This window comes from Tachyglossus aculeatus, chromosome 4, assembly GCF_015852505.1.
Source record: "Tachyglossus aculeatus isolate mTacAcu1 chromosome 4, mTacAcu1.pri, whole genome shotgun sequence".
NCBI classification, from domain to species: domain Eukaryota; kingdom Metazoa; phylum Chordata; class Mammalia; order Monotremata; family Tachyglossidae; genus Tachyglossus; species Tachyglossus aculeatus.
Genome location: NC_052069.1, coordinates 79,158,615 through 79,301,129, shown reverse-complemented (window position 1 = coordinate 79,301,129; position 142,515 = coordinate 79,158,615). Strand labels below are relative to the sequence as shown.

At 43.4% G+C, this 142,515-nt stretch overlaps 1 protein-coding gene and 3 non-coding genes across 7 annotated transcripts; 3 read left to right on the top strand and 1 right to left on the bottom strand.

Moving 5' to 3' along the window:
- Window positions 1-20,685: 20,685 nt before the first annotated feature.
- On the top strand, window positions 20,686-20,823 carry LOC119927646. Its single transcript, XR_005450629.1, has one exon. It is a non-coding gene; the product is annotated as a small nucleolar RNA SNORA7 (small nucleolar RNA).
- Window positions 20,824-27,939: 7,116 nt separating this feature from the next.
- Window positions 27,940-141,474, bottom strand: LRP12 (LDL receptor related protein 12). Of its 4 annotated transcripts, XM_038744965.1 has the most exons (8): window positions 141,378-141,401; window positions 73,012-73,068; window positions 55,130-55,239; window positions 50,575-50,710; window positions 45,180-45,382; window positions 38,424-39,528; window positions 35,815-35,947; window positions 27,940-29,806 (listed from the first exon to the last, which is right to left on the bottom strand). In XM_038744965.1, the coding sequence occupies exons 3-8, from the start codon at window positions 55,143-55,145 to the stop codon at window positions 28,937-28,939; spliced, it is 2,463 nt and encodes an 820-aa protein (XP_038600893.1). In that variant the 5' UTR covers window positions 55,146-55,239; window positions 73,012-73,068; window positions 141,378-141,401; the 3' UTR covers window positions 27,940-28,936. The 4 variants fall into 4 exon arrangements, with proteins under 4 accessions (XP_038600893.1, XP_038600891.1, XP_038600894.1 ...); XM_038744963.1 differs by lacking the exon at window positions 55,130-55,239 and having other exon boundaries at window positions 141,378-141,474; XM_038744966.1 differs by lacking the exons at window positions 73,012-73,068; window positions 141,378-141,401 and adding an exon at window positions 60,222-60,255.
- Window positions 60,073-60,211, top strand: LOC119927516. Its single transcript, XR_005450512.1, has one exon. It is a non-coding gene; the product is annotated as a small nucleolar RNA SNORA7 (small nucleolar RNA).
- LOC119927867 lies at window positions 80,619-80,756 on the top strand. The gene has a single exon (XR_005450833.1). It is a non-coding gene; the product is annotated as a small nucleolar RNA SNORA7 (small nucleolar RNA).
- Window positions 141,475-142,515: the final 1,041 nt, after the last annotated feature.

Sequence of the window (142,515 nt, the reverse complement as noted above, 5' to 3'; positions counted from 1 at the left end):
CAGTTTTGAGGATAATCTACCCATGGAAAAACACGTTCTGGCAGCAAAGACTTTTAATCAATCAGTAGCATTTCAGGAACTGCCCTGAGCAGACAAACTTGCTTTTGTAGCCACAGACCACTAATTCCACCAATGATGCCAGCAATTCTTTCTGTTCACAGACTGTGCTTTGGATTTTCCTCTCCCGGTCCCAGTCCTCTCCTCTCCTAATTCCCCTGTTGCCCCAGGAAAGTCTTGGAAAGCTTAGATTTAAAATAATATCCAAAATAAGGGAAAAGCCCCATTTTAAAGGGAAAGCTTTCAGCTTTCTTGATTAGCTTGTCCCAAGGGGAGCTCACTGTTTACAAGGAAAGGACAACAGGCATTTATCCTATTTTTGCAAACAGTAGTACCTATTGAATGCTTATGGTGTGCTGAGCATTGTACTAAGTGCTGGAGAGAGTACACCTTAATAGAGTTGGTACACACTTTTCCTGCCCACAAGGAGTTTACACTCTAGCAGGGGAGACAGACATTGATATGAATAAAGAAATTACACATATGTACACAAGTGTTGTGGGTTTGAGGGTGGGGTGAATAAAGGGTGCAAAATCCAGTGTCAGGGCAACACAGAAGGGAGTGGGAGAAGCGGAAATGTGGGCTTAGTCAGGGAAGGCTTTTAATAAAGCTTTGAAGGTGGGGAGAGGGATTGTCTGTTGGATATGAAGGGGGAGGGAGGTCCAGGTCAGAGGAAAGACAAGAGGTCTCTCTTGTGGGCAAGAGGTCAGTGGCGAGTTACATGAGATTGAGGGACAGTGAGTAGGTTGGCTTTAGAGGAGCAAAATGAGCGGGCTGGGTTGCAGTAGGAAATCAGAGATAGGTAGAAGGAGACAAACTGAGTGCTTTAAAGCCGATGGTATGAAGTTTCTGTTTGATGTGGGGATGGATGGGCAATGACTGGAGGTTCTTGAACAGTGGAGAAACATGGACTGAAAGTTTTAGTGGAATAATGATCTGGGCAGCCAAGTGCAGTATGGACTGGAGTGGGGAGAGACAGGAGGCAGTAAGTAAGGTCAGCAAGGAGGCTAATGCACCAATCAAAGCAGCACAGGATAAGTACTTGCACTGAGAAGCAGCATGGCTCAGTGGAAAGAGCACAGGCCTGGGAGTCAGAGGATGTCGGTTCTAATCCCAGCTCCACCACTTGTCTGCTGTGTGACCTTGGGCAAGTCATTTAACTTCTCTGTGCCTCGGTTACCTCATCTGTAAAATGGGGATTAAGACTGTGAGCCCTACATGGGACAATCTGATTACTTGTATCTACCCTAGTGCTTAAACTGTGTTTGGCACATAGTAAGTGCTTAACAAATACCATTATTATTATTAATACATTATTAATTGATAATAATTGATAATAAAGTTATTTGTTAAGTGATAACTATGCGCCAGTCACTGTACTAAGCGCTGGGGTGGGTACAAGCATATTGGGTTGGACACAGTCCCTGTCCCACATGGGGCTCACAGTCTCATTCCCCATTTTACAGATGAGGAACTGAGGCACAGAGAAGTTGAGACTTGCCTAAGGTCACATAGCAGACAAGTGGCAGAGCTGGGATTAGAACTCAACACCTTCTGACTCCCAGGCCGTGCTCTGTCCACTACGCCATGCTGCTTCTGTACTACGATTAACATGATAGCAGCATTAACATGATAGCAGACTGGACAGAGAGAAAAAGGTGGATTTTAACAATGTTGTTAAAGTTGAAGTAAAAGATTTTGATGAGAGATTGAACATGTGAGTTGAATGAGAGAGATGAGTCAAGGATAATGCCAAGGTTACAGGCTTATGAGTCAGGGAAGGGCAAGTCAGATAGTGCCAGGCAATGTGTCTACCAACTCTGTTATATTGTACTTTCCCAAGTAAGTAGCACATAGTAAGTGCTGAATAAGTATGTTTGATTGTTTGAGGACAGGGTTTGGGTAGAAACATATCTGTTTTGTGTGTGTTAAGTTTGAGGTGTTGGTAGGACATCCAAGTAAAGATGGCCCGAAGGCAGGAGGAAATATGAGATTGTGGATAAGGAGAAAGGTCCAAGCTGGAAATGTAGATTTGGGAATGATTTGCAAAGAAATGGTAGTTGAAGCCATGGGAGTGAATTCCTTCTCCAAGGGAATGGGTATAGATATAGAATAGAGGAGGACCCAGAACTGGGGGTGGGGTGAATATCAAATGTTCAAAGGTCACAGATCTAAATGTATAGGCAACACAGAAGGGAGAGCAGGCTGGGGAAAAGAGGGCTTACCCGGGGAAGGTGTCTTGGAGGAGATGTGATTTCAATAGTACTTTGAAGGTGTAGAGAATGGTGGTCTGGCATATATGGAGGAGGAAGTGAGGTTCAGGCTAGGGGGAGGACATGGGAAAAGGGTCGTCAGTGAGACAGACAGGTGACATTAGGGCATGGTGAGTAAACTGGTGCTAGAGGAGCATAGAGTGCCGGCTGGGCTGTTGTAGGAGACAGTGCCATGAGGTAGGATGGGGTGAGCTGATTGAGTGCTTTAATGCTGATAGTAAGGAGTTTCTCTGTGATGCTGAAGTGGATGGGCAGCCACTGGAGGATCCTGAGGAGTGGGAAGACATGAACTGAACGTTTCTGTTGATAAATGACCCACCTGCTTCAGGAGGCCTTCTCAGACTGAGCCTCCCCTTTCCTCTACTCCTTCTCCCCTCCCCATTGCCCCTACTCCCTCCCTCTGCACTACCCTCTCCCCACCCCACAGCAAATGTGTACATTTGTACATATTTGTTATTCTATTTATTTTATTAATGATGTGTATATATGTATAATTCTATTTATTTTGATGCTATCGATGCCCGTCTACTTGTTTTGTTTCGTTGTCTGTCTCCTCCTTCTAGACTGTGAGCCCGTTGTTGGGTAGGGATTGTCTCTATCTGTTGCCAAATTGTACTTTCCAAGCGCTTAGTACAGTGCTCTGCACACTGTAAGCACTCAATAAATACAATTGAATGAATGAATGAAATTACCCATGTAGCAGAGCAAAGTATGGACTGGAGAGGGAAGAGGGGCTGGGAGGGTCAATGAGAAGGCAGATGCAGTAGTCAAGTCACTTAACTATGTTATTATTAATAATGTCTGACCTGATTACTTTGTATCTACCCCTGAGCTTAGAACAGTGTTTGACACATAGTAAGCATTTAACTGCAATAATAATAATAATAATAATAATAATAATAATAATAATAATAATAATAATAATAATAATAATAATAACAATATCTGATTTTTAAGATTGGTGGTGGGTTGCCCACTTTTATGGAGCTGTTGTGGCTGTTGCTGGGTCAATGTAATAAAAATAATCAAATATTTTGGGCTATGGTTTCAAATATCTGAATAACTTGCTCTCATAGACATGCTCTGTTGTCAAGATGAGTCTTGGGATACTCTAAAACAGGGAGAAAGTTTTAAAATGGACATGAATGGCAGTAGAGGAAAAAGAAACAAATGGGAGAAGAATGCTCAGAGGAGAAAGTGTAGAACAGATCCCAAATGCAGTCACAGAGGACTATGAAGAACAGAAGCACTTAGTACAGTGCTTGGCACAGTTAAGTGCTGAATAAATGCTATTGATATGCAAATGGAGTATAACACCATAAACTTATGAATGTGAGTATTCATTCATTCATTCAATCAAATCTATTGAGCACTTACTGTGTGCAGAGCACTGTACTAAGCGCTTGGGAAGTACAAATCGTCAACATATAGAGACAGTCCCTACCCAACAACGGGCTCACAGTCTGGGTAATGGCTTTAAACACGGTTTTCTGGATTGCCTGAAGGAGACCCAATGGGGAATTGCAGCAGTAGCAAATGGATAATCAGGTGATAAGTGCAAATATATTTCAAATAAATATTTAGAAGTCCAAAGGGCTTGACACAATGAAATAGAGAAATGGCTAGGAAAGTGAAGCAGTGTGGTCTAGTGGAAAGAACAAGGGTCTGGAAGTCAGAGGACCTGGGTTCTAGTCCTACTCTCCCTCTTGTCTGTCCTGTGACCTTGGGACAAGTCTCTTCACTTCTCTGTGCCTCAGTAACCTCATATTTAAAATAGGGATTGAGACTGTGAGCCCAACGTGGGGCAGCGACCGTGTCCAACATGATTAGCTTGCATCTACCCCAGCACTTAGCACAGTGCCTGGCACATAACAAGGGCTTAACAAATAGCATTAAGAGAGAGAGGGGGAGTGGGAGCAGAGGAAAAGTAGAGGGAGGGTGGATGCATGCTTCACTCAGTCTACTTCCCTGAGGGGAAGCAGCAGGAACCTCATCAGCCCAGCCATTGGGGCCAGTTGAGCAAGGGCACTACCATGTCTGGCCATTTTAAGTTGTGTGGCCTGCCCTCAGCTGAACTGGCCTTTGCTGGGCCACACAACTTAGAAAAAATGACCATAATAATAATAATGATGGCATTTGTTAAGCACTTACTATGTGTTATGCACTGCTCTAAGTGCTGGGGTAGATATAAGGTAATCAAGTTGGACACAGTCCCTGTCCCACATGGGGCTCACAGTCTTAATCCCTATTTTACAGATGAGGTAATTGAGGCCCAGAGAAGTAAAGTAAGTTCACACAGCAGACATGTGGTGGAGCTGGGATTAGAACCAGGTCCTTCTGACACACAGGCCCATGTTGCTTCTTTCCGTACACAGTCAAGGGTTCAGAGGTTGGAGATAGTGCTGACAAGGAGAATAAAGTAGGGAGAAGGAAATGAGTATCCGAGGCAACGGGATGCCTCCAGTTTCATTCACCTATAAAATCTGTCCTTCCTCCAGTCAATCAATCTGTGGTACTGAATGCTTACTGCACACAGAACACTGTACTAAGCACTTGGGAGAATTAACAGACAGACATTTAATATTTCTATGGGCTCAGTTTCTCATTTCCACAGTTTTATCCACTGATAAAGTCAATGCTTCCTCCACCTCACAACTTAGACTAACATTTCATATGTTTACTGCTTCAGTTTCTCCTTTCTACATCTCCTCCACCCTTAGTGCTTCATCTTCCCCACAAATTAAGAGATTGATATTTAATATTTCTACTTCTTCAGCTTCCACTTACAGTTTTATTTACTCATAAAGTCAATGCTTCCTCTACCTCACAGCTTAACAGATCAAGGGTATTTACTGAATGTATACCATATGAACTGCACTGTGCTAAGTGCTGGGGAACAATAGAACAGAGCTGGTAGACCTGTTTCCTGCCCACAAGAATCTTACAATCTAGAGGGGGGAAAGAAACATTAAAATAAACTACAGATATGTACATAAGTGCTGTGGGGCTGAGGGTGGGGTCAATATCAAGTGCATAAAGGTTATATGGAAGGGACAGGAAATAGGGGAAATAAAGGTTTAATCCAGAAAGGCCTCCTGGTTTTGAAGGTGGGGAGAGTAGTGATTTGTTATATACCAAGGTGGAGGGAGTTGCAGGACAGAGAGAGGATGTGAGCAAAGGGCCTTTGGTAATATAGGAATGATCGAGGTACATTGAGTAGGTTGGTGTTAGAGAAGTGAAGCGGGTGGGATTGGGATTATCTTAATCCTCCTCGAGCTCTCAGATGCCTTCGACACTGTGGACCACCCCCTTCTCCTCAACATACTATCCAACCTTGGTTTAACAGACTCTGTCCTCTCCTAGTTCTCCTCTTATCTCTCCAGCCATTCATTCTCAGTCTCCTTTGCAGGCTCCTCCTCCCCCTCCCATCCCCTTACTGTAGGGGTTCCTCAAGGGTCAGTTCTTGGTCCCCTTCTGTTCTCTATCTACACTCACTCCCTTGGTGAACTCATTTGCTCCCACGGCTTCAACTATTATCTTTACACTGATGAAAGCCAAATCTACATCTCTGCCCCTGCCCTCTCTTCCTCCCTTCAGGCTTGGGTCTCCTCCTGCCTTCAGGACATCTCCATCTGGATGTCTTCCAGACATCTGAAACTCAATATGTCCAAGACTGAACTCCTTATCTTCCCTCCCAAACCCTGCCCTCTCCCTGACTTTCCCATCACTCTCAACGGCACTACCATCCTTCCTGTCTCACAAGCTCGCAACCTTGGTGTCATCCTCGACTCCCTCCGCTCTCTCGTTCACCCCTCACATCGAATCCATCACCAAAAGCTGCCGGTCTCACGTCTGCAACATCGCCAAGATCCGCCCTTTCCTCTCCATTCAAACCGACACCTTGCTGGTTCAGTCTCTCATCCTATCCCAACTGGATTACTGCATTAGCCTACTCTCTGATCTCCCATCCTCCTGTCTCTCCCCACTTCAGTCTATACTTCACATTTCTGCCCGGATCATCTTCGTGCAGAAACGCTCTGGGCATGTTACTCCCATCCTCAAAAATCTCCAGTGGCTGCCAGTCAACCTATGCATCAAACAAAAATTCCTCACTCTCGGCTTCAAAGCTCTCCATCACCTTGCCCCCTCCTACCTCACCTCCCTTTTCTCCATCTACATCCCAGCCCACACCCTCTCCTCCTCTGCCACTAACCTCCTCACGGTACCTCATTCTCGCCTGTCCCACTGTCGACCTCTGGCCCACATCCTCCCCCTGGCCTGGAATGCCTTCCCTCTGCATATCCGCCAAGCTAGCTCTCTTCCTCCCTTCAAAGCCCTACTGAGAGCTCACCTCCTCCAGGAGGCCTTTCCAGACTGAGCCCCCTTTTTCCTCTCCTCCTCCCCATCCCCCCTGCCCTACCTCCTTCCCCTCCCCACAACACCTGTGTATATGTTTGTACAGATTTATTACTCTATTTATTTTACTTGTACATATTTACTATTCTATTTATTTTGTTAATGATGTGTATCTACCTTTATTTTTAATTATTCTGGTGACTTGACACCTGCCCACGTTTTGTTTTGTTTTCTGTCTCCCCCTTCTAGACTGAGCCCATTGTTGAGTAGGGACCGTCTCTATATGTTGCCAACTTGTACTTCCCAAGTGTGCTCTGCACACAGTAAGCGCTCAATAAATATGAATGAATGAATGAATGAGGGAATGAAACCAACAAAGTCAGATAGGAAGGGGCGAGCTGACTGAGTTATTTGAAGTCAATGGGAATAAGTTTCTGTTTGATGAGGAGGTTCTTGAGGCATGGGGAAACATAGACTGATCGGTTTTGCAAAAAATGATCTGAAAAACAGAGTAAAGTACAGACTGAAGTGGGAAGAGACAGGAGGCAGAAAAGTCAGTGAGGAGGCTAATGCAGTAGTCTAGGTTGGTTATAAGTACTTGAATCTGTGTATTAGCAGTTTGGATGGAGAGGAAAGGGGAGATTCTAGAGATGCCGTGAAGGCAGAACTGACAATATTTGGTTACTGATTGAATGTGTGGGTTGAATGAGAGAGTTAATGTCAAGGTTACAGGTTTGTGAGATGGGAGTTGGTGGAATTGTCTACAGTGATGGGAAAGATGGGGAGGACATGATTTGTGTAGGAAGATGAGAAGATCGTTTTGGACATGCTAGGTTTGAGGTGTCAGTGGGGCATCCAAGTACAGATGTCCTGAAGAAATGAGAGTGGCCAGTCAGTGAATGCTATTTATTGAGTGCTTACTATGTGCAGTGCACTGTACTAAGTTCTTGGGAGAGTACAAAATAACAGAGTTGGCAGACACATTCCGTTTCCACAAAACAAAACAAAACAAAACAAAACAAGTATTGGTCTAGAGGGAGAAGAAAGGGCTGGAGAGTTAGATTTGGGAATCATTCATATAAGGATGGTAGTTGAAGTCATGAGAGCAAATATGTTCTCAAAAGAAGTGAGTGTTGATAGAGAATAGAAGGGGACCCAGAACTGAACTTTAAAGGACTCTCTCTCAGAGGGCAGAAGGCAGAGGAGAAGTCTGTGAAAGAGACGGAGAAGGAGCAGCTAGAGAGATAGGAAGAGAACCAGCAGAGGACAGTGTCAGTGAAGCCAAGAATAGATAATATTTCAAAGAGAAGGGGGTGGTCCATAGTGTTGAAGGGGCAGCTGAGAAGTAGAGGAGGATTAGGATGAAGTAGAGGCAGTCATTGGCAAGAAGGAGGTCATTGGTAACCTTAGAGAGGGTACTTACCGTGAAGGGTTTTGCGGGTGTGGTGGGTAGTTTTGAGGGGATCAAGGAGGGAATTGGAGGAGAGGAAATGGAGGCAGTGCATGTAGACAACCTGCTGGAGGATTCTGGAGAGGAATGGTAGGAGGGAAATGGGGCATTAACTGGAAGGGGCCATGGAGTCAAGGGAGGGGGTTTTTAGGACAGGGACTACATGAACATGTTTGAAGGTAGTGGGGAAGAAACCATTGGAAAGTGAATGGTTGAAGATGGTGGTGTGGCGGTGGAGAAGGAAAGCACAAGTGTTTTGATAAGATGCAAAGGAATGGGGTCAGAAGCACAGGCGGTGGGGGCAGATTTTGAGAGGAGGTCGACAACTGTCCTTGAGATAATTCCAAGAATTATGGGAGAATCAAAGAAGGTGCAGGAGGAGGGAGGGATTGTAGAGGAGCAGGGGACATTTTTAGGGAGATTACACCTGGACAGTTTCAATTTTATCAATAAAGTAGGTGGCCAGGTGATGATGATGATCGTATTTGTTAAGCGCTTACTATGTGTGAAGCACTGTTCTAAGCGCTGGGGAGGATACAAGGTGATCAGGTTGTCCCACATGAGGCTCATGGTCTTAATCCCCATTTTACAGATGAGGTAACGGAGGCACAGAGAAGTTGACTTGCCCACGGTCACACAACTGACAAGGGGTGGAGCCGGGATTCAAACCCAGGTCATTATGGGCAAGAGATAGATGGGTCGGGGAGGCAGATGGGCAAAGGGTTTGGAGAGGGAGGTAAATGTCTGAAACAGCTGGTGAGGGCAATGGACATGGGAGTCAATAAAGATGGAGAAATAATGTTGCCAGGCCTTAGTTTCTCCTTTTTATATTTTCTCCACCCATAGTCCATGCTTCATCTACCTCACAACTTAACAGGCTGACATTTAAGATTTCTGCTGCTACAGTTTTTCCTTTATACAGCTTCATCCCCCCCATACAGTAAGTGCTTCCTCCACCTCACAAGTTAACAGTTAACATTTCTCCTGCCTCGACAGATCAAGCAATCATATTTATTGAGGACACTGTACTAAGCACGTGGGAGAGTACAAACAACAATATAACAGACACATTCCCTGTCCACAACAAGCTTACAGTCTAGAAGGGGAGACAGACATTAATATAAATAAATGAATTATGGATATGTGCATACGTGTCATGGGACTGGGGACAGGGGTAGTAAATATAAAGGAAGCAAGTCAGGGCACTGCAGAAGGGAGTGGGAAAAGATTAAATGAAGCCTCAGTCAGGGAAGGCCTCTAGAAGGAGATGTGTCTTCAATAAAGCTTTGAAGCAGGGGGAGAGTACCTGTCTGTCGGATATGAAAGGGGAGGGCATTCCAGGTCAGAGGCAGGATGTGGCAAGAGTTTGGCAGCGAGACAGACGAGATCAAAGTACAGTGAGTAGGTTGGCATTAGAGGAGCAAAGTGTGCAGGCTTTGTAGTAGGAGAGTGGAAGGTGAGGTAGGAGAGGTCAAGGTGATTGAGTGCTTTAAAGCCGATGATAAAGAATTTTTGCTTGATAAGGAGGTGGATGGGCAACCACTGGAGGTTCCTGAAGAGTGGGGAAATGTCTCGTTTCTATAGTTTCATCCATCAATTGGATTTATTGAGAGCTTACTGTGTGCAGAACATTGTATTAAGTGCTTGGGAGAACATGATGGCTTCAAGGCTGTCCATCTCCTCGCCCCCTCCTGCCTCACCTCCCTTCTCTTCTACAGCCCAGCCCGCACCCTCCGCTCCTCTGCCGCTAATCTCCTCACCGTACCTCATTCTCCCCTGTCCCGCCATCGACCCCCGGCCCACGTCATCCCCCGGGCCTGGAATGCCCTCCCTCTGCCCATCCACCAAGCTAGCTCTCTTCCTCCCTTCAAGGCCCTACAGAGAGCTCACCTCCTCCAGGAGGCCTTCCCAGACTAAGCCCCTTCCTTCCTCTCCCCCTCGTCCCTCTCTCCATCCCCCCATCTTACCTCCTTCCCTTCCCCACAGCACCTGTATATATGTATATATGTTGGCACATATTTATTACTCTATTTATTTATTTATTTTACTTGTACATATCTATTCTATTTATTTTATTTTGTTAGTATGTTTGGTTTTGTTCTCTGTCTCCCCCTTTTAGACTGTGAGCCCACTGTTGGGTAGGAACTGTCTCTATATGTTGCCAATTCATATTTCCCAAGCGCTTAGTACAGTGCTCTGCACACAGTAAGCGCTCAATAAATACGATTGATGATGATGATGATGATGATGATGATATAACAGATTTGGTAGGCATGCTTCATCCTGCCTCAGTTTCTCCTTTCTACAGGTTTTTCAGCTGGCAGTATTTAAATGTATTCTACAGGATCGCTTTTAAAATGAAGCAACTGTGGAAAGATACATCATGTTGAACTAGGTTGATGTTGTTTATTTTAATTGCAGTTGATGTGTAACTATGAACTGATGAAACATTAAAATGAAGCAACTGTGGAAAGATCCATCATGTTGAAATAGGTTGATGTTTATTTTAATTGCAGTTGAAGTGTAACTATGAACTGATGAAACATTACAAGGTTTCCTAAAAGGCATTTTCTTGTTCAAATAAAATGAATAAATTTGCTGTTTGTTAGGCATTAGTACTAATGATAACACTTCAACTTTTGAGTCTGCTAATTTTTTTAAACCAATAACATAACAAAGAAGTAATACATTAGTTGATAGCCCAGATAATCAAAATTGAGTATCACTCATCAATTTCAGGTTCAGCCTTCAGTTTAGAAAGCAGTGGGGCTATTAATGATTTTGTGCTTGTGAATTCCCTGTAATACTAAAATTAATCTACTAGATTGAATACTTCCACAGGACAGGGATCATGCCTACCAACCCTATTGCACTCTCTCAAGCACTTGTTGTTTGTGGTATTTGTTAAGCACTTATTGTGTGTCAGGTACTGTACTAAGCACTGGGGTAGATACAAGTTGATTAGGTTGGTAGGTTGTGTCCCTGGGCCACATGGGGCTCACAGTCTTAATCCCCGTTTTACAGATTCATTCATTCAATTGTATTTATTGAGCGCTTACTGTGTGCAGAGCACTGTACTAAGCGCTTGGAAAGTACAAGTTGGCAACATATAGAGACGGTCCCTACCCAACAACGGGCTCACAGTCTGGAAGGGGGAGACAGACAACAAAACTTTATAGATGAGGTAACTGAGGCCCTGAGAAGTGAAGTGACTTGCCCAAAGTCTCACAGAAGAGAAGTGGCAGAGCTGGGATTAGAACCCAGTTCCTTCTGACTCTCAGGCCCGTGCTTTATCCATGAGGCCATGCCGATTCTCCTGGCACTTCGTATAGTGCTATGTACAGAGTAAAATCACTCAATAAGTACCATTGATTGAATGAAGTTTAGATTTGCATTTACAGTGGATACATTTCATCTTAAATTCAAAATAATCCATTATTAACTAGGCCACATAACCCTCAACCTCAAACATATTGAAAGAAAAAGTTTATGGATTTGACAAAAGTTTTACCAGCTCATATCAATTCTCCACATTGTTTATAAGGTTGGACAGTGATTGTTTACATACGTATACCCAATTGAACATTCAATACTATTTATTCTGATTTCACATCTGGTAAATATTTCTACCTGCCTTTATGGCTAAAGTGTAAGTTCCTAGTGGGCAGGGAACACACCTTTTTTTTTCAGTTATACTACTTTCATGTTTAGAATACTGCATTGACCTCAACAGATCCTTAGTAAATACACTATTCCAGGGAAGAGGATGGAAAGTCAAATTGGTTGTGAAAATAGCCTAGATTGTCCATATAAAAATTCCAGGTTAGTTAGTCCTCCACTAGTGACTTAAACAAAATTAGCATTCCCTCTCTGCTAATTATCCATGGCTCCCACTTTTCCCAACCATTCTTATCTCTTCATACTGCCTCTAATCGTCCTTGGTTGAGAGAAAGGGATAGAGCTGGAGCGAACTGCTTCCAGAATTCCAAGAAAATCAGGTAAAAGGGAAATAGAAAAGGGAGGTGGATTGTGATGAATTTATTTTAGGTGCACTGACTGATTTATATTATATTCTCCAGTTAATTTCCCTTAGGATCATCCTGGTTTTCTTGGGCCACTACAGAAGGAGGGAATTTCAATATGAAGTTCCTGGAATTCAAATCCAGAGATAATAAATATTGGTTACGCTATAAAATTGAGGCTGGTAACAGTTTGAAAGAAGGCAAAAATGGAGGAAGGGAGGAAAGGAGGAAGAAAGAAAAAGAGACAGGGAGAAAGAGAAAGGGAAGGAAGGGACAGAGAGCAGAAAATGTGTAAGAGGTAAGGATCATCAACATTTTCAGGATGAATTCCAGATAACATGAACTCTGGCCTCTGTTGCGCTATTGCCATCCCTGTGACCCTGTCACAAGGTCACTTTTCTGCCCGGGACTGTTTGTTACTATCTCTCTGCGACCTTGCTTCCAGCTGGTTAACAGGGGCAGGGTCTGCTATCCAACTACTACTAATAATAATAATAATAATAATAATTATTATTATTATTATGGTATTTGTTAATAAAAATAATAATGATGGCATTTGTTATGCGCTTAGTATGTGCAAAGCACTGTTCCAAGCGCTGGATACACACTTACTATATGCCAGGCACTGTTCTAAGCTCTGGACACAGGCAAATTGGGTTGGACAGTCCCTGACCCATATAGGACTCACAAGTCTTTATCCCCATTTTACAGATGAGGTAACTGGGGCACAGAGAAGTGAAGTGACTTGCTCAAGGTCACAAAGCAGACAGGTGGTGGGGTCAGGATTAGAACCCGGTTCCTTCTGACTCCCAGGCCCATGCTCTACCCATTAGGCTACACTACCACCACCGCCGTTGATTCAGCATGCACATGTCCAATGATCTTCCCCCAACTCCTTTAAATGTAGAGGAACTTGCTGATATCTAGTTCTGATTATAGTTCATATGGTACTGTACATATGATACATTTATATTTAACACTCTACTGGATGCTTACTGTGTGCAGAACACTGTGTTAGGAGCATGTTAGATACAGAGCACTGGGCTGGGCAGCAGCTGTGTACAAAGCATTATGATGGGAACCTACAGTGTGCACAGAGCTGTGTTTAGTACTGGGGAGAGTACAACAGTGGGAAAAGCCCTCTCCCCTACCCTCAAGGAGCTTACTATCACACTCAACAGGCTGCTCCAGGAGCCTAGTCATTGCCTGTGCACAAAAATGCTCTTGGAAGCAGCCAGTTGCTCATGTGTAGACCCAAGCAGTGCATTGGTCACTGGAGATTTTTGAGGAGGGGAGTAACATGCCCAGAGCATTTCTGGGCAAAGACAATCCAGGCAGCAGCATGAAGTATGGATTGAAGTGGGGAGAGACACGAGGATGGGAGATCAGAGAGATCAGAGAGAAGGCTGATGCAGTAAACTTAACTTCTCTGTACCTCAGTTACCTCCTCTGTCAAATGGGGATTAAAGTGTGAGCCCCACATGGGACAACCTGATTACCCTGTATCTATCCCAGCGCTTACAGCAGTGCTTGGCATACAGTAAGCGCTTGACAAAATACCATAATTATTAATCAAGTGTCCCGGGAGGAAGCCCCAGCCACATCACCGGAGGAGGGGATGGCTGTAGGAAAGATAGGGTAGGATAAGAGATAGTAGGGAAGCAGCATGGCTTAGTGGAAAGATCACTGGCTTGGAAATCAGAGAACGCAAGTTCCAATCCCTTTTCCGCCACTTTTCTGCTGTGTGACCTTGGGCAAGTCACTTAACTTCTCTGTGCCTCAGTTACCTCATCAGGAAATGGGGATTAAGACTGTGAGCCCCATGTGGGATAAACTGATGACTTTGTATCTACCTCAGCGCCGAGAGGCCCGCCAGCCCGCCATCACACCGCGTGGCCCCCGCTGCTTCCGGAAGGATCTTCTCCTCAGAGTGCTCCCATAGACGCCCGGGACTCCGTTCCCGAGAGGCCCGCCCATCACACCGCGTGGCCCCAGCTGCTCCCGGAAGGATCCTCTCCTCAGAGCGCCACCACAGACGCCCGGGACTCCGTTCCGGAGAGGCCCGCCCGCCATGACACCGTGCGGCCTTGCTGCTCCTGGAAGGCTCCTCTCCTCAGAGCGCCGCCATAGACGCCCCCTGCTTCCACCCCCACCCACTTAAGCGACCTTCCTTCTAGTGCCCCCCAACCCCCCTTCCCGGTCCGGTCCTGACTGACTCCCCGCCCCCACCCCGGGAAAAAGGCCCTTGTTATCAGCAAGTTACATTAACGACAACCTCATTCGCACCTACTCAGCCTTCCTGTCCCGCCATCGACCCCCGATCCACGTGCTCCCCCGGGCCTGGAATGCCCTCCCTCTGCCCATCCTCCAAGCTAGCTCTCTTCCTCCCTTCAAGGCCCTACTGAGAGCTCATCTCCTCCAGGAGGCCTTCCCAGACTGAGCCCCTTCCTTCCTCTCCCCCTCGTCCCTCTCTCCATCCCCCGCATCTTACCTCCTTCCCTTCCCCACAGGACCTATATATATGTATATATGTTTGTACATATTTATTACTCTATTTATTTATTTTACTTGTACCTATCTATTCTATTTATTTTATTTTGTTAGTATGTTTGGTTTTGTTCTCTGTCTCCCCCTTCTAGACTGTGAGCCCACTGTCTCTATATGTACTTCCCAAGCGCTTAGTACAGTGCTCTGCACACAGTAAATGCTCAATAAATACGATTGATTGATTGATTGATTGGTCACGTGTGGCCTTGGGCAGTGTGTGGACACATAGTCTGTTAGGAAGAAAGTTTGCTTTATGGTACTCGTTAAGTGCTTACTATGGGTCAAACACTGTCGTAAGCACTGGGTTAGATACAAGTCATTTAGGTTGTACACAGTCCCTTTCCCACATGGGGCTCACAGTCTATAGTAGGAGGGAGAACAGGTATTGAGTCCTCATTTTGCAGTTGAGGAAACTGAGGTACAGAGAAGCTAAGTTACTTGCCCAAGTTAAGTTACTTAAAGCAAAACTAGGTTTCATTTTTATCCATCAGGGGACAAAGCAAAACCTGGGACCAGATGGCCATTGCGTTTTAAGAGAAAATGTGTTTTTATTCTTAAGCGTCTCAAAGAAGAAGCATCTTCACACAAATTGTGAGAAAGATCCACCTGGAAGAGGCTCTTTCACATGAAATGTGACTCTGGCTGATAACTGAATTGAAAGTATCTTTGTGATTTCAGGCAGCCCTGGCCGGAGGCACCACCATGATCATTGATTTTGCCATACCTCGGAAAGGCTGCTCCCTTATAGAGGCATTTGACACATGGAGAAGCTGGGCCGACCCCAAGGTCTGCTGTGACTACTCCCTGCATGTTGCGGTTATGTGGTGGAGCGACCAGGTGAACTCACTCAAGGGCAAGGGTATTGGCATCTTCCAGGACCTAGTTCAATGAAGTGGGTGCTCAATAATTAATAGGAGATAATAATAATAATAAAATAATAATGATAACGATAATAAACAATACAAGAAGCAGCACTGTCCAGTGGATAGAGCACAGGCCTCACATCCAAGCCGTCACCGTCACCAAAACCTGTCGGTCTCAGCTCCGCAACATTGCCAAGATCCGCCCTTTCCTCTCCATCCATACCACTACCCTGCTCGTTCAGGCTCTCATCCTATCCCGTCTGGACTACTGCATCAGCCTTCTCTCTGATCTCCCATCCTCATGTCTCTCCCCACTTCAATCCATACTTCATGCTGCTGCCCGGATTGTCTTTGTACAGAAACGCTCTGGGCATGTTACTCCCCTCTTCAAAAATCTCCAGTGGCTACCAATCAATCTGCGCATCAGGCAGAAACTCCTCACCCTGGGCTTCAAGGCTCTCCATCACCTTGCCCCCTCCTACTTCACCTCCCTTCTCTCCTTCTACAGCCCACCCCGCACCCTCCACTCCACTAATCTCCTCACCGTGCCTCGTTCTCGCCTGTCCCGCCATCAACCCCCGGCCCACGTCATCCCCCGGGCCTGGAATGCTCTCCCTCTGCCCATGCTCCAAGCTAGCTCTCTTCCTCCCTTCAAGGCCCTACTGAGAGCTCACCTCCTCCAGGAGGCCTTCCCAAACTGAGCCCCTTCCTTCCTCTCCCCCTCGCCCCCCTCTCCATCCCCCCATCTTATCTCCTTCCCTTCCCCACAGCACCTGTATATATGTATATATGTTTGTACATATTTATTACTCTATTTATTTATTTTACTTGTACATATCTATTCTATTTAGTTTATTTTGTTAGTATGTTTGGTTTTGTTCTCTGTCTCCCCCTTTTAGACTGTGAGCCCACTGTTGGGTAGGGACTGTCTCTATATGTTGCCAACTTGTACTTCCCAAGTGCTTAGTACAGTGCTCTGCACACAGTAAGCGCTCAATAAATACGATTGATGAATAAGGTTTGGAAGGACAGGGAGAGTAATTGTCTGTCTGATTTGAGGAGGGAGGGTGTTCCAGCCCAGAGACAGGATGTGGGCTAGGAGTTGGTTGTGAGATAGGTGAGATCAAGGCACAGTGAGAAGGTTAGCACCAGATGAGCAAACGATACAGGCTGGGTTGTAGAAGGACAGAAGCCAAGTGAGGTAGGAGGGGGCAAGGTGATGGAGTGCTTTAAAGCCAATGGTGAGGGGTTTTTGTTTGATGTGGAGGTGTATGAGCAATCACTGGAGTACTCTGAGGAGTGGGGTGAAATGTCCTGAACGTTTTTTTTAGAAAAATGATCCAGATAGCAGAGTGAAGTATGGACAGGTATGGGGAGAAACAGGAGGCTGTGAGGTCAGCAAGGGGGCTGATGCAGTAATCCAGACAAGATAGAATGAGTGATTGTATTAAAGTGGTAGCAGTTTGGATGGTGAGGAAAGGGCATATTTTAGTGATGTTGGGAAGGTGGGGCCAACAGGATTTAGTGATGGATTGAATATGGGGGTTGAATAAAACAGAGGAGTCAGGGATACCACCAAGATTATGGGCTTGTGAGACAGGAAAGATGGTAGTGCCGTCTACAGTGATGGGAAAGTCAGGAAAAACTGTGAAAAGTGTTGAAAGGGTAAGGCTTTTCCACAGCAGAAGCTTCCTCTATCTCTAGCCCTGATGATCCAAACACACACTTATTACACCCCACTTTGACTATTGCATCAGCCTCCTTGCTGACCCCCCCTACCTCCTGTCTCTCTCCCTACTCCAGTCTGTTTGTCACACTGCCACCTGGAACATTTTTCTGAAAAAACGTTCAGTCCATTTATCTCCCCTTTTCTTAAAAACTTCCAGTGGTTGCCCATCCAACTCCATATCAAACTCAGCATTGGCTTTAAAGCATCAAATCAGCTCTCACTCTCGCCTTGCCTCACTGATCTCCTACTATAATCCATCCAATTAATCCACTGCTCCTCTATTGTCAACTGACTCTCTATACTTTAATCTTGTCTATCCCATCATTGACCCCTTGCCCATGTCCTCCCTCCGACCTAGAACTCCTTCCCCCTTTATATGATAATAATAATTATGGTACTTGTTAAGCACTTATTATGTGCCAGGCACTGTACTAAGAACTGGGGTGGATACAAGCAAACTGAGTTTGACAGAGTCCTTGTCCAACTTGGGGCTCACAGTCTTACTCCGTTTTACAGATGAAGCAACAGAGGCATAGAAAAGTGAAGTGACTTGCCCAACATCACACAGCAGACAAGTGGAGGAGATAGCATTAGAGTAATAATAATGGTATTTGTTAAGTGCTTACTATGTGCCAAGCACTGTTCTAAGCACTGGGGTAGATACAAGGTAATCAGGTTGTCCACGTGGGGCTCACAGACTTAATCCCCATTTGACAGATGAGGTAACTGAGGCACAGAGAAGTTAAGTGACTTGCCCAAAGTCACACAGCTGATGTGGCGGAGCTGGAATTAGAACCCATGACCTCTGACTCCCAATCCCATGTTTTTCCACTAAGCCACGCTGATTCTCCATGACCTGACTCCCAGGCCCATGCTCTATCGACTACACATCTGACAATCTACCATTCTGCCACCCTTCAAAACCCTCCTAAATTCATATCTCCTCTGGAAAGGCTTTCCCTGACCATGTTATCATTTCCCCTTCTGCCCTTCTCTCTGAATGATTAAGATTAATTAATATAAGCCAAGCCCAAAGGAAGATACAAGACAATAAGATCGGACAAAGTCCCTGTCTGGAGAGCAGGCATCTTGTCCCCATTTTGCAGATAAGGAAGTTGAGGCCCAGTGAAGTTAAAGGACTTGAGCGAGATTCTAGAGCGGGATCTTGGTTTCCAATTTCCCACTATGTAAGACAACTGCAGTGGGATGTTATTAAACTGCTAATACATATAAGTAATCAATCAATCAATCAATCAATCAATCAATCGTATTTATTGAGCGCTTACTATGTGCAGAGCACTGTACTAAGCGCTTGGGAAGTACAAATTGGCAGGGAAGCAGCATGGAAAGAGCATGGGCCTGGGAGCCAGAGGACCTGGGTTCTAATCCCAGATTTTCCAGTTGCCTGCTGTGTGTTTTTGGGCAAGTCACTTCATTTCTCAGTGCTCAGCTGTCGTATCTCTAAAATGGGGATTAAGGCTGTGAGCCCTATGTGGGACATGAGCTGTGTCCAATTTGATTGGCTTGTATCTATCCCAAAGCTTAGGAGAGTTCCTGGAACATAGTAAGTGCATGGATATAATTTAAAACAAACTAAAACTTAGTCTAAATCCCCACATGGAACATAAATGGGTCTGAATGACAATGAGGCCCTATCTTCCAGCCCCGGAATTTCCCCTTTGATTGTAAGCTCCTTGTGTGCAGGGATCACACACTGCACACAGTGAGCACTCAATCGGTCAATGGAAGGTATTTACTGAGTGCTTACTATGTGGCATACACTGTACTATGCAATTGGAAGAGCACAATAAAACAGAGTTGGCGGACCCAAGAAGCAGCATGGCCTAGTGGATAGAGCACAGGCCTGGGAGTCAGAAGGGCCGGGGTTCTAATCGTGGCTCCATCACTTGTCTGCTCTGTGACCTTGGGCAAGTCACTATGCTTCTCTGTGCATCAGCTATCTCATCTGTAAAATGGAGATGAAGGTTGTAAGCCCAACATGGGACAGAGACTGTGTTCAACCTGTATCTAACCCATTGCTTATAACAGTGCCTGGTATATAGTAAGCGCTTAACACCATTGATGATGATGATGGCACTTATTAAGCGCTTACTTTGTGCAAAGCACTGTTCTAAGCTCTGGGGAGGTTACAAGCTGATCAGGTTGTACCACGGGGGGCTCACAGTCTTAATCCCCATTTTACAGATGAGGTAATTGAGGCACAGAGAAGTTAAGTGACTTGTCCAAAGTCACACAGCTGACAATTTGAAAAGCCAGGATTTGAACCCTTGACCTCTGACTCCAAAGCCCGGGCTCTTTCCTCTGAGCCACACTGCTTCTCTACATTTAAAAAAAGTTTACAGTTTAGAGTGGGAGACAGATGTTAATATAAACAATTCATAATATTAATTTACAAATATGTACATAAGTGCTGCGGGGGCTGAGGTGGGGGTGAATATCAATACCAAATGCTCAATAAAGACCACTGATTGATTCCCCAGTGTCTGCTTAAGGAACCTCCCTCCATTCCCAGCCATGGCCAACACTAGCAGTTCCTTCCCCCAGTGCTTACTATATTCAATGCCTGCACATAGAGTGGGACTTTCATTCATTCATTCATTCAATCATATTTATTGAGCACTTACTGTGTGCAGAGCACTGTACTAAGCGCTTGGGAAGTACTAGTTGGCAACATTCATTCATTCATTCAATCATGTTTATTGAGCGCTGTGTGCACAGAACTGTACTAAGTGCTTGGGAAGTACAAGTTGGCAACATATAGAGATGGTCCCTACCCAACAGTGGGCTCACAGTCTAGAAGGGGGAGACAGACAACAAAACAAAACATATCAACACTGTGATATGTTAGACTGTGAGCCCACTGTTGGGTAGGGACTGTCTCTATATGTTGCCAATTTGTACTTCCCAAGCACTTAGTACAGTGCTCTGCACATAGTAAGCGCTCAATAAATACGATTGATGATGATATCAACAAAATAAAATAAAGAGAATAAATATGTACAAGTAAAATAGAGTAGTAAATATGTACAAATATATACATATATATAGGTGCTGTGGGGATGGGAAGGAGGTAAGGCTGGGGGGATGGGGAGTTGGAGGAGGGGTAGAGGAAGGAGGGGGCTCAGTCTGGGAAGGCCTCCTGGAGGAGGTGAGCTCTCAGTAGGGCTTTGAAGGGAGGAAGAGAGCTAGCCTGGTGGATGTGCAGAGGGAGGGCATTCCAGGCCAGGGGGAGGATATGGGCCGGGGGCGACGGCGGGACAGGTAAGAACGAGGCACAGTGAGGAGGACTTATATTGCTGTAATGGAGAGAGAATGTACACAAGGGAGTGAGAATGAGAAACCATACTAATGGAGTCTATCTGGGTTAATCCTCTCAGGGTCGCACCTGGAGAGTTTTCAGTACTCTACCAGTCTCGACTACAGGAGGGAGAGTCAAGCAGAGGCATATCCAGTCCATTCCTAGCTCGGGCAGTGGCTAGTGAGTGGAAGGCAATCTGCTACAAGTCAACCTGGAGAGTTTTCAGTACTCTACCAGTCTCGACTACAGGAGGGAGAGTCAAGCAGAGGCATATCCAGTCCATTCCTAGCTCGGGCAGTGGCTAGTGAGTGGAAGGCAAACTGCTACAAGTCAAAACTCCCCTGTGCTGGGCAGCAGCAGCATGGGAGATAGCCGAGGGTGGAGACTCAAGTTGACTGATTCAAGCTGAGTCCCTCTTCTAGACTGTGAGCCAGTTGTTGGGTAGGGATCATCTCTATATGTTACCAACTTGTACTTCCCCAGCACTTAGTACAGTGCTCTGCACACTGTAAGCACTCAATAAATACAATTGAATGAATGACACTGTATGGAAGGAGGCAATGGTAAGCCACTTCCATATTTTTACCAAGAAAACTCTATGGACACACTACGATAATGCTTGCAGATGGAGGCGGGGCATTCTGGGAGAGATGTGTCCATGGCATTGCTATGAGTCAGAGATGACTCGAAAGCCTAAGACAAGACAAGACAACCTGGGTTAATGTCAGCATAAATTCCCCCTGGCTACTCCCAGCCTTTATCTAGAATGGGTGATATTGCCAGATATTGAAAGATTTGGTGTGAATTTATAAGTTTTGGATTTTGTACTTACTCTCAGTCATAATCAAATAGTGGAAATGGGGCCCAAGAGATAAAGAAAGATCGGCAAAACAATCCACTGTATACTCATTTCCAATAAATGTTGGTACATGTTTAGCTAATGCACTTCCCAGTTGACTCAAATGGGCATGGTTCGGGGGAAGTCAGATGGTTCCAAAGAGAATCAGATCTTTCTAGCTAAGTGCCCCACACTACAGACACCTAGCAAATGTTAAAATGTTGTAGCTTTTTCAATTACCTTACCTCAAAGCACCAGGCTGAAAATCTACATAAAGACCGGAAGATTTTTTTAATGGCAATGGCTTTCAGAACAAAATACCACTTTATGTTGCTCAAGATTCACCTGAGTCAAATGTGCATTCCCACTTAAAATTTGCCACTTAATACTACCACCACCACCACTGTGCCTGACACTGTACTAAACTATGGAGAAGATTTGATGGAGTAGTCCTTACGGACCCCCAGGCCCATTGCCTCTCCGCCAGCTTTTAACTTCCTTCTCATACCCCCATCCCTTCAGTTCTCTTTCTCTTGCCCCAATCAATCAATCAATCAATCGTATTTATTGAGCGCTTGCTGTGTGCAGAGCACTGTACTAAGCACTTGGGAAGTACAAGCTGGCAACATATAGAGACAGTCCCTACCCAACAGTGGGCTCACAGTCTAGAAGGGGGAGACAGAAAACAAAACCAAACATACTAACAAAATAAAAGAAATAGAATAGATAGGTACAAGTAAAATAAATAGAGTAATAAATATGTACAAACATATATACATATATACAGGTGCTGTAGGGAAGGGAAGAAGGTAAGATGCGGGGGATGGAGAGGGGGACGAGGGGGAGAGGAAGGAAGGGGCTCAGTCTGGGAAGATCTCCTGGAGGAGATGAGCTCTCAGTAGGGCCTTGAAGGGAGGAAGAGAGCTAGTTTGACGGATGGGCAGAGGGAGGGCATTCCAGGCCCGGGGGAGGACGTGGATCGGGGGTCGATGGCGGGACAGGAAGGCTGAGTAGGTGCGAATGTGGTTGTCGGTAATGTAACTTGGTGATAACAGGGGCCTTTTTCCCGGGGGGGGGGGGGGGGGGGGGGTTGTCAGTCAGGACCGGACCGGGAAGGGGGGTTGGGGGGCACTAGAAGTAAGGTCGCTTAAGTGGGTGGGCATGGAAACAGGGGGCGTCTACAGCGGCGCTCGGAGGGGAGGATCCTTCCGGGAGCAGCGGGGGCCAAGCGGTGTGATGGCGGGCGGGAGGGCCTCTCGGGAACGGAGTCCCGGGCATCCATGGCGGGCCTCTCTGGCGCTCTGAGGAGAGGAGCCTTCCTGGAGCAGCGGGGGCCACGCAGTGTGATGGCGGGCGGGCCTCTCAGGAACGGAGTCCCGGGTGTCTATGGCGGCGCGCTCTGAGCAGAGGATCCTTCCGAGAGCAGCAAGGCAGCTAGGTGTGATGGCGGGCGGGCGGGCGGGCCTCTCGGGAACGGAGTCCCGGGCGTCCGTGGCGGCACTCTGAGGAGAGGATCCTTCCGGGAGCAGCGGGGGCCACGCAGTGTGATGGTGGGTGGGCGGGCCAAGCCACATGCTTTATTGATAAAATTGAAAATGCCAGGCGTGATCTTCCTAAAATGTCCCCTGCTACTCTCCAAGTTCCAACCTACTGTGCCCTCTTCAACACTCTCAATCTTCCCAGCAGTAGCTCAGATCTTGCGCCGCCTCTGAAAATCTACCCTCTCCACCTGTGCCTCAGACTTCATCCCTCGATATTTCATTTAAACACTTGCCCCCTCTTCTACCATTCACTTTCCAATAGCATCAATTCCACTGCTTTCAAACATACTCATGTCTCCCCCATCCTAAAAAAGGACCTCCCTTGATCCCATAGCTCCCTCCAGTTATCACACCATCTCCCTCCTACCATTTATTGCCAAGCCCCTTGAGCAAGTTGTCTACACCCACTATCTCCACTTCATCTCCAATTCTCTCCTTCTGATTCCCTCCAATCTGGTTTCCACACCCATTCACTCCACGGAAACTGCCCTCTCTAACGTCACCAATGGCCTTCTCACCAAATCCTCGACCTCTTGGCTACCTTCGACACTGTGGACCACGCCCTCCTTTTTGAAACATTATCTAATCTTGACTTCACTCGCACTGTCCTCCAGGTTCGTTTATCTTTCTCTCCACTTCTCCATCTGTTTTGCAGGCTCCTTCTCTGCCTCCCACCCTCTGACAGTGGGGATCCTTCAAGGCTCAATTCTAGATGGAGAAGAAAGGGCAGATTTTAGCAGCGTTGAACCGACCAGTCGAAGATAATGTCAAGGTTATGGGATTGTGATACAGGTGGGCTATAAATGCGTGAATCATTGTTGTAGCACTTTGTATGGAGAGGGAAGGGCGGATTATTGAGGTGGTCTGAAGGAAGAACTAACAGGATTTGGAGACAGACTATGTGGGTTGAATGAGAGAGCTAAGTCTAGAATAATGCCAAGGTTACAGGTTTGTGAGGTAGGGAAGATGGTGATGTTGTCTACAGAGATAAAGAAATGAAGAGGAGGACAAAGTTTAGGTGGGAAGATGAAGAGTTCCATTTTAGGGGAAAGATGTTGCATAGCTGATACCATAATATGATTTATGAAAATTTAAAATTTAAGAATAAAGTTTAGCACAACACCCTAATATATTTGAAATTTCTATCCTATTTAAACCCAGTGGTACCTTGGGTGTTTCAACAGAGGAAGTGGTGTGGCCAAGTGACAGAGTGCTGGTATATAAGCCGGAGGATCCGAGTTTGAGTTCAAGCTGTGTTTTTAGCCTGTGTGACCATGGGCGAGTCATTTTACTTCTCTTACCTCAGTTTTTCCTACCTGTAAAACGTGGCTTAGTGGAAAGAGCACGGCCTTGGGAGTCAGAGGACGTGGGTTCTAATCCCAGCTCTGCAACTCGTCTGTTGTGTGACCTTGGGTAAACCACTTAACTTGTCTGTGCCTGTTACCTCATCTGTAAAATGGGGATTAAGACTGTGAGCCCCACGTGGGACAACCTGATTACCTAGTATCTACTCCAGCGCTTAGAACAGTATTTGGCACATAGTAAGCGCTTAACAAATACCATTATTAATATTACCTCACAGGGTTTTTGTGAGGATTGAAATGAAGTAATTAATATACTGATAAATTGGTTTGCAATACAGCAAACCAAGGCATTATTATCTCTTCTCTAGACAGTTAACTCGTTTTGGGCAGGGAATAAGTCTGTTTATTTTTGTATTGTACTCACCCAAGCACTTAGTACAGTGCTCTCCACACAGAAAGAGCTCAATGAATATGATTACATGAACATTATCATATTGTGGTGATGCCTTTGTAGATAAGGAGATTAGCAAATGAAAAAGCAAATTAAGCAAATTTCCCCAAAAATCCCAATCAAAATTTTTGTACAGAGATTGCAGGTAAAAATTTGGGTAAGAAACCAATTATATTTGTCTAGCAAATATTTGACATTTTTCTTGTGGAAAACAGGTCCCTACTGTTTGGTGTTCCCGAGGCAGAGCATTCATTCATTCATTCAGTCGTATTTATTGGGAGCTTACTGTGTGCAGAGCACTGGACTAAGCGCTTGGAAAGTACAAGTTGGCAACATATAGAGACGGTCCCTACCCAACAGTGGGCTCACAGTCTAGAAGGGGGAGACAGAGAACAAAACAAAACATATTAACAAAATAAAATAAATAGAATAAATATGTACAAATAAAATGAATAAATAAATTGAGTAATAAATACATACAAACATATATACAGGTGCTGTGGGGAGGGGAAGGAGGTAAGGCAGCGGGGAGGGTGAGGAGGGGGAGAGAAAGGAGAGGGCTCAGTCTGGGAAGGCCTCCTGGAGGAGGTGAGCTCTCAGTAGAGCACTGCCAATACCACCAGAAACAATAAATAACATGTCTTCGAGTGACAAATGATATGTTATGGATGTTCACTGAACAAAAATCTGCACAATCATTCCTGTGAAACTTTCACCCAGGGGATTAAAAAAAAAAAAGGTCAACTCTGATTTAAAGTAGTATTGATGTATCTTGTAGCACAGTCCTGAGAATACTGTTTTGAAAAATTTGGCTGCAAAAAAACATGCCATAAATCATTCTTTCCTAGAACAATATATAGGTTACCAGACTTTAGGGAGGTTTCAAAACTTGGCCATCTTTTCAAACAAGCATTAATTTCCACCAGTAACTAGTAATAAATCTTCTACTCTTTTTCTTTTTTCAAGCACAATTTTAATAAAAATATTATTAGAGGGTGAGATGCATAATGAATTGATCTTGAATGAGAAGTACATAGCTTCTGGAGATTTGCATCTTTTTCCAACCCATATGACCTAATAAGCCCCACTCTGAGCTCAAAGTGTGGGAGAATTGAGCTCAATCACAAAACCCAAACATCTGTATGGATCTTTGCTTTCTGCACTTGAAAAGAAAAGCCTTTGGTAAAGTCAGAGACAGCTGAGGGGAAAGTGAAACTGTGCTGTAGAATCTTCACTCTTTCAGGGCAAACAGTGAATGGGGAAAAGACTGAATTAATTTCAGAGGAAAAACTGGTGGAGTAATATGCAGGATGGCTTTGATGTAAAGGGGTAAAGTGCTTAGTATTTGAATTATTTGGCCTGAGGAAAGACTCAGGTGTCCTTTTCATCAAACAGTTGAGTTTGAGATAGTCTGTGGTGGAGTCAAGGTTATACAGTCTTTGAAAGAAAAGGATTTTAAATAATTGCACTTGGCCTAAAAGAGGCTAGAATGAAAATGGTATTTAAATTTCATCCTAACTCGAAACTCTCCGCAAAGACAGTATATAGCACACATATGTAAACACATACGCAGCATATATATGCACGTACACACACACACACACACACACACAGAGTTTTCTTAGAGAAAATGTTAGGAAAAGGTTTGAAATGCTAATGAGAAATGAGTTGAAAATTTAAGAAAGTGATTTAGGTCCTACTACTTAGCATGGGAGTCCCATGTCGGGCAGGGACTGTGTCCAATCTGTGTATCTTCTATCTACCCCAGCACGTTACAGTGCTTAGCACACAGTAAGTACTTAACTACCACTATTATTATTATTATTATTAGGTTAGTGATAGAAAATGTTTACAATGAGAAAAGTAACAGTACCGAAGTAACACTTCTGAAGAAGGGCTGCCTAAGCCCTTGTCCTTGATCAGATCATTTAAAATTGCACACTTTCAGATAAAATACTGAACAAAATTCATGATAATCCTCAGCAACCTACACATTACCATTGTTAAAATCAAGTTGTTAATCAAGTCTTTCTAGGCCTTAAAGGAGAATATTAATTTTATGGAACTATTTCTTCCATCAGCATATTTTACTCTGCTTCCAGTGTAACTCCCATGACACAGAATTATTTTTTTCTGTGCATAGTCAGTCTTTTGTTATTTACAATTTAGTACATTTAACCACTGTATCCTATTGAAAAGACCCTATTAAAATATAATATCTTGCTTTCTTCACTACAGTTTTTCACATAGTTTTCAGGCTGACTATATAAAAATATAAAAGGCTTCACCCTAGGCTTAAAGTTTAAACTGGGTTCAAATGACATCATTATAAATTTAAATGCTTCTCTTTACTTCTCTTTTAATGGTTTAATTGAAGTAATGCTTCTATTTTAAATAGATAATGACCATGTCAATTTTGTGTAAGCAAAATCATTTTACCCATTGAAATATTCTTCATTTTATCCTGATTCAGAAAGTAAACAGAGGGAAAATATGACTCTTCCTTCTAGTCTATTTCATTTTCTCTTGGACATGTTTTATATTTGCCTGAGTTCTGGAATGCACCAACACAAAACAACATCTTTTTCTTTTAAAAAGTACCTCAAGACATAACAAAAAGTCATTTTAATTTTGATACATATTAAAACATTGGAGTCAGGTTTGCCTGACGGCATAACACGACAAATGCACAAGACCTTAAACATGCTTTAAAATGACATTCAGCAAAGTATTTAAAATTTAATAAATAGCATAGTCACACACAAATACATCTTCATACTGAATCGTTAAGCTACTAAAACAGACTGGCAAAGAATAAATTAACAGTAGTTGACAATTAAAAAATTTAATTGGGTCTTCACTCTAGTAGCCACATAATAACCTGCTTATCACAAAATTTAAAACATTTTTTCCACTGACTTGCTTTGTTCCAACATGTAACATTACTAAAAGAAACAAAAACAAAACAAAACCGAAATCCTGTACACCTAATGAAAAACACTTTCTAACTATCAAATAACCAAAATTTTAAATACAACAAATAAATAGGGAAATTAGCAAAGCAATTTCAGTTGTAATAAAAATGCAACACCCCAAGAAAAGAGCTACGGAAATATATATATATATATATATATATATATACACACACAAACATATATATACACATGTGTGTGTGTATATATATATATAGGTGCACACATATACATAATCATTGCAGTATAAGCGAATAATAGTACTTAAAGTGATAGTGCTTGTGCACTAAGCTCATTAGAGACCTTAATATGATTTTAGTGCAAATCCCCTGGGTCCAATGCAAGCATATACCCTACATTAGGGAAAGACATATTACCAGTTGGAACTTATCTCGTACAATAGTTGTACGTGTTTCATAAAGTTCAAGAATTAATGCATAGTAGAATATCTTCGGCCATTTTATTCTGTCCCCAAACAGAGATGAAAAAAAAATGACTTGGGATTTTACATACCATTTGGTTTGTACCATATTCTATAGCAGTGTATTAAAGTTAATGATAGAAAATCTAGAAAAGGGCTTTTGTTTCTGCCATTGATTTATCTAACTAGACTAAATTTCATACATCACTGCACTTTGAGCGCGACAGGAAAAAAAGGATTGTGAAAGTTGTCTCCCTTTGATGAGTTCACATTATGATGAAATTCAAGAATATTTAGATAAATGTTGTAAATCAAGAACGTGGAGCGGGGGTGGGGGAAGGCTTGTTTGTACATTAACAGCTTTTAAAAGCATTTAGTATACTAAGTAACAAGATCTGTGTTGGCATTAATGCAACAGATTCCGCTTTAAAGGAAAAAAAATAATCCTTTTAATATAGGATAAATAATCTGACAGTCAAATAAGTTTTCAGCAGCCATGTTTCTACTATGAACTACAGTACCAGGATAAACAAATTAGAAACACATGGGATGAACGTGATTTACATAACGGTCTGGAGGCATAATGTATTCTCAGCTGCTAAAATGTTCACTCTAGTAGTCCATAGAGTAACAGGAAGTGTTTATTTAACCATGCAGGCTTACGCGTAATCTGATTTTTGCCCTGGAAGTTTTCTCTTTTTTCAACTCAAACTTGTTTTTTGAACTGGAAAGTACAAAACAATGACTGGATATTGCTCCAACTTGTACACAATCTCCCTTTTTCAACTCGTACCTAACAAAGTAACAAAGCCTCATCATCACTAGTTTCGTTTTTCAGCGCCGCTTCTAAGCAAGTGTCGGGTATCTGGGCAGTGTGGACGATACCGCAGCGCTCGCAAGGGCCATCGCGATTACACGGTCTCGCTCCCTGATGTGTGGCACTGTAAGGCTGCCTGAGCCCTTGTCCTTGATCTGAGGCAAGATCAAGAAGAGGTCTGGAACACTCGGTCGGATCGAAGTCCGACGCTCCGTCGGAAACTGGAATCAGCATCTCGACATCATCATCCTCCTCTCTTCCACTCACCCCGGTATCCAGCTGTCTCAAGGGACTTTGGTTCTGACTGACAGAGCTGGACCTGCCTAACGTGAAGCGCACCCAACGCAGACCTTGAGTCATCCGGTTTAACGCGCTGGTGAGTTGATGCCGGGCAGGACTCACGCTCGGGGGGTCTCCGCCTGTCCCCTCCCTTCCGTTTTCTGTAATCCCACTGCGGGTACTCTGGACCGAGGAACTTCCACATGCCCCTACGACCGTGGCTTCTATTGCCGACGTGGGCGGGACCTTCTGAGGCAAAGGAGCGGCGATGCCACCGACCGCTCCGGCCATGTCTCTCCGCTCGTTTTCGGTGTCCGTGTCATCGGACTCAACGGAAAATAGGTTCCGGTGGGAGTTACTCCTTTCTGGCTCCCTGCTGGTATTCTGGCTGGCGACGACATCATCTCCATCGGCAGAGACCAGAGCCAGGGAGCCCGAATGCCGGGACCGGGCAAAATTGAAGATCCGATTCCAAATGTTGCTGGACCTGCCGGCGATAGGGAGCCTTATTGATGTAAATCCAAGCTGAGAGCGAACCGCTAATCTTAGGTTTTCCAAAACCGAAGCCTGGAAACAGAAAGAAATGGAGAAGTCATTTCTGGGACTTTTCCTTTACAAGCAGCACTGACAAATAGAAAATTGTCTTTTTTCTTGAACCGATTGAGTGCTTTAAGGCTCTCATGTAAAATGCTAAACTGGCATTTAAAGTGCAATTTAAAGTCCACTGCAGTTTTGCAGGCCATGCAAAAATCTCACTTTTACAAATAGTTGTTTCGGCTCAGGGCTGCATTCATTTCCATTTAATTTGGGCAGCTTTACCCCAGATTTATTTTGGTACTGGTAAAGGTAGACTAAAATGCTTATGAAGACTACTATTTTTAAACCTGGAGTTTTCCTTTTTGCCTTGTCCCTCTATCTGCTAGCAAGAGCCATCTTGAACATTTTAGTGTAGCTGGTAATCAAGCAGACATCTATTTCCAAGATAACTACTGACAGCAAAAGATCCTTAGCATGAATTCACTAGTACTCTCTAAACAGCATGTTGTCTTCATTTTTTAAAAGGCAGACTAGCACTTTTAACACTAAATTTTGGATTTATGACCCTCCATAATGTATTCTTAAACATACTCACAGTATTAAAAATTCAACTCTGAAGCTGTTTGAAAAAACACTAGCACAATTTCACCTGCAGAGCACAAGATGCAATCACCAATCTATATTATAATTTTGCTAGCCAATCAAATCAATCGTATTTATTGAGTGCTTACTGTGTGCAGAGCACTGTACTAAGCGCTTGGGAAGTACAAGATGGCAACATATAGAGACAGTCCCTACCCAACAGTGGGCTCACAGTCTAAAAGGGGGAGACAGAAAACAAAACCAAACATACTAACAAAATAAAATAATAGAATAGATATGTACAAGTAAAATAAATAAATAAATAAATAAATAAATAGAGTAATAAATATGTACAGACATATATACATATATACAGGTGCTGTGGGGAAGGGAAGGAGGTAAGATCGGGGGATGGAGAGGGGACGAGGGGGAGAGGAAGGAAGGGGCTCAGTCTGGGAAGGCGTCCTGGAGGAGGTGAGCTCTCAGTAGGGCCTTGAAGGGAGGAAGAGAGCTAGCTTGGCGGATGGGCATAGGGAGGGCATACTAGGCCCGGGGGATTACGTGGGCCGGGGGTCGATGGCGGGACAGGCGAGAACAAGGCACGGTGAGGAGATTAGCAGCAGAGGAGCGGAGGGTGTGGGGTGGGCTGTAGAAGGAGAGAAGGGAGGTGAGGTAGGAGGGGGCGAGGTGATGGACAGCCTTGAAGCCGAGGGTGAGGAGTTTCTGTCTGATGCGCAGATTGATTGGTAGCCACTGGAGATTTTTGAGGAGGGGCCTAACATGCCCAGAGCATTTCTGGACAAAGACAATCCGGGCAGCAGCATGAAGTATAGATTGAAGTGGGGAGAGACATGAGGATGCCATACATCCATAACCATACATCCACATGCAACCACGGGACTGCTTGAGAGTTCCCAGTCCAGCTGAACAGATCATTTTGCTTCACAGTGGCAAGACACATAAATTAAAGACTGGTACCCACTTCCTCTTCCCCTTGAGACCCAAATCAAAATGTCTCTTCCCTATTAAAATCCCTTTTGCCCTTTCTTCACCTTTCATGCAGACGGCCATTTCCCCCTATAACCTACATCTTTGGCCTTCCCTCTCACCCAATTTCCAGGCACGCATTTTCCCATTTCCCAGTCAGTCAATCATATTTATTTGGCACTTACTGTGTACTAAGCACTTGGGAGAGTACAATATATCAAACACATTCCCTGCCCACAACAAGCTTGCAGTCTAGAGCCCTCACCACCTGGCTTTCCTCCTTAAATCATAAGTATTTCTTTTTTCCCTCCAGCTGCTTCCCTAAAATGAACATGGTCATCTCTTCCCATTCATGAATCCCACATCCTGAACGATCACATCTGTCATTCCTGCTACCGGGAATACCCCCTGCTGCATCATTAAACCATATTCCTCCCCTTTCTGATATACCTCTACTGAAAACTCACTTCCTACTTATAACCTTTCTAGATTCTCACCCAATTTCCCTCAACCCGGATCACTCTAGCTAGTAACATGTTTCTGAAAATAATTTTAACAGTACTCATTATTCTTCTAAGTTCAATGTCTCTGGCACTTGCACTTTTGACAGTATGGTCTGGTGGAAACTGCGTGGGAAAAAAATGGTGTTCAGCAAGGTTTAAGTATTATTAGCAACTCATTTTATATTAATGTTTATGCCTTTGCCCATCTCTCCCAGTGGGTGTAAGATGAGGGACATATACTGCCTTCCTTCTTCCTTTGTAAACTTTCTTCTGTATCTTTCCAGTGCTCTCCCATTATTTACTTCTTTCCCTGAGAATCTGTCTTCTTCCCAGTTGCGACAATCAATCCATCCATCAATCATATTTATTGAGCACTTACTGTACTAAGTAAGTACCAAGTGCTTGAGAGAGCACAATGTAACACCTTCAACCTGATTTGTTCTTCTTTCTGCCCAGTTTCCTCCCACCTCCCCTTTTGGGATTCAGGTACGCCAAATCCTTGAGCTCAGTTGTTTTAAGAATGGGTCTGTGATTTCCAGTGGCACACCCACTTTTGTTAACCTCCTAATAAATCCACTTCTCCTGCTGGTGGACAGCATCAAATGAGGAAGAGTGGAGAGTCACAGGACTGGTGGGCTACAGGAAATCAGAAATAGGTACTGGAGTAAGGAATAAGGAGGATTCAGACAGACTGAAAATGAGCTGAGAAGGGAAAAAAAGAGGTTAAGACAATTAACAGGATGGAGGCTGTCTTCATAACAAAAGCATAAAAGTACGGAGTTCCCAAAGAGAAACTGGTGGAACAATAGGTGGGACATCTGTTGGCATGGCCACATGATTAAAATTGTTGACTGAAAAATTGCAAAGAGCAGTAAATATAGCATGTCTTTGTGTATATTACATATATCTAGTCAGTTCAGCCAGAACCAATGCTCTCCACAACACATTTCAGATAGAATAGGATGGCAAAATTTAGGAACATTCTTCTAACAACGCATGCTTGTCTGGATTTTAGACTGTGAGCCCACTGTTGGGTAGGGACTGTCTCTATATGTTGCCAATTTGTACTTCCCAAGCGCTTAGTACAGTGCTCTGCACATAGTAAGCGCTCAATAAATACGATTGATGATGATGATGGATAAGACACAGCACGGTTTCTGAAGAAATGACTATGCAAGTATCTACATCTCTGCTCCTGCTCTCTCCCCCTCTCCAGGCTCGCATCTCCTCCTGCCTTCAGGACATCTCCATCTGGATGTCTGCCCGCCACCTAAAGCTCAACATGTCCTTGTCTTCCCTCCCAAACCTTGCCCTCTCCCTGACTTTCCCATCTCTGTTGACGGCACTGCCATCCTTCCCGTCTCACAAGCCCGCAATCTTCGTGTCATCCTCGACTCCGCTCTCTCATTCACCCCTCACATCCAAGCCGTCACCAAAACCTGCCGGTATCAGCTCCGCAACACTGCCAAGATCCGCCCTTTCCTCTCCATCCATACCGCTACCCTGCTCATTCAAGCTCTCATCCTATTCCGTCTGGACTACTGCATCAGCCTTCTCTCTGATCTCCCATCCTCGTGTCTCTCTTCACTTCAATCCATACTTCATGCTGCTGCCCAGATTATCTTTGTCCAGAAACGCTCTGGGCATATTACTCCCCTCCTCAAAAATCTCCAGTGGCTACCAATCAATCTGTGCATCAGGCAGAAACTCCTCACCCTGGGCTTCAAGGATCTCCATCACCTCGCCCCCTCCTACCTCACCTCCCTTCTCTCCTTCTACAGCCCAGCCCGCACCCTCTGCTCCTCCGCCGCTAATCTCCTCACCATACCTCGTTCTCGCCTGTCCCGCCATCGACCCCCGGACCACGTGATCCCCCGGGCCTCGAATGCCCTCCCTCTGCCCATCCGCCAAGCTAGCTCTCTTCCTCCTTTCAAGGCCCTACTGAGAGCTCACGTCCTCCAGGAGGCCTTCCCAGACTGAGCCCCTTCCTTCCTCTCCCCCTCGTCCCCCTCTCCATCCCCCCCATCTTACCTCCTTCCCTTCCCCACAGCACCTGTATATATGTATATATGTTTGTACATATTTATTACTCTATTTATTTATTTATTTTACTTGTACATATCTATTCTATTTATTTTATTTTGTTAGTATGCTTGGTTTTGTTCTCTGTCTCCCCCTTTTAGACTGTGAGCCCACTGTTGGGTAGGGACTGTCTCTATATGTTGCCAATTTGTACTTCCCAAGCACTTAGTACAGTGCTCTGCACATAGTAAGCGCTCAATAAATACGATTGATGATGATGATGATGAAGTATCTGACAGGAGTTGAGCATTCCTTAATATGGAACTCTCAAGACCACAGCCCCTGTATCTTAGGAAAACTGGTTGTACTCCCATGGCACACCTCTAGTCAGATGACATTTGGAATGTTTCTGAACGTATTTTCTGAGCTGTTCATTTCATGTTTATAAATGCATACAGAGAAGACAAGGAGGCACTGCCGGCCACATGTGGCCTGTAGCCCACACTGAGAACCCCTGTTCTAAGTAGTTTTTAGGTTTTGAAAACCTACTATGTAGTTTCCATTAAAAAAAGCTTTAAGTGCCACCTGGTGGTTATAAAAAGCAATACTGCAAATAAACAAATACTAATGTTTCACAAAATAAGGTCAAGGAAAATGAGAGAATAGAATATTTCATCGTTTGATCTTTCTTAGGAGCAAGAGAGAGTCAGTAGAAGAAGTTGGAACATTTGCAGTGTTGGTACACAAAGGGATCAAACCTGAATATGGCAATCTGGAAAAAGCATAACTGGTCTTTAAAATAGCTTATGCTAGAAACACTTAACAATGTGATCAAAAAGCCTACCCTCAACTGTAATATTTAACTGTCAGGGGAGCTGTATGAGCAAGGGATGCGACACTGGGTCTGTTATCTGAGTCATTTACGGAACACTCCATTCCTATATAATACAGCACCAACGGAGATGGGTTGGGCACTTTTTCTTTTCCTAGGGATCCTTAAGTGTACCTATCACTTAGAACATTTACAAAGAGAAGCAGCGTGGCCTACTGGAAAGAGCACAGACATGAGAATAGGGACCTGAGTTCTCATCCTGGCTCTCCCTCTTGGGTGCTGTGTGACCTTGGGCAAGTCATTTAATTTCCCGTGCCTCAATCTGCTTAGCTGCAAAATGAGGGATTAAATATCTGTTCTCCTCCGACTTAGACTGTGATCCCCATGTGGTATACAGACTGTGATAAACCTGATTATTTTGTATTTACCCCAGTTCTTGGTACCGTACACAGCACATAAGCATTTAAATACCACTGTAACAATTATTATAAAACAAAGCCTTCTGCATTTCTTCATACTGCAGATTTCCCCAGAAACTATTTTGTATAGCCTAACACAATTGCCTTTTTCATAGATCTTCCTTTTCTGAAAATTAACCAACTTCAAAAATGGTCTTCTATGCTGCAAATTTCTCTATTTTGAAAAAAGTATTCAAATTCACCAAATTATTAAGTTCCTACTAACTGGAGTATGAATTCCTGACTTAGTTATTTCAAGATCTAATAAAGCTGAAATATCAAAGCTTAGTCACAAGATATGATTTTAAAAGTTTCAAATGAAAAAAAGTTACAAATGAAATAATTAAAAACCTTATCTCTACCAACATACTTGAATACAAACAGGTTAGACAACTTGTAAAATGGATTAAGATGCTGCATTTTAAAAAGAATTCAGACTAAATAATGAAGAATATAACAAAAACCTCTGAAAGATGAAACTCAGGAGAACTAGAGCGGGGAGGAAGGGAGAAGAAAAGAGGAAAGTGTGAAATTGTGTTTTATCTATTTAACACACATATAGTTATAATCAATAATTCTCTTCTATTCTCCCAAGTTTCCATTTCATCTTTAGGAGGTTTCTGGTCCACTTGCAAATAATCAACGAAGGCTTACCTGGTTAGGGGAACAGACAGGGAAATCTTCAACTGGTGGGATTAAACCCTGAGCGATCAATTGTCCATAAGATGGAGGCGCTTCCCTTCTCAACAGCTCTGCTTCAACTCTCGACAGCTGTGTTTCAAATGATCTTTCAAGATGAGCAGAGGAGAAATAGTGAAATCACATATTAAAACTATATTTTTTTGGCATTTTCAAGTGATAAGTCTCTCGATTTCCCACAGTCTGTAGACTCCTTGTGGGCCAAGATTGCATCAATCAATGGTTTTTATTGAGCACTTATTGTGTGCACAGCATTGTACCAAGCACTTGGGAGAATACAATATAACAGTTTGGTAGACAGCATCTACCACCTCTGTTGCATGGTACTTTCTCAAGCAACAAGTACAGTGTTCTGCACATCATAACTGCTCAAAAAATACCAATGATTTTTCCGAATACAGTAGTTTGGCTTCTTGGGTAAAAATCTTTCTTTCCAGATCTCAGCTTCCTAGACAGTCACTTATGCATAAAAGTTTCAGTAAACTCTCTAACTTCTTTAAAAGACATTCAGGGAAGTCACTGACCATCTAAAACCATATGATCCTCTGCTTGAAGCAGGAGCACAGCCCTAGCAAAAGTATGATAATACTGGACACCGGCCACTAAATCAGTCGTCAAGCATCAGGTCAGCTGATGGTGCCAAGTTCTCAAAGGAAAATAATATTTTTACTGGCATCAGCTCATACTCTGAAGGTCCTAGGTATTTAAGGAATGTATATATCTTTATAGTATAACCTGCAACAAATCATTCACATGCAAATCTGGGCAAATAGGTCTGAAATTTTGTGGATTCAGTTAATGGGGCTGATATAATAATAATGATGGCACTTGTTCATTCATTTATTACTGTGTGCTAAGCATTGTTCTAAGTGCTGGGATAGATAAAAGGTAATCAGGTTGTCCCACACGGGGCTCACAAGCTTAATCCCCATTTTATAAATGAAGTAACTGAGGCACAGAGAAGTTAAGTGACTTGCCCAAAGTCACATAGCTGACATGTGATCATACTTTGGAGCCTGCCTTTGTTCTGGTTATGAATTCTGACAGCACACTGTAGAGGGAGAGGATAATTCAAGTTCCTGAAAACAGGAGGCAGCAGTTTTGAAAATTATTTTTGGAAATGTGATTTCCCATTAGATTGTGAGTTCCTTGAGGGTAAGAAATGCATCTCTTATTTCTATGGTACGCATGTACAGCATACTGCATTTAAACAAATAAATGCTATTTTTTAAATCTCTGTACGCTCTAAATGATAAACTAGCAATGACAATAAACTTGTAATCTGAAATAAAGTCTACCCAAAAATTCGTCAATACCACAGTTCTTTAAGCAGGTTTCATTTGAAAACAAGAACTAGTGGACATAGTCTTCAATGTTAATTTGCTATTTTTATGCTACCTTTTTTAATGTGAAGACAGAGAATACATACAAAAGTTTATTTAACTATTTAAAAGGTACAAATCCACCACAATTTTAATGACAACCTGAGCTACAGGCAGGGAAAGATCAGTCTACCAGAGAAGCAGCCTGGTCTAGTGGATAGAGCATGGGCTTGGGAGTCAGAAAGTCATGGGTTCTAATCCCAGCTCTGCCACTTATCTGTTGTGTGGCCTTGGGCAAGTTAACACACTTCTCTGTGCCTCAGTTACCTCATCTGTAAAATGCAGATAAAGACTGTGAGCCCCATGTGGGACAGGGGCTATGTCCAACCCATATTGTTTGTATCTACCCAGTGCTTTATACAATGCCTGGCACATAGTAAGCACTTAACAAATACCATAATTATTACTATTATTATTATAAAGGGTAGCCGTTTGCTTGGAATAGAAATCATATATATGGTAAATATTAAAGAGATACTAGTTTGGTTTTTTTTGATAACCACTTTTTTAAGAAGGAGGAATGTCTCTGTTGCTGAATTGTACTTTCAAGTACTTAGTACAGTGCTCAGCACACAGTAAGTGCTCAATAAATACAACTGAATGAATGAATGATGAACAAAAAACAAAGCAAAAAAAACCTCCCCAAAATTCTGTTCTCTTATATCACTCACTGCCTATGACAGCCAAGTAACAGGAATTTGAGTAATGGAGAAAAACTGCCCCATCAGGTAAGAAAAAAGTAGAGCCATCGGCAAATATAATTCCTCTACTATCTGGTAAGAGAATCCCATCAAGTTCAATACTGAGAATCAGCTCCCAAAACTGACAGAATGAAAATATTTCAATACAAGAACATGAACAAGTGAAAACTGAGCATAATAGTGTTTGCTGTATCCACCAGGATCTCAAGGGTGCTACACCTTTCTGAGGAACTCCCTAGTTCTTCTGCTTCTATTGTATGCTCCCAAGTGCCCAATAAAGAGCTGTGCACCCAATAAGAGCTCCTGATGGTGCTGATTATCCAGAAATATATGCAAAACAGGGAGCCAAAGGCATTCTACATTAACTGAAAATATTTCTTATAATTGTTAGTGAGGCTATTTCTTTTTGGGGGCGGGCAGTAATTTTAGCCAACTTTTCACAATTCACAGAGTAAATAACAGTTCTGGTTTTGATACTGACCTCCGTTCAAACATTCTTAAGGAATAGAGCTTACAAGTGCATCCCAGGGCAATGACTAAGAGCAGGCCGCAGATGAGACTCCCTATTACAGCTGCAGTTATTACTCTGGTAGGCACAATTACCGGGCAATTCTCCTCATCGCTGCCGTCCCCACAGTCATCCTGAGAATCACAGACCCAGCTTTCAAACACACATCGGTTGTTTTTACAATGAAAGTTTCCGGGCTGGCAAAAGAAGCAGTTCTTTTCGTCGGAGCCATTGGGGCAGTGATTTTGGTAGTTGCAGCGGTCCGAGCGAGGGTAACAGACCCCGTTCCTGGAGCAGGGAAATTCCTCCTTTTGACACATGGTACAGTTGATCTCGTCCCGTCCGTTTGGGCAATGCCAGTATCCATCACAGCGCTGCTGCTCGGTATAGCAACCCCAGTTACCCCCACAGGGTATTTCCCAGGGCAGGCAGAAGCCGTCGACTTGATAGGTGGCATTAAACCCCCGTGCGGCATTTACTTTGTCAGCACAAAAATGCACCCTGATCTGTCCAGACGAAGAAACAACTGTGAGAGGGGCATGAGAGTCAAAAGCCGTTAACACCCGCAAAAGTTTGTGTGGGTTCTCTTCTAACCCATCATATATCTTGACATAATCACCGTAGCCTGTACCGTCCAGTTTAAAGTCAGTGAAGCGCAAGATCACTTTGCGATGATCACCGGTGTCTATTAACCAGGTACAATTGCTTCCGGGAGGGTAAAAATCTGGATAATTGGGGGAATTAAAAGTACCATAGAAATATTTCAACCACTGCCCACAAGTTGGAACATCACAGTCGATCTCATCTCCCAGGTCCAGGCAGTCGATGTTTCCATCGCATTTTAAAGACTCGGGAAGGCAAGTGTAAACTTTGGTGAAGCGAGACAGACACTGGAACTGGTTGTAAGCACACGGCTGGAAAGAGAAAGCCGTCGGAGAGTTGGCTTCTTTGGCACAGATCTCTTCGTCGGAATTGTCTCCACACTCGTCCATGTTGTTACATTTCCACATCTCTGGAATGCACTTCCTGTTGCCGCAATGAAACTGGTCACATGCACAGTTTGGCTCATCAGATTTTCCTATAAAAAAGAGGGATGGATATTTAATTTTAAGAATGAATGTCATACTTTTTTTGTTTCAATCAATGGCACTGAGAGTTTCAACTTCTTTGAATTTTCAACTGCCCAGTTCTAGCTCATCCAACCTGGCTGCTGCTCTGGTTGGTCTCAGGGCAGTCCTGGAATTCAGATACTTTGGCAGCAGAATCAGTGAGAAGTGGAACCACTAACATCAATGGGTTGGAAACCGCAGTCATTAGGCAGACACTTGGACCAATTAGGAAGCAATCTCACAGAAAAACATTTTTCCATCAATTGATCAATCATATTTACCGAGTACCTACTGTATGTAGGACATTGTACTAAATGCTTGGGAGAGAACAACAAAATTGGTAGAGATGTTTCCTGCCCACAACAAGCTTACAATCTGGAGGGGGAGATAGTCAATATAAATTGTATTGAGGTTTCTTGAGATGAACCACATGTTTTTCTGTGTTTCTGTGCTGAACCAGCAAAAAGTTCTAGTACCAATTTTATTTATCATTGCTGGTTCAAATAAAGCACAGTCTGGATTTTTTTTTAATAGTTTACCAGTATTTTTTTTCACAGTGCAGAAAGGAACTACATTTCTATAATTCCTTATGCTTTTGTAAAGTATTTTCAAATGTATGACAATCAAGATTGATATTTTTCAGAATCAAGGTTAGGACAATTTGAATAGACAAAGAATATCCTGTAAAGACAGTCTTAGTAGAAAGCTAGCACGGGGGAAATTACAAAAGGAAAAGGTAATTCATTCATCAAATTTAGTTAATCACTGGTTTCCTGGCTGAGATTGCCTAAATCATCAAACTATGTATAATGGTCTCAAGCCAGTTCCTAAAGGGCATGAAAAATCTAAACAATTTATTCATTATATTCCCATCACTGAAAAGCTGACATATGGTCAGTTTGTTACTGAGGGCATCAGGTTAACCCCATAAATCTTTTTTGAAAAAAACCTAAATGCTGGAAACTAAAAAAGTAACTGTGCCTGTTTGCTTATTACCGAAAAAACCCAACATTCCAAAATTTACTCTCTGATTAGTTTATGTTAGTTGGGTAAGAACCCAGTGCCCACAACTTCTGTAATAAGCTCATTGTGGGCAGGGAATGTGTCTGTTTATTGTTACACTGTACTCTTCCAAGTGCTTAGTACAGTGCTTTGCACAGTCAGCACTCAATAAATATGATGGAATTGAACTAGATTAATAGGTAGATTTTTTTTCCATCTACCAAACGAGAAAAGATTATTCATGCAATCTTAATTTCTGCTTTAGTTAAGCTTAACTAAAACAACTGTTGATCAGTTAACTAAGACTTGGTCATCTCTATTTCCTGCAAACTATCCTCAATATGTATTTCCCCCACTGGACTGTAAGCTCATTGTGGGCAGGGAGCACGTCTACCAATTCTGTTGTATTATACTGCCCCAAGCGCAAAGTGAGCCTTCAATAAATATCATCAATTGATTTCATAATCTACACCTCACTTTACATTTCACACACTGACTTTGAATTACCAAGGTTTGCCTGGAATTTTATTTTACCTGTTTCTCTTCTCGATTACACTATATGGAATTGCCACATTCCTTGTGAGACTTCATGAAATTCCTACATTATCTAAATTGTCAGGTAATGGAAGTGTTTAAATTAAAAAAAACCTGAAAACTATTTTAAAATACTAGAAAAGATGAGAACATAAATTAGGTTTGGCATACAGTGGTTATGAAATGGCACAGATACTCAGAAAGGAAGATTATTGGGACAAGCCAATAGCTGTATCAGAGCATCATAAAAAGGCATGGTGATTTACCATGGGCCAGGAGTGATAGCTACAGGAAGCAACTAGTATCCTTCAGGTGAGTGTGAAAGCTAAAATGAAAAGCTTCATGGCCTAGGGGAAAGAGCATTAGTCTGGTAGACCAGGGACTGGGTTCTGACATTTGCCTGCTGTGTGGCCTAGGGCAGGACACAACTTCCATGTACCTCAGTTTCCTCATCTGTAAAATGGGGATTACATACCCATTCTGCCTCTCTCTTGTACTGTTAGCCCCATATGGGACAGGGATTGTGTTTAACCTAATTATCTTGAACTTTTAACCCAAGTATAGTGCTTGACACAGGTAAGTGTTTTACAAATACTACAATTCTTATTAAATGGACTGGGTTCATAGTTTACTATTGCTTCTTTTAGTCCTAGACTCGGCTCCGCTGGGCCCCATTCTAGTCTCCTTTCTTCAGGCACTTAAATTCTCACATTCTCCAGCAGAGTTGGAACAATGACATGCCTATCATTTGCCACTGCTTCTATCCTTGAAGTACTAAAAATAGACCCTGTTTCACCCAAGCTCCTCCATTTGGGTCACAATAATAATAATAATAATGATGATGATGGTACTTGTTAAGCGCTTCCTATGTGCCAAGCACTGTTCTAAGCACTGGGGTAGTTACAAGGTAATTATGTTGTCCCACATGGGGCTCACAGTCTTAATTCCCATTTTACAGATGAGGTAACTGAGGCACAGAAAAGTTAAGTGACTTGTCCAAAGTCACACAGCTGATGTGGCAGAGCTGGAATTAGAACCCATGACCTCTGACTCCCAAGCCTGGGCTCTTGCCACTAAGCCATGCTGCTTCTCAGTCTCATAACCGGTCAACCCCAAGACTTGGGACTGCAGAAAAGAAAATGGCAAGCCATCTGCTGTTCAGCTCTCTATACTAGCTTCCTGATGACCAGAATCTGGTTCTTTCCTCCCTTCTCACCCCTAGCCTCTTCGCTGAAGAAAACCACTCCCCCAAGCATTCCTACTGTGACCTGGCTAGATTTGCCCCTTGGCCTCATATTGTTTTTCTTTCTCAAGACTCTTGCTAAATTCAATTTTACACTTTGTTTCAAAATGGAAAGACTACGTCTCCAAAAGCTCAAAGCACCCTGTCAAAAACCAATGAGCAGGACAGAAAAAAAGAGGGAGAAAAGAGGATGCTGAGTAGGAGCTGGAAACCTCTTCTCTTCTTCCAATTTATGTACAAGCACACACACGTACACACATACATAATGAAGGGTGAAAAAAACCCCCATGAAATTGAAACAAAAACTTGAGTTGTAAGGTAGGAGTATTTCTTCTCCTGGGCAGTTCTAAATTCAGCAAGGTATCTTCCTTTGAAAAAACACCTTTTTCTGGATTCAGCTCTGTCCTAGACTCAATCTAGGATACCTACTTTATGAGAAGGCAGAATGAAAAATCCACCAACAAAGTTTGTGGGAAACGGACATGTGTAGTTGACTTGAACTGGCTTTCTCTTAAGTACTTTTTTAATGGCTTTCCATTATGATCAGGCACATCTTCTACAACAAAAACACCCCAAAATGGCAACGCCTACCCACCTCCAGAAAAAAACCCAAAGCAAGCACAATACAAATATTCTCACTTCTCATTTATCCTAAATCATAAAGAAAAATTCTTGACGATGCTATGGATTCACTTCTGTGGAGCAAATGAATGCTACGATGATAGGTACATTAGGGAAGGAGTAGAAAACAAGTGTGAACTAAAAGGAATGAAGTAATCATTCATTATGGGAAGAGGACATGTCTGCTAATTCTGTTGTCTTGCACTCTCCCAAGGGCTTAGTACAGGTGCTTTGCAGTAAGCACTCAATGAATACCATTAATTTATGAACCCATAAATTGAACAACTCAGTTTACTAAGTTTGGAGTCTTGCATCAGGGAGATAGACTAGTCTGAGCCCTGACATTTTAGGACTGAGAACTTAAGTGGAGGGATTGATTTCATGCTAGTTGCTTACTCGGTGCCATTGGCATGCCAGTCTCTGGCAGTCAGATTGCTGCTGGGCCATGGAGTGCAGTGAGCTAGCGGGCAAGGGCAGAGCTTAGCCGACTGTGAAGGGCATGTATGGATCCTTGCCCACCTTAGGCAGAACTGGGGCTAAAACATGGGTCTTCTGATTCTCAGAGCAGTGCTCTTCTCACTGAATCACGAGTAGGACTACTCTCTTCCAACAAGCAATTATGCTGCTAATTACAGGAAATCCTCATTTCTGTTTGAAAATAATTATCCACATGAGGGCTCATCTTGAGAAAGAAGAATCGTGTTTTTGCATGGGTCCAAGAGAATCTTTGCTAGGTTCACTTATTGGTTGGGGAAGTTTTCAAACTAATCCAGAACAGCCTCTCTCCTCTCCAGGAATGAGATCTACACCCTTGCTACCCAGGTATTGATTAAGGGTGAACATGGCAGGTCTGCGAAAATGGGGAACTTGATGCCCTCTGAAACCTAGGCCAATCCTTCTCCCCCCGCCTCTTTAAGGATTTCTGTTTGACCTATGGAATACATTTCCACCCGAGCCCACCTCTTGACCACTCAGCTCCTAAAAAAAATGAGAGTGAACCCAAAACTATTAAGCACACCAACAAATTTAGTTGACCTTGCTTTATGCGGGATGCTGACAGGCACTCAACAGAAACATCGCCTAAGCACACAACCACTATTTTGAAAGTCATCCTGTGGTCAAACGACCAAATGTCGGGCACTCCTGGCTGTACCTGTGTGGAACACTGGTGGAAGGTTGAAAAAATACACGAGAAAACAGCATTTAACCATCCTAACGGTACCTTCGCATGCTACCAAGCTAGTAAAAGGGAATATTTGATACCAGAGCTTTCTTCGGGGAAAAAAAACTAGCTGGCATTAGATTGTGCTAGTATAGGTAGATACGTAGCCATACACTTGCATCTTCACACATGTCCCTTGAGTAGCTGGGACCACTCACTTGACATGGACTTCTTGGATCTGCTGGTTGCTGTGCCTGTCTCCTTTATCCCACCACCGAGTTTCCTAGACTTTATGGTCTCCCCTATAACCCTCCTCCATGGCAATGGGTTGTAGAAACAGATGTGGGACTGGAAAGGTGTCAACCAGTTGTCATGTGGATAACTGGGATCCCAAGGATGTGCTGGGATGTGAGATTACTGATACGTGGCTCCATGCGGCAATATCGATTTTACCTGGATAGTGTAATCCTCCTAAAGTTAGATTTGGCCCCTATGCAGTTGGCAAAAGATAGCATTTCCAGTAAAGAAATTTCCTTTCTAAAAGTTACACTGAATTTATGCAAAACCAGCTCATTTTATAGATCAGTACGGTATTTGTTAAGGGCTTGTTACTATTTGTTACTATGTGTGCAGCACTGTTTTTAGTGCTGGGGTGGATACAACTTAATCAGATCGGATACAGTCCCTATCCCACTTGGAGCTCACAGTCTAAGTAGGAGGGAATAGGAGTTAATTCCCATTTTACAGTTGAGGAAACTGAGGTCAAGAGAAGTTAAGTGACTTGTCCAAGGTCACAAAGCAAACTTTGGCAGGCTCCAAAATCCAGGTCCTCTGACTTGCCAGGCTCATGCTCTTTCCACTAGACCATGCTGGTCCTCCAATTCTATATAATAATACGGTGGTCAGGTGCAGTGCAAATGCTGTGGGCTTGTTTGCAAGATGAATCACATGTTGATTGCTGAATATCAAACTCAAGAATCCAGTGCAATGCTAGCCTGGAGATCTAATATCTAGCCAGATTCCAAATCACTGCTATTATAACCTCAATTAAAACACACCTGAAAAATACGTTAGTCTGAAACCCTTCCTGGAGATGCTATCATCTGAATGAAATCTGATCCACACGTGGTCCAGTGAAGAAATATATGGTGATGGAATCGTGGAACCACAAGCTCTGTAGCCTTCAATGTTCTTAAAGGTCCCGATCGTTAACCAGTCGGAGCTGCATCGTCTTGATCCCTGAATATCAAAGTCCTGAAAACTGCAAAAGGATAAAGAAACAAAGGTCAAAACTGATTAGAAAAACGGGGTTATTTACAATGAACTTAGGAAATCAAATTAGAAATATTGTTGATGGTAGCAGGGCCACATGGATCTTAGCTGCAATATTTTCCCTTAATGCAAAAGCAGAAAACATACTCTCTCTTTCACCTTACCATAAAGAAGGCTGTGCATGCTATGTGCCTTATGTGTTTACCAACTGCTGATTTCAATATGAAGAGTAGCATTCTCACATCTTTCAAAAATCTAACAGCCCATAAAGAAGCAATTTTTTCTAGATCGGGGGTGGGAATTTATTTAAACGAGAGTCCGCTCAACAACAAACATTTGGTGGTACAAACATTTTTTTAAAATTTACTGAACAAGCTTACTGAAAGTATGCTCAACAGCTTACTAAAACTGTTAACAATACGCATCAATAAAATTGTGCCATTCATTCTGCAATAAACCCTTTAAGTTGTCCCAACCTTTAGAGGCACGCTAATCTCTGTCTTGACAGGTTAACTAAGTACAGCAATGACCTGTACTTCATTTAGTTGGACACACTGTGGGCAGTTTAAGCTCAATTAAAGGCAGATAATAATAATAATTATGGTATTTGGTACGCAATTACTATGTGCCAAGCACTGTTTTCTAAGCACTGGGGGAGCAGCGTGGCTCAGTGGAAAAAGCACGGGCTCTGGAGTCAGAGGTCAGGGGTTCAAATCCCAGCTCTGTCAATTGTCAGCTGTGTGACTTTGGGCAAGTCACTTAACTTCTCTGTGCCTCAGTTACCTCATCTGTAAAATGGGGATTAAGACTGTGAGCCCCCTGTGGGACAACCTGATCACCTTGTAACCTCCCCAGCACTTAGAACAGTGCTTTGCACATAGTAAGCACTTAATAAATGTCATTATTATTATTATTATATACAAGCTAATTGGGTTGGACACAGTATCTGTCTCACACAGGGCTCACAGACCTAATCCCCATTTTATAAAGGAACAGAGGTCCAGAGAAGTTAAGTGACTTGCCCAAGGTCACAGAGCAGACAGATGGCAGAACTGGGATTAGAACCCCTGACCTTCTAACTCCCAGGCCAGTGCTCTACCCACTACGCCATGCTGCTGGGGTCATGTTTTCCTCACCACTGTTCTAGACAAATAAAAATATCTTCTTGGGAGCTTTGACCAAAGAAGACTGTTTCACTTAGCAGGTCTCAAAAGTTGTAAAACCTGAACATCTGAAATTCAGTTTGAAGTTTGAAGTTTTGCTTGACAGAAAATACTTGGGGCAGAAGGAACTCTTTTGCACCGACTTCATGATGTGAAGGTAGAAACTACCAAAGAATAAATGGTTGAGAAGAGTGAACACACTCTCCTTTCTCCAAGAGTCAGCAAGTCTGAATACGAAGCAGGTGAATATGGGCAGCTACTTCCTTCAAAAATGACACCATAAATGATAAGCTTGACAGTTATGAGTTAGCTCTCACCCTAATTTGTAGACAACATATTGTAGCAAAATAGATCTTTAGAGGGGCAGGGTTCTCCAACTCAACATAAGATCTGTAAAGCAGTATTACGTCCAAAATACAAATTTAAATTACATAAAATTTAATCTTGTTGATTTAAGTGCTGTGCTTGGTTCAGTGCTTTACACACAGTACACTCAAATAAAATTGAATGAACAGAAGCATCTAACAAAGGAGGTTATGGGTGCATTACTAAATTGTAGTCCTTTCTGAAGCCTTGTAGTATTAATAATGGTGTTTAGAGAGTATTCAATTGGTGCAGGCACTGAAATAAGCACTGGCGGCATCAAAGAAAGAAGTGACATATTCCTGGCCCATGAGGAGCTTCCACCTCAATGGGGGAGTTGGACGTCAAATATTTACAAATACAGCTATTGGAAGGAATAATTGAAAATACAACTGAATAAACAGAGTGCTGAGAATGGGCAGAAATAAGGTCATGTGTGCTAGAGATGGCTAGTGGGTTGATGCGACTTTGGTGCTGGCCATTAGGGAAGCAGCATGGCCTAGTGGCTAGAACACAGGCTTGGGAGTCAGAAGGATCTGGGTTCTAATCCCGCTCCGTCACTTGTCCGCTGTGTGACCTTGGGCAAATCATTTCATTTCTCTGTGCCTCAGCTCCCTCACCTGCTGTGAGCCCCATGTGGGACAGTAACTGAGTCCGACCTGATGATTTTGTATTTACCCCAGAGAATAGGACAGTGCTTGACACATAGTAAGTGCTTAACAAATGTCATCACTATTAATCAAGGAAGGGAGATTTTAGGAGGACTTTGAATCTAAGGCCTAGACGGTATGGAGTGGGGAAAAGAGTTATAACAAAGGGGAACAGTGTGAGTGAGGGGACAGAGATAGGAATCAGTCAATAAGTCAATCATATTTACTGAGTGCTTACTATGTGCACAGCACTGTACTAAGCACTTGGGAGAGTACAATATAACAATTAACACATTCCCTACCCACAACAAGCTTACAGTCTAGAGGAAGAGACAGACATTAATAAAAAAAAATAAAGTCAGGAGGAACAAAGAGAACAGGGTAGTGACGGAGCAGTGAGTGAAGAGAGCAGTTACTGTAAGGTGAAGTGAGTTGACTGAGAAACTGAACTCCATTTATCAGATACATCACATGGAGACAAATATGCTCTGTTAGATCAGCAGTATGTACTCTTTGCTGTGCTAGCAGAAACCACTGAAGCTTGCAGCCCATGTCTCCTACGCACTAGAGAAGCATGAAAAATCTATGGGCAACCTGAGTTTGTATAAGTGCAGAGTAGAAGAAACCCCAGTCCTCTGGCTGGGGAAACAACACAATTGTGAAATTGTCTATTCAGTTCTTGCTAAAAATCAAAGATTTGTTCAAGCATGCTCAAATAATGCCCATAAATGAGAATATATAAGGGAGCCAATTTGTCATCTTGATTGTGGAAGGCAAAAAGGGAGCATGGGATTTTTCCTTAGGTTGGGGGAGAAGGAGAATTTAGAGGGGGCAAACTTTAAAGAGCTAATATGGAGCTATCATGTGGGGTGTTTTTAGCTCTGACTGGAAACTGTCAGATCATGGCAGAAACCTGGGATAAGCAAGCTGGGGAGGCAAAGACGTCTTCCCCAACTTGCCTGTGGGCATCTAAGTGTTTATGTTTGCAAACAGATCATTACGGCAGCACAAGTTGGGCTAACACCTAATCACCCAACCTAATGGTCAATAATAATAATAATAATGATAATTATGGCATTTGTTAAAAGCTTACTATGTGCCAAGCACTGATATAAGCTCTGGGGAAGATACAAGTTAATCAGGTTGGAAACAGTCCCTGTCCCACATGGGGCTCACAGTCTTCATCTCCATTTTACAGTTGAGGTAACTGAGGCACAGAGAAGTTAGGTGACTTGCCCAAGGTCACACATAAGGCAAGCGGTGGAGCTTGAATTAGAGCCCTGGTCCTTCTGACTCCCAGGCCCTTGCTCAATCCACTAAGCCATGCTCAGTCATATTTATTGAGCATTTACTGTGTGCAAAGCACTGTACTAAGTGCTTCGGAAGGTACAATATAATAATGAACAGACACATTCCCTGCCCACAATGAGCTTACAGCCTAGAGGTCTTACAGGTAGCTGAAGTGATGAAGGTGCCAGTTCTCCATTCTCTCCCAGGCCTCTAATGGTTCTTCCACATCCTGCCATGACTCTCCCCACATTCAAAGCCCTCCTGAAATCCTCACATCTGCAATTTCCCAGCACCCTAAGATGTCTACACCCATCAGTCAACTTGAGAATTTATGAATTATTCCTATACATCCTCTCTACATTTGCACATTCGATTATTTATTTTGATATTTCTGTAAGTACTTAAGGTGTGACTTAAGCCCAGACTGAGCCCCCTCCTTCCCCAGACTGAGCCCCCTCCTTCCTCTCCCCCTCCCCATCCCCTGCCTTACCTCCTTTCCCTCCCCAAAGCACCTGTATATATGTATATGTTTGTACATATTTATTACTCTATTTTACTTGTATATATTTATTCTATTTATTTTATTTTGTTAATATGTTTTGTTTTGTTGTCTGTCTCCCCCTACTAGACTGTGAGCCCACTGTTGGGTAGGGACCGTCTCTATATGTTGCCAACTTGTACTTCCCAAGTGCTTAGTACAGTGCTCTGCACACAGAAAGTGCTCAATAAATACGATTGAATGAATGAATGAAAGTGTGTCTCCATCCCCAGAGTGTAAGCTCCTTATTCTTTATTTTCCAAGCACCTAGTTCGATGGACTGCACAAAGTGAGTGCTCAGTACATACTACCATTATTACTACTATTATCAGGTATTGCTGCTAATGGAGCTTTTTCAAGGAATAATGTCCTCTGGACAATGGGGTGGCTTCTACTCTCTCATAATAAATGTGGACCTGTATATTTTTTAATTTTGGCTGACAATTCTCCTTCATATTGTAAGCTTTTGGGGCTGCACTCTAATTTAGTATGCCAGTCACTCTGATAAACATCCATACAGAACTATTTATGCTTTATTTAGATTCTCTTAGATTCTCTTGTACCAGACTGTTGCTACTACACCCACCCAAAATTTAGGTGGCATACAAAATTTCTCAAGTACATAACAAATTAGATAGGAACAGAATGTGGGAGTATTGTATATGCCAGACATTTTACTAAACCCAAACCTTATTTCCCTGCAAAGAACAGGTGATATATGTTCAAATTTTTACTTCTGAACCCCCTTTTCCAAACCCATTTACAACTAGTAGCCTAAATGTGTTGATATTTAGTTCCTTAAAATCAATTTAGTTCTGTTGATTTCTTTACTTCCTTTTTTTTGGAATCCTAAACTCATGTCTATGGTTAAACATTTTTTCTGAAATTTTCTTCCACCATTAGCATCTTAATTTCAGACACTGTTCAAAAATACTAAATATAAATTAATTACTACCCATATTTCCACACATATCAGATTCATAGCTCCATTTAATTATTTGTAGAGAAAGATCAATGACCAAAAAGTGTAAAAATATACTTTTAGTAGTTGTAATTTTAAATAACTCCACCCACAACTGTAATATTCCACTAATAGATTTTGAGTGGACACCCTTAGGAATAAGTGTACATTTGAGAACAAACAGTGATTCCCCACACATCAAGGTACTTAAATTACCTGATAGTAATGATTTCTCCTGGGTTGGCTCGTATGTACCAGCTGCAGTTCACTCTGGCAGGATATTCAAAAGGCCAGCCTGGGCTTGTGATTATCCCACTTGGGGCTCTAATTTGTTCTGGAGTCTCTCCACATGCTGAAAGATATTAAAAGCAATCTTAGCTAATCATATTTTAAACACCATATAAAGTGAACTAAAGTCCATTAAAAGGCACCTTCAAAGATCAAATAAAAAACATTAGACGGTGCTGTTAATTCACTAAAAGATCAGATAGTTTGTTAAATTCACCAGATCACAAGCTGACAACTAAAAAAACAACAACAAAAAAGTCCATTTTTCTGCCTAATATGAAGGTACTGATCTTCAAATTCCTTTGGTTCTCCTGATCCAGGGTGAAAATCTGCCTGCCTGATTTGACTGTGCAGTGAATCATGTAATTAGAAGAAAAACATGGGATAGCATTTGTTTGAAATTTTCAATTGTATTTATAGAGTGGGCAGAACTTGGGACAGTACATTATAACACAGTTGGTAGATGTGTTCCATGCCCACAATGAGCTCACAGTTCAGAAGAAAAACTGAAAAACTAAAATATCTTACAAGTACAACAGTGGGTCTTCGCTTTTACTAAGCTCTAAAAAGGATTCCTTACATGAGATAGTCAAAGGTGAGGTTATACATGTTACAACTACGATCAATTGCCCGTTCTGTCTTCAATAAACAGTGTTGGAAAAATATTACCATTAGTTAAAAAGTTTTTCTTCCTTCTTTGATTATATAAGTGTATATAATAATAATAGTATTTGCTAAGCACTTACTATGTGCCAAGCGCTGGGGTAATAATAATGATGGTATTTACAAAGTGTTTACTATGTGCCAAGCACTGTACTAAGCGCTAGGATGGATACAAGCAAATCATGTTGGACACAGTCCCTATTCCACGTGGAGCTCAGTCTCAATCCCTATTTTACAGACGATGTAATTGAGGCACAGAGAAGTGAAGTAACTTACAAGACGATCGGGTGCCACATCTGCTACTCAAAGTAAGGGAGAATAGGTATTGAATCCCTATTTTGCAGATGAGGGAACTGAGGCACAGAGAAGTGAAGTGACTTGTCCAAGGACACATAGCAGGTAAGTGGGAAGCTGGGATTAGAACCTGGTCCTCTGATTCCAAGGCGAGTGCTCTTTCCACTAGGTCAGGCTGATTATCTTATTATATGTCAAGCACTGGGGTAGACACAATACAAGACCCGTGAGAGTTCCTGTCTCACATAGAGCTCACAGTAAAAGGGGGCAGGAGAACAAGTACTTCATCCCTGTTTTACAAATAAAGAAACTGAGATACAGTGAACTCAAGTAACTTGCCCAAGGTCCCACAGTAGGCAAGTTGCAGAGGTGGGAAAATAACTTAGGCCTCTTGATTTTCAGTCTTGTGCATTTTCCACTACACCATTGTTCTGTAAGCTACCTGATGAGATTGAGATTTCTGGACTGTGAGCCCACTGTTAGGTAGGGACTGTCTCTATCTGTTGCCGAACTGTACATTCCAAGCGCTTATTACAGTGCTCTGCACAAAGTAAGTGCTCAATAAATACGATTGAATGAATTAATTAATGATGATTTAAATACTACAATATGAATTTCACGTAAGACACCACAATTTGTACAACAAAAACAAAAATGCCAAACCCCACATATTCTACAAGCCCAATAAACTCTGCCACTTTCAACAGGGGTCCTGATTATTGCTCCTACAAACATAATAAAAGGGTAGCATGCCCAACTGTATTATAATGTCGGTGATGGCATTTTTTATTAAGCACTTACTATGTGCAAAGCACTGTTCTAAGCGCTGGGGAGGTTACAAGGTGATCAGGTTGTCCCACGGGGGGCTCACAGTCATAATCCCCATTTTATAAATGAGGTAACTGAGGCACAGAGAAGTTAAGTGACTTGCCCAAAGTCACACAACTACAATTGGTGGAACCAGGACTTGCACCCATGACTTCTGACTCCATAGCCCGTGCTCTTTCCACTGAGCCACGGTGTTTTCACTGCCCTGGCTACAATGTCGTTAGAGAACGTTAGTCTGATAATGCATGTCTGCCCAGATACGGGATGATGTAGTTTTGGAAGAAGTGGCTTGTGTTCAAATACACATGGGAGGCATTTGATGCTGAGTGTACAATAATATCAGTTTTCCTTAAAGCAAGGCATTAATAAGAATTTAACTCCCATGTTTTAGGAAAATTAAATTCTTGTACGACAATGTTAGATGTACCATACAAGACTGCACTAGGATACAGAACCGTACTAGATGCTATTATAATGTAAATACATGTCACATACAAAGGAAAAAAACAAAAACAAAAAGAGACGAACACTGTATACCTACTAGCTCAGAAAAGTGCACTTCATTAGGTGAAAAATTGGCGTGGGGACTTACATACTGGGTAGAAATGCCACCCACTTCTATTTGGGAATAAAAAATGGCTAACTGCAGTGCAGGTAGCACCACCGCTCTCCCGCTGCCCTGGAGGCAAACTGACTCTTCGGGACGGCTGGTCGACTGTGACGAAAAAGCCAGGCCCACAGCCCACGCTGTGCGGAGGAGTAACATGAGAGAGGTAGGCTGAAAACACTGACCACCAAGTGACCAGCGAAGAAAACACCGGGCCCACAGCCCACACCATGGGGAGGAGTGAAGTAAGAGAGGTGGCTGAAACCGCTGACCATCAAAGAGTCAGCTGTCAGCAGGGGCTGGGGGTTGGAGGTCGGTCCCTCCAGTGTAGACAGGAACACTGGCCCTGCCCCCGCAGTCCTCGCTGCACCACAATACCTGTTATGTGATTTGTATTGGAGTGGAGATCAATCAACTAATCTTTAATCTATGGTATTTATTGAGTGCTTACTGCATGTCAAGCAAGGTATTAAGTGCTTGGGAGAGAACAATACAGAAGAGTTGGGAGACCCATTCCATGCTCAAGACTTACAGTCTCAAGGGGGAGACAGGAGTTAAATAAATAAATTACTTAAGTGCTGTGGGACTATAGTGACTATTAAGTGGGTAAAGGGTACAGGACCAAGTGCAAGGGTGATGCAGAAGTGAGGGGTAGTAGGGGAAATGAGGCCTTGGTGGGGGACATGAGGCCTTGATGGGGGTCATGAGGGCTTGGAGGGGGACATGAGGCCTTGGTGGGGGACACGAGGGCTTGGCTGAGGTCATGAGGACTTGGAGGGGTGGGGGACATGAGGGTTTGGAGGGGACATGAGTGGTGGGGAACATGATGGCTTGGTGGGGGTCGGGAGGCCTTGGTGAGGGGGGTCATGAGGCCTTGGAGGGGGACATGAGGGCTTGGAGGGGAGGGGGACATGAAGGTTTGGAAGGGGACATGAGGGCTTGGTGGGAAACATAAGGACTTGGTTGTGGTCAGGAGGCCTTGATGGGGTCAGGAGACCTTGGTGGGGGACATGAGGGCTTGAGTGGCAAAGGCCTCTTGGAGGAGATGTGCCTTCAATAAGGCTTTGAAGGTAGGGAGAGTGGCAGTCTTTTGGAAATGACCACAGTTCAAGTCAATTCCAATTTAATTGCAAAACTGATGTCATCTCCCTTGTTAGATGGGGAAAGCTTCATGGAAAAGGCAGCCTTTCGGGGGCTAGTGGCTCTAGAGTGCTGTTTATAATAAAAGCCTGGAAGAGTTCAGACAAGTTCCACCAGATAACACTTTATAAGAAAGAAGTTGAAAAATATGACTCTCAAAGTATACTAACAACAAACCACAGAACACACCTGTGGCCTATCATCCTTTAACAATTTATTAAAAATTACAGCTGACTCAGTGTTCATTCTTTTTTTTTAATCTCTCTCACCAGAGCACTCTAAAATGATGTCATAAAAAACAATTTCAAACTCAATGAAGGTTAAAAGGTAGCATTCAAATGTTGGAAATCTGAATCATTTACTACATTCAACTGCACAAGATCACTGTCAGCTACAGTCTGTGACACATTAGACTTAAAGACAGAGCAAAACACAGCTCAAAGGTCTAATGATGATTAGTGAAATCCTGCAGCAGAGTAAACGAATGCTGCTTTTCGAGATTACAGAAGTAGCAGTGAACTGACATTTGAGAGATGGTTTGAATAATTCTCAGGAAAAATGGGAAAATATTCCACTGATTACGTGCACTTTTCAAACTTTATCTTAATTTCTTGGAAAACCTACAGGTGGTGCTATTATCCCATTGCAATAAGCTTTTTTTTTTAAAAAAAGGGTACAATTCCAGGAGGAATGCTCAGAAAAATATCACATCACCCTGTAAATACTTATTCACAATAAGTGATTTTGCAACAACCCTTTATAATTACTACTTCTGCTCCACAATTTAAAATAAAAACAATGGTTTACATCTAGTGATTTTATGTGAATAACTAAACTGATTGTTTCTCACAGCTATGAGTTACCTCATGGTTGAATGAAAAACATAAGCTGCAGCGAAAAAGAACTGCCAAAAACTAACATTAAAAACTTTTATGCACAAACAATACTTACTGTTTCCAGAAAACATGTTATATAAGTAGATCAGACTCTGGATGCTGTAGTTATAACATATTTGATAATGAAGAAGTAAAAATCGAATAGCAGAGGAGCCAAGATGAGCACTGAAAAACATTTTTTTTAATGGCATTTGTTAAGTGCTTACCATGTGCCAGGCACTATTTGAAACATTGGAGTAGATACAGGCTAATCAGGTTGGATGCAGTCCCTGTCCCACATGGGGCTCACAGTCTTCATCCCCATTTTACAGATGAAGTAACTGAGGTACAGATAAGTGACTTGTCCAAAGTCATATGGCAGACAAATGGTGCACCCAGGATTAGAACCCAGATCCTTCTGACTCTCAGATCCATGCTCTATCCGCTGGGCAACACTGCTTCTTAGTATGTTTGTGTGTTAGCTTTGTGTGTTTGTAAAAGACCACTACTTTCAGATCACTCAGATTTGCTATGGCTATTTCTAACATACTGCACTGATTATCTCGTCTTCTAGACTACAAGATCATGATGGACCGGGAATGTGTCCATTTATTGTTGTTTAGTACTCACCCTCACACTTAGTACAATGCTCTGCAAACAGGAAACGCTCAGTAAATGACTGAATGAATAAACACTTATGGCCTGTTCACTTGTACCCAAACATCACACATATTTTAGAAGAGTGGCTAAATTTACATATACAGGTGATGAAATAGTAAAAGATTATGTATTTCCCAATCACACTAAAATTTAAGCTTTAGATTTATTATATTAATTGTAAATCATTTAGTGATTACTTAGATTGTGATCTCCATATGGGACAAGGACTGTATCCTGCCTGATTATCTTGAATCTACCCCAGCGCTTAGCACAAATCCTTGGCACAGAGTAAATATTAAATAAATATCACCGTATTATTATTGTTATTATTACCACACAAATATATTTTGGCCTGAACCGTAACAAAAAATACAAGCCAACTCAACATTTCACATCCTGGAAATGAAAAAAAAACTGAATAGATATGAATACTCTTTTTTCGAGGTTTCTGGGGCCTCCACTTTTGAGGCCCCTGGAGAGGGAGAACAGTTGCCATCCTCTTCCCCTCATGCCATTGAGACTACCATTGGCCCTTGGTCCTTAGTCCAGTCCGGGAAGGACTCAAACACCAATACTTTCAGGATGAAAGACACTGATGTGGCTGAGCCTATGACTTCTGTGTACGTCAGTCTGAGCCAAGAGGAAACTGAATTTCAACTGTATTTATCATCATCCATGTCTTTCATATTTTCGTTTCATTTTCGGTTATGTGTCTGTTATCCACTAATCCCCTCCTGCTCATCTCAGATTGAAAGTCCTTGGGGATCAGGGACTGTGACTGTCTCTCAATTGTATCTTTACCGGTGTTCAGTAATAATGATGATAATAATGATAATAATAATAATTATTATGGCATTTGTTAAGTGCTTACTAAATGTTCTAAACTCTGGGGTAGAAACAAGGTAATCTGGTTGGACAGTGCCTGTCCAACATGGGACTCACAGTCTTCATTCCCATTTTCAGGATGAGGTAACTGAGGCACAGAGAAGTGAAGTGCCCTGCCCAGGGTCACACAACAGATAAGTGGCAGAGCTGGGGTTAAAATCCACATCCTCAGTCTCCAAAGACTGTGCTCTTGCCATTAGACCAAGCTGCTTCTCAGTAATGGGCTTAACACACAGTAGGTTCATAATAAATATTATTACTACATACACACTTGCAGTTGAACTTGGGTCCTTTCTTCACCCTTCCCTCAGCATCACAGCAGTAGATATCTATAATTTATTTATACTACTGTCTGTCTCCCCCTCTAGACTGTGATCTCATTAATAATAATAATTGTGGCATTTGTTAAGCACTTACTATGTATCAGGCATGACACTAAGGGCTGGGGTAGATAAAAGATAATCAGGTTAGACACAGTCCCTGTCCCACAGAAGGGCTCACAGTCTTAATCCCAATTTTACAGATGAGGGAACTGAGGCACAGGGAAGTTAAGTGACTTGTCCAAGTTCACAGAGCAGACAAGTGTCAGAGCTGGGATTAGAAGCCAGGTCCTTTAGACTCCCAGGCCCATGCTCTATCTGGTAAATCTACCAATTTGGTTATACTGTACTCCCCCAAGCACTTAGTAGAGTGCTCTGCACACAGTAAGTGCTCAATAAATACAATTGATTTAAAATGAGCAAGAATAATTGGGTGGGGAGGCGGGGGACGGGGGTTAGTGTCAAGGTAGGCTGACTTGTTTAATAAATACTTTCAGGACAATGTATACTTGTCCAAATTTCCCCAATGCAATCTACATATGAGCCTATTCTGGGACCTACAGTGAGTTTATTATTCCAGTATTGTTTTCCTTTAGATGACCATCAGGACAAAACCTAACAGGCTGACAGTGGCAGAACCTCTGAAAAGCAATCAGCCAATCAATGGTATTAACTCAGTGCATACTGTGTGCACAGCACTGTACCAAGCACTTGGTAAAGTACAATATGAGCAATGCATCTCTGACAGGGATTAGCAAATCCTAAAATGATCAGTCTCTCCAAAAGAAGTCAAGATTTGCTTGTAGGGTTTAAGTTACAATATCACATCACAGGGACTAGCAAAAGGAAAAGTCAGAAGAAAATTCAGATTCCAGCAGCGGTGATTGAAGCCCTCTCCTGCCCTCCTGCCTACTCTTTTAATCAATCAATCAATCAATCGTATTTATTGAGTACTAACTGTGTGCAGAGCACTGAACTAGGCGCTTGGGAGAGTACCAATCCCAGTGCTTGCCACCCACATTTCAAAAGGCTGATCAGGCTTCCTATATAAGGATGGAATAGTTGTTGACGAACAGTACGACACTGACAAACCAGAGGCAGTGCATTTTCACTGCTGATGGAGGGTCATGCAAGAGTTAGTGGCCCTCTAGCTCTGATAGGTACAAAGAAAGCAAGACCATAGTTTCGTAACACTGCAAACACACTTACAGATTTGTTTATTAGAGGTTTTCACAGGAGGTCTGAAAGCACTTCAGGTTGCAACTTTACCCTGGGGAAAATTTTATGTCCAAAAAAAGCCTCCCTAACTTCCCTGCTGGGAATGTATGAAATTGGATAAAAATCAGAACTGCTCCATTATCATCTGCAAATGAATTAAGAATACATTTTTCATCATTATTCTTTTCATAAGATGTAGCTTACGTAGTCCATTTGCTAATTCTATTAGCGTGTTAAAATCAATTACATTCAATTTACTGGATAAAGTACGCATGATTCTGAGATTAAAGAAATTTGAGGAGTTATTTTTGCTCCAATGTATTTGAAAACAATCCTATTTTTGCATTGAAAATTGGGCTGCTTTTAAAGCAAGTGCTCAATTATGTGTGTGTGTGCGTGTGTATACATATATATATATATTTTATATATATATATATATATATTAATGCTTGGGCTTGAAATGTATATATTTCTTAAATGACTATCAATCTTTCTTAGTACACACTTGTCAACCAGAGTGCCAGAGCTTTGGTGTAGCTGTGGATGCTCACAGTTACATGTCTCTTGGACATATGCTTTTTGTCCTAGCAGCTCTTAGGGAAAACTCACTAGACATTTCTGACTGTGGAAAGGAAGAATTCTAGAAAAGCCCAGTTTGGGACAGGAGATGCATCTCTCTAGGAGACCTGGAACAGTGGTTGATAAACTTCCACTTAGTATTGCAAACCCTGCTTGAGCATCATATATATAGTCCAGGGGCAGTATACTTAATGGTCACAAAGGGCTTTTTACTTTTTTTATGGTACTTGCTAAGCGCTTATCATGTATACTAATGCTGGTGTAGATACAAGCTAAGCAGGTTGGACACAATCCAAGTCCTACATGGGGCTAGCAGTCTTAATCCCCATTTTACAGATGAGGTAACTGAGGCTAAGAAAAGTAAAGTGACTTGCCCAAGGTCACACAGCAGACAAGTAGCAGAGCCGACACTGGAACCCAGATCCTTCTGACTTCCATGCCGGTGCTCTATCCACTGGGCCACGCCGCTTCTTTTGCCAAGCATACTAAGATTGCTGGCTGATCCAGTAGGCCTGATGTCTGGGTTTCTGCCAGGAGTCCTCCGCGGCTTAAGCGCAGGAGCAGAGGTGACATAGTGTGGATGTGAACCACGGCTACAGGTTACTGGTATGAGATTGGCAGAGGGAAACGGGAGCAAGGGAGTTGAGTTTGGAAAAGAGGGTGGTGTTGAGAAGTACTGTGGCATAGTGGATACAGCATGGAACTGGGAGTCAGAAGGTCATAGGTTTTAATCCTGGCTCTGACACTTGTCTGCTGTGTGACCTTGGCAAGTCACTTCTTGGCAAGTTACTTCTCTGGGCCTCAGTTAACTCATCTGTAGAATGGGGATTGAGACTGTGAGACCTATGTGGGGCAGGGATTGTGTCCAACCTGATTTGCTTGTACCCACCCTAGCACTTAGTACAGTGCCTGGCAAACAGTAAGCATTTAACAAGTATCATAATTATTGTTATTGCTATTGAGGGTGTCAATTTGTGCCTCAAGAGGTGATAGTTTGGGTACGGAGATCATATGGGGCATGATAACTTGAGATACTGGAGAGGGTCAAAAGATACAGGGTCTCTGAGGGAATGGGATGGTTTTTTTTAAAATGGTGTTTATTAAGCATTTACTATGTGCCAGGCACCGTATTAAACATTGGGGTAGCTACAAGATAATAAGGTTGAATACAGACTTAATCCCCACTTTACATGACAAAGTAACTGAGGCGCAGAGAAGTTAAGTGACTTGCCCAAAGGTACACAGCAGACAAGTGGTGGTGCTAGGAGCAGAACCCAGGTCCTCTGACTCCCAACCCTGTGCTGTTTCCACTAAGTCATGGCTCTTCTTAAATTTTGGGGGAGTGGGCATATGGGCGCCCCTCTCAGGGTCATACCTGGAGAGTTTCCAGGACTCTACCAATCTCGATTGGGGGAGGGGAGAGTCAGGCAGAGACCTATCCATTCCATTCCTAGCTTGGCCAGTGGCTAGCGAGTGGAAGGCAATCAGCTACAAGTCAAAACTCACCTGTGCTGGGCAGCAGCAGCATGGGAGAGAGTCGAGGGCAGAGATTCAAGTTCACTGCACGGAAGGAGGCAATGGTAAACCGCTTGCATATTTTTACCAAGAAAACTCTATGGATAAACTACCAGAACAATTGCAGATGGAGGGGGGACATTCTGGGAGAGAGGTGTCCATGGAGTTGTTATGGGTCAGAGAAGACTCGGCAGCATAAGACAAGACAAGGGTGTTTGGGAGAGAAGGCAGATGAGGAGGCTGTGGTCTGACACATGAATTTCAGAGTTGGGGAGGGTAAAGACTGTACAGTTACTAGAGATGAAGAAATTGAGTATTGCACTCTCCTAAGTCCTCAGTACAGTGTTTTGCACACAGTAAGCTCTCATTAAATACCACCAATGAAGAGAATGTGTCCAAGTTGGTGAGTATGTGAGATTAGGTGGGTCAAGGAGTCAAAGTTGAGGAGTGAAAGGAAGTGGGCCCTGGAAGAATGGTCAGAAACATCAACATGGATACTAAAGTCCTCAAGGATTAATCTAGGGATGGAAAAAGTGAGAAGGAATTTGAGAAAAGGATCTAAATGGCTGAGAAAGTTGAACAAAAGGCCAGGGGAGGGGAGAGGCAGTAGATGACTGACTAATAATTGGGGTGGGTGGTAGAGGCCGACAATATGGGATTCAAAAGAAGGGAAAGAGGGGGTTGGGGGAGGCGGGATCGTTTGAAACTGGCACTGGGGAGTGAGAAGACCAGCCAACTCCTTTGCCTTTCCCAGTGAGTCTTGGGGAGTGGGAGAAGATGAGGCCCCCTCTGAAGAAAGTGACAGGGGAGAGAGTGTCATCTGGGAGGGCTAGATAATGGATTCACATCTAGATAATTGCAATCTTTGGACTTCCAAATTTGCTTAGAGGCCTAAGTAACTGACTTACCATGCTCTGAGATTCATTCTTTGCCATTATCTTTGTCAGTGCATATGCCCTCATAATGACGATCAGTGATTAAGGAAAGAAAGACAGGTTTACTTAATCTCAGTGGTACCAAAAACTGATTGCTTTGGAAGAGTTTGAAATCCCAGTGGTGCTACTTGCCTGCTGTTGTGATTCTGGGCAAGTTACTTAAACCCTCTGTGCCTCAGTAACCTCATCAGTAAAATGGGGATTAAGACTGTGAGCGCCATGGAGGACAGGGACTGTGTCCAATCTGATTATCTTCTATCTATCCCATAGCTTAGAACAGCACTTGACACATAGGAAGTACTTAACAAATACCACTTAAAAAAATTGGTGGTTCAACAGTGAAACTATGAAAAAAAAAATCACAGAAACCTAAGATATTAGTAAAATAACCTACTAATACAGAATAACTGTGCAAACATCAATTCACACTTACTGAAAAAAACAAAGACATCCTGGATGCCCAAGGCTTAAACTATGGCTCCTCAATGATTAGAATATAATATGGTAGAGAGATTTGGAGGATGCCTGGATCAATATAGCTACTTACAGAACTTAGTGCAGGAATTCTTTAATGCAGCCAATAGACTGAAAAGAGGCCCACAGACCACCAGGACAGTTAATGATCATCATCATCATTATCAGTGGCATTTATTGAGTGCTTACTGTGCACAGACCTCTGCACTAAATGCTTGGAAGAGAGAAGCAGCTTGGCCTAGTGGATAGAGCACAGACCTGGGGAGTCAGATGGATCTGGGTTCTAAGCCCAGCTCTACCACTTGTCTGCTATGTGACCTTGGGCATATCATTTCATTTCTTTGTGCTTCAGTTACCTTACCTGTAAAATAGGGATTAAGATTGAGAGTCCCAAGTGGGACATGGGCTGTGCCCAACCTAACTAGTTTAAAGCGACCCCAGAGCTTAATACAGTGCCTGGCAGATAGCAAGTGCTTAACAAATACCATAAAAAATACAATATTAGGAACATGGAAACGATCATGGAAACACTAACCTCCTCACTGTGCCTCATTCTCCCCTGTCCCGCCATCGACCCCCGGCCCACGTCCTCCCCCTGGCCTGGAATGCCCTCCCTCCACACATCTGCCAAGCTAGCTCTCTTCGTCCCTTCAAAGCCCCTACTGAGAGCTCATCTTCTCCAGGAGGCCCTCCCAGACTGAGCTCCCTTTTTCGTCTCCTCCTCCCCATCCCCCCCGCCCTACCTCCTTCCCCTCCCCACAGCACCTGTATATATATTTGTACAGATTTATTACTCTATTACTTGTACATATTTACTATTTATTTTGTTAATGATGTGCATATAGCTTTAATTCTATTTGTTCTGATTATTTTGACACCTGTCTACATGTTTTGTTTTGTTGTCTGTCTCCCCCCTCTAGACTGTGAGCCCGTTGTTGGGTAGGGACCTTCTCTATATGTTGCCGACTTGTACTTCCCAAGGGCTTAGTACGGTGCTCTGCACATAGTAAGTGCTCAATAAATATGATTGAATGAATCAATGAATAAATGAAAGCACCAGCAAAATTATTTATCAGTATCCCAGTTCCCTTATTAGGACAATAAGCCCAGTCTTCACTTCCCATTTAAACAATAAGCTGGCATTTCTTCAAAATACTGCTTTATCATGCAGCTATCAAGAGTCTGGCCACACATTTAGTCAACTCCACCAGAATGGTTGATGAAAATAATTCCGATTACAAGACCACTTGTGAAACAAACAACATCTTGTAGCGCTCCGCATTAATAACACAAAGGCTTGCGGAAGCTTGTGCTGTGACATCTAAATTGGGTTAAGGGGATGCTAAAACTGAGAACCCCGGTTTATGTGGACTGCAACCAAAAGAAAAACTTCTTTATTTGTCTGGATAAAACTTACAGCTTCAAACACACCACAACAGAGCCCCTGGAAGAGTACAAATGGGTTCACCCATTTCATAGATCTAGACGGAACCCTGTACAGATTGTACAGCACAACACTTGTACAGCACTTAGTAATAAACCGTGGTCAAGTAAATTTAGAAGATGTGGCTTTATAAAACACATATAATTTTTCAGTAAAAGAAGACACAATCCTTGTGCCAACCACTGAAGAAATCATCATGGCAATCAGAACCACTTAAGGTGATAAGGTTCTAGACCCTTGAAGGTCATATCATCACATCCCCTTCAAGAGGCATTCCTCATTTCATGTTCCATTTAACTCTCTTCTCAGGTCCCCTTTCCCCCAACCTCCCCCATCCCTTGCACCCAGTGACCTGGCCATTACTTTATTAAGAAAATGGACACCATTAGGTTTGAGCTCCATAAAATCACCTTTTCCCCTCCTCAGTCCCTCCCACTTCTGGCCCCCTCTTCAACTCTCCCATCCTCTCCAGGAATATCTCTAGAGGAGATCTCCTGACTCCCTTCCACATGCTCCTCTGACCCCATTCCTTCGCACCTTATCAAAACTCTTGCCCCCTCTCTTCTTCCCTCCATAACAGGCATCTTCAACCACTCGTTCTTCAATGGCTTACAGCGATCAAAAAATAAGATTGATTGAAAGGTAAAAGATCAGAGTTCTGTAATTATAATAATAATAGTATTTGTTAAGCGCTTACTATGTGCAAAGCACTATTCTAAGCACTGGGGGGATACAAGGTGATCAGGCTGTCCCACATGGGGCTCACAATCTTAATCCCCAGTTTACAGATGAGTTCACTGAGGCACAGAGAAGTTAAGCAACTTGCCCGAAGTCACACAGCTGACAAATGACGGAGCCGGGATGAGAACCCATGATCTCTGACTCCCAAGCCCGGGCTCTTTCCACTGAGCCACACTGCTTCTCTTGGCATCTCAATGCTTTCCATTTTTGGCAACATCTTATCTGGAGTTTTTCTGAAATGGCTACTAAAGAATATCATTGCCTTTTTGCTGCTGGAATGCATTATGGCTTTAAGTAGCAACACACCCCTGCAAACAATCTGTGCTGAAAATCAGGGATAGAAGTGCAGGGAAGAGCACCAAGATCTCTGTATTATCTTCACAGATTTAACAAAATCACTTGACATCGATAGACGTACGTTTTCACAACTATTAAGTTGGGACCCAAAGGGCCATCATGTCATATGGCCAGTCATGTCAGAGTTAAGGATATTCTTGGTCTCAATTATTCATCCCCATGAGGTAAAGCTTGGTTGAAATAGTAATCTTACTCTCTTCAGCTAGGATGGAAAATGCAGACTGAAGCCTGGATATCTAGTTTTAGAGTGTTTCCACTCATCTGGGAAACTCTTCCTACTCAACAGGCTATGAGCACCATCAAAAGCCTCAGAGAGAGATAATCAGGATTTGATCTACATGGACAAAGCAACGTTGGGGAAAAATCCCCACAAACTATAAGGCTCTCAAGAGAAGAGTTAGAGCTAATATAGTGAGCCTAACGGGCTGATCATTGTGGGAAACTTTGATACTCAAATGGGTAGTGATATCAAAACATGGAAACAAAAATTGATCTGATCTCATCAAATTGGAAAGACAAATTACAACTATTTCATTCATTCATTCAATTGTATTTCAGTTTAGCAAGTCAGTGAAAAAATCAATTTGATATCCCCAATATTATTATTAAGTGGAAGAAAGACACCATTACTCTAATATAGAGGCTTACAAAAACCTGTAATGGGACATTCAGCTCAAGTACTAAGACATGTGGAACCAAAGGTGGGAGGTAAAAGGATAACTTTTAACAAAAGGATATGATGACTATCACTAAGTTATGTACATATATGTAATTTATTGTCTACCCCTCTGGACTGTAAGCTCAGTGTGGGCAAGGAACATGTCTGTTATACTGTTATATTATACTCTCCCAAGTGCTTAGTACAGTGCTCTGCACACAGTAAGTGCTCAATAAATACAACTGAGTGAATTAAGGGCTTTTATTTATCAGCAAAGAGGGAACTTGCAGGGACAAAGAACATTGCAGTGATCTTTTGATAATGTGCTTCAATCATGAAGGAAGAGGCCCTATGAAATAGCAGCATGGCTCAGTGTAAAGAGCACGGGCTTTGGAGTCAATGGTCCTGGGTTCAAAGAGGCCCCATGAAGCAGTGTGGCCCAGCAGAAAGAGTATGGGCTTTGGAGCCAGAGGTCATGGGTTCAAATCTCGGCTCCGCCAACTGTCAGCTGCGTAACTTTGGGCAAGTCATTTAACTTCTCTGGCCCTCAGTTACCTCATCTGTAAAATGGGAATTAAGACTGTGAGCCCCCCGTGGGACAACCTGATCACCTTGTAACCTCCCCAGTAATTAGAACAGTGCTTTGCACATAGTAAGCACTTAATAAATGCCATCATCATTATTATTATTATTTGGAGTCAGTGGTCATGGGTTCAAATCTGGATTCCACCTATTGTCAGCTGTGTGACTTTGGGCAAGTCACTTAACTTCTCTGTGCCTCAGTTATCTCCCAGTGCTTAGAACAGTGCTTTGCACATAGTAAGTGCTTAATAAATGCCATTATTGTTATTATGAAGCATAGATAACAGCTAAAATAGTAAGTCATGACTTTCATTTCAATGCTAGGGAAATGTAAATTCCATGGTTAAAGTCATGAACAACAGCAGAATACCCTGGTTCAATAGCATCTATAAGCAAGGAGGGGGATCTAATTTTCAGCACAGGCTCTACATACTCATTCATTCACTCAATTGTTTTTATTGAGCACTTGCTCGGTGCAGAGCACTGTACAAAGCGCTTGGGAGAGTACAATGTAACAACAGATGGAGATATCACATATGGTATCAAAGCTGAATCTAGGAGTCAGCATGTGTTTGGGAAGACTGTCACATGGTGTGGGGTGACAATAAGAAGAGAAGCAGCATAGCCTAGTGGAATGAGCATGGGCCTGGGAGTCAGAGAACCTGGGTTCTAATCCCTACTCCACCACATGTCTGCTGTGTGACCTTGGGCAAGACGCTTCACTTGTCTGTGCCTTCAGTTGCCCTATCTGCAAAGTTATCTTGCACCTACCCCAGCACTTAATACAGAGCTTTGGACACAGTAAGAACTTAAATACCACAATAATTATAATGATTATCATTATTATTATTATTGAGATGCCAAACTTCAGGTAAAATCAAAAGCTTGCTTTGTTAAGCATTAAGTGGCAAGAAAGGATCCAATCCACTAGAAATGATGTTCTGCTCAACTAAACAATGCTTCATTGGATGGGACAGAGGTATGGAATGGGTAACTGTGGTATCTGTTAAGTGCTTATTATGTGCCGAGCAGTGTACTAAACGCTGGAATAGGTATAAGAGAATCAAATCCCACATGAGGTCCACAGTCTAATTAGGAGGGGAAACAGGCATTACATTAACATTTTGCAGATGAGGGAACTGAGGCACAGAGATGTTACATGACTTGTCCAAGATCTGATGGCAGGCAAGTGGCAGAGCAAGGATTAGAACCCAGGTCCTCTAACTCCCTGACCTTTGCTCTTCCCAACAGGTCACACTGGGTGACAACAGATAGACCCACATCTGCTGTATGGTCAACTCCAGTGGACCACCCAGAAACAAAGGGATACAAAGGAAACTCTTTAAGGATTTAGTGAAGTGTATCCTTAGAGAATAAAGTAAAACACCAGAATACTGGGAAGCAACTGAAGTGGACAAACCGACAGTCTGCAATCCAGAAAGAAAGGACTCTTGTAGAGCCGAAGCAACGTGTGGCTTGTGAAACTAGGAGGCACAACCCAAACCAAAGCCAGGTGTTGCAATTGGCAAGCACATCCCTTCAAAGAATCTGAGCCCCTTCCTCACCATCTCAATGAATACCACGCTGATCCAAGCATGTATTTCCCACCTCGACTACTGGGCCAGCCTCCTCGCTGACCTCCACTCATCCTGTCTCTACCCTCTCCAGTCCATACTTCACTCTACTGTCCAGATTATTTTTCTGAAAAACCATTCAGCTCACATTTCCATATTCATTCCGCATCCTCTTGATTGTAAGCTCACTGTGGGCAGGAAACGGTCTGTTTATTGCTGTTTGTACTCACCCAAGTTCTTAGTACAGTACTCTGTAATAAACATTCAATAAATACGATTGACTATCCACTCCTCAAATGCTTCACTGGTTGTTCATCCACTTCTGCACTACCACTGGATTTAGAGTACTCAATCTGCTCATTTCTTCCTAGCATACCTTGCTGATTTCCTACTACAACTCAATCCAGTTGATCCTCTCCTCAAAAGCCAACCTACTCACTGCACCTTGAGCAAGTCTATCCCAACACCAACCCATGGCTCACATCCCCCCCTCAAGCCGGAAAGTCCCTCCCACTTCATGTCCATCAGTCTGCCACTCTCCACCTTCAAAACCCTCTTAAAAATCAAACCCCCTCCACGAGGCCTTCCCCACGCTGCTTATGGAAGCAGCGTGGTCCAGTGGAAAGAGCGTGGGCCTGAGAGTCAGAGGTCCTGGGCTCTGCCACTTCCCTGCTGTGTGACCTTGGTCAAGTCACCAGAGGAACTTCTCTCATTCCCTCACCTGCAGAATGGGGATTCAAAACCTGTTCTCCCTCCTACTTAAGGCTGTGCAACATTTGGGCCCTGATTAAAATACTAATGATGGTATTTGTTAAGCACTTACTATGTGTCAAACACTGTTCTAAGCGCTGAGGAAGATATTAGGGTAATCAGGTTGTCCCATGTGGGGCTCACAGTCTTTATTCCCCATTTTACAGATGAGGTAACTGAGGCACAGAGAAGTTCAGTGATTTGCCCAAAGTCACAAAGCTGACAGGTGGCAGAGCTGGGATTAGAACCCACGACCTCTGACTCCTAAGCCCGTGCTCTTTCCACTGAGCCACACTGCTTCTCTATCTTGTAGACTGTAGATCTAGATTATCTTGTATTTACTCCTGTGCTTAGTGCAGTGCTTGACACATAGTGCTTAACAAATACCACAATTACCATTATTATTATTCTCTGACCAAACCCACATTTCCTCTATCTGCCCTCCCCTCTGCTATGCATTTATTCATTCAATCGTATTTACTGAGCACTTACTGTGTGCAGAGCACTGTACTAAGCACCTACTCACCCCAGCCCCACAATCCTTACATAAATATCCTTATTCTCAATCATTTCCCCTATCTGTAATTGATTTTAATATCTGCCTTTCCTTGAAGACTGTAAGCCACCTGAGGGAAGGGATCATGTCTACCACTCTATTTCACTACACTTTCTCAGGGCTTCATTCAGATTGCTTCGTACACAGTAAGTGCTCAAAAACTACCACTGATTGACTGAAGTGGTTCTCTGACCCTGAATTTCATAAAATTAATCAGTGAACACATATCAAAAGCCACTCTAATAGAAAGATTATTATCACAAAGCCCTTAAAATTTCACTAGTCTAAGGTTAAGGATTTGGGGGCTAGAAATGTAAGCATTTGCGGGTGGGCTTGCAAGTATGAAAGTCTAGAAAAATTCATTCATGGCTTTAAGGGCTTAATAAAAAAAAGGGGAGGAAACAACACAACATTTCTCTTTCATTAGGAAAATGAACGTGTTCAAACAAGCATCCTCTCTGCCAAAATCCATCGGTTTCTATTTGATCTTGTTTCAAATAGTTGGATTCATGTCCAATAGCCATGACAACCCTGAAAACACAGGAGCATGACTCACTGGCTCACTACCCAGTATTCTCATTTGAAGATGCAAAACTACTAAAATAAAACTATAGTAGAGATTATTATGGGCTTTATATTCAATTTTTTAAATATTATCCCATGAGAAAAATATTTCAATATACAGCTTTCACTGACAGTATATGTGGAATTTCATTTTCTAATGAGACTCTCTAAGAGGGAACACCTATGCATACTATTTTGTGGTAAAAACACATGCATCAGATATTCATTCATTCAATCACATTTATTGAGCAGATCCTGTGTGCAGAGCAATGTACTAAGTGCTTGGGAAAGTACAGTACAACAATAAACAGACACATTTTCTGCCCACTACGAGCTTACGTAATACGCTATGAAATGAATCCCGGACTTCAATTCCTAAGAAGTTGACGAAGATGTGGCTTTGGTTTCCGTTTTCTCTACTTCCCTGTGCTCCCCCGGACCCTTTCAGTCCCACGTTCCCTCAGCCTCTATGACCACCAGTGAAACCATGACGAGCCCCAAATTCACTCAGCAGCCAAGTGGCAGAACCAGCATTAGAACCCAGGTCCTCTGACTCCCAGGCCCGATGATCATGTCTAAAATTGCACAGAAACCATAGCCTATTTTGGAGTTCACCAGAATTCTACACTGAAATGACTAGCTCTGGACCACTGACTGCTTGAAAGGTTATTTTCGGGTTTAGATGGCTTGGGCTGGATATGAGCTGAAGCCACGGGTGGGCAAGTATTTTGGCCAGAAGGAAACTTACAGGTTTTCGAGGTGTGCAGAGGGCCACAGGCCAAGTCCTCCTCCCACTGCCAGGACAAGAGGGTGTAGAGCAAGAAAGTAAAACTGCACAACTGCCACCACTTCTACTTAGAAGCATCTTAGTTGTGGTAATTGTTAAGTGCTTACTATGTGCCTGCTACCATACTAAGCACTAAGGTAAATATATGCAAATCAGGATGGACACAATCCCTCTCCCACATGGGGATCTCATTCTTAATCCCCATTTTCCAGATGAGGTAACTGAGGCCCAGAGAAGTGAAAGACTTGCCCAAGCAAGTCAAACAGCAGACAAGTGGCGGAGCCTAGATTAGACTGCCTCCCAGAAGGAGTGATCTATCTTACTGATCCAGCAGCACATATAGCAATCAATTTAAAAATAATCTTTGGTTTATAAAAAAAGTATTTATTGTGCTTCTGCACAAAAATGCTCAATAGATCAGAAAATAACATGAAAAGACAAGGTCTCATTCCCTGCAGGTTTTTTTTCTTAACTTAAATGAATATGCAGTTACAACTAGAATACAAAGCAGCATTGTTAGGTGACAGAAGATTTAGACACTGGCTTTTTGTCTCCACAAAGCCCAAGATGCACATGTGTTTAGTGGTTTTAACTAATTCGTAGACATTATGGACATTACGATATTATTTAAGACTCAGCCTACTCACTTTCCTGGAGAGTGGACACGCATACACAGAATACTGGTTTCCTCTCCCTCTTAAGACTGTGAATCCCATATTGGGTAGGAACTGGGTCTGATCTCATCTTGTTTCTACCCAAGCCCTCTGCATAGTGCTTGGCACATCATAATTTTTTACAGTATTTATTAGGAAGCGCAGGCATACGCTGGAGTACGGCATAACCTGGGTGTTGTGATTGAAACGGAAAATGTTTCATTCATTCATTCAATCGTATTTATTGAGCGCTTACTGTGTTCAGAGAACTGTACTAAGCACTTGGGAAGTACAAGTTGGCAACATATAGAGATGGTCCCTACCCAACAGCGGGCTCACAGTCTTAGAAGGGGGAGACAGACAACAAAACAAAACATATTAACAAAATAAAATAAATAGAATAGTAAATATGTACAAGTAAAATAAATAGAGTAATAAATCTCTACAAATATATATACAGGTGTTGTGGGGAAGGGAAGGAGGTAGGGCCGGGGGGAGGGGAGAGGGAGAGGAAGGAGGGGGCTCAGTCTGGGAAGGCCTCCTGGAGGAGGTGAGCTCTCAGTAGGGCTTTGAAGGGAGGAAGAGAGCTAGCTTGGCAGATGTGCGGAGGGAGGGCATTCCAGGCCAGGGAGAGGCCGTGGGCCAGGGGTCGACGGTGGGACAAGCGAGAATGAGGCACACTGAGGTGGTTAGTGGCAGAGGAGCGGAGGGTGCGGGCTGGGCTGTAGAAGGAGAGAAGGGAGGTGAGGTAGGAGGAGGTGAGGTAATGGAGAGCCTTGAAGCTGAGAGTGAGGAGTTTTTGCTTGACTGCGTAGGTTGACTGGTAGCCACTGGAGATTTCTGAGGAGGGGAGTAACATGCCCAGAGCATTTCTGCACAAAGACGATCCAGGTAGCAGCGTGAAGTATAGACTGAAGCAGGGAGAGACAGGAGGATGGGAGATCAGAGAGGAGGCTGATGCAGTAATCCAGTCGGGATAGGATGAGAGATTGAACCAGTAGGGTAGCGATTTGACTGGAGAGGAAAGGGCGGATCTTGGCGATGTTACGGAGGTGAGACCGGCAGGTTTTGGTGACGGACTGGATGTGAGGGGTGAATGAGAGAGCGGAGTCGAGGATGACACCAAGGTTGCGGGCTTGTGAGATGGGAAGGATGGCAGTGCAGTCTACAGTGATGGGAAAGTCAGAGAGAGGGCAGGGTTTGGGAGGGAAGATGAGGAGTTCAGTCTTGGACATGTTGAGTTTTAGATGGCAGGCAGACATCCAGATGGAGATGTCTTGAAGGCAGGAGGAGACACAAGCCTGAAGGGAGGGAGAGAGAGCAGGGGCAGAGATGTAGATTGTACTGAATCTAGGTACAATCTTGGCCACAGGCAATTTGAGGACTCACAACACAAGATGCTGTTTTCGGGAACTAATTATGTCAAAATGTACAATGGGATTAATTTTCTTATTTATGAAAAACATTAGAAATGGAAAACTGGACTCTGAACCGAGTCTGGATCCCCAATTTGAGCACTTTAACATACTGATATTGAGTCAGAGGGGTTCCACGATAGCGTTGCTGACTTTTTTTTTCAGCGACCCTCCCTGGTGACTCTGCTTAGAAATCGAGTAACCTCTCCTTCCTCCCTGTGCCCTGGCCGCCCCCACTCTATCCCACCTTTCCTCTTTACACTTTCCTCCCCTCCTGTATCGTGGCTTTGTTTCCCCACTTCCCTGAGGCCCCTGTGCTTTCATCCCCTCTGGCCAGGTCCCAGAGATAGTAGTGGTATTAATATTTATGAAGTGCCTACTGTGCTCAGAGCACTGTACTAGAGTTCGGGAAAGAAGACACAGGTGGGAATGAGTCATGGACCAGTCCGGAGGCGGGGGGGGGGGGGGGGGGGGGGGTGTGCTTCCAACAGGCAGGGGCACCGAGGGGGATAGTGTTGTAAAGCTGAAAACGACTCCTTGTGAAAACTGAAATGGCAAGAAAGCCTAGACAGTGCTTGGTGTTGAAGACAGCCTTAATTGGAAACTAGGAAAAAAACAGGGTGTGTGTACTGACATGGGGAAATGTGCAACTTTCCAACTGCCTATATTCATTACAATGCAAGGAATTCCAGGATGCCCGATTACCAAATCGGGGGAGCCCTTGCCTCAGAAAAGAACATGAAATGTGAACAGTAGGGGCTTCAGGTTACCGGCTCACATTGGCGCTAAAATTTAGATGTTCCAAGGACTTATTTTGGACTAATTTCTCAGTTTTGTGAGGGCAACGTTATTTTTTCTTTTTAATTCAGGAAAACTGTGACATCTAGGTTACACTATACCTAAATTAAGCAAAATGTTTAATTTCAACTTTTTGCTGATGGCATGATGCAAAATGACATTTCAACAAATTTCATTTTCTGTAACTTTGCTGTGGAGAGAAAATATCAATTCAAACAAACCAACTTCTTTCCTCCCCTTAGTTCAATGTTGTGCTTGGAAAAATAATTAAGCAGCCCGTTTGGAAAAGCACAATCTGTTCATGAGCATGCAGGTATCAATTTTATCTTTTGAGAATTTTTTCCATGTTTCAGTTGCTTCATTTCTTATTACATGCTGCAAAAGGCAGTAATAATTTTTATAGCCAAATATCACTTCATAAGATACCAGGTGGCTTTCTATATTTACCATATAACTCATGCATGAAATTTAAACATTACAAAAAATGACTTACCAGTTGACACTCCTGAAATATGCACATTTTCCATACGTTCTGCAAGAGCACCATTTCCTAAAATTAAACATAATGAATAAACTAATTTTCAAGATGAAATTTGTAAAGAATTCCTTAGATTCTTTTCTCTACCAAAGTGAAAAAAAAGCCAAACTACTATGATTAATATAAAATACTTCAAATTAAAAACCTCAGAGTTGCCACTAGAATGCAATACTGTACACGAAATATTCCTGAAAGGTATGTTAATGTTTGAGACTTCTAAGTACGTCGTCTTGCTACATATGAAGGAGTATTACACCTTGGCAAAGATTCCTGCCAGCTATCCATGATCTCCAGCTTATCAACAGACTGTTTGGGGCATCTCCTTTCTCTTCTTGTAGATACGTGAATTCTGTTCCCTGGCTTTTCTGCTTTTTCCTGGCTCCCGACTCACAGTGAGCAGAGCAATTGAGAAAGAAGCCACATGGCCTTGTGGATGGAGCATGGGCCTGAGTCAGAAGGACCTGGGTTCTAATCCTGCCTTCACCCCATGGCTGCTGTCTGACCTTGGGCAAATCACTTCATTTCTCTGGGCTTCGGTTACCTCATCTGTAAAATGGGAATTAAGACTTTGAGTTCCATGTGGGACACTGACTGTGTTCAACCAGATTAGCTTCTATCTACCCCAGCGCTTTGTACAATGCCTGACACACTGTAAGTGCTTGATGAATACCATTAAAAAAACCTAAAAAATAGCAACCGGAGCACATATGCACCTTTCACTTGCTCCCTGCAGAGGAAAGGAGGAAAGAGAGGTGGGTTTACATACTTCCATCACTATTTTTTAAGTGATTTGGGAATTGGGAGCTGGGAACATGAGGCAAATAATAATCATTGGGGCATTTGTTAAACACTGATTATATATCAAGTACTGTACTAACTGCTGGAGTATATACAAGCTAGTCAGCTCCAATGAGGGAGGACAGGCATTGAATCCCCATTTCCCAGATGAGGGAACGGAGGCACAGAGGAAGAGAACTGACTTGCCTGAGGCCACAAGCAGATTTGTGGTGGAGGCAGGATTAAAACCCAGGTCCCAGGCCCATGGTCTTTCTAAGCCATGCTGCTTTTCCGATGCCAAACACCACCCAAAGTAGCTGGAGACAAGACCGGATTGTCTCACAAGGAAACCTGGAAGATTCTGATGGTTCACTGTTCATACAGGCTCAGGAAGTCCGCTTCGTGTTTGAGTAGCTCGTGGAATTTCCTTGCATCTGAGAACCATGACGCTTTTCTAAAAGCTTTTGAATAGCTCCTTATTTTGTTGAACCTAGCAAGAAATTGCTTTAAGCTAGTTTAGAAGGGCATAGGAAACATCCCTTCCCACTCTCCTCTCCCACACATGACCTGGCTCTCAAGCAGGGTGACCATCTGCCCCACCCCCACGAGAGTCCCTAACAAAGAAATTCAAGGCCTTGTGACAGGAAACATGAACGCTTGGATTGCTCAACCCGTGAGGTGGCAGGTGTATGTGCTGAAAGGGCAACAGCTCCAGGTCGCCCTGGGATGTGGATAACCGTGTGATGAGGACGTGACAGCGCACTGTCAATCAATCGTATTTACTGAGCACTTACTGTGTGCAGAGCCCTGTACTAACCACTTGGGAGAGTACAATATAACAGATGCAATCCCTGCCCACAAGGAGCTTACAGTCTAGAGGGTGAGACAGATATTAATATAATGAAATTAAATATAGTTATGTACATAAGTGCTACGGAGCTGGGTGGGGAGTTGAATAAAGGAATCAAGTCAGGGTGATGAAGAAGGGAGTGGGAGAAGAGGAAAGGAGGACTAATAATAATAATGTTGGTATTTGTTAAGCGCTTACTATGTGCAAAGCACTGTTCTAAGCGCTGGGGAGGTTACAAGGTGATCAGGTTGTCCCATGGGGGGGGCTCACAATTCTAATCCCTATTTTACAGATGAGGGAACTGACTAGTTAGGTAAGGCTTCTTGACAGAGGTGTGCCTTTGATAAGGCTTTGAAGTTGCAGGGTGGGTAGAGTCGCTTCTGCGTCCAGTAAAAGGGTATAAGGACTCAAGCTGACCTGGGGGTTCCTTGTAACAGCAGCACAGAGGACACCGGCTAATGGGCCCACCACTCATTCATTCAATTAATCATATTTATGGAGCGCTTACTGTGTGCAAAGAACTGTATAAGGTACTTACCTACCCCCTATGACAGGGGATGCCCACACAGGGACTGGTGCAAGGTAGGAAGGGGAACTTGGGAGGTCAGTAACTGGTGGAGCTGTGACTAACTTCTGAAATTGGTTTGCCCTGTAGTGACTAAAGGAACAGCTATAACAGCTATATCTGCCTAAATGATAGCTACAGGGAAGCAGCATGGCCTAGTGGAAACAGCATGGGTCTGAGAGTCAGAAGACCTGGGTTCTAATCCCAGTTCCACCACTTCTCTGCTATGTGACCTTGAGCAAGTCACTTCTCTGTGACTCAGTTACCTCTTTACCTCATCTGTAAAACAGGGATTAATAGTGGGAGTCCCATGTGGGAAAGGGCCTGTGACCAATCTGATTAGCTGGTACCAACCCTAGCATAGAGAAGGGTGCTGGGCAGCATGGCCTAGTGGATACAGCTCAGGCCTAGGAGTCAGAAGGTCATGGGCTCTAATCCTGGCTCTGCCACTTGTCTGCTGTGCAACCATGGGCAAGTCACTGCACTTCTCTGTGTCTCAATTTCCTCATCTGTAAAATGAGGATGGAGACTGTGAGCCTCACATAGGACAGGGACTGTGTCCAACCCAATTTGCTTGTATCCACCCCAGTGTATCCACACTGCCTTGCACATATTCATTCAATCGTATTTACTGAGCACTTACTGTGTGCAGAGCACTGTACTAAGTGCTTAGTAAGTGCTTAACAAAGTACCATTATTACTATTATTATTCCCCCCTTCTAGACCCTAAGCCTGGTGTGGGCAGGGCTTGTCTGTATTGCTGAATTGTACTTTCCAAGTGCTTAGTATAGTGCTCTGCACACAGTAAGCGCTCAATAAATACGATTGAATTAATGAACACAGTAAGTGCTTAACAAACACCATTTTTTAAAAAAAGGTATGTGTAGGGGTTGGGAGGGGTGTGACAATTAAGGTGTTTGTCTGATCCTTTACCTATGTAGGTTAATAATGCTAACCAACAAACTCTAATCTCTTATACCACCTTGGGTATCTAATTCATTCCCAATCCTCAGAGAAAGAAACCGAAGCCCAGTAAGGTTAGGGGACACGGCCAAGGTCACAGAGCAAAGTGGAAGCAATATTGGAACTATAACCCGGGCCCTCCAACTCTTACCCCTAGTCTTCCAGTTAGCCCATACTGCTTCTGTAGAGAGATAGACGAAATTGTTTTAAGTAGTGACGTTTTTACTTTTAAATGTTTTCAACAAATCCAAAAAGACTAAATTAGTCTTAAGTACTTTTTCCTGCTAAAACATAAGCAACAAGTTTGCAATGAGGAAGTAACCATCTCTGTATATGAAATAGAAGCTTCCTCCTTTAGGCAGCTTTAATTGGCTGAGAGATAGTTCCCAGGCAGTGACTTGCTGAAATAGCTGGGTATATAGCAACGGAAAGAGAATGGAGGAGCAGGACACAGGAGAGAGGAAAGAATGAGTAAGGGTAGGATAGCACTGAGTAAACACTCTGGCTATGGCCTGACAACATGGGGCCACAAGGGCAGCTGGGAGAGGGACGGGCAGCAAAACATTCCCTGAGGAGAAAGAAGGCTGGGAAAGGGACAGTTCATTCATTCAATCACATCTATGGCTCACTTACTGTGTGCAGAGCACTGTACTGAGTGCCTGGGAGAGTACAATGCAACAATAAACAGAAACATTCCCTGCCCTCAATGAGCTTACAGTCTACTAGAGGGGTACAGGGGCACAGTCGACTCTTGGGGCATGAAAACAGAGAGCGCAGAAATGAGAGAAAGAGGAGAAACAGGAGGAGGGAGAGAGACAATGAGGGAAGCCTGGGTATCCTGCTGGAGAATTACTATTTCCTCAGGTGGAACCAGGATCAAGAATTACACTGATTCCACTTGGCAGAGCAGAATACATTATATCAACGAGGTAGGTTTTATTTCTCACGGCAATTATTGGAGTGTTACATAGGCTTTTTCTTAAACTTTGGGTTCTTAAAATTGAAGACGGCAGTGGCATTCAAAAACTAACACTTTTATGGGATGACCCATGTAGAAACTGCCTCCCTGCAGCACTGAACTCCAAAGGTGAGAGATCGCATTAAAATGAGAACAACAGAATAAAGATTCAATATCCCATGTTGGCCAATTGCAAGTGAATAACGCTCCTTGCCATCTCAAATCTTTGCTCCATATCAAATCTCGTACCGTTTCAACTAACTCAGAGCAGTGAGTTGTGGCCAAGAGGTACCTGTCCAGCTGGTTATTTTCAATTGCCAAGTACCCACCCACTAGCCATCTAACTGCCTCTAGTGCCAATCGGCCAGCTTAAAAAGCACTCGGTGGTTACAATAACTAAGGCTTGCAAAACCCAATAGCAGAGATCCTGGGCAGTGACCCTATTAATCTCTCATTTGATTCGGTGGGATATTCATTCATTCATTCATTCATTCATTCAATCGCATTTATTGAGTGCTTACTGTGTGCAGAACACTGTACTAAGCGCTTGGGAAGTACAAGTTGGCAACATATAGAGACGGTCCCTACCCAACAGTGGGCTCGCAAACAGTAAGTATTTGTTAAGCACTTACAATGTGTCAAGCACTGTTCCAAGTGCTGGGGCAGATACAAGATCATCAGGTTAGGCACAGTCCATGTCCCACAAGGGGCTCAGTTGTAATCCCCATTTTACAGATGAGGTAACAGGCACAGAGAAGTTAAGGAAATTGCCCAAGGTCACGCAGCAGACAAGTGGCAGAGGGGGAAACAGAAACCTGGTCCTCTGACTCACAGTACGTGCTCTTTCCACTACGCCAAGCTGCTAGGCCAGGAATGCTAGTTCAGCTAGAAATATTCCAATTTCTTGACTATAGGATCCTTGGGAAATCTCAGAGCCAAGGACTAGGTTATAAACTGCAGCAGAGTGTCAATATGGCCTATTGGAAGGAGCATGGAGCAGGTTAGGGGCCTAAGTTTTAGCAGCAGCTCTGCCTCTGGTCTGCTGTGTGAGCTTCGGCAAATCACTTAACCTCTCTGCGCCTCAGCTTCCTCACCTATAAAAAAGAGACAGAATACCTGCTGTCCCTACCTCTTAGACTCTGAGCTCAATGTGGAACAAGTGTGATGTCTAATCTAATTATATTATACCTGCCCCAGCACTTAGCATAATACTTGCCAAAAAACGCTTAATAAATACCATAACTACCAAGGTTAAAGGATATGATTGGCTTTTAGTGTTTGTCATTTAAAATAAAAGCAGCATGGTTTAGTGGATAGAGCATGGGCCTGGGAGTCAGGAGATCATGGGTTCTAATCCCGGCTCTGTCATTTGTCTGTGGCCTTGGGCAAGTCACTTCATTTTTCTGTGCCTCAGTTACCTCATCTGTAAAATGGGGATTAAGATTGTGAGCTCTATGCAGGACAGGGACTGTGTCCAACCTGAGTTGCTTGTATCCACCCCGACACTTAAGATGACTGGTACATAGTAAGTGCTTAATGTATACCATCATTACTATTATCATTATAAGGATTTGCAACTCTTCTTCCCTAGCCACTTGTTTTTCTTCTAGAAAAAGGAGATGGGCTCTAACTCTTCCAAAATTGAAAACATCTGAATGTCTAGGATCACTACTTTAGAAATTGCTTTTCTAACTCTGCTCATCCTTTCGAACCTATCATGTGCTCATAACTCATCCTTTTGATATGTGTGTGTGTGTGTGTGTGTGTGTGTGTGTGTGTTTTGGTGGGGGTAAAGAGGCACATATACATGTTTATATTCACTTATAAACAAAGCTTATATTCACTTATAAACAAATTTATTTTTAAAAATCCAGTTCTTGTCACTTTCTTCTAAGGCTATACATATTTTTGTGTGAATATGTGGCACTCCATAAATATATGTTCAGTGACCTTGCCCCCACTAGAGTACCTGGTATTATGAGTTAAGAAAAAAAAAAGGGGGGGGTGGGGTGGGCAATGAAATTGAAAAGGGACACTTCTAAGCACCAAAACTTCACCTGGAAGAAGAATCTAATGAAAAAGCAATCAGGGCCCACAAGGAATTCTGGGCAGTAAATTGCAATTCAACACATTAGCATAAAACAAATGAATAAAGATTGACTTTATAAATACATATAGAGGTGTCTAAATGCAACCAGAAACATTCTAAATAGCTCCAGTGGGAATACATTTAGAGGAATGTTTCTCAAATTGAAAATCATGAGGGAGTTTCTAGAATTGAGGGAACAGGAGCTGAAGAACTCTGAAAGCTATTTACCGTGGGAACAGAAAACTGCAGTCGATATGGACAGTTAGCTGGACTCTTTTACTTACCTATTCTTCCTCCTTAACTTCCCTTAGGAACAGATTTGATATGTTATCAAGGAGGAGATGAACAATAAACTTCCTTTTTGCTGGGAGACTTAGGGGGGTGGGGAGATAAGAACAGATCAATCAATCAATCAATAGTATTTACTGAGTGTTTATGATGTGCAGAGCACTGTACTAAGTGCTTCGGAAAATACAATACAACAGAGTTGGCTGACATTCCCAACCCACAACAAACTTACACTCTAGAATGAGTTTGCAGTCTAAAATAGATGAGGTGCTTTGAGTACCCATGGGAGACAGCATGGCCTAGTGGGAAGATCACGAATCTGGGAGTCAGAAGGACCTGGGTTCTAATCCCGGTTCGGCCACTTGTCTGCTGTGTGACCTTGGACAAGTCACCTCACTTCTCTGGGTTTACCACCTCATTTGTAAAATGGGGATTAAGACTGTAAGTCCCATTTGGGACAGGCACTGTGTCCAAACCTGATTAGCTGGTATCTACTGCAGTGCTTAGGACAATGCCTGGCACACATTAAACTCTTAATAAGTACTATAATTATGGTTATTATTATTATTACCGTTGGGGTAAGGGCTTCCCACAAATGAAAATTCTGAAATCTTTAGAACTAGGGTACAAGGTACAACCCCAGGTTAGTGCTTCGGTCTCCCAGGATACATCTGTACAGCAGCACAGAAAAGAGTGGGACAACTAGAATATTTTAAGACTATTTAATTGGTTTCTAATTCGTTATTAACTTTATTTGAAAGAATAACCACCAAATTTTGTGGGAATCACAATTTTGGTTCCAGCAAAACTTGAGAGAGGTTAGAAGCTAGTTGGTAAAAGGCTAGGACAGCTGCTTGAAAGCTTAAAATGTTCCAAATACTGGACTGGTCTTTTCATAAATAGCCAGCATTCCCATTCACTCAAGAAATTCAGTTTGTAAACATCTTTTATGAGGAGTCATTTAAAGAACCTAAATATAGCTGAAGTAAACAGTAATTTAGTTGCAAGGCAGGAGGGGAAAACATCCTGAAACTAGAGATCCAAAAGTACAAGGGCAAACGAAGGGGTCTTTCCCCTCTCAGGGTCACACCTGGAGAGTTTCCAGTACTCCATCAGTCTCGGCTATGGGAGGGAGAGTCAAGCAGAGGCATACTCTTTCCATTCCTAGCGTGGCCAGTGGCTAGCGAGTGGAAGGCAATCTGCTACAAGTCAAAACTCACCTGTGCTGGGCAGCAGCAGCATGGGAGAGAGTTGAGGGTGGAGACTCATGTTTACTGCATAGAAGTAGGCAATGGTAAACCATTTCTGTATTTTTACCAAGAAAATTCTATCGATACACTACCAGAACGATTGCAGATGGAGTTGGGGAGTTCTGGGGGAGATGTGCCCATGGCATCGCTATGGGTCGGAGATGACTTGGCAGCCTAAGACAAAAAGGGGGCTGTACATTATAATATAAGGACATGGAACTGAGGGGGGGTAAAAAAAAAACAACACCCTAAAACTCAAGATCAAGGACACATTTCTGGAAAGTGAGACTGATAAAACTACACACTAGTTACCCTATGGAAAATATGGAAGGACTTTTTTTTAGAATGGTATATTTTAAGCACTTACTATATATCAAGTACTGTCTAAAGCATTGGGGTAGATACAAATTAATCAGGCTGGGTATAATCCCTGTCCCACATGGGGCTCAGAGTTTAACTGGGAGGGGGAGCAGGAATTTAAATAATTTTACAGATGAAGAAATTGAGGCACAGAAGTGAAGTGAGTTGCCCCAAGGTCATATAGCTGGAAAGTGGCAGAGCTGGGATAAGAACCCAGGTCCTCTATTTCCCAGGCCCATGCTCTTCCCACTAGACCTTGCTGTTTTCCATTAATAATAATGAAAACAGAAATTCCAAAAGCCCAGAAATCAACAGAATAGGTTTCACCCGCACCCCCACCCCCTACTCCAATGATACATATAACCTTGGGATTAAGCCAATTTGGCTTGCTTCCTTACCCCAGGGGACACAGCTACCCCAGAAATACAACCTATGTTGTTTGAAGCCTTATTCCACTCAACTGCCATATAATTCTGGCTATGGTAAGAAAATCCCTTCTTAATGACAATTGTGGTATTTGTTAAATGCTTACAGTGTCCCAGGCACTGTACTAAGCTCTGGGGTAGATTCAAGAAAATCATGCTGGATGCAGTCCCTGTCCCACATACGGCTCACAGTCGAATCCCCATTTTACAGATGAGATAACTGGGGCACAGAGAAGTGAAGTGATTTGCTCAAGGTCACAAAGAAGACAAGTGGCAGAGACAGGATTAGAATCCAGGTCCTTCTGACTCCCAGGCCCGTACAGTATTAATAAGGTCACGCTCCTTCTTGCCTTCTCTCTAACTTGGGATGAGAGAAACAAATCAACCAAATGGGAATCTTGGAGGAAGCTGAGACCACAATGTGTGAGATAATGATGAGATAGATAACCACATCCATTACTGAATTGGGAAGGCAACTTAATTAGCAAGGAATGACGCAGCTTTCAGTGAATTAACTGCATCTAATTTAGAGGAATCAGTTCACTGAAGACCTCATCAAACTCTGACAATACAACAGACCATGAATCAATAGTACTTATTGAGAGCGCTACTTCATGCAGAGCATTGTACTAACTGCTTGGGGTAGAACGACAGAGTAAATACGATTCCTGCCTTCTAGTACCTTACAAACTGGGGGGTGGTGGGGAGGGAGAGACAGACACAAATAAAATATGGCTAGAAGGTAGTAATAGAACATAAAGATATGTACATAAGGAGCTCTGTGAATACCCAACTGCTCAGGTGGGTTGATGATGATAATGATGATGGTATGTCAAGCACTTACTATGTGTCAAGCACTGTTCTAAGCACTGGGGTAGAAACAATAATAATAATGATGGCATTTGTTAAGACCTTACTATGTGCGAAGCACTGTTCTAAGCACTGGGGGGATAGAAGGTGATCAGGTTGTCCCATATAGGGCTCACAGTCTTAATCCCCATTTTACAGATGAGGCAACTGAGGCACAAAGAAGATAACTGACTTGCCCAAAGCCACACAGCTGACAAGTAGGAGAGTTGGGATTAGAAACCCATGACCTCTGACTCCCAAGTCCGTGCTCTTTCCACTGAGCCACGCTGCTTCTCAATCTAATCAGGTTCAACATATATTGAGAGAATATGAATTGAGGAGATTCAAAGTTAGTCAGGAAAGGCTCAGCATGGGGTAGTGGATACAGCATGAGCCTGGAAATCAGAAGGTCATGGGTTTCAATCCCAGCTCCACCACTTGTCTGCTGTGTGATCTTGGGCAAGTCACTTCACTTCTCTGGGCCTAGGTTATCTCATCCATAACATGGATATTGAGACTGTGAGCCCCACATGGGACGGGGACTGTGCCCAACCCGATTTGCTTATAATCACCCCAGCACTTAGTACAGTGTCTGGCACACAGTATGTGCACAAATACCATAATAATTATTATTATTTTTGTAATTATTCTGGAGTTGAGATGTGATTTCAGAAGGACTTTGGAGACGGGGAGAAAAATTGATATGGCAGATGTGAAGGGGGATGGAGTTCCAGGCAGGGTGAATGGTATCAGCAAGAGATTGACAGTGGTGGAGAGATGAGCTTGGGGCAGAGTGCACAGGTTGACTGGAGTAAAAAAAGCATATGAGCTGCAGTATGACAGCAGAATAGAGTAAATAAGTATGAGGGAGAGAGCTGATCGAGTGCCTTAAATCAATTAATGGCATCTATTGAGTGCTTCATAATAATAATGATGGCATATGTTAAGTGCTTACTATGCGCCAAGCTCTGGGGTAGATACAAGGTAATCCCCATTGTCCCACGTGGGGCTCACAGTCTTAATCCCCATTTTACAGATGAGGTAACTAAGGCACAGAGAAGTGCCCAAAGTCACACAGCAGACGAGTGGCGGAGCCGGGATTAGAACCCACGACCTCTGACTCCCAAGCCCGTGATCTTTCCACTGAGCAATGCTGCTTCTCTACACTTCTCTTGCAGTGTGCAGAGCACTGCACTAAGCACTTGGGAGGCCACAACAGAGTGGGTAGATGTAATCCCTGCCCACCTATATCTTACACTAGTCCTCTATACTGTCAGCTTGTTAAGGGCAAGAAATGTATCTGTTAATTCTGCTGTGTTGTACTGTACTCTCCTTAGCACCCAGCACAGTGCTTTGCACATAGTACATGTTCAATAAATACCAATGACTGATTGATAGTCAGGGTTTTTTGCTATTTCAAAAGTGGAACTGGCAACCACTGGAGGTTTAGGGGGAGCAGGGAGGCTTACACAGAACTATGCTTTAGAAAAATGATCAGGGCAGCAAAGTCTGGATGGTAAATGGGAAAGAAATGGAGGTCGGCAGGTCATGCCAGGATATGACTAGTGCCTGGACTAGAATGGTGATGGTTTGGAGGGAGACGGAAGGGGCAGATCCTGGAAATATGGTGGAGGAAGAATGGATAGAATTTGACAACTGACTGCCCATTCGAGGTTGAAAGAGAAGGTGTTAGGGAGAATAACAGGGATAGGGCCTTGAGAGAGACAGGGAGGGAGGGAAGATGTCACTTCTGATGGGAAACTTCAGTGGAGGAGAGGATTTGGGAGGGAAGATGAGGTGTTCGGGTCTGGACATGATGACCCCTCTTACCTCACCTCACTACTGTGCTACCACCACCCAGCAGGCACATTTGGCTCTTCTAATGTCAACCTACTCACTGTAGCTCAATATCATTTATCTCACCCCAACCTCTTGCCCACATCCTGCCTCTGGCCTGGAACGCCCTCTCCATCTATATCCGACAGACAATTACTCTCCCCACCTCACTGAAGTCTTTCCCTGACTAAGCCCTCACTTCCTCTTCTCCCATCCCTTCTGCGTCACTCTGATTTGCTCCCATTACTCACCCCTGCCACCCTCACCTCAGCCCCACAGCTGAACTTACAATTTATTTAGTTATATTAATGTCTGTCTCCCCCTCTAGTCTGTAAGCTCATGGTGGATGGAAGAAGTGTCTGCTATATTGTTATATTTTACTGTCCCAAGCACTCAGTACAGTGCTTTGCACACAGTAAGCACTCAGTAAATGTGATTGATTCCCGTGCCAGGAAGACCCCCATGTACAGATGTCTTGGAGGGATGAGGAAATGGTGAGAGGGGTTCAGATTAGCAAGGTAGACTTGGAAGTTACTCACCGAGAAAGGGGCAATGAAGTCATGGGCAAGATGAAACTTTTAAGGGACCAAGAGCAGACTGAGAAGAGAGGGAGGCAAACCCAAATCCAGCAAATGAGATTTTATGGCATCTATGTTGGGGCATGTTTTGTCCTGGGGGTACTATGTTACTGTGTGAGGGTACGGGGTTGCTATATGACTGCTCTGTGTGGAAGCATGTCATTTGAGGGGGAGGCTGGGGGAGCAGAGAAAGGAAGAAGAGGACTACAGTTTCTACTTGCATGGCATGGTGGCGGGAAGGCGCTCGGAGCTTGGAAATGGGAGGGGAAGATGCTTATAGACTTCAAAACACATGAAGGAGCAATTATGGTTTCTCCGCCCCTGCTAACATTTGGCAATGAAGTAATGTTGCATCACTTTCAAAAAAAGTGAATGAAGTTATAAAAATGACGGAAGAAAAGATCCTGACGCAAAGCTGAAAGATGTGCATAAGTGCTCAGGAATTCACCCGCTACAAGATACTTTATGAAGAAAAGAAGACTGCTGTTCAACCTAAATTGGACAAATTCTTCACCAAAATTGAAATTCACTAAGACCACTAGCAGATATCACAACTCCTGCTTCAGTTAATCAGGTGATATTGTGCTTTGGATCACTTTAATCTTGGTTAAACAACACTTTTGTGACATTTCATATTAGTTTTCCCCAGATTCTGGCCCTAATCCTAATTTCCAACATGCAAACGTTTGGGAAAATATACCCCACTGATACAGTTATTCACAATACAACCACATTTTCCAGGAACCTAACCCAATTATATCAGGGGTTATGTCTACACCCTGTTCTGGAAGATAGTAATTTGAGATTAAGTTCCATACCATCGACACTCTTAAAATTAAAAATGTAGTGTCATCTTTCAGTGGTTCATCCTACTGTAAATATAGTGAGTGATTTACAGCCAGAAGAGCTTGAACTGTGTATAATTTTTAAAGATGTAATGCAAAATTCTAGAGTCCACAATGCAGTCTGCAAGCCTAAAGTGCTATATAAATACTAGGTATTCCTTGACAAGTATATTTACCGCCTCCATGAACTGCAGTCCCTTTTCCTTTCAGATAAAATTATATGGGAAATATGAAAATTTAAAGAACAAAGAGCACTCTAAAATGAAGGGGAGAAAGTTACACTTCTCTACATTGGCTGGGGGAAAGCCTGGCAGTCACTTCCACTACCAATTTCACTAACTGTACAGCTATTAATAAAAAGGTCCATAAAGTTATAAAACATTATCTCCAACAAGATTGCTTCAAAAGTGTTATGACAGCTATAGTCCGCGGAGGCGGGTCAGGGAGAGATACATGGGGTGAGGAAGCAAGAGACTGAGGTGGAGGTGAGGAGAAGGATGCAGAAGAAAAGAGGAAATGGAAGAGGCCATGCAATTTGATCAACAACAACACTATGTCCAAACTGCTTGTGATTCTGCACAATTCAATCACATCTTTAGACTGTGAGCCCACTGTTGGGTAGGGACTGTCTCTATATGTTGCCAATTTGTACTTCCCCAGCGCTTAGTACACTGTTCTGCACATAGTAAGCGCTCAATAAATACGATTGATGTTGTTGATGATGATGATGATGATGCTGGGACCAAAGCCAGCCACCTCGCCAGTCCTAAAGCTGGATACCATGGAGGCTCTGGTTAGGACACGGAGCAGAGCAGTTTGGGAGGAGAGCTGAGTTCACTGCCAATTCATGACTCCCTGAGCCATGGCAGTGGTAGGAGACTTGTACACAGCACTTCTGCTGAAGAAAAAAATGTTTCTGCAGGCCTTCGTAAGTGCCATAAGGCCAGTGAACCTTCACACCTTTTTTTCTGAAAATGGACTTTGTTAAGCACATATTATGTGCTAGGCACTACACTAAATGTTGGGGCAGATACACTCCAATCAGGTTGGGCACGGTCCCTGTCTCACATGGGGCTCACACTCTTAATCCCCATTTTACAGGTGAGGAAACTATGGCCCAGAGAAATGAAGTCACTTGGGTTGAAAAGGTTTGCTTGGGGGCTGGGGAATATCAGAGGCAGAGAGCAGATAATGAAGAAGGGAGGTATGAAGTCAATGTGGGAAGAGCACTATCATACTCAGTCAGGAGGGTACAATAGTTGATAATTCCTGCCCTGAGGAATTTACAATCTAACAGAGGAGGCTGAAACTGTGAAAATCTGAATCAGACTGTGTCCAACCAAATTTGCTCATATCCACCGTGCCTGGCACATAGTAAGCGCTTAACAAATTCCACAATTATTAGGGTAGGGACCGTTTGGGTGAATCCAAGAAATATTTTGGAGACAGAAGCAATAGGATTTAGTGACAGTCTGAACATGGGGGTTAGGAGATAGAGAGGAATCAAAGACAATACCAGTAATACAGGCTTGGGAAGCAGCATGGCGTAATGGATACAGCATGGGCCTGGGGGTCAGAAAGACCTAGGTTCTAATCTCAGCTCTGCCACTTGTCTGCTGTGTGACCCTGGGCAAGTCATTTAACTCAGGAACCTTATCTGTAATATCGAGATTAATACTGTGAGCACCACAGTGGGAAATGTGGCACATGTGGACAGGGACTGTATCCAACCCCCGCATTTAGTACAGTGCTTGACACAAAGTAATCGCTTAACAAATGCCATTAAAAAAAAAACATAGGCTTCTGGGGCAGGGAGGATGGAAGATAATGTTGTCAATAGTTGGGCAAATTTGAAAGAAAAGTGGGTTTAGGAGGGATGATGAAAAGTTCAGTTTTAGACCTGTTTAGTTTACGGTGCCAATGGGACACCTTCCTGAAGATGCCCTAGAGGAACATTGCAATGCAAAATTGCAAAGCAGGAGAGAGGTTGGCACAGATGAGGAAGGTGGTGCTCAGTTACTACTGGAGACCATGACACATTGGTTCTGCTGCCCCAGGGCCCACATCTTCTAAGAAACAGCGGCTACAGCAGGAGCTCATCTGGCTTTGCATAGTATTTCTGACATGCTAATGTGATTTATGGTTCTTATCAAGTGTTCACTATGTGCTACGCGCCAACATAGATAGAACATTTGAGATCGGCCACAATCCCTGTTCCACACAGAGCTCATGATCTATTTTATCCCCATTTTAAAGATGTGGAAACAAGTCCAGGGAGACAAACTAACTTAACCAAGACACGCAATAGACCAGTGGCAGAGAGAGGAGTCAAACCCAGGTCTCCTGACTCACTGGACCACGCTCTCTGCCTGAGATCATCTCAATCATGCTGGAGGAGTATGCAGTGAGAAGGCCATGGGAGATGAAGAGATATGAGGCAGTCCTCAGAGCCCCAGGTGGAACAAGAAATGTGTCTGACCTGTTCATCGTGAATCTACCCCAGCATTGGCACAGAGTGCTTGGCACAGAGTTGGTGCTTAACAAACACTGTTATTATTGTTACTAAGCTTCCCCAGGTGAAGATACCAGGAGGCTCCTAGCCTGAAGCCTTTCTCTGGGATCCTTATAGAATTGCTCCAATCTGGGTAGGAAATGAGTAGAGAAAAGAAACCAATTATTCAGTGTCCAAACTCTGTTTTTTTCTGACTCATTAGTGCATTACATTTAAATAAGAAAACTATTCCCAAAGGTTACTCAATTCACACTACAACCAATACCATTAAATTTCTCTTCTTTTAGCCCTTTTTCAGAGAACATTACTGAATTTTAATGCAGCTTACCTGTGCACTTCGGTAACATTGCAAAGTTTACTTTAGCCTCAGTACTTCCCTTCCTCTTCTCACCAAGGTTTTAAGTAGTTTTATTGACTTGAATAGGGTAATTACAACTTTTTTTCAATTTAGCATTAGATAATGGCACATACTGTACCTGGCATCAGTGAGTAGTGAGGACTCCTCCCCCAAGAAAGGATTTGTTTACTTTAGTTATCTTAAATGATTGATTTTGTAATATACTGTTGCTTTGTTTTCCACTGATATTATTCAATCAATCCTATTTATTAAGTGCTTAGTGTGTGCAAAGCATTGTGCTAAGCACTTGGGAGAGTAGAATAACAATATAACAGAGTTGGTAGACATTCCCTGATCACAGTGAGCTCACAGTCTAGAGGGAGAGACAGACATTAATATACATAAATAAATTACAGATATGCATATAAGTGCTATGGGGCTGAAAGAGGGGTGAATAACGGGAACAAATCCAAGTGCAAGGGTGATGTAAAAGGGAGTGGGAGACGAGGAAAGGAGGGCTTAGTCAAGAAAGGCCTCTTGGAGGAGATGTGCCTTCAATAGGCTTTGAAGGTGAGGAGAGTAACTGGCTGTTGGATATGGAGAGAGGGCATTCCAGGCCAGAGACAGGACGTGGGCGAGAGGTTGGCAGCAAGATAGATGAGACTGAAGTACAGTGAGTAGGTTGGCAGCAGAGGAGCAAAGTGTGCAGGCTAGACTGTAGAAGAAGTGCAGGAGTGTGAAGTAGGAGGGGAACAAGGTGATTAAGAGCTTTCAAGCCAATAGTAAGGAGTTTCTGCTTGATGAGGAGGTGGGTGGGCAATCAACTGGAGGTTCTTGAGGAGTGGAGAAATATAGATTAAATGTTTTTGTAGAAAAACGATATGGGCAGCAGAGTGAAGTATGGCCTGGAGTGGGGAGAGACAGGAGGCTGATACATTAATCTAGGCAGGAAAGGATCAACATGGAAGCTCTGATCAACATGGAAGCCATTTGGATAGAGAGGAAAGGGTGGATTTTAGTGGTGTTGTGAAGGTTGAACTGACAGGATTTAGTGACTGAATTTAGTGACTGATGTGGGTTGAATGAGAGAGATACTGTACTGAATGTTTGCTGAATAGAAGTGAAAGACAATTTTAACCTACATAAACAAAAATGTAATTCAAATTAATATATTCATTTTGTATTGCTATTCGATCAGGTAACTATAATGTTTATCACTCTGAGAATATGTCTATATTGTCTTTGTGAATGTTTGGATCTTTGGAAGGCATTAGTACAAATTTTATAACTTCCCATGGAAAACCAAACTTCATTTAGCACTACTTCCCTGGAGTAAACTGAGATCCACACTGTACTTTCCAAGTGCTTAGTACAGTGCTGTGCACACAGTAAGTGCTCAATAAATATGACAATGAATGAATGAATCAGAACCACAATGCAGAGTGGAGCAGTGGAAACAGCACAGGTCTGGGAATCAGATGTCCTGTTGTGCTTTTTTTTAATTATTGGTATTTGTTAAATGAGCACTTACTATGTGCCAGGCACTTTACTGAGAAGCAGTGTGGAACAGTGGAAAGAGAACGGGCTTGGGAGTCAGACATCATGGGTTCTAATCCCAGGTCCGCCACTTGTCAGCTGTGTGACTTTGGGCAAGTCACTTAACTTCTCTGTGCCTCAGTTACCTCATCTGTAAAATGGGGATTAAGACTGAGCCCCATGTAGGACAACCTGATTACCTTGTATCCCCCCCAGCACTTAGAATAGTGCTTGGCACATAGTAAGCGCTTAACAAATGCCATTATCATTACTATTATCACTAAGCACTGGAGTCCATACACAGCACTGTACTAAGCTCTTGGGAGAGTACAGTTAACAGACATCATGACAGAATTGTTAAAAATCATACCAGAGGTTTCTATAGTACTGCCTCTACGAAGGGGGTTAAGGAACAACTAGAGCAACAATAAGATACCTGCCCTTCTTGCCTTAGCACTTACATACATATCCTTATACTTTCACATTTCCCTTATCTGTAATATATTTTAATGTCTGCCTCTCCCTCTAGGCTGAGCACTTTGAGGGCAGGGAGTGTGTGTACCAACTACATTCCATTTTCTGAAATGGTTAGTACAGTGCTCTGCACACAGTAAGCGCTCAATACTGACCACCAATGGATTGACTGATATCAACCCTCATGAATACAGATACCCATCCTTAAGGATAGGGTAATGTGCCCTAATGATAACGGATTTTTTTGCCAATTCATCTAAACCACTTCTGAAATCCTTAAATAAAAACTGGTGTTTGATCCAGGCAGAGGGAGGGCAGAAAGCTAGGTCACCTCTTTATAGGTTCAGTGTTTCTTCATTCTCCATCACTTCCCTCTGGGGAAGTAGAGCTTTCTCCACTAGACTCTTAGCTAAGATTCCAAAAAACATGTTAGGATTTGGGTTCATTCCAAGGAAAGGGTTATGAGCTTGTGTTTTGTCCTCCCCCAAAACTGTAAAAACACTGATGAAGAATTACTGGCAGAATATGAGAGGTAAGTGAAACAAAGGGAGATGTTGAAGCTAATGGTAAAGAGAGGAAGAACAAGTATTTTTAGGAATGCAGAGGAGATAGGTCCCGAGGGAGCAGTAGTAGGCGTTAGATTTTACAAGTAGGCAGGAAACCTCCTCTTGTAATAGACCAGGAAAAAAAAAAAAAAAGACTGTGGGCATGGGGTATTTAGCTTGATTACAGTCCATGTCCAAAACCTTAAATAATTTCCATTAGTCTCTTAAAGTCTATACCTAGTTCTCAGAATTCCCCTTTCATTTGTAGGACCCAAAGCCCACTTCCTTGCAGTTCCTGTATGAACAACACTAATTGTGCAACCCAATATCAGGCCTGACTTCTCCAATATACACTATGCATTCTAAAACGTACACTGTACTGTATTAATACGTAGCATATAAGCTCACCTCCTCCCAGAAGCCTTCCCAGACTGAGGACCCTTTTTTCTCTCCCCCTCCCCATCCCCCAGCCCTACCTCCTTCCCCTCCCTACAGCACTTGTATATATTTGTACAGATTTATTACTCTATTAATTTTACTTGTACATATTTATTATTCTTTTTATTTTGTTAATGATGTATATATAGCTATAATTCTATTTGTTCTGACGATTTTGACACCTGTCTACATGTTATGTTTTGTTGTCTGTCTCCCCCTTTTACACTGTGAGCCCGTTGTTGGGTAAGGACCGTCTCTATATGTTGCCGACTTGCACTTCCCAAGTGCTTAGTACAGTGCTCTGCATACAGTAAGCACTCAATAAATACGATTGAATGAATCTATGATTTCACAATGATCCTCATACATTATTTCTGCTACAACTGTATGTGTTGTCTAATGCCTTGAACATGTTTTTATTTTTTCCAAAGCACTTCCCTACCAGTCTTTTTACTCTTACAAAATTCCCATTATGTAGAAATTCTCTATCCCCATCATGCAGATAAGCAAACTGAGTCTTAAAGACTTGTTATTACTCTGATGTCCACATAGACGAGCAAACAGACCTGTAAATAAAGCCCAGTTGTTCTCAACCTCAAACACCCTCATTTCATTAGACACTCATCCCAGTACAGAGTCAACTATTTCCAGCTTGTATTTCTGAAGCCTATTTTTCTTTCCAAAATTGAGTACTTGGCTCTCTAATTTCATCCACCCACTTCTCCGAATTGTCATATTCATTTTGAATTCATTCTAACTTTTCTTTTCCAGGGTGCCAATGACTTATCAAATTTGGCGACTCTAGCTGAGTAAATCAGTACTTTGCATTCTGTCAACCAGATCGATAAAAACGCTAGCTTGTTGCATCTTCCCCCTGTTGATGAACTATTAATTTAGGCATCCTTTGAATATAACCTTCCCAATCATCTGTGGTCTTTTAGAAAGAGTATAGGTCAGGTTCTAGTCCCAGCTCTGCACTGGTCTGCTTTGTGACCTTGGGCAGGTCAACTACTTTTAGTACTTCGATTGACTCATCTGTAAAATGGGAATAGCACAGCTGCTCTCATCATCATTATCGGTATTGAATGAGCACTTGCAACATGCAGAGCACTGTACTGTGTGCTTGGGAAAGTAGAACAGAGTTGTCAGACATGTTCCCTGACTGCAACAAGCTTACAGTCTAGACTTTCATTACTTCAGACTGTTGAGTCCTAAATGGGACAGACTGTGTCTAATATGGATATTCTTATTATGGTATTAAGTGCTTACTATGTGCCAAGCCCTGTAATAACAATAATAATACTGGTATTTGTTAAGCACTTACTATGTGCAAAGCACTGTTCTAAGCGCTGGAGTAGATACAAAGTAATCAGGTTGTCCCATGTGGGGCTCACAGCCTTAATCCCCATTTTACAGATGCGGTAACTGAGGCACAGACAAGTTACGTGACTTGCCCCAAGTCACACAGCTGACAAGTGGCAGAGCTGGGACTAGAACTCACAACCTCTGATTCCCAAGCCCATGCTCTTTCCACTAAGCCATGCTGCTTCTATACTAAACACTGGGGTAGATAAAAGCTAATCGGACCAAACACTGCCCCTTCCCCATTTGGGGCTCGCAATCTAAGTAGGAAGGATCATCTTGCATTTACCCCCTAAAGCTGGCAATGTGCTTTGGTACATAGATAAACGCTTAACATTATTACTACCTACTTCACTTCTACCAACCAATAGCATTTATTGAGCACTTTGTGCAGAACACTGGACCAAGCCCATAAAACAGTAGTACAATAGAGGCAATAGACATGAGAGAAGCAGCATGGGGTAGTGGGAAGAGCATGGGCTTAGGAGTCAGAGGACATGGGTTCTAATCCCGGTTCTGCCACTTGTCTGCTGTGTGATCTTGGGCAAGTCACTTAACTTCTCTGTGCCTCAGTTACCTCATCTGTAAAATGGGGATTAAAAGTGCGAGCCCCACGTGGGCAACCTGATCACCCTGTGTCTACTCCAATGCTTAGAACAGTCCTTGGCACATAGTAAGCGCTTAACAACTACCATAATTATTATCTCGGTCCTCAAGAAACTTGCAACCTAATGGGAGAGTGTAGAATATGAGCGATATGGTGGAGTGTTGTTGGTTCTCAGAGATGATACTGTTGGAAAAGCAAAAGGAATGAGTGGGCAAGTTTCCACTAAACTGTTAGTTTCTTGTGGGCAGGTTTTGAGTCTTTTGCTTCTGTTATACAATACAATCCAAAGCTCTCAAAAGAGTGCTCGGGATCCACAGTATTACTACCACTGTTAATCCTGTAGGTCCCAAGCTTAGAAAGAGTTGAGTCCAGACCTATAGAGAATCCTGAATTAATAATAATAATAATAATGATGGCATTTATTAAGCACTTACTATATGCAAAGCACTGTTCAAAGCACTGGGGAGGTTACGAGGTGATCAGGTTGTCTCACGGGGGGGGGCTCATAGTTTTAATCCTCATTTTACAGATGAGGTAACTGAGGCACAGAGAAGTTAAGAGTGGACAAGGACAATGGTGAGTGGCCCCATGCATCCACCCTCATCCTTCCTGTCTTGGGCCTTTTTTTTTTTCTTAATGGTATTTGTTCTGCACTTACTTTATGCCATTCATTCAATCGCATTTATTGAGCACTTTCTGTGTGCACAGAACTGTACTAAGTGCTTGGAAAGTACAATTCAGCAACAGAGACAATCCTTACCCAACAATGGGCTCATAGTCTAGAAGGGGGGAGACAGACATCAAAACAAGTAAACAGGCATCAATAGCATAAATAGAATTACAGATATAAACACATCATTAATAAAACAAATAGAATAATAAATATGTACATATATACACAAGTGCTGGGGGGCGAGGAGAGGGGTAGAGCAGAGGGAGGGAGTCGGTGTGATGGGAAGGGGAGGAGGAGCAGAGGAAAAAGGGGGCTTAGTCTGGGAAGGCCTCCTGGAGGAGGTGAGCTTTCGGTAGGGATTTGAAGAAGGGAAGTGTGCTAGTTTGGCGGATGTGAGGAGGGAGGGCATTCCAGGCCAGAGATAGGACGTGGGCCAGGGTTCAATGTCGGGATGGGCAAGAACAAGGCACAATGAGGAAGTTAGCACCAGAGGAGCGGAGGGTGTGGGCTGGACTGTACAAGGAGAGAAGGGAGGTGAGGTAGGAGGGGGCAAGGTGAAACACCATGCCAACCTCGTTCACTTCAAGTTTATCCTTTCCTGCCTTAACTCAGCCCTCTCCTTTGCCAGACAAAACTATTTCTCCTCCCTTATTGACACCCATGCCCATCATCCCCATCAGCTCTTCCGTACATTCAACTCCCTTCTCAGGTCCCCGGTTCCTCACCCTCCTCCTTCCCTCACCCCCAACGATCTGGCCTCCTACTTCATTAACAAAATTAAATCCATCAGGTCAGACCTCCCCAAAGTCACTCCTCCACCTTCTCCAACCCCCCGGCTCTCAACACTCTCTGCTACTCTCCCATACTTCCCAGCAGTATCCTCAGAGGAGCTCTCCTCCCTCCTCTCAAGTGCTACTCCGGCCACCTGTGCTTCTGACCCCATTCCCTCTCATCTCATGAAATCTCTTGCTCCGTCCCTTCTCCCCTCCTTTACTTCCATCTTCAACTGCTCACTCTCCACTGGTTCCTTCCCCTCTGCCTTCAAACATGCCCATGTCTCTCCCATCCTAAAAAAAACCTCTCTTGACCCGACCTCACCTTCTAGTTATTGCACCATTTCCCTCCTACCATTCCTTTCCAAACTGCTTGAACGAGTTGTCTACATGCGCTGCCTAGAATTCCTCAACAACAACTCTCTCCTCGACCCCCTCCAGTCTGGCTTCCGTCCCCTACATTCCACAGAATCTGCCCTTTCAAAGGTCACCAATGACCTCCTGCTTGCCAGATCCAATGGCTCATACTCTATCCTAATCCTCCTCGACCTCTCAGCTGCCTTCGACACTGTGGACCACCCCCTTCTCCTCAACACGCTATCCTACCTTGGCTTCACAGACTCCGTCCTGTCCTGGTTCTCCTCTTATCTCTCTGGTCGTTCATTCTCAGTCTCCTCTGCAGGCTCCTCCTCCCCCTCCCATCCTATTACTGTGGGGGTTCCCCAAGGTTCAGGGCTTGGTCCCCTTCCGTTCTCGATCTACACTCACTCCCTTGGTGACCTCATTTGCTCCCACGGCTTCAACTATCATCTCTACGCTGATGACACCCAGATCTACAATCTCTGCTCCAGATCTCTCCCCCTCTCTCCAGGCTCGCATCTCCTCCTGCCTTCAGGACATCTCCATCTGGATGTCTGCCCGCCACCTAAAACTCAACATGTCCAAGACTGAACTCCTTGTCTTCCCTCCCAAACCCTGACTTTCCCATCTCTGTTGATGGCACTACCATCCTTCCCGTCTCACAAGCCCGCAACCTTGGTGTCATCCTCGACTCCGCTCTCTCATTCACCCCTCACATCCAAGCCGTCAACAAAACCTGCCGGTCTCAGCTCCGCAACATTGCCAAGATCCGCCCTTTCCTCTCCATCCATACCGCTACCCTGCTCATTCAAGCTTTCATCCTGTCCCGTCTGGACTACTGCATCAGCCTTCTCTCTGATCTCCCATCCTCGTGTCTCTCTCCACTTCAATCAATACTTCATGCTGCTGCCCAGATTATCTTTGTCCAGAAACGCTCTGGGCACGTTACTCCCCTCCTCAAAAATCTTCAGTGGCTACCAATCAATCTATGCATCAGGCAGAAACTTCTCACCCTGGGCTTCAAGGCTCTCCATCACCTTGCCCCCTCCTACCTCATCTCCCTTCTCTCCTTCTACAGCCCACCCTGCACCCTCCACTCCTCTGCCGCTAATCTCTTCACCATACCTCGTTCTTGCCTGTCCTGCCATCGACCCCCGGCCCACGTCATTTCCCGAGCCTGGAATGCCCTCCCTCTGCCCATCCACCAAGTTAGCTCTCTTCCTCCCTTCAAGGCCCTACTGAGAGCTCACCTCCTCCAGGAGGCCTTCCCAGACTGAGCCCCTTCCTTCCTCTCCCCCTCGTCCCCCACTCCATCCCCCCATCTTACCTCCTTCCCTTCCCCACAGCACCTGTATATATGTATATATGTTTGTACATATTTATTACTCTATTTATTTTACTTGTACATATCTATTCTATTTATTTTATTTTGTTAGTATGCTTGGTTTTGTTCTGTCTCCCCCTTTTAGACTGTGAGCCCACTGTTGGGTATGGACTGTCTCTATATGTTGCCAACTTGTACTTCCCAAGTGCTTAGTACAGTGCTCTGCACACAGTAAGCGCTCAATAAATACGATTGATTGATTGATTGGAGAGCTTTGAAGCCAATAGTGATGAGCCAATGCCAGGCATTGTATTAAGTGCGGGGGTACACAGAAGCTAATCATCAGCCTTCATCCCCGTTTTACAGATGTGGTTAACTAAGGCAAAGAGAAGATAAGTGACTTGCCCAATGTTTCACAGCAGACAAGTGCAGCATGGCTTAGTGAATAGGGCATGGGCCTGGGAGTCCAAAGGACCTGGGTTTTAATTCTGGCTCCATCAATTTCGGCTATGTGACCTTGGACAAATCACTTCAATTTTCTAGGCCGCAGTTCCCTCATCTGTGAAATGGGGATTAATACTATGAGCCCCATGTGGGACACGGACTGTGTCCCCAACCCGATTATCTGCTATCTACCCCAGTGCTTGGAACAGTGCCTGGCACACAGTAAGAGTTTAACAATAAGAGAAGCAGTGTGGCTTAGTGGAATGAACACAGGCTTGGAAGTCAGAGGATGTGGGTTCTAATCCCAGCTCTGCCCCTTGTCTGCTGTGTGACCTTGGGCAAGCCACTTAACTTCTCTGTGCCTCAGTTACCTCACCTATAAAATGGGATTTAAGACTGTGAGCCCCATATGGGACAACCTGATTAGCTTGTATCTACCCTAGCACTTAGCACAGTGCTCGACCCATAGTAAGCACTTAAATACCATTATTATTATTATTATTAATAAATACCACGATTATTATTAGCATTATTAAATGAGGGAGGTGGGACTAGAATCCAGGTCCTCCTGACTCCCAGGCCCACGCTCTATTCACCAGACCATATGGTCCTTCCACTTGAAATTCAACCAGATAAGAATGAGCATGAGGATTTCAGTGATGAAGGATTCTACATTATGTCTCACTCCATTCTCCTGCTACAAATGTTATGGAAGCCCAGGAGAGGCGACCCACACGCTAGAGTTCATTTGGAGCAAACGATGAAAACGTTAGAGGATCCCAAAAGAGACATAATTTAGAGAGCGTTTTAGGTGTGTGAGATGTTTCAGAAACATTGTTAGGCCTCAGCTTTAATGGCGTTCCAGTCACAAGAGCCAGTAAGGAGTCCCAGACAGATAATGAAGTGCCCTGGTTCCCTCTTTGGATCCTCCCTTAGGTGCGACAGTCAATTCCTTCCTGAACTTCCCCACCTGTGTGAAGCCCTGTGACCCAATCCCAGGAGTCAAACCACCCCCATCCCCATAAAATACCAATCACTTCATATAATTGTAACTTGCAAAATAAATGGGCTGAATAAAAATGTGTCTATCTTGAATGCTGAATTTGGACATTTAAATCTAAAGCAATCCACAGAGGAGACACGACAGCAAATACCTCCCACACAAAACATGTCAAACAACATGCCTCAGACTGATGACTGTAGTGTGCATATGCCCACTTATAAACTGAAGCAAATTAAGTCATCTGGGATATAAGAACGTTTCTCCTCACAAATGATTCTTGTTTCAAAGAGTAAATAAATTAATTTGTTTTACATCTTTAGAATGTTTTTGTCCTGAAAATCAGATCTTATTAGCAAAACTAGATTGTATCATTAAAATATTTGGAGAATATACAATTCAGGCTTATGAAATAATTAACCGACCTCATGCCAGTAGCTTGAACATAAAAAAATGGTTTTTAGTAATAGAAAATGTGTTTAATGTAGATCCCCTGTGAAACTTTAAATACTTTCAACACCCCAGGAATCCAAATGCTTTATTTACATTAAAACAATTTTGCAGGGCTTCAATTAAATTAATCATAAATACTAATTATGCACGTGACCAATTTCTTGATTACTCCTATTTTAAATACTGTACAAAAGCTGTGGTTATGAAATGGGCTGAGATTGCTGTACAGATTTTCTGTTAAATAACGGTCTAACTTTGAGGGAGGTAACTACGCACTTAATGGTTGTATTAAAACCTTTGGCGATAGCTTAACTCATAAGGAGTAAGAGTAGCAGAAATAATACTAAATAGTGCTAGTGTCCCACAAAACGTTAATAAGATGTCCACCTTAAACCAGATGGCACCTTCATTTAAAAGGAATGTAAACCATTTCAGATACATATTCCCTTTCACTCTCAAAACAAAACTAACAAATTAATCAGGATCACAAACTATTTTCCCCATTTTCTCTCTACAAATAATTTACTTGCATTAGCCAACTTTAAAAATCAATCTCACGGCCTCTCTGAATGGAAGCAACATCTTCCAGCAGTTGGCATTTCTGTCTAACTTCTATAAGAGCCATCAAGGGGGCAAGAGGGTAAAAGTCAACTACATGAAGAGCAGAAGTGAAAGCTCTAAGTGTGAGCCAGGGCTTCTAAGAGATGAAATCTCTAAGGCACGCAATGCTGAAATTTGACAGCCCTTAAATGTCCTGTCTTTAGTCATAATGTGGTTGGCTCAATCCATTTTATTTACTTAGCACTTGGGAGAGTACAATATAACAAGAGTTGGTAGACACATTCCCGGCTTACAATGTGCTTACAGTCAGGGAGAGACAGATGTTAATATAAATTAATAAATTATGGATATATACATAAGTGCTGTGGGGCTGAGGCAGGGGAGAATAAAGGGAGCAAATCCAACTGCTAGGGCAATGCAGAAGGGAGTGGGAGAAGAGGAAATGAGGGCTTAGTCAGGGAAGGCCTCTGGGAGGACATGTGTCTTCAATAAGGCTTTGAGGGTGAGAAGGGTGTCTGTCAGATATGAAGAGGGAGGATGTTCCAGGCCAGAGGCAGGATGTGGGCGAGGGGTTGGCGGCAAAATAGACAAGATTGAGGTACAGTGAGTAGGTTGGTATTAAAAAGTGATGTATGTGGGCTGGGGTGAAGCAGGGGGCAAGGCGATTGAGTGCTTTCAAGTAAATGCCTTGCCTCTCCTCATCACCCGCCCTCCCCCCCACCGCTCTACCTCCTTTGTGCATATCTATTACTATTTAGTTGTACATATTTACTACTCTATTTTATTAATGATGTGCATATAGCTATAATTCTATTTATTCTGACAGTTTTGACACCTGTCTACATGGTTTGTTTTGTTGTCTGTCTCCCCCTTCTAGACTGTGAACCCGTTGTTGGGTAGGGATCGTCTCTATATGTTGCTGACTTGTACTTCCCAAGCGCTTAGTACAGTGTTCTGCACACAGTAAGAGCTCAATAAATACGATTGAATGAATGAATGAAATGGTAGGGAGTTTCTGTTTTAGAGAAGCAGCATGGCTCAGAGAAGCAGCGTGGCTCAGTGGAAAGAGCACGGGCTTTGGAGTCAGAGGTCACGGGTTCAAATCCCAGCTCTGCCATTGTCAGCTGTGTGACTTTGGGCAAGTCACTTAACTTCTCTGGGCCTGAGCTACCTCATCTGTGAAATGGGGATTAAGACTGTGAGCCCCTGTGGGACAACCTGATCACTTTGTAACCTTCCCAGTGCTTAGAACAGTGCTGTGCACATAGTAAGCCCTTAATAAATGTCATTATTATTATTATTATTATTATTATTATTATATGCAGAGGTAGATGGGCTACCACTAGAGGTTTGTGAGGAGTGGGAGACATGGACTGAATATTTTTGCAGAAAAATGATCTGGGCAGCAGAGTGGAGTATGGAGACATGGAGGTCAGATAGGAGACACACAATCATCAAGACAGGTTAGGATAAGTGCTTGGAATAACATCATAGCTGTTTGGATGGAGAGGAAAGGGCAGATTTTAGCGATGTTGTGTGGGTTCAACCGACAGGATTTAGTGATAATTTGAATATGTGGGTTGAATGAGAGGGGAGTCGATGCCAAGGTTATGGGCTTGTGAGACAGGAAGGATGATGGTGTTCTACAGTGATGGGAAAATCAGGGGGAGGCCAGGGTTTGGATGGGAAGATGAAAAGATGTCTGTTTAGGACATGTTAAGTTTGAGGTGACGGCCGGACATCCAAATAGAGATGCCTTGTAGACAGGAGGAAATGTGACATGGCAGAGAGGGAGACACATAAGGGCTGGAGTCTGTAGATTTGAGTATCATCCACATAGAGGTGGTAGTTGAAGCCACAAGAACAAATAAGTTCTCCAACGAAGTGGGTGTGGATGGATAATTCAAGGGGACCCAGAACTGAACCTTGAGAGACACCCAGTTACATGAACAACTCTGTACTAAGTGTACTAAACTCAGGGGGGAAAAAAAACAACATACAGGTGAAAATTAGACATGATCCTTGACCCTCAAGAAGCTCACAACCAAAGAAAAATGGAAGGAGGAGGGAGCAGAGATAGGTGATCCACATACAGAAAGATGAAATAAAAAAAATAATATAAAAGCCTAGGAAACAATAAACACAACAAGAGAAATAGTGCATTAAGGGGACAGGAGTAGAGTCTTCTATTCCGTGCAGCTTCAAGTCCAGCAGTCCCAGTCGCAATCCTAACCGCAGAGGCGGCCGTAGCCCTCACAACATACTGGTAGTTGAGGCGGCCACAGGCTGCCACTGCTCCTCCACCTCCCGAATGGAAGAGGAGGGGATGTTGGAAGGGTGACACACTGTGGTGGTGAGGGTAGGGGGAAGGGGACAGCCTCCTTCCCACGGACCAGAGTCTAGCAGCTACATGGCTACCCAAGGGCCTTGCTTGGGGAAACAGCCAGAGAAGGGTTTTGTTTGAGACAATCCCCCAATTAACTCCCCCTAACTTCCCTTTTACCTCAGGTAAAGCTTAAGCCCCTCAGGGTTGTACCAGAAGAGTTTCCAGTACTCTACCAGTCTCGACTACAGGAGGGAGAGTGAAGCAAAGGTATATCCATTCCATTCCTAGCTTGGGCAGTTGGCTAGCGAGTGGAAGGCAACTTGCTACAAGTCAAAACTCACCTGCGCTGGGCAGCAGTGGCACGGGATGGAGTCGAGGATGGAGATTCAGGTTTACTGCGCGGAAGGAGGTAGTGGTAAACCGCTTCCATATTTTTTTTTTTACCAAGAAAACTCTATGGATACACTACCAGAACGACTGCAGACGGAGGTGGGAGAGATGCGTCCATGGAGTCACTATGGATCAGACACGACTCAACAGCATAGGACAGCAACAGAGCTTAAGCAGGGGAAACAGCTTCATCCTCCCAAAGAAGCTCTAACTGCTTGTCTTCCTGGGTACAGTCTCTTCAAGATAATCTGGCCCTGTCTTCAGGTAGTGGAGTTTTCCTACTATCAGTAAAGGAGCCAGTTTCCACCCAGAAACACCTAATAGCTTCTGGGAAAAATAGGCGAACCAACTCTTTTGCATCATGGGATATGTAGTCCATAGTCACCTTCCTAGAAGCAGCGTGGCTCAATGGAAAGAGCCCGGGCTTTCGAGTCAAAGGTCATGGGTTCAAATCCCACTCTGCCAATTGTCAGCTGTGTGACTTTGGGCAAGTCACAACTTCCCTGTGCCTCAGTTACCTCATCTGTAAATGGGGGTTAAGACTGTGAGCCCCCTTTGGGACAACCTGATCACCTTGTAACCTCTCCAGCACTTACAACAGTGCTTTGTACATAGTAAGCATTTAATAAATACCATCATTATTATTATTATTATTACGATCCTCCTGACAACCCTAATTAAAAGGATTTTAAAGCCCCCTTCTTCAGCTGTGGCCCTGCCTGGCTCTCCAACAGTCTTGTCAGACAGGAGACTTCTATCTCACAATATAGTTGTGTCCAGGATTTTGCTCTGTAGGAAAACTACACTTGAAATTGTGCAGCATAGTTTAGTTACTATATTCCTACCACCCAGAACAATATTTCACTTTCAAACACTGGAGCACGAGCTAAGTACAGTGCTCTGCACATAGTAAGCGCTCAATAAATACGATTGATGATAATGTTCCTTAAACTCATCGTCTAGACTGAAAGTTCATTATGGGAAAAGAACATAACATGTCTGCTAATTCTATAGTATTGTAGTCTTCCAACTGCTTAGAACAGTGCTCTGCAAAGGTAAGCACTGGATAAATACCACTGATTGACTGATTCTACTATGTCGACAACATATTCACCCTGTTGAAAGCCTTAATAAAGCAATGCAATGTTTCATTCCCCAGCTGAATAAATTTAGCCAAGACTATCAAATCTATAGTAACACAGTTCTGCTAGAACACATGTTTGCATTACCCAATTTGGATTTAACACAATAGAAGAACCTTCTTCCCATAACACAAGTCTGTTCCGGCGTAATGTGATCTACACGTTAGTACAAGCAGATTTGGTGTGGGACACATTTGGGCACACGGAGCCAGTCAAGGCCGGGTGCTGCTGCACTGCTCAGCTTCCGCATGAACCTGACTAGACTGTACCATATTTCATGTTTTGGCATGTATTTAATACAGTAAAAGAACAATGAGTGACAACTGGGCTAATGGCACACATGCCAATAATGCAGACATTTTTATAAAACAGGTCCAACAGGGTAGCAACTGCAAACCATCTCCCCCCATCCCATTAATTCCTATTGGGTCAACAGTTAACCCAAGATACTGGGGAACTCCATGAAGTGCAAATAATTTCATTTTTTTCAATTGCATAGAGTTATAATGCTATTAACCCAAGTTATAGGAGAATTCCATGAAGTGCAAATAATTTCATTTTTAACATCACAAGGTACAAAAATCTAGCAGCAGGACTTATACACTAGGTTGCATCTCAATTAGAAATGGAATCTAATTTATTGATTTAATAAGGAAAAAATCTTCCCCAACAGACCACTTAGACAAGAAAAAAGCAATATATGCAATGTAATCCTACTGTGTGACCCACCCCCTGGAACATTTGTCTTCTTCCTAAGTCAGTTCTTAACTACTTCAGCACCATCTCCACACTGATATATTAATAATAATAATAATGATGATGGTATTTAATAAGCACTTACTACATGCAAAGCACTGTTCTAAACGCTGGGGAGGTTACAAGGTGATCAGGTTGTCCTACGGGGAGCTCACAGTCTTAATCCCCATTTTACAGATGAGGTAACTGAGGCACAGAGAAGTTAAGTGACTTGCCCAAAGTCACACAGCTGACAAGTGGCGGAGTCAGGATTTGAACCCATGACCTCTGACTCCAGCCCACACTGTTTCCACTGAGCCACGGTATATATTCACAACTACCCATAAAATGTCAGTACAAATCAATGGAAATACTCCGATAACGATGGAATCTCCCATCAGGAATAACTATTTAAGAACTCACTCACCTATATACCTATCTTCCCAGTCTTTTCTTTCTCCTGTCTAAATTATTGTGGGTCCTTTTTTGTTGGACTGTAAGATCCTTGGGGGACAGGGATTACGTGTTCCAACTCCAATGTATTCTCTTGAAAAGCTAAGCTCATTGTGGGCAGGGAATTTGTCTGCTATATTGTTGTGTTGTACTCCCCCAAGAGCTTAGTACAGTGCCCTGCACACAGTTTGCGCTCAATAAATACCACTGATTGATACAGCACTCTGCAGGTGCCTAGTAAATACTATCAACAATTGGACCCATTGAAACCATTAAGACTTGACAGCAACTGGCTCGAAGGTTGCACCCAATGGGGATGATTGGAGGAAGGTCATTAAAATTGTTCATCGGGGATCAGTTCAAACAACCAAAGCTATTTATTGAGTGCTCAGTGAGTGAGTGCTCAGTAAGCACTTGGGAATGTACACTATGATAAAGTGGATATACGATCCTTGCCCACAAGGGGCTTGCAGACTATTTAATAATTCTATCACTGAACTGGAGGAATAATCAGAACAATACTTGTCGTATTTATTCATTCAACTGTATTTTATTGAGTGCTTACTTTTTTTAATGGCATTTATTAAGCGCTATGTGCAAAGCACTGTTTTAAGCGCTGGGGAGGTTACAAGGTGATCAGGTTGTCCCACGGGGGTGCTCACAGTCAATCTGTAAACTTAGTCTTAATCAGTTACTTCATCTGTAAAATGGGGATTAAAACTGTAACCTCCCCAGCGCTTAGAACAGTGCTTTGCACATAGTAAGCGCTTAACAAATACCATTATTATTATTATTAATCCCCATTTTACAGGTGAGGTAACAGGCACAGAGAAGTTAAGTGACTTGCCCAAAGTCACACAGCTGACAACTGGCAGAACTGGGATTTGAACCCATGACCTCTGACTCTAAAGCCCAGGCTTTTTCCACTGAGCCACGCTGCTTCTCTGTGCAAAGCACTTTACTAAGCACTTGGGAGAGTACAACAATAAACTGACACATTTCTTGCTCACAACAAGCTCAGTCTAGAGGCAGAGACAGATATTAACACATAAACTAGTAAATAAATACGTTAAGAACACACTATGTGCTAATCACTGTACTATTCACTATAATTGATACTCTATAAGTTAATTAGGTTGACTATGGTCCCTGTCCCACCCAGTGCTCAGAGTGTAAGTAGGAGAGAAAAAATTATTAAATCCCCATTTTACAGATGAAGAAACTGAGGGATAGAGAAGTTAAGTAACTTACCCAAGGTCACACACCAGCAGGCAAATGGGAGTCAGACACTATTACCTGCTGTGTGATTTTGGGCAAAGAACTTAACGTCTCTGCGCCCCAGTTCCTCATCTGCAAAATGGAGATTCAATACCTATTCTACATCCTACTTAGATTCTGCGCCTCAAGTGGGACCTGATTATCTTGTATGTACCCCCAACACTTCCCCCTCTCATAAGCATATCTGGAGAGTTTCCAGTACTCTACTAATCTCGGCTATGAGAGGGACAGTCAAGCAGAGGCAGACCCACTCCATTCCTAGCTTGGGCAGTGGCTAGCGAGGGGAAGGCAATCACCTGCACTGGGCAGCAGCATCATGGGAAAGAGTCAAATGCAGAGACTTCAGTTTACTGCATGGAAGGTGGAAATGGTAAACCACTTCCATACTTTTACCAAGAAAACTCTACGGACATACTACTAGAACAACTGCAGGTGGAGGCGGGACATTCTGGGAGAGAAGCATCCATGGAGTTGCTATGGGTCTAAGACAACTCGACAGCATAAAACAAGACTTCAGAGCCTAGTACAGTACCTGGCATAAAGTACTTAAATAGTATTATTATTGCTATTATTATTGTTATATGGCAGATCCAGGGCCAGACTACACGTGCCCCAACTCTCTAGCCCATGCTCTTTCCACTGGGCCACGATTAATAATTGGAAAGAAACGATGACACTTTCAAGTGATCTTTATAAACTGGAAGGGGAAGGAATGGTCCCATTCTGCTAAGATGAAATTGAATAGGACCAAGTGGCCACATCAAGAAACACTACACAAATGAGATGGGGAAAGAGGGCTAGGCACAGGCACAAGTATCAAGCAGAAACTCCTCACTCTCAGCTTCAAGGCTCTCCAACACCTCGCCCCCTCCTATCTCACCTCCCATCTTTCTTTCTACAGCCCAGCCTGCACCCTCCACTCCTCTGCCGCTAACCTCCTCACTGTGCCTCGTTCTCGCCTGTCCCATCATCGACCCCCAGCCCACGTCCTCCCCCTGGCCTGGAATGCCCTCCCTCCGCACATCCGCCAAGCTAGCTCTCTTATTCCCTTCAAAGCCCTACTGAGAGCTCACCTCCTCCAGGAGGCCTTCCCAGACTGAGCCCCCTCCTTCCTCTCCCTCTCATCCCCCTCCTCATCCCCCAGCCTTACCTCCTTCCCCTCCCCACAGCACCTGCATATATGTTTGTACAGATTTATTACTCTATTTTACTTGTACATATTTACTATTCTATTTATTTTATTTTGTTAATATGTTTTGTTTTGTTGTCTGTCTCCCCATTCTAGACTGTGAGCCCACTGTTGGGTAGGGACCGTCTCTATATGTTGCCAACTTGTACTTCCCAAGCGCTTAGTACAATGCTCTGCACACAGTAAGCGCTCAATAAATAAGATTGAATGAATGAAAGTAGAGCAGGAAAAGCACCCATAGTCAGTGTTAACCACAGCTAAATGACTCAGCAATTTACTGCCATTATTGAAACAATCCTGTGGTATTGGGATGCATAAACAAGCGTATTGCATGGAGACAACAGGAAGCAATTTCCCTGCCTCACTTGACCTAGGACAGACCCTTACTAGAGTTTTATGCTCAGTTTGACCATCGCACTTTTAAAAGGGATGTGGGGGAAGCTGGAGAGAGTCCTTTGGGACAAAAATTTTTAGGGATGAAAAACCGATCACATGAAGTGAACAAATTAGGATTGTTTCATGTGGAGGAGATTAATAATTATAATGGAATTCATCAAGCACTTACCATATGCCAAGCACTGTACTAAGCTCTGGGGTGTATACAAGCAAATCAGTTGGACACAGTTCCTGTCCCATGGGGGGCTCACAGTCTCAATCCCCATCCTTAAAGTTGCTGAGGCACAGAGAAGTGAAGTGATTTTCCCAAGGTCACAGCAGACATGTGGCTGTGCTGTGATTAGAACCCTTGATCTTGTGATTCCCAAGCCCATGCTCTATCCACAACACCAGAGAGGTCGACCATTTGCAAGTATTTGAATGGACTGTATGGAGAAGATATTAAGTTGCTCTCTATATCTATCAAGGCCCGAATCAGAAAAGAATGAGCTTAAATGATCACAAGAGTTAAATGGATGCAAAAAGAAGCTCCACCAGCAGAGTGATGCATCTGTTTTTTGCTACTAAAATGGTCCGTCATAACTACTTATCAAGTTCCAATACTGCAACATTCTGTATAAGGGGTTGGACAATACACCCAGAAAAAAGCAAGCACAGACCTGGCAGTCAGAGAACCTGGGTTCTAATCCCAGCTCTGCCATATGTCTGCTATGTGACCTTGAGCAAGTCACTTCATTTCTCTGTGCCTCAGTTTCCTCATCTGTAAAATGGGGATTAATACTGTAAACCCTATGTGGGACAGGGACTGTGCCCAAGCTGATTATGCCCTATCTACCACAGAGCTCAATACAATGCCTGGTACATAAGAAGCACGTAACAAATGGCATAAAAAAAAATCTGAAAAACTCTCCTCACAAATTGGGGATAGGAAAAGATACACTCTAAAATGTATTGGGTCACTTTGTTCCAGCTACCCCTCTGTGATGAGCGGTAGCACTTCTGTGGAGGAGATTCCTATTTATCAAGATCTTAGTGGCCAGCTATGGGAACATAATCCTACTTCATGTCCTCCACTCTTGAAGAGGCAGAGCCTTGGTGCCCCTATGGAAGATACCAGGTGATCACAGTCCTGACTTCGGGTCTGTGTCTGGCTGTAAGAGAGGATTAGCAGGATCTTCTGTGTGACCTTGGGCAAATCACTTCACTTCTCTGTAACTCAGTTACCTATGTAGGACAGGGACTATGCCCAGTCCGATTACCTTATATCTCTCCCAGCACTTAGTACAATGTCTAGCCCACAGTAAGTGCTTAACAAATACCATAACTGTTATTAAAATTATTTTTATTAGCTACATAGTGGAGGCAGCCGAGGCATGCTATCTTTTTAAAAAGATGTATTTTTCCCATTTATTTGGGGGCAGTTGATATTTACATCAAGTACTTCAAATGCAGGCGATGTCACCTTAAAGAACTCTATGTTAAAGAAAATTTGCTTTGTAGTCTGACACCATGCCTATGGACCTAATAGTTTCTTCTAAACACTGCATCACATTCTATCCAGACAGATGCATTCAGTCGGAAGAACATTCCTTAATTCTGTCACTGCCATCTATTTAACATATAAAATGAGAAAAAAAACACCTTATGGCAGAAATGACTGTACTTAGCTTTTAATGTGTGTTTTTCAATTTACATTAGACTTGGTTCTGTTCAGATTCAGCGTAGCCTAGTGGAAAAGAGCACAGGTCTGGGAGTCAGAAGGACCTGGGTTCTAATTCCGGCTCTGCCACTTGTCTGCTGTGTGACCTTGGGCCAATCACTTCACTTCTCTGTGCCTCGGTTACTGCATCTGTAAAATGGGGATTAAGACTGTGAGACCTATGTGGGACAGGGACTGTGTCCAATCCGATTTGCTTGTATCAGTGCTCAGAACAGTGCTTGGCACATAGTAATCACTTAACAAATACATCATTATCACTATTATCCACCCCAATGCTCAGTACGGTGCCTGGCACATAGTAAGCACTTAAATACCACATTTATTATTCCTGTAGAATGAAAGCCTTGTTAGGATTTTGATTTAAAGCTGTGGGAGCTAGATAATAAAGAGGACCATCCTGGAACGGGGTGCCACTAAAATAATACATGCCAGATCACCCGTTCTAGTTTGAATTGTTTCAAAGTGGGCGTTTCTTTGGGGTTATTTTTTTGTTTATTTTGTGTTCAAGCTAAGCCGCTCGAACTGGGGCCTTGGCAGAGGCGTGGGGTTGGGTGTCCCCTTACTGGTATAGTTTTGTTGGCCAGGGGGCCCAATTTGGCCTGCCAATTGCCAGCCCAAGGATAAGCCCAGGGTGCCTGTGAGAAGCAGCGTGAATTAGTGGAAACAGCATGGGCCTGGGACTCAGAAGGACCTGTATTCTAATCCAGTCTAAGACAAATATCTGCTGTGTGACCTGGGGAAATTAACTTCCCTTCTCTGGGCCTCAGTTCCTTAATCTGCAAAATGGGGATTAAGACCATGCACTCCTTGTGGGACAGGGACTGTTTCCAACCTGATTAGCTGTACCTAGCCCAGCACTAACAGCAGTACTTGGTACATAGTACATGCTTAACGAGTACCATAATAATAATTATTATTATTACTATGAAGGTGAACTCCAGTCACGCTGGCCAGCCAGCAGTCCACCAGCAGCACTCAGAGGCCAGAATGGCTCTGGTCAGGGGGACAGGGGCCACTCTAGGACAAGGACAAGATGAGAGCCAGGAGACATAATGCAGCCACGGATGGCGGCCCCGGCTCCGTTCCAGGGTAAGTTCATCTTTACTTTCAGCCCTGTTTAAAACTGAAGCTCACCTACTCTGTTCTCTGTGCTAAATAAAAGGAAAAGTAATAGGGTGAAAACCATTACCCTGTAATAAGAATGACACCCGGAAAAGACAGGCCAAAGGAAATGAGTAAATCTTGAGTCTAATGGCACCCCGTTGCAGATTATTCAAGGGACATGAGGAGATAGAGTGTGCCTTAGCTAATTGAAAGAGTTGGTCAACAAGGAGAGAGCAACATAAAGCATGCTGTTCTTCAGGGATTAAGGAATAGCTATGAATTAGTGTGAAATATATTGAAGAGAACCCTGCATGCAGTCTTATGATGCCTTTACGATGATTATCAGGTTTGAAGCACAGAACACCTTTCCTTTTTGACGTGACTTTTTTCCTACCCTGGATGTCTTTTTTTTTCCTTGACATTTTACTCATAATAAAAAAGAGGTTATAATTGAAACTCTTTGTGTATAATTTCAATTTCTAAAACTAAGAAATTAAAACATTAATAACATGTTATTAGTGCTGAGATGTCACCTGTGGCCAATAAATTAGAATCCTGTATGTACCACAAAGACATATAGGACAATTTCAATTCTTGACACAGCATATATAGCTCACTCTTTTTTTACTCTCTACCATAGAAAGGACAGTCTTCAACTGCAGCAAGAAGCTATTTCTGTAACTGTGGCTAACAAAGCTTCAGTTAATCTTACAAACCCCTGAGCAACAGGAGTATATATCATGGTCCAGAAAACCAGCAGCAGGAAAGGGAGGGGGAGAGAAGGACTCATCCCATTTCTCTCTCTCGCTAACACACACCCAACAGAAATAGACCGAGGTGCACAAATGAAACACATCCATAAAAAGATTAGCCATTATAAGTATGTACTATTCTTAAAACTCATCATGTTTTAAAAATTAATATTTTAAATACCACTGATCTAAGACCTCGAGAACCTAGTTCTCTAATTCCTAACTCAGTGACTGCTATAATTTGCTTTAAAAGAATATGCCTTTTAGAAAAATGTGATTCCAAGTTGAGAAGTAGCATGGCCTAGTGGATACAGCATGGGCCTGGGAGTCAGAAGGACCTGGGTTCTAGTCGCAGCTCTGCTGCTTGTTTGCTGTGTGACCTTGGGCAAGTCACTTCACTTCTCTGGGCCTCAGTTACCTCACCTGTAAAATGGGAATTAAGACTGTGAGCCCCACATGCGACAGGGAGTGCGTCCAACCCGATTTGCTTGTATCCACCCCAGTGCTTAGGACAGTGCCTCGTTCTCACCTGTCCCACCGTCGACCCCCGGCCCACATCTTTCCCCTGGCCTGGAATGCCCTCCCTCCACACATCCACCAAGCTAGCTCTCTTCCTCCCTTCAAAGCCCTACTGAGAGCTCACCTCCTCCAGGAGGCCTTCCCAGACTGAGGCCCCTTTTTCCTCTCCTCCTCCCCATCCCCCAGCCCTACCTCCTTCCCTTCCCCACAGCACTTGTATATATTTGTATAGATTTATTACTCTATTTATTTTACTTGTACACATTTGCTATTCTACTTATTTTGTTAATGATGTGCATATAGCTATAATTCTATTTGTTCTGACGATTTTGACACCTGTCTACATGTTTTGTTTTGTTGTCTGTCTCCCCCTTCTAGACTGTGAGCCAGTTGTTGGGTAGAGACCGTCTCTATATGTTGTCAACTTGTACTTCTCAAGTGCTTAGTACAGTGCGCTGCACACAGTAAGCGCTCAATAAATACGATTGAATGAATTAATGAATGAAAGATTATCAGATTGGACACAGTCCCTCTCCCACAAGGGGCTCACAGTCTTAATCCCCATTTTACAGATGAGAGAACTGAGGCACAAAGCTAAGTGACCAGACCAAAGTCACACAGCAAACAAAGGCAGAGCTGGGATTAGAACCCATGACCTTCTGACTCTATCCACTAGGCCATGCTTGTGTAAACTGACCCAAAAGACTATTTTGGTGGAGGAAGAAAGGATCGTGCACATGCACGTAGCATCAATCAAGGTCTGAAGCACTGTGGGCCGAGAATATGTCTTTTAAATTGTTGTGTTGCACCCTCCGAAGCACTTAGTACAGTACTCTGCACACAGTAAATTCTTACTAAATATGATTGATTGATACCAAAAAATGTCAATGTGGCACTAAACCACCTACTCCCAACCCATTAATTTCCACTGAATTAATGGTTACTATAATTTGATTTTCGCACAAAGTGTTTCTCTCAGAACATCACCCCAATGCTGAAGGCAAATCGAGTGAATAACCAACATCTGGATGGATACTGTATTACCATGCTTTGGAAGGAACCCATTGGACAAAGGAATGTTTCAACAGCCTAGCCCACTTCCCCAGCTTTTCACAAATAGCTAAGCTAAGGTGAACCAACATTTCAATACCAATTTTTTCAAACGATCTTCGACATTTCAAAGTGACATCAATCTACACTGACTAATCACCTAAGCTCTGTTCCTAATATTAGGTGGAGAGAAGGAACTGGGAGTAAACAGGCAGGAAGACAGCTTGGGATCGGCTGAAAAAACAGTCAGCAAACATGTACAAGATGGGAAAAGGAGGGAACTGGATGGCAAAGGATATAGAAAGGAGAAAACTAAGGATATGGTAGACATAGACTGAAAAAGAAAAAAAAACACACAGTTTTACCTGTCAGCTAATATCTTGATTTTATGGAAGAATAAAAACAAAAAATGATCAGGTGAGTATTACAACATCACTCAGTATATCAGTTGTGGAACTGTGGTCTTATCTCAAGTCCCGTGGACTAACCATTATCTCATAATTAATTTCAAATTGCAATAAACTCAGTGTACTAATTTTGACATCAGCACTGCAAAATAGTCATTCCGGTATAATTATACAAATGATGTTTTCTGATTCACCTAAGGGCTGAAGAAAATGAAAATACATTAGAGGTCTCCCACGAAATCAGTGTGAGAACAACTTTGAAATATCTTAGAATGGGGCAGCTTTAGAGTATAGAAATGTGTTGAATTTCATTTATCAGGTTCAACTGAATGCAAAAAAGTAAGTGCTATTAGAGGTTTTTTGAGTCACTTTGTCACTAAATTTAAAAACCAAAACTGCTTGTAGGCTGTTTGCTTCACTCTATACAAGAGCATCATGACATTATTGTTTGATGTCAGCAGGAATGACCAAATGTTAGACCATCAGCCATGCATTAGCCAACTGCCTTTTTCTCCTTATTGTATCCTCTTGCACAGATGAGTATTTTTAAGGTAATGCTTGCTTTGAAGTACCCAAGAGACAATGAATGAAACTTGGTAATCTTCTGCTAAAATCAAATTTTCCAGTTTCTTAGCAATAGGTAAACAGCAATAGACATTCTGAAGCCAAAGAAATTTCAAACTTCAAACAGTTATAAAGGTAAATTTTAAACTTTGGAATGAGAACCTACTGACCTTATTTTGGTTACTCATTATGAAAATAAATTTTACTTTTAATACTATGAGGTTTAATACAGACATAATTTAAGCTTCTACTTTTCCATAATGCTCTTCAGGCATACGGTGAGCTATTATACATGCAATAGTAACTAACAGTTTCCTGCCGAAAGCCAAAAACCCTGAAATGTGCTTAAACTGCAGCCGGGGATTTGAGAAAGATGGCAGGGATAAAGAAGTTCCCATCAGTGACAGCTGCTAGCCACACTCAGGAATGGACACAAAAGGAGGTGATGGATTGTCTTCCCTCTGGGTCCATAAAAATAGGATGGATTCTCCTCCGTCCCAGATAGTTTTGGAATAATCCTAACAAAGTAAAAGGATAGATTCAATGACTTCAAGGTCCTTTTCCAGTCCAGTACCAATTCTATGAAGAACCTGCAAGCATCAGCGCGAAGCAGGGTAGCAGAGAGGAGATAAACCTTACAGTGGTCAAAACAGGAGCAGCAGCTGGCAACCTCCACAGCGGGCAGAGCTCTGGGAAGGCTACAGGGGCTGCAGCTGCGGCGGGTCATGACGGTTGGACTCGGAGCTATGAAGAGTTCAAACCTCAGCTCTGCTAGCCACCAGACCCTACTGCTTCTGTTCGGATTCTTTATACTTTGTGCATATACAAGCAGGGTGGCCTAGTGGATAGATCATGGGCCTGGAATCCGGAGGACCTGAATTCTAATCCCGGCTCGGCAGCATTTTTGCTATGTGGCCTTGGGCAAGTTACTTCATTTCTCTGGGCCTCAGTTACCCCATCTGTAAAATGGGGATTTAATCCTACTCCCTCTTACTTAGATTGTGAGCCCCATGTGGGACAGGGACTGTGTCCACACTGATTAACTTGTATCTTGATGCCTCTCTACTTGTTTTGTTGTCTGTCTCCCCACTTCTAAACTGTGAGCCTGATGTTGGGTAGGGATTGTCTCTGTTGCCGAACTGTACTTTCCAAGTGCTTGTATACTGTTCTGCACACAGTAAGCGCTCACAAATACGACTGAATGAATTAATCTATCCCAGCACTTAGAACAGTGCTTGGCACATAGAAAGTGATTAAGTACAAGAAAAAAATAAAAGAAATGTACTCTTCCAAGTGCTTTGTACAGTGTTCTGTACACACAAAGTGCTCAGTAAATACAACTGTGACTGATATCATTGTTTTATGCTGTTTTAGCGTTTTTATTGTTTCATCTCTCCACATGTCTGTCGCCAGTTTCCATCCCTTCCCTGTAACACTTAGATTGTGAGCCCATGAGGGTCAGGGACCATGTCAAATTCCCAGCTGTGTGTTATTTATGCTCAATACAGCACTTGACACAAAATGAGCACTTAATAAATATTGTTACTACACCTAAAATGATTTACAAAGAGTGGGATTAGGAGAACAATAGTTGAATGAATATGTTAGGATAAAATAGCAGAACAAATAATTATATACTAAAAAGTAAATTGATAATTAACAAATATTAAATAGACCTATCAAGTACTGACGATGGGTAAAAATAGGTAAGTGCTTAAAGATGATCGTTAGGGTAATGCTAGGTTGCCAACTCCCTGCTCTTCAGGTCAGGGACTGGGTCTATCACTATCTCTCTTGTACAATCCCAAATGTTTAGCATAGTGCTCTGCAACCAGCAGGACCTCAGTAAATTCTACTGACTGGTTGCGTCAATCAGAGATGGCTTCTTTGCAGAGGTGAAATTTTAAGAGGGCCTTGAAGATGGGGAGAGTTAGTCTTACAGATTGGGAGGCAGAGGAAGCTTCAATAAACTTGGTAGGCCGCATGGCTTAATGGATGGAGCTCAGGGCTTGGCGTTAGGACACCCAGGGATCGAGTCCAGGCTCGGCCATTTGCAAAGTGTGTGGCTGTGGGCAAGATGCTTAATAAGCAGTGTGGCTTAGTGGGAAGAGCCCGGGCTTGGGAGTCAGAGGTCGTGGATTCTAATCCCAGCTTTGTGACCTTGGGCAATTCACTTAATTTCTCTGTGCCTCAGTGACTTCATCTGTCAAATGGTGATGAAGACTGTGAGCCCCACGTGGGACAACCTGATTACCTTGTATCTCCCCCAGCACTTAGAACAGTGCTTGACACATAGTAAGCGCTTAACAAATACCAACATTATTATTATTATTATTATTATTGTTGTTGTTAATAATAATAATAATCCTTTGGGGCCAGAGTATCCTCATTGATTCATTCATTCAAATGCATTTATTGAGTGCTTACTGTGTGCAAAGCACTGTACTAAGCGCTTGAGAGAGTACACTATAATAACAAAGAGACACATTCCTGCCCACGACAAGCTCTCAGTCCTCATCTGTTAAATGGAAATAAAATACCTGTTCTCCTTCCTTTAGGCTGTGCCCCCGGGTGAAACAGAGACTGGCTTTGTCCAATCAGATTATCTTGTGTCCACCCCCAATGCTTAAGCACAGTGCTTGGCACACAGTAAGCAGCACTTAATAAATACTATCCTTTTGAAGAAATTGGGTGGGGAGAGGTAGTCTAGGCACAAGGCACAGTAACAGTTGGGAGGAACAGAGAATGGGGGGAGCACATAAAGAGTGAATACACAAGATGGAGAAAACTGGTGGAGAGCCTTGAAGCAAATGGAAAGGAGTTTTTGTTTGAGGTGGAGGTAAATGCATAAACTAAAGACCCGCATAATAATAATAATAATAATAATAATAATAATAATAATAATAATAATAATGGCATTTATTAAGCGCTTACTATGTGCAAAGCACATGGCTGCATTAGTTCAGTTTGGACTAAGTTACAGCAACCAGAACTGCCCCATCATGATAACTAGCTTTAACTATGCCTCCAAAGTTAGGGAACATGTCTATCGACCCCTTTATATTGTACTCTCCCAAGCACTTAGCACAGAGCTCTGCACACAGCAAGTGCTCAATAAATACACCGGATCGATTGATAGGCTTCCACAACCTTACTTCATCTGGCTACTCCAACACACGCTCTTCTGCTATAATGTGGCTGTTGTGTTCTTGCAACTCACAATGAAGGCTTCACAGTTTAAAACCTCATAGGCAGACACACAGTCACTTCTCCCGGACCCTTTACGCATACTGTGTCCAAACAAGCTCTGTTGTTGGACAAACATTCCTTAACTCCCCAGTACATTGTAGCCAAAATGTGCAGTCAAAATATTCATTATGACAGAGCTTAGTGCATTTAATCGTTCACACAGTCAAAAAATTACATCCTGTACTTCGTAAGCTCTGTATTGCGGCAATTTATGTCTGCGTCCTTGTATTCTCATTCTGACCCCCGTGGAGTTGAGAACAGATGGTCAGCATTGTCCTTAAAAAAACCTTTCCTATACTTGGGCAGTCTTTTATTCAAATTAAATAATTACTAGTCTTTTCATTTGTTTCTCGGCTTCTATTTTCCAACTGGAAATTCATTTTCGATTCTCTTTTTGAGACCATCTCAAATTTTCATTATTTGAGACATACACACACTGAATGCAGTATTCTAAATAAGGTCTTGACTAAAGCTGAAAATAATGGAAGGATTGCTGCCCACGCCAAATGGCTGCTAATCAATCTCAGGATCACATTAGCTTCTGAGCGACAGAACTACATTGTTGACTCACTCAGTTTAATGTCAGCTATGACCTCCAAGCTTTTTTCTGCTCTATTTGGACTTTGTCAGTCATCTGCCACCTCATGCCACTGAAGTCATCTTCATCTCATTGAAGCAGCATGGAGTAGTAGATAGAGCACGGGCCTGAGAGTCAGGTCATGGGTTCTAATCCCAGCTCCATCGCTTGTCTGCTGTGTGACCTTAGGCAAATCACTTCACTTCTCTGGGCCTCAGTTACCTCAACTGTAAAATAGGGATTCAGCCTGTCAGCCCCATGTGGGACAGGGACTGTGTCCAACCTGACTTGCTTGTATCCATCGCAGTGCTTAGTACAGTGCCCGTCTTTTTCCTCTCCTCCTCCCCATCCCCCACCCCCTGCCCTACCTCCTTCCACTCCCCATAGCACTTGTATATATTTGTACAGATTTATTACTCTATTTATTTTACTTGTACATATTTACTATTCTATTTATTCTGTTAATGGTGTGCATATAGCTATAATTCTATTTGTTCTGATGATTTTGACACTGTCTACATGTTTTGTTTTGTTGTCTGTCTCCCCCTTCTAAACTGTGAGCCCGTTGTTGGGTAGGGACTGACTCTATATGTTGCCGACTTGTACTTCCCAGGCACTTAGTACAGTACTCTGCACACAGTAAGCGCTCAATAAATACGACTGAATGAATGAAGTGCTTAAATACCACAATTATTATTATGCCCTCATCCTGTACTTGTGTCCACACTCAAGTCTTACTTTGAACAAAGTTTGTTCCCCAAACCTTCCAAACCTCCAAACCTCTGATCTTGTCAAGCTAATGAAAAGACTGGAAAAACATCCAGGAGTCCATTTATGTCAACCATCCTCATCAACAGTGTTTTTAGCGAGCACCTCTAGGCGCATCCGTCCCAGGCCTAAAATCTATCTATTCTCCGCCATCCAGCTAGTAATAAGATATACCAAAATACTTTCAAAATCATAATTCAGCATGGGTGGATTTAAGGGCAATAGCTTGTGCCTATGCCAATAGGGCATTTTGGCCAAGAGACTAAGCTCTCTTGAATGCCTCCTGGAGGGCCGAGAAACCCATTCGACTGACAGCTGCATAGTGTTTCGCCACTATTGTATCATCGCTTTCTTTGGATTACTGAGAGTTCCAACCTGAGGCCACCCAGGGTGACAGGAGAATGGAAAACAAAACCAGAAGCAAGGACGGAGGGATTAAAATGGCTATAATAGAATATACTAGGCAGATCTGCGCAAAGCACACCACACAGAATGCTTGGGAGAATACAAGAGGATGAGTAAACAGGATTCCTCCACTCAAAATGCTCCCAATCAGGAACACATGCTAAAGTCATATATCTCGGGATGAGCTCAAAAGCGGAAACAGTGATATATCCATCAACCATATTTACTGAGTGCTTACTGTGAGCAAAGCACTGCACTAAACACTTGCGATTGGCTCCAAAAACACGTGACGCATCTACAGTGAAATCCAAGAGAGTTAGAATTTGTGATCTTCTAGGAGGCTAGTCTCATGCCAGTTTGAACTAAACAATATTTTATCTGTGAATTAAAAAAAAAACAAAAAACAAAAAACAAACCAGAAGGAAAAACACCCACCTTTCCAGTGCAGACGCCACTTCTGAATTCCTTTCCTATCTTGTACACAAATATATCCATCTGGTGCATGCTTATCCCTAGAGACGCATGATCAGAATTGGGGCAGGGGGGAATGTCCAATATTTTCAGAAAATGGAAACGTCAGAAATCACAGATAGAAGCAGCATCACATAAGAAAATACTCAAGCTCAAAAGTAGTTTTCAATTCCTGCTGTAGCTATTGCTGCTGCTCTCTACTAATCCAGAAGAACTACTTGATTCCTGTGAGTATTTCTAAGGGAGATGCTGAGAGGAATGGATACGATTTAAGGGTGGGAGAGGGAGACTACTGAAGAATGTGAAGGTGGAGATTATACACTTCCTCAAATAAGGTTGAAAACCCTTGTTCTGTAGAATTAGCACTGTTTAGCACTTGAGCTCAGGCTAATTGGGGTCAATTAGGTTCATTTCCCGGCAGGCACTGTAAGACTTGGCCTAGACTGGTAAATTTGAGGAGGGAAGTACATTTTTCACAGGAAAAAAACAACAACAAACCTAAAGACTTGTTTTATTAATAAGTCATGGTACCTTTCTGTATTCCTTTCTGGTGCAGTTTGTGCCCTGCGAACACACTGCAATACAGAAATCAGAGCAGCCCCATTCCGTACACAAAAATCATTGTTCTCAGGGGAATCAATTGCCTTGGTTGGAGACTGTTGGCTAAATGATGACGCCACCTCTGTTAGAACTGGATATATTCCCTCAGAAAAACTTTCTTCAAAAAAATGAAATTTCCCGGGGTGGACACTGTCTTTGAATTCTTTTCCGATTTTGAAAGGTGTTGGCAGCACAATCCAATTACCAGGCAATCTCTTAACATCTGCTAAGCCACTGACAAAATTATTATATACCATACCAAAGATCTGAGGTGACATTCTGATATACACAAGTACTTTTAAATATTTGCTCACTTCAAGCAGGCTACATGACTACTTGAGACATTTCACTCTTGAGGTGGAAAACATAAAAAAGGAATGGCTAAGAACATTTCCCCCAAAGATGTTTGACCTCACGGCCAATGAATGGCAGGTGTGACCGGATCTTCATTCCAGATGGGAAGGGACAGCATGGAAGCAGCGTGACCAAGTAGATAGAGCATGAGGGACCGATATGTTGCCGATGTGTACTTCCCAAGTGCTTAGTACAGTGCTCTGTACACAATAGGCACTCAAATACGATTGAATGAATGGGACTGGGTGTCAGGAGGGCCTGGGTTCTAATCCCAGCTCTACCATTTGTTTGCTGTGTGACTGTGGTTGTAGGCAGATCACCTAACATCTCTTTGCCTCAGTACCCTCATCTGTAAAATGGGGATTATGACTGTGAGCCTCTTGTGGGACACAGACTGTGTCCAACCTGATTTGCTTTTATCACCCCAACACTTAGTACAGTGCCTGATAGTAAACGCTTAACAAATACCAAAAAAGAATTTTTAAAAAACGGATATAACCAGCAGAAGGTCCTGGGTTTTCAGGCCAGAGACTGCTAAAGCCAGAAAATACAGCAGGTCTTGCAGCCCTACTGGAAAATTTGGGCCTGGACACACAAAAGCAGCCAGGGATGGCTGAAGCAGGTCCTGTCAACCTGCTAGCATAGGTCCTGCCTCTGTTGGGGAAGCAGCGTGGCCTAATGGATACAGCATGGCCTTGGAAGTCAGAAGGACCTGGGTTTTAATTCTGGCTCTGCTCCTTTAATCAAATCAATGGTAAATATTGAGTGCATACTGTGTGTAGAGCACTGTACTACATGCTTGGGAGAGTTTTAATCACGACTCTGCCCCTTGCTTGCTGTGTGATCTTGGGCAAGTCACTTGAGAAGGAGCATGGAGTTGCAGATAGAGCCAGGCCTGGGAGTCAGTCAGTCCTGGGTTCTAATCCCGACTCTGCCTTTTGTCTGCTGTGTGACCCTGGGCAAGTCACTTCACTTCTCTGGGCCTCAGTTCCCTCACCTGGAAATGGGGATTGAGACGGAGCCCCACATGGGCAGGGACTGTGTCCACCCTGATTTGCTGTATCCACCCCAGCACTTAGTACAGTGCCTGCCACATAGTAAGCACTTAACAAATACTGTAATTATTATTATTAAGTCTCTTCACCTCTCTGTGCCTCAGTTTGCTCAAGTGTCAAAATGGGATTCAGTACCGGCTCTCCCTCCTTCTTAATTAGCCAGTGAGCCCCAGGCTAATTAACTTGTATCTATCCCTGCATTTAGAACAGTACTTGACACACGGTAAGCACCTAAGTAATTTGTTTTTTTTTAAAAAAAGGTAAACCGCCAGGATCTGGTGACAGATTATGTGAGTTTAATTCTTTCATTCATTCATTCAGTTGTATTTATTGAGCACTTACTGTGTGCACAGCACTGTACTAAGTGCTTGGAAAGTACAATACAGCGATGAAGAGAGACAATCCCTGCCCACAACAGGCTTACAGTCTAGAGAGGGGAAGACAGACATCAATACAAGTAAGCAGACATCCCAGACTGAGCCCCCTTTTTCCTCTCCCCCTCTCCACCCCCCCTGCCCTCCCCACAGCACCTGCATATGTTTGTGCAGATTTATTACTCTATTGATTTTACTTGTACATATTTACTGTTCTATTTATTTTGTTAATGATGGGCATCTAGCTTTATTTCTATTTATTGTGATTTGACACCTGTCCACATGTTTTGTTTTGTTGTCCGTCTCCCCCTTCTAGACTGTGAGCCTGTTGTTGGGTAGGGAACGTCTCTATATGTTGCCAACTTGTACTGCCCAAGTGCTTAGTACAGTGCTCTGCACATAGTAAGCGCTCAATAAATGCAATTGAAATGAAAAAAAAGTACAATATAACTGATTGCCCACACGAGCTTACGCTTGCCGTGTGACCTTCGCCAAATTGCTCAACTTCTCTGTGTTTGTTTTCTCACCTGTAAAATAGGGATTCGACACCTGCTCTTCCTCCTTCTTAGACTGTGAGTTCCATGTGGAAGAGGGACAGTGTCTGATCTGCTTAACTTGTATCTACCCCATATCTTAGAACAGTGCTTGAGAAATAGTAAGCATTGAAATACCATTAAAAAAAATAGGCAGGTGTGGCTTGAGACTTACAGTGTGCAGCCCATGCAGATTCCCTGTGTGGTTCTACATTGACATGGTTTTGAGGGAATACTGGCTAAAATAATACTAATTCATGCTATGCAAAAATTGACTTCACAGTTTCTCAGAAAAAGCACTTTCGAGATAATGGCTGTATTAAAGACTACATCGTTAAGGGGAAGCTTTGCTTGTCAAAGTAAAAACTTTCTCAGCTTGTGGTTCACTTTAAAAACTAACCAGTTACTTTAAAAAAAGGGCAATCCAAGGTACTTCCAAACTGGCAAAGAGAACTGACAAACAGAACTCCTCATCTTGTCACCCAAACCCTGGCCCCCACCCACTTTCCCATCATGGTAGACAACACTGCTATCTTCCTTGTGATGCAAACCCCTAACCTTGTTATTACCCTCAACTCATCTCTCTCATTCAACCCATATATTCAATCTGTCACCAAATCCTTTCAGTTCAACCTTCACATAATGCTAAAATCTGTCCTTCACTCTCCAAACTGCTACTATGCTGACCCAAGCATTTATCCTATCTCGCCTTGACTGCTGCATCAGCCTCCTCGTTGAACTCCTAACTTCCCACCTCTTCCCTCTCCAATCCACACTTCACTCTGCTGCCTGGATCATTTTTCCAAAAAAAGTTCACTCCAAATCTCCCTGTTCCTCAAGAATCCCCACAGCACTTTTTTACATAACTTTAAAATAAATATTATAAATTATTTATATTAATGTCTTCTAGACTGCAAGCTCAATATGGGCAGGGAACAGGTCCAATAATTCAGCTGTATTGCTCTCTCCCAAGCACTTAGTACAGTGATCTGCACATAGCAAGCACTCAATAAATTCCATTGATTGACTGATTGAATCTCCAGTGGCTGGTTGCCCATCCATCTCCTCAACAAAAACTCCTTATAAGTGGCTTTAAAGCACTTGGTCAGCTTTCCCTTTCTTTGCTGATTTCCTATTACATCCCAATCCGCATGCTTCCCTCCTCTATCATCAATACTCACTCTACCTTCATCATTTCTATCTCACTGCCAACCTCTTTTCCACGTTCTCCCCTTCGCCTGGACCTCCCTCCCCCTTCATAGATGACAGACCACCACTCTTCCCACCTCCAAAGCCTTATTAAAATCACATCCCCTCCGAGTGATCATCCTTAACTAATGATGATAATAATTATGGTACTACGTGTCAAGCACTGTTCTAAGTGCTGGGGTAGATACTCGCTAATCAGATTGGACACAGTCCCTGTCCCACATGGGGCTCACAGTCTTAATTCCCATTTTACAGATGAGGGAAATGAGGTAAAGAGAATAATAATAATAATAATAATAATAATAATGGTATTTGTTAAGCGCTTACTACGTGCAAAGCACTGTTCTAAGCGCTGGGGAGGTTACAAGGAGATCAGGTTGTCCCACGGGGGGCTCACAGTCTTACTCCTCATTTTACAGATGAGGGAACTGAGGCCCAGAGAAGTGAAGTGATTTGCCCAAGGTCACCTGAAAGACAAGTGATGGAGCTGGCATTAGAACCCAGCTCCTTCCAACTCCAGACCCATGCTCTATTCAACTCCTTTCTGCATCACCTATGCACTGGATGGGTGCCCTTCAAGCATTTGATATTCATCCCACCCTGAGCCCCACAACACTTATGTACATGTCCACAATTTCTTTAAATGTCTGTCCCCCCTCTAAACCGTAAGCTCCTTGTGGTCAGGGATTGTGTCTATCAACTCTGTTGCATTGTACTCCCCCAAGTGCTTAGTACAGCACTCTGCACACAGTTGGTGCTCAATAAATGCTACTGATTGACGTTTTGTCTCTCCTCCAGAGGAAAAGGACGTTTTCTTTCTAAAATGTTTAAAGTATTGCAGTAAACTTGGGTTTCAAACAACTCTATTATCAGGAGTATACTTTTAATTCAGGTAAACATTCCACTGAAAATTTATGCTTAGGTGCTCACCATCTCAAAATTCAGAGGAGAAAATTTAACATTGAAAAATAATTTGCTTGTGTACTTTATTTGGTAACTAATTAGTATTTATTTAGGTCATTAAATCGTAATAGAACAGAGGGACTTCAAGTATGTACAGACTCCAGCAGCCAAGCGTGGCAGAGATGCTCTTCTAATATTTTCTACATTCCCCCAGACTATAATAGTAATAATAATAATGGCATTTGTTAAGCACTTACTATGTGCAAAGCACTGTTCTGAGCACTTGGGGGGGAGGGGTACAAGGTAATCAGGTTGTCCTACAGGGAGCTCACAGGCTTCATCCCCATTTTACAGATGAGGTCACTGAGGCTCAGAGAAGTGAAGTGACTTGCCCAAGGTCACATAGCTGACAAGTGGTAGAGCCAGGATTAGAACCCATGCCTCTGACTCCAAAGCCTGCGTTCTTTCACCAACCTCTGTGTCACAGTGTTTTCCAAAATGACCAAAACAGCCAAACTCCAGAACAATGAAGACCCACAAATGGAGCAATACCACAACAGCCCTGTTGTAATGGAAAACTCTGTGCTACTGCCTACCAAATTTATTATATGGGAGAATATCTGCATTTCTGTTCCTGGAATAGCAATGATAACAACTACAATTGTGGTATTTATTAAGTGCTTTCAAGCACTGTACTAAGCCCTGGGACTGATACAAAATAAGCCACATGTCTGATAAGGAGCTCCCGGACTAAGGAGGAGGAAGGACAGGTGTTTCTTCCCCATTTTATGGATGAGAAAACTGAGGCCCAGGGAAGTGAAGTGACTTGCCCAAGGTCAGCCAGCAAACAAGCAGCAGAGCTGGGATTAGAACCCAGATCCTCGGATTCCCAGGCCCCTGATTCTTTCCATCATTGCTTAGTAAATTGGGCTGCCCTGAAAAGGTCATTAAAATTCTGGGGCTCCTTCACTCTGGCACGCCGGTCATGTCAGAGTTACCCTGCCCGATCCACTCACCATCGCCAATAGGATAAAGGAGTCAGTCGTGTTTACTGAGTACTTACTGTGCACAGAGTACTGTACTAAGTGCTGGGAAGAGTGTGATACAACAATACACAGGTACACTCCCTGCCCACAACGAGTTTACAGTCTAGAGGGGCAGATAGACATTAATATAAATAAATCAAGTAGATTGTATCAATCAATATGTACACAAGTGCTGTGGGGCTGAGATGGGGAATGAATAAAGGGAGAGGGATGTGGAGTGGATCTGGTTGTGTTCAGAGTGACTCTACACAGCCATGTTGGAGGATGCAACATAAGATCTGGATGTGGGTGTTAGATGTGCTTCCTCCTCTAGGAAACTTTTTCATCTTATCAGAGATTTTAAACATCATCCAAAGCCCTCCAAAGAGTCATTCGAGACTTTCTAATTGTGGATAGCTGCGCCCCAGAGAGACGTGCCATCGGTGACAACTTGAAGGATGGAAGACTGCTATTCATTCATTCAATCGTATTTATTGAGCACTTACTGTGTGCAGAGCACTGTACTAAGTGCTTGATTGGTAGCTGGTAGCCTGTGTTTCCTTTGTGGACTGATATAAACAAGTATGGCACAATCCTTAATGAAATGATGAACTGGACCACTGAAGATTTTTTTTCAAAACAGCAGAATTCAAATACTCAAACTTCTGTTACCTCCTAAAAATAACAAGTGTTAATAGAGACTACTATGCATTTTTTAAAAAAAACTTCTCACTCTAATAGTAAAATACAGAAAAAAATCCCTCAAGACAGAATACATAAATAAATGTGTTCCTCTTAACAAATTACTGATAGTATTTGCAGGCTTCTATATACTGGAGTGAGAAAAAAAAATCAAAACTGTAGAAGAAAGCAAGTCGTGTTATAAGCAGTAGTAGGTTTTAAGACAAAAAGCAGAGTGCAAACACTGACCTCAAAGACAAAAGCAGAGAGCCCTAACAGTAGCATTTTTTGTTTGGTGAATTATGCCAGGATTTGTTAAACCCTGGGTAGTTAATAGGTGAAGTAAGATTTTTTTTCCCCTCAACTTCCTTCTTTAGATTTCATTATTCTGGATACTATTTAGTTCACAGACACGATATTTGATAGAGGTTTTTTATTACACCACTAAGATCTTGACTTTTAATAAACAAGAGAATACACATAACCAAAGTTTGAGCAGGGGCAAGAAGAGGAAATAGAGAAAATGATTGAACTTAAAATAAATACAGAAGGATGAAGGGTGTTTTGAAATTTACCTTCAAAATAAGACCTTATTTATCAAGATCTTTTCCCCTTAAAAATCACTCACAAAAGATATGGCAGTTTCAGAAATTTGAAAGATTGTTGGGTGGCCTGAAATAACATTTTTTATGGCTGCTGTAATTCCTTTTCATGAAGGTCTGTTATAATAGCAATAAAGCTATTCTATCTTTGGATCCAAAGTTACTTCGGCTTAGATAAATGCATCATGTTTTGTTTGTTTGTCTCTACTTGTGCAACAGAAACCCACACAGGCTCCAGTTTGACTGTGTTCTAAGCATCCCAGCCTTGGCCCAAATCATCCCCAGTCCCAAGAAAGCTCGTTGTGGGCAGGGAATGTGTCTGTTTACACTGTATTTGTTATTATTGTACTCTCCCAAGCATTTGCTACAGTGGTTTACACAGGGTAAACACTCAATAAATATGGTTGAATGAATGACGAAAGGTGAATTACCTGTTCTCCTTCCCCTGTAGACTGTGAACCCAGGTCTGTGCCTAACCTGATTGTATTGGTATCTATCCCAGCGATCAGTACAGAGCTTGATGCGTTGTAACTGCTGAATTACACAGCTGAGATATCACAATTATTAAAGATGAAGAGAATGCCAAGGGCAGGCTGAGGCTTGACTGTTCCAAAATGGATCTGAGGGTCCTTTTGGGTTTCTACAAGACTACTCCATTCACACTATAGACCCTCCTGAGAATCTCAGTCTTTGGAACAAGCATAAAAGGAGGCCTGTAGAAGAATTCAAGATAATTAGAGGGGTAAGAGAGTGAAATGAATCAAGGAGAGCAAGCTAGACCCATTGTGCTGTGTCGGTTTATTCAGAACTGGGAGATCATCAAACATTGAAGAGCCTCATAGAGAATCTGGACTCTGTATATGCCTCTAGATTGGAAGCTCGTCCTCTAAATTGTAAGCTCATAGTAGGCAGGGAATGTATCTGTATATTGTTGTAGTACACTCTCTCCCAAGCACTTAGTGCAGTGCTAAGTGTACACGACTGAATGAATACACTGCTGGGAGAAGCAGCAAGCTTAGAGGATAGAGCATGGGCCTGGGAGTCAGAAGATCATGGGTTCTAAACCCGGCTTCGCCACGTCTGCTGTGTGACTCTGGGAAAGTCACTTTTCTTCTCAGTGCCTCAGTTATTTCATCTGTAAAATGTGGATTGAGACTGGGAGCCCCACTTGGGACAGGGATTGTGTCCCATCCAATTTGCTTGTATCCATCCCAGCGCTCAATACAGTGCTTGACACATAGTAAGCATTTAACGAGTACCCAATTATCATTATTATTCCTTTATCTGGTTTTCAAGATTTCCACCATCCCAAAGGCAGACCCACCATCACCAGCTGTGGGTGAGGCTCTCTTCCCTTCACTCACTTTAAATAATAAGAAACAAAACAGAAAGAAGAGGGTTGGAGACACAGCTGCGCCTGCAAGTCAGAACAAGTCTTCAACTCCCAAAAGCTAGGACAAACGAGAATTTTTTACTGATGTAATTTTTTTTTTTACGAAGAAAAAAAGTGACTAAAAGGAAAAGTCTTGATTTTTGCTTACCTTACAGTTGTTGTAGCATATGCACTGAGGATTTAATCATTATGTTTCCGACCTACGCGACCTATTATATTTTACCCAGTTTTCTGAGTGATTGTTATAATTCTAATAGCCTGAATGTGGATGTTATTACAGAAAAATCCAATAAAGCATAAATTTAAAAAAGGTACAATATCATAATAAAAAATGAAAGTGATAGAGTACTCAGAGAAGCAGCGTGGCTCAGTGGAAAGGACATGGCCTTTGGAGTCAGAGGTCATGGGTTCAAATCCCAGCTCCGCCAATTGTCAGCTGTGTGACTTTGGGCAAGTCACTCAACTTCTCTGGGCCTCAGTTACCTCATCTGCAAAATGGGGATTAAGACTGTGAGCCCCCCCATGGGACAACCTGATCAACTTGTAACCTCCTCAGTGCTTAGAACAGTGCTTTGTACATAGTAAGCACTTAAGAAATGCCATCATCATTATTATTATTACTTATTGCAAATTTCTTACATAGGTAAAAATGGATCCTCTCAAAATTGAACAAGGTCTAATAGCAATTCTGAAAACAACAGTATAAAAATACAAGCTAATGGTAAGGCTGAAGTGATGAAATTCAAGGAGATACATATAAAGTGCCCTAAATCCATCACTCAATCAATCAATGGTATTAATATAGTAAGTGCTTACTGTGTGCAAAGAGCACTACGCTTGGGAAATTACAACTCAACAGAGTTGGTACACGAGATTCCTGCCCACGGGGCGCTAACAGTTTACAAGAGGAGACAGACATTTAAAATAAATTACAGACAGAAGGAAAGTAATAATAAAAATAATTAATATAGTACGAGTACAATATAAGGATATGTGCATAAGTGATGTGGGAATGGGATGAGTTGCAGAGTGCTTAAGGGGTAGAGAGCCAGTTCACGTCTCCCCACTCAACAACTTTCAAAAGGCTGCCCAACCATTTCCACATCGAAGGGAAACTTCTTGCCATGGGCTTTAAAGCACTCAATCACCTTGCCCTCTCTTACTCACTGATTGCTTACTACAACCTGGCCTGCACACTCTGCTCCTCTAGTGCCAGCTTACTCACTGTGCCCTGATCTTGTCTATCTCATTGCCAACCCCTTTCCCACATAATAATAATGTTAGTATTTGTTAAGTGCTTACTATATGCCAAGCACTGTTCTAAGCACTTGGGTAGATACAAGGTAAGCAGGTTGTCTCATGTGGGGCTCACAGTCTTCATCCCCATTTTACTGGTGAAGGAACTGAGGCCCAGAGAAGTTAAGTGACTTGCCCAAAGTCACACAGCTGACAAGGGGCGGAGCCAGGATTTGAACCCATGACCTCTGACTCCAAAGCCCATGCTCTTTCCACTGAGCCATGCTGCTTTCTTCCCCCTAGCCTGTATCTCCCTCCCGCTCCAAATATAGCAGACCACCACTCATTTCACTTTCTAGCATTACTAAGGTCACATCTCCTCCAAGAGGGCCTTCCCTGGTTAAGCCCTCTTTTCCCAGCTCGTCCTCCCTTCTGCATCGTCTGTGCACTTCAATCTGTGTCCTTTGGACATTTTATATTCGCTCCACCCCCAACCCCACAGCACTTATGCACATTTCATTAAATTATACATATATTGGAGAAGCAGCATGGCTTAGTGGAAAGAGCAAGGGCTAGGGAGTCAGAGGTCATGGGTTCTAATCCTGGCTCCACCCCTTGTCAGCTGTGTGACTTTGGGCAAGTCACTTAACTTCTCTGGGCCTCAGTTCCCTCATCTGTAAAATGGGGATTAAGAATGTGAGCCCCACAGGGGATGACCTGATTGCCTTGTATCTACCCCACCACTTATAACAGTGCTGGCACATACTAAGAGCTTAATAAATGCTATCATAATTATTATTATTATTATAAATTACTTATTCATATTATGTCTGCCTTCCCAGGAAACATGTCTTCTAATTCTGTTGTACTGTACTCTAAGTGCTTAGTATAGTGCTCTGCACATAGTAAGCACCCAATAAATACAATTGATTGAGCAGCAGCATGGTCTAGTGGACAGTGCACAGGTCTGGGTGTTAAAAAGGACCTCAATTCTAATCCTGGCTCCGCCACTCGTCTGCTGTGTGACATTGGGCAACTCACTTCATTTCTCTGAGCCTCAGGAACCTCACCTGTAAACTGAGGATAAAGGCACAGGGACTGTGTCTTTGGACAGGGTCTGTGTCCATTCTGAATGGCTTTCATCTAAGTCAGTGCTTAGTACAGGGCCTGGCATATAGTACGTGCTTAACAAATACCATTAAAAAAAAAGGAAAGGGCGGATAGGGAAAATGAGGGCCTAGTCAGGAAAGACCTCTTGGAGATGTGATTTTAGGAGGACTTTGGAAGCAGGGAGAATGGTGGACTGCCAGATATGAAGGGGTAAGGAGTTCAAGGTACAAGGGAGGGGGTGGATAGGTAAATTTGAGAGATTCTTTGCTTGACTCTCTCTCCATGAGCCTCCCAGCACCTACACCATTCTAAAATGAATGGGAAATAAGTGCCCTGTGCTGATCAGCAACCATGGCCATTATTCCCAAGTTTCACAAATGATCTCCCCTTATTGAGTGCTAACTGTGTGCAGACCACTGCATTAAGCACTTGGGAGAACGAAGTACAGGTGGAAGGCACGATCCCAAGTTCTTAAAGACTTTCCAGTCGAATAGGGGAGGCAGACATTAAAATAAATTACAGTTAAGGGAAGAAACTGAGTGTAAGGCTATGTACATAGGTTCTGTAGAGATGGGGAGGATGTAATTAAGTGCTTAGGATGTGGATCTAAGTGCAGGGGAGAAGCAGTAGGATGGAAATAAAGTGGGAGAATGAGAGCTAAGTCCAGGATAAGGTATGATTTTGAATGGGCTTTGTACAAGGGGAGAGTGCTGGTCTAATATGTTGGGGAAAGGAGTGCCAGGAAAGAGGAAAGTCCTGAGCAAGGGGTAGAAGTCTGGCATGGTGAGAGGGAGGGGCATATTTATAATTCTGTTTATTTTATTAATGATGTGCATATAACACTATATTGATGCTACTGATGCCTGTACTTGTTTTGATGTCTGTCTCTCCCCTTCTAGACTGTGAGCCTGCTGTGGGCAAGGATTGTCTCTATTTGTTGCTGAACTGAACTTTCCAAACACTTAGTACAGTGCCCTGTACACAGTAAGCACACAAATACGACTGAATGAAAGAATGACAATAAGTAGATTGGAATTAGAGGTTCTAAGTAGGTGGGGTGGGTTGTAGAGGGAGAGGAACGAGGATAAGTGAAGGGGAGAGAGCTGACTTGAGGGCCTTGAATCTGCTGGTGAGGACTGTATTCTTGATGCAGAAACCACTGGAGGCACTTGAGGAGTGGAGCAATGAGCACAGGATGATTTTCTTAGAAAAATGATCCAGGAAGCAGAGTGAAGTACAGAGTAGAGATGGGGGAGGTTGGGTGCAGGGAGGTTAGTGAGGAGGTCATTGCAGTAGTAGAGTCGGGATATGAAAAATGCCTGAACCAGTGACAGCTGCAGTTTGGTAGTTGCCATTTGGATGGAGAGAAAGGGGTGAACTCTGGACACTTTGTGAAGACAGAACCCACAAGACTCAATGCCTGACTGGATATGCTATTTTAAGGAGAAAAGTGAGTCAAGGATAACGCCAAGGTTGCCAGATCAGGAAGAATGAGGAAGGATGGTGACATTGCCCAAAAAGACAGGAAAGTAGAGGAGAGAAGATTAAAAGTTCACTTTTGGACCTGTTGAGTTGGAGGTGGCAGTGGGATGTCCTAAAGGCAGGATAAAATGTAAGATTGCAGAGGGGGGAGAGGTCAGGGATAGATAGAGATGTGTGAGCCATCAGTGTTGAGATGGTAGCTGAGCCTCTGGGAGAGGATGAGTGGGTGCTGATGGAGGCTGGAAGGGGACCAGAAACTGAGCCTTGAGGGATCTCCACTGCTTAGAGATGAGAAGCAGAAGGGGAACTGCCAAAAAAGGAGGAGGAGGAAAATCAGGAGAGATGGGGTCAGTCAAACCAAGGTTTGAAAGTGTCTCCAGGTGAAGGGGTGGTCCACAGTATCAAAGGCAGCTGAGAGGCCCAGGAAAGTTAGGATGGATTAGAGTCCATCAGATTTAGGACGGATGAGGCTACTGGTGACTTTGGGAAGAGCAGTTCCAGTGGAGTGTAGGAGCCCAACCGCAGGGGAGTCTAGAAGGAAGTTGGAGGAGAGGAAATGGAAGCAGTGGAAAACAACTTATTCAAGGAGTTCAGACAGGAATGGTAGAAGGGAGACAGGGTGATAGCTGGAAAGGACAGTGGGGTCAAGGAAGGGATTTTTTCTTTTAAGCTGGGCGTATTTGAGGGTGATGATCATTCGGTCATAACTTTTTTCACATGCAATCACATACACACACACGCACATGCACAATCAGCATCTCATGCAGAACTTGCAGGTGCCAAGGTAAGGATCCTGCTTCAACAGCAAGAGAGCATTTACAGTCTAAGGGACTCAAACCTTTTGTTTCCTGGCTCCTATGTCTACTGTGCTTCAATATCTTCCCACTGGATGTTGCCTGTCCCTAATGGAGGATGCAGAAACGTGACATAAGGTGCTACTGAGGCTAATGGGTACAAGTCGTCTTATACTTCCTTGGCGTTAATCAAACCACCAGAGTGAAGGAGGCTCTCTAGAGTGGATCCTGATTCTACTGGACCACCCTGACAAATCAATGAACTGTATTTATTGAGCACTTACTGTGTGCAGAGCACCACACTAAGTGGTTGGAAGAGTACAAAATAACAGAGTTGGCCAAACAATAAAGAAAAAAAGAAAGAAATGTGCCAACAAAGATATTCTCACATCATCCAAGTCCCACTACTTCTCAAGGATATCGATGACTATAATCAAATTTTCTTTTATTCTTTCTTAGAAGTTCTTTAGGCCTTCAATGGCTCAAATGCAGATGGGAATTCCCCCGATTCCTCTGCTGATTCTAGAACATTCATTAGCTGCTTGTCCCTGCCAGCTTTTAAGTTTGCCCTGGGCTGTTTCTCACGGTCGATTAACAATATTTTATTCTCTCAACCACGGAAAATATAACTGCATCTTTTGAGATGGCTGCAACTAGAAATATCACCCCCAACCCCCTGCAACATTTCCAAGGCCAGAGAATGCTGGTGGTAAGCCATAATTTCCCCTATTTATTGATGAGTATGTCATGTAAACATTTTATGAAGTTAAAAAAAATTATAGGAAAAATGGCAGTCAAGCTTTCTCTTGAAAATAATCACAAAATAGTCCCTAATGAAAAAAATAAGGTTATTTCCCCATAAATTGAAAACTTTTCATTTAAAAATAACCCAAATTTTCCTCCAGTTGAAGCAAATTCAGGCCAATAACCCCTCTGAGTGCTGAATACAACAAACCAATTCATCTAGAAAGCTGAACTATCTATAGACATTGGTCTGTTCATTACTGCAGAAATTGAGCTCTGAATTTATTATTATTATTTGTTGCATCCTGACAACACAATTGGGGATACACTGAACAGAGGAAAAGTCAGCATTAGCTCTAGAGGGTCTCAGGCTAGAGTGTCTTGACAACTACAAAAAAAGAACAATTTTCCTTTTCTAAAAAAGTGTAACATAGGAAGCAATTTAATGGTCTAAAAATACAAAGCTAGTATTTTATGATAGAAAAGTGTCCATTTCTTTAATTCTGACAAGAAGCAAAGAAATACAGTAAATCGACTGAACTGATGGAGCAATAGTTAAAGAAAAAACTTTCAAGAGACAAGTGGGGCTTTTCTGAAATGTGCTAGTTATTACTTTCACATTATTTACCCTATTTTAAGAGAAGTGATTATGCTTTCCAAAATATATATAATAGTACTCCTGAACCTTCTTGGCAAGTTTCTACTTTCGGTTGTAGTCATTAAAGACTGAGAACACTTTATATAAGATTAGGGCTATTATTAAATTCCCATCCTATAAAATTTCTACCAAGTACACCATTGCTCCTTTCTTAACCTTCTTAAGTCTCTCATAAAAGCTTTAATCATGTCTCATCTCTCCTTTCTAGCTTTCTCATTTCACCAAATCTGCTAAAATAATTTCCCTACTTGTCAAAAACATAATGGTTTCTCTTGATTAACCATTTTTTTTTTTGCATTCAAATCTGTAAACTTTCTGGCCTCACTCTCTAGATCCTCTGCCATTTAGACTCCAGCTTCAATGTCCTTGGTAACTTGCTTCAATTATTCATATCCGAATCCCTAGCCCCCTTGGTCTGTTCATCCAATTCAACTCTTCAGGGCTCCACCACGTTACACGAACAACTTTCTGTTCGTTCAAATTTCTTTCCCATCCCAGGCATCTTCAGAGCTTCTCTTGGTGCAGAATCAGCCCTCTAAAAGCAAATGGTGATGGCCTGTTTATTTACAACACTGTCCTCGATAACCTATTTCTAGAGAACATACTGCTCTCTCTCACCTATCTTCATCTTGGATGCTCCTCAAATTTAGATTGGAGTCCAAATGAATGAATAAAACTGGACTTTCGGTAGCATGTGAATATGCTCAACTGTGACATGAGAAACTTGGATCCAAGTTAGTACTTTGCTTCTGATCTTCCAGCACGTTCAATTACCACACTTGGATGCAGGCAGCTTCACGAGCCTTTAAAGTTATTCACAAAATACTGTATGACTGTTCCCTGGAAACAGAGAGACTTGCAACAGATCATGGATTGTTTTGAAGCGTCAGGAGAGTGTTGTGGGTTGACAACCAGTTTGAAGATGACTGACATCACATATCGGCAGGCACCAGGAAAGTCTTTATCTCAGCCAAAAATCCCCACTCACTGGCAGCATGTAACTGAAAGCTGTTAAAAATGTTGCTCCTTTTCCAATAGACTGAAAAATGATTCAGTTCTACACAAGGAAATGGAAGAAAAAAATCACTTTAAAGTTCAAGCTTCATTTGGTTGACTAGCATATAGAACCTAGTAGCTACCAAATACTTAGCAAGCTTTTGAACAATTTAAAAATCTTTAATGCAATGAAGTTGCTTTGCCTCTTGAAAAGGAAAATGATCTCTGGAGCTGCCACTAACTGTGAAGTCTCAGGGTTCCAATTAAATCAATCAGTGGTATTCATCGAGTGCTTACTGTGTGCAGGGCATTGTACTGCAGATACACATCCCAAATACACACACACACACACACACACACACACACACACGTATGACTTCCCAAGAGCCTAAGAAACACCTCCATCACTGCAGCCAGTGGGCCTAGCACCATGCCTAATGCAAGGAATCTCTTGTTATCATAATTTGTTCCTCCCCTGTCAACCTCTTGAATAAGTTACCCAATAGATTTCCACTCCTTCCTCTTTGACTCAATCTTTTGGGCACTGGGAGTAGCATGCTAGCTTGCAACACTGAATTTCTGGAAAAGAAAAATTACTCAATGATAGAACATATTTGATATCAAGCAAGGGACAAAGTTCTCAATAGCGAGATTTTGGCATTCTACTAAGTCGCTCCATCCGTGTTGGTCGTGCTCACCACAATACAATTAGAATAGCGGCATAAAGTAAAGAAAAGCCAAAGAAGATAAAATAGGAAAACCAAACACACATCTGATTCGGATATTCATTCATTCATTCATTCAATCGTATTTATTGAGCGCTTACTGTGTGCAAAGCACCGTACTATGGATATCAAAATTCAATTCCAAAACAGCATAAAGTAGACCATCAAGGAAGAGCCAGTCTAAAACAATAACACTCCAGCTAAATGAGTCAAACTTTGTATGCCTTTGCTTACGTCTTTGCACAAACTTTGCTTGTAATTAACTCCATCAGGTCTGAGCTCCCCAAAGTCACTCCTCCCCCTTCTCCAACCCCCCCAATCTCAACTGTCTCCACTACTCTCCCATCCATCCCTGCAGTATCTTCATATGAGATCTCCTCCCTCCTCTCAAGTGCTACTCCATCCACCTGTGCTTCAGACCCCCTTCCTTATCTTATGAAATCTCTCGCCCCTTCCCTCCTCCCCGCCTTAACTTCCATCTTCAACTGCTCATTCCCCACTGGTTCCTTCCCCTCTGCCTTCAAACATGCCCACTTCTCCCCCACCCTAAAAAAACCCTCTCTTGATCCCACCTCCCCTTCTAGTTATTGCCCTATCTCCCTCCTACCCTTGCTTTCCAAACTCCTAGAATGAGTCGTCTATACCCGCTGACTCGAATTCCTCAACGCCAACTCTCTCCTTGACCCCCTCCAATCTAGCTTCCGTCCCCTACACTCCACCGAAACTGCCCTCTCAAAGGTCACCAATGACCTCCTTCTTGCCAAATCCAACAGTTCCTACTCTATCCTAATCCTCCTGGACCTCTCAGCTGCTTTCAACACTGTGGACCACCCTCTTCTCCTCAACACGCAATCCAACTTTGGCTTCACAGACTCCGTCCTCTCCTGGTTCTCCTCTTATCTCTCCGGCCGTTCATTCTCAGTCTCCTTTGTGGGCTCCACCTCCCCCTTCCGTCCCCTTACTGTAGGGGTTCCTCAAGAGTCAGTTCTTGGTCCCCTTCTGTTCTCGATCTACACTCACTCCCTCGGTGAACTCATTCGCTCCCACAGCTTCAACTATCATCTCTACGCTGATGACACCCAAATCTACATTTCTGCCCCTGCTCTCTCTCCCTCCCTCCAGGCTCGTGTCTCCTCCTGCCTTCAGGATGCCTCCATCTGGATGTCTGCCTGCCATCTAAAACTCAATATGTCCAAAACTGAACTCATCTTCCCTCCCAAACCCTGTCCTCTCCCTGACTTTCCCGTCACTCTCGACGGTACTACCATCCTTCCCATCTCACAACCCTGCAACCTTGGTGTCATCCTCGACTCCGCTCTCTCGTTCACCCCACACATCCAATCCGTCACCAAAACCTGCCGGTCTCACCTCCGCAACATCGCCAAGATCCGCCCTTTCCTCTCCATCCAAACCGCTACCTTGCTGGTTCAATCTCTCATCCTATCCCGACTGGATTACTGCAGCAGCCTCCTCTCAGATCTCCCATCCTCCTGTCCCTCCCCACTTCAGTCTATACTTCATGCTGCTGCCCGGATCATCTTTGTGCAGAAACGCTATGGGCATGTTACTCCCCTCCTCAAAAAATCTCCAGTGGCTGCCTGTCAACCTACGAGTCAAGCAAAAACTCCTCACTCTCAGCTTCAAGGCTCTCCATCACCTCGCCCCCTCCTACCTCACCTCCCTTCTCTCCTTCTACAGCCCAGCCCGCACCCTCCGCTCCTCTGCCGCTAACCTCCTCACTGTACCTCATTCTCGCCTGTCCCACCGTAGACCCCAGGCCCACGTCCTTCCCCCGGCCTGGAATGCCCTCCCTACACATTTCCGCCAAGCTAACTTTCTTCCTCCCTTCAAAGCCCTACTGAGAGCTCACCTCCTCCAGGAGGCCTTCCTAGACTGAGCCCCCTTTTTCCTCTCCTCCTCTCCACCACCCCGCCCTACCTCCTTCCCCTCCTCACAGCATTTGTATATCTATTTGTACAGATTTATTACTGTATTTATTTTACTTGTACATATTTACTATTCTATTTATTTTATTAATGATTTGCATATAGCTTTAATTGTTTGTTCTGACGATTTTGACACCTGTCTACATGGTTTGTTTTATTGTCTGTCTCCCCCTTCTAGACTGTGAGCCCATTGTTGGGTAGGGACCGTATCTGTATGTTGCCTACTTGTACTTCCCAAGTGCTTGGAACAGTGCTCTGCACACAGTAAGCGCTCAATAAATACGACTGAATGAAGGAATGAATGAATGAATGAATTACCCCAGAGCTTACTACAGTGCTTGGCACACAAGTGCCTAACAAATACCAAAATTATTATTATTATTATGTCTATTTACATAGATAAATAATGTCTACATAATTATTATAGCTGTCTACACTCCAGATATAGTAACAGTAAGGGTTGCTTTAAACAGTGCTGAAATTGGTTTGGGGAGTGATTTATTTTAACCTGAGTGTTTTGTAAACAAAGCAGACATATAAACACACACAACTGCAAATGACAGCCACTGCCTGTTTTACCCAGCAAAATCTTAGGACGGTTTTTTCAAGACACATCTCTGTTTTAAGGAAATAACAAATGGACCTTTAGGTTATAAAGGCATTAATTTCCCACGATTTGAAGTCCCGGGGCCAAACTTCATGAGCTGCTGCCAACCTTTGTACTTTGACAGGGACCCAAATGTTTTAAGTGGTTCTCTAAGTCAGGGTTGGCATGATCAGAAACCGGTTGTTAAAACACTTCCCTCGACACATTCTGTTCCATCCAAATGCGTCTGGAAAAAGCAACCTTCAATATCCCCTGCAAAAGCACATCTCTTCCACTAAGCCTAATGGCAAAAGGGTTTTCAAAATTCGATTAAAAAAAAAAAAACCCTCAAGATTTAGTACTCAATCAGTAGGTCACCTAATGTGGAAAGTAAAGCTTGATCTCCCCCATCCCACCTCCACTTCCATGCCTAAGGATGAAAACGTAGCGCGGAGTGAGCCTGTTGGATCTACTGGGTTCTGTAGCAGGCTTGGGAGATCTGACTCAATCGTGGAAGCTGGAGTCCTCTAGGGCCAGATTGAACAGTCCACAGTTGCTCAGAGTGAAGAAACAAAGCCTTCCAACCTGTAGCCCAGCCAAAACCTGAACTAACTTCTGAGGAGGCAGGCTAGGCACCAATGTCCAGACAGAAGGCTGCTAACGTAATTTCATGTGGAAGGACCAGGTGCTTCATTCAGATGGGTGTTTTCAGCCACATTTATACATCAAAAACCATACTGCTGGCAGCGCCACGTCCAAAAACAAAGAACGATAAATGACTAGGACAAAAAATATAACAGGCAAGAGACTGTGCACACTACAGTTATTCAAAAGGACATGCCAGTGCTCCCCAAGTCTCAAATTCATTTATCCACCCATCGATGGTATTTACTGAGTGTTTACTGTGTGCACAGCACTGTACTAAGCATTGGGGAGAAGCACCGTGGCTTAGTGGAAAGAGCACAGGCTTGGGAGTCAGAGGTTGTGAGTTCTAATCCCGGCTCCGCCACTTATCAGCTGTGTGCCTTTGGGCAAGTCACTTAACTTCTCTGGGCCTCAGTTACCTCATTTGTAAAATGGGGATGAAGACTGAGCCCCACATGGGGCAACCTGATTACCTTGTATCTATCCCAGTGCTTGGAACAGTGCTTGGCACATAGTAAGCACTTAACAAATACCATAATTATTATTATTGTTACTACAATACTAAAGAGTCAGTAGGCACAACCATCACTATCCTTCATTAACAATGCTGTACTTTGGATATGAATTTTTAAACAGCTATCCCATTCCAGCCACAGACATTTCAGCCATCTCCAGGTTTTTACTGGCTCTTCTCCCGAGTTCCCTGTTACATAGGATATACTCACTCTCGTGTTCAGCTAATTTCATTACCCTCCCAAGGGCTTGGTACAGGCGCTCTACACAGTATGTACACAATAAAATACTACCGATTAATCCTACAAAATCTTTTGTATTTCCAGAGTCAGAGAAATGGGGAGATGATGAATTTCAAAACGGAGGAATTTAAAATTGAGGTTCCACCACATTAAATGCATTAATTATAAATGACTTATTTACTCACATTAATAATAATAATGGTAGCATTTATTAAGCGCTTACTATGTGCAAAGCACTATTCTAAGTGCTGGGAATTACAAGGTGATCAGGTTGTCCCACGAGGGGCTCACAGTCTTCATCCCCATTCTACAGATGAGGTAACTGAGGCCCAGAGAAGTTAAGTGCCTTGCCCAAAGTCACACAGCTGACAACTGGCAGAACCCGGATTTGAACCCATGACCTCTGACTCCAAAGCCCATGTTCTTTCCACTGAGCCACACTGCTTCTCAAAGCAGACTTTCCCTCTAGACTGGAAACTCATTATGGGCAGGGAACGTGTCTGCTAATTCTACTGTACTCTGCTCTCCAAAGCGCTCTGCACAGAGTAAGTGCCCAATAAATACCACTGATCGATTGATTATAATGCACCTAATTCAGTAATTTTCCCCCCTAGGAAACTCTAAGCACTTCAGGCATTCTGAACCTTGGAAAACGAAGGGGTCGTATTTCCCAATTTGCAGGAATGCTGCAATCGGCACAAAAACCCATCTTGGCTGGGTTGTGTTCATTTCCCTAAACTTCCGCATCTCTGAGAACATTTCACTCCCCCTTCTAGGCCGTGAGCCCGTTGTTGGGTTGGACCGTCTCTATATGTTGCCGACTTGTACTTCCCAAGCGCTTAGAACAGTGTTCTGCACATAGTAAGAGCTCAATAAATACGACTGAAGGAATGAATTTTGCTCTGATCTTGTTCCCCACCTTCAAAGAAACCATTCCATTCGATAAACCCGACTCCTTGGTACCCGGCTCTGATTCTCCCGGGGAACCGGCTCCCGTTCTACGGACTGGAATCCCAAAGGGCCAAGATTAGTGGTGACGGTGGGTGATGGCGGCAGCCCAGAAGTGGGTCAGGGGGATGTCCTGAACTTCCCAGGTCACCCAGCCCCTGCATGGCAGAGCCACCCACCAAGTGAGAGACGGAAAAATGAAGTCTAACCAGAGGGGATGAGTCACGGATACGGGCAGAGCTGAAAACTATTCTTGGGCCGTGCGTGTCTGTGTGCGTGTGTGTGTCTGTTCTCACCCAAGAGCTATATGTGTCTGTTTGTGTGTGTGTGTACGTGTTCACCCTAGTGCCGTGTGCGTCTGTGTTTGTGTGACTTGTCTCCCCCTTTCATTCAATCGTATTTATTGAGCACTTACTGTGTGTACTAAGCGCTTGGGAAGTACAAGTTGGCAACTGTCTCCCCCTTCTAGACTGCGAGCCCACTGTTGGGTAGGGACCGTCTCTATATGTTGCCAACTTGTACTTCCCAAGCGCTTAGTACAGTGCTCTGCACACAGTAAACGCTCAATAAATAACATTGAATGAATGAATGAATGTATGTGTGCGTGTGTTCACCCAAGGGCTGTCTGTGTGTGTGCATGTGTGTTCACCCAAGGGCTGGGAGTGTGTCTGTGTTTGTGCGTGGGTGTGTTTATGCGTGTTCACCCAGGGGCTGTGTGTGTGTGTGTCTGTGTTTGCGTGTATGTGTGTTCACCCAAGGGCTGTGTGCGTGTTTGTGTGTGTGTTCACCCAAGGGCTGTGTGTGTTTGTGTGTGTATACGTGTGTTCACCCAAGAGCTGTGTGCCGCTGCGTGTGTATCTGTGTCTTCACCCGAGGGATGTGTGTCGCTGTGTGTGTCTTCACCCGAGGGATATGTATGTCACTTTGTGTGTGTGTGTGTGTGTTTTCACCCAAGGGTCATGTGTGTTAGTGCGTGTGCGTGCATGTATGTGTCCTCCCAAGGGCCATGGGTGTCGGTGTGTGTGTGTGTGTTTGTGCGCGCGTATGCACTTCACCCAAGGGTCATGTGCGTCAGTATGTGTGTTTTTGGGGGGGAGGGGGTGTATGCCCCAGAGGGCCATGCGTATCAGTGTGCGTTTGTGTGTTCATCCGAGGAGCTGTGTCAGTGTGTGTGTGTTGTGTGCGGGCTCGTGTGCACCGGAGCGAACGGGCCCCCGCCGCCCCCGGGTTCCGGGGAGCAGCTGCTCCTTGGTTTGGGGGTGCTGGAGCCGAGGAGGGAGGGGGGCGGGGGCGGCAGACGGTCCCATCTGTCGGGGCTCGTCCCCGTCCCCGTCCCGGGCGACGCCAGAAGTTGTTGGCCCCGGGGCCCGGAGCGACGGCCAACAAAGGGCGAGAGGCCCCGGCCGGGGAGGGGAGGGGGTCCGCGCCGCCCGCACTTACCGCACACGCCGACGAGCCACAGCCAGAGCGGCGCACACCGCCGGCCCCAGGCCCCCATGGCCGCGGAAGGACGGACGGACGGACGGACGGACGGCCAGCAGGACAGACGGACGGACGCGCGGGCACGGACGGGCACGCGCCCGCGCGGAGGGAGGGGGCGGGGGACGGAGCGCGGAGCGGCCGAGCCCCGGCTCGGCTCCCTGCGCGCACCGCGGCGGGAGGAGGGACACCCCGCCCCCCGCGCGCGCGCGCTCCCGCCCTCGTCCCCCGTCCCCCCCGCGCGGGGGAGGACGCGGACAGGAGACGGGGGGGGGGGGGGGAGCAGGAGCGCGCCCCCCCCGCGGCCAGACGGGGCCCGAGCCGCGCACACGGCGGCGCTCGGCGATCTCCGCCCTCCCCCGGCGGCCGCTCTTCCGTCTTTCCCAGCTCCTCCCCCTGCTCCCGCCCCTCCCGTGTCCCGCCCCGCCCCGCCCCGCCGGGGCCCGGCCCGTTCCGGGGCTCAGACAGCGGGAGTCGATGGCCGAGAGGCTCGAACCTGGTGACTCGGCTGGGCGGGGGGCAGGGGGCGGGGGGCCGGGCGCGCCCGCCCGCCCACTACGTTCCCTGTCCGTGATCCGATTGGTTGACGTTGTGGGCGGGGGGTGCTGGAGGCTCCGAAGTGGCGGCCGCTCGGGCCCCCGGGGCTCCGCGGGACAGACTGGGGCGGGCGGGAGGGAGGCAGGCATCCCGGCGCAGTCACCGCCCCCGCCGCCCCTGATAATATCAGCCGGCCCGCAAGAGAGCCGTTACCTCAACTCCCTCCCTCTCTTTCGCTCCCCTTCTCTCTGCTCCCTCCCCCTCTCCTCTCTTTCCCCTCTCTCTCTCTCCCCTTCTCTCTCCCCCTCCTTCCCTCCCTCTCTCCCCTTCTCTCTTCTTCCCTCTCTCCCCTTTTCTCCTCTCCCTCTCTCCCCTTTTCTCCTCTCCCTCTCTCCCCTTCCTTCTCTCCTCTCCCTCTCTCCCCTTCTCTCTTCTTCCCTCTCTCCCCTTTTCTCCTCTCCCTCTCTCCCCTTCTCTCCTCTCCCTCTCTCCCCTTCTCTCCTCTCCCTCTCTCCCCTTCTCTCCTCTCCCTCTCTCCCCTTCTCTTCTTCCCTCTCTCCCC

Excerpts from the sequence above, each read along its gene's own strand:
- LRP12 (XM_038744963.1), bottom strand. The coding sequence starts at position 141,435 with ATGGGGGCCTGGGGCCGGCGGTGTGCGCCGCTCTGGCTGTGGCTCGTC. Across the intron at positions 73,069-141,377 it reads GTGGCTCGTCGGCGTGTGCG|GAAATGGTGCTCTTGCAGAA; the intron begins GTAAGTGCGGGC and ends GTTTAATTTTAG. Across the intron at positions 35,948-38,423 it reads TTAAGAATGTTTGAACGGAG|ATCATTTGAAACACAGCTGT; the intron begins GTCAGTATCAAA and ends TCATCTTGAAAG.